The 144,179-nt window shown below is 34.2% G+C and overlaps 2 protein-coding genes, 1 long non-coding RNA gene and 1 other non-coding gene across 10 annotated transcripts; 3 read left to right on the forward strand and 1 right to left on the reverse strand.

Moving 5' to 3' along the window:
* Positions 1–624: 624 nt before the first annotated feature.
* LOC127882474 (CCR4-NOT transcription complex subunit 11-like) lies at positions 625–43,338 on the forward strand. Of its 2 annotated transcripts, XM_052355859.1 has the most exons (12): positions 625–694; positions 9,860–9,965; positions 10,870–11,007; positions 19,666–19,782; positions 20,469–20,522; positions 24,919–25,034; positions 27,355–27,508; positions 31,787–31,993; positions 34,022–34,101; positions 39,313–39,382; positions 40,734–40,889; positions 41,191–43,338. In XM_052355859.1, the coding sequence occupies exons 1-12, from the start codon at positions 645–647 to the stop codon at positions 41,314–41,316; spliced, it is 1,374 nt and encodes a 457-aa protein (XP_052211819.1). In that variant the 5' UTR covers positions 625–644; the 3' UTR covers positions 41,317–43,338. The 2 variants fall into 2 exon arrangements, with proteins under 2 accessions (XP_052211819.1, XP_052211827.1); XM_052355867.1 differs by lacking the exons at positions 39,313–39,382; positions 40,734–40,889; positions 41,191–43,338 and adding an exon at positions 38,259–38,373.
* Positions 43,339–45,729: 2,391 nt separating this feature from the next.
* LOC127882401 (serine-aspartate repeat-containing protein F-like) lies at positions 45,730–96,556 on the reverse strand. Of its 6 annotated transcripts, XM_052431028.1 has the most exons (17): positions 95,772–96,554; positions 94,930–95,010; positions 91,245–91,388; positions 88,657–88,800; positions 82,097–82,183; positions 78,152–78,283; positions 76,937–77,068; positions 70,050–70,136; positions 69,175–69,231; positions 68,166–68,243; positions 67,356–67,412; positions 66,353–66,427; positions 56,557–56,625; positions 55,988–56,077; positions 53,580–53,624; positions 47,085–47,152; positions 45,730–46,291 (listed from the first exon to the last, which is right to left on the reverse strand). In XM_052431028.1, exons 1-16 carry the CDS (start codon positions 96,448–96,450, stop codon positions 47,100–47,102), a joined length of 2,010 nt encoding a protein of 669 aa, XP_052286988.1. In that variant the 5' UTR covers positions 96,451–96,554; the 3' UTR covers positions 45,730–46,291; positions 47,085–47,099. The 6 variants fall into 6 exon arrangements, with proteins under 6 accessions (XP_052286988.1, XP_052286983.1, XP_052287012.1 ...); XM_052431023.1 differs by lacking the exons at positions 45,730–46,291; positions 47,085–47,152 and adding an exon at positions 50,702–50,912 and having other exon boundaries at positions 95,772–96,555; XM_052431052.1 differs by lacking the exons at positions 45,730–46,291; positions 47,085–47,152; positions 91,245–91,388 and adding an exon at positions 50,702–50,912 and having other exon boundaries at positions 95,772–96,555.
* Positions 85,826–86,254, forward strand: LOC127831306 (uncharacterized). The gene is made up of 2 exons (XR_008026396.1): positions 85,826–85,933; positions 86,147–86,254. It is a non-coding gene; the product is annotated as an uncharacterized LOC127831306 (long non-coding RNA).
* A 33,138-nt stretch (positions 96,557–129,694) lies between the features above and the next one.
* Trnaf-aaa (transfer RNA phenylalanine (anticodon AAA)) lies at positions 129,695–129,784 on the forward strand. The gene is given in 2 exon segments: positions 129,695–129,731; positions 129,749–129,784. It is a non-coding gene; the product is annotated as a tRNA-Phe (tRNA).
* The last annotated feature ends 14,395 nt before the right edge of the window (positions 129,785–144,179 follow it).

Genomic DNA, 144,179 nt, shown 5'->3' on the forward strand with positions numbered 1-144,179 from the left:
GTTTTTCAATGTTTGCAAAGTATTTTGTATTTTTTTCATTGTGTTCAACATGCTGTGCACGCGCTCTTAGTATTATTCCATTGAGACGTGTATGATAGATTCCATCTAATATTTGTTTTTTTAATGTTATTTCATTTTCAATGTCGGTGGTATCATTTGTGTTTGTTTGGTGCAATTGTTTTTCAAGTGTTTCAATCGTTTTGATGGTTTCAGTTTCAAGTTTGTGTGTTTCTTTTTGTTTAAATGATGTGTATCTAATTGTTGTGTTACGTATATTTCCTTTAATTACTTCCCATAAGGTGTTTGGGTTTGCATCTTTATTATTTTGAACTGTATTTAATATTTCCTGTTTTATTTGTGTTTGATATTGTGTATCCAATAAGATGCTGTTGTTAATTTTAAAGTATCCTGGGCCTCTTTCAGGTTGTATATTATGCAGTTTAAGTTCAACTAGAGAGTGATCAGTCATAAATCCTGGTTTTATGTTACATGTGTCAATAATGTTGCAAAGAGATTCAGATATTAAAAAATAGTCTAGTCTACAAAATATTGTTGGTTTTGTGTTTGAGGGCGGAAACGTCTTGGGGGCGAAATAACTAGGGTGCGAAAAGACTTGGGCGCGAAACGTCTGTAAATCATACAAAATGGGTTCCAATATGGCGCTCTCCATGAAGGAATTGGCGTCACTTTTGAGGTTTGTTACTCAGCTCCATTTTTGTTTAGCCTGTTTTCAAGTATATAATTCATTGTGTTAGCTGATTAATTTTCAATGTTAAATGGTTTATCACGTTATTCGTGAAAGCTATTGTTTGCATGTTCAGATCTTTTTGATTTGCAAATTTATGGTTTTTGCTGTGTTTTTATCATGAACAACTTGTGAACACCTGTTAATTTAGCTAAAAGAAGAATCTTTTTGTTAACAATACTAACATAAAATTAAAGTGTTTTACATGCAAATGAAGTAATGAAATTTTGTCTAAACATGATCCGTCAAATGGCAAAAAAGGTCACCCAATAAAACAGCATAAAAAGTCAACCTATCTTTTAAATTTGTATGGTGGACGCACCAGTTATCGAACACCTAAGAAATTACTTCAAAATTGAAACACTTAAAATAACAAAACCATTTTGTTTTAACTAATGACTTACATTTCAATTATTCATTAACTTATCTGTAAAGTTTTCCAGCAAATATCCTTCAAGAAATCATAACGATGATTCCCTGGTTATTGTCACCTCTAGCAGACAAAACAAAATGGCGGCCGATGTAAACATGACCCATTACCAGACAGTGCATAAATACTACTCCAGTATATACAAAGTCACATGACTATCACGTGACCCGGACTCCGCGAAAAAATCTGTGTCAGCTACAATCAAAATTGAAAAGGGAAATATGCTTTTTGGTGTGTAAATGCACGTTTTGATAAAAGCATTCAAAAAGTAATAGCAAAAAACACATAAAAACGTGTAAATAACAATAAATGCATTAATTTCACCTGTTTTCTACGCATTTGTTTCAAGCTAAGTAGGCAAGTAGGTCATGGATTTATTGTACGACCAGTTGTTTATCGATGTGACCTCATGTGCACTTTTGCGCTTGCGCATACAGAACCAAAACAAAACGTTCGATAATAGGTGCTGTTCAATAACAGGTACTTCGACGATAATTCTAAAGTTTAAAGTAATGTAGAAAATTATGTTTCATGAATGTTAAATTAAATATAAATATTGAAATTATACCGCATACTTGTTTTGCTATTACTTAATTTTGTATTTGAAGAACAAATTGATTTACAAACAAGTCCACTGTCTACAGTCTACTCTTTAATTGTTTACTATTGCTGTCAAATCTACTTAGCATTGACAATTTCCACATTGTCAAATCACGCGTAACGAGACTGCCTAGGTAACTAAGGGTTTCGAGGGGGGGGGAGAACACACCTGCACTTTCCGCCACTAATATAGCTATATATTGACTTTAAAAATAAAATAAAAGTGATAAATTGCCGAACACTCAAATCTGGGAATCCCAGTGATTCTACATATAGCTCTTAAATTAAGTCATGGAAACTGGGCAACTAATCGTATTAATCATGTGACTATTTTACTGGATTCCGGTCTTGCGCAAGAAGGGTGTTTCGTCAATTAATTACCGGAAACCAGTCGAATTTTCATCAGGGTTATGTGAAAGCCAAGATATAAACGTTGAAACAGAAAAAAGTCTCACAATTGGCGTTCATACACGAACAAAATAAAACTTTCGGACTCGGAAAATATGAATTGCGTTGACGCATTTTTTAAGAATGAATCATCAAAAACCATTGAAACCCAGCAGGATTCGGAGGTTCATGTAATCAACATCGATTAATACTGTCGGATTATTGTGAAAGTGAAAGTAGACAATCGGCAGCTGCCGCACCTTCTTTCCCTTCCAATACTGTAGCAGATCTAGATCGTCAACCCATTCATCATGAAATTGAAATCACAATGTTGACATCGTTCCCCGGCCCCAGTTGAAACGTTTTCCCATTATTAGATCTACCCCTGCAACTTTATTTAGGACTTTGACTTTAATATCATACTTGTTCATGTGTTTAAGAACAAAAAGGTCCGAGACATACCTCTTTTTCTAAAAAAAAACCCTGAAGTCTGTAGGTGAGTTATAGACATTGAAATGAACAGTTTTTATTTTTTCCCCAAATATGTCTCTTTCGTGCTCGATTTTCACCTTTTACCCAGCGTCCAGTGTCTTCCCCTTTTTCTAAAAAAAAACCCTGGTACCAATGTAATTAACTACCGAGAAAAATAACAAGTTAATGCCTTACTGTACTGTGTGCAGAAACCTGTATGAAATTAAAACTACCCCAGACTATTAATTTTTAAGTGCAAGTTAATTTAAACCCACCCACTTTATATTAATCAAAGCGCTGAAGGCACTGAAGATGTTCGCTATTGCATAATTCAACACGCAATTCATTTTTGAAAATCAATCGCAAGTTTGAAATGAACACACGCCATTCACAGGGGACAAAAATTCCACTCGTCCGCTCGTATTGACGAGTGAATTCTTGAAAGGACGAGTGAATTTCCCTAAAGCTCTCGTCCTACAGGACGAGTGAAAAAAAACTGATGTTAAAATATATATTTTCTGACCAGTAAGACTCTTTTTCATTAAATAAAATCATTTCTTAAAGCATATCTATTCTGAAAGTAGAACGATAATGAACCAGAAATCGTAATTGAAAATTTCATACAGCGTTGTTATGCGAGACTGTGTCCCGAGTAAATATTGGCTTTTTGGTGTAAACTTTGCGCGTCCATGTTGACAGGGAACCATCTGACTTCATTCACTGTAAGTATTGATTTTTTTAAAGAATTATTTTACTGCGAAGTTCGGTTTTAAACCAGTCTGAATTTCATATGAAATATGTCTGACATACGAGCGTTCTTTAAAGGGGGCACGAGCGATGTTCAACCATCCGAAATGGAAAGCACGCAAGCATTAGAAAAAGGAAAAAACAAATTTGTCTTCATTTATTTATTTTGTGTTCCTCATAAATAAAGTAAGTTAACATTTCTTCTGTGATCAGCTGGCATGAATAACTAAGTAAGCAGCATTTTAGCAGTGATATAGGAAACATTGCTAGTCATATCAGTCCTTTGCAATCTTTCTCTCACACATATTTGAAGGACAAGTGCATGTGTTTGCAGGACGAGTGAAAATTTTAATGCACTTGTCCTGCAGGACGAGTGCAATTTATAAATATTTTTGTCCCCTGCATTCAACTTTATAAAGTGTGTGTCATAGTGCACGGGTCGAGTTTTGTGTGCACTTTTTATCATCCATATTATTTCATAGAAATAACTAAGACAAAATAAAAACAACATGCTTTTTGGAAGTTCTGAAAGCATAGAAAGTATGATGAAAATGGTAATGATAACTTAATATAAAGAAAATTTGCAGTCACCATATTAAAGGAATATTTTTTTCTTATATCAAATGACTATCTCACCAAGAATATAAATTCATAAAGAAAGTTCCGTGTACAAAACTTTTGATTTTTGACACCATATACAATTCAAAATATACAACAATCTTCGTATCTTGTATATGGAGGAATAAAAGTATATAAACATTGCTGTTTATGCTTTACTTATTACCCGAGCAGTTCACACGGTGTCAACAACGCTAACATAAACATAGGTATAGAGCACTCATGCGCTTTTAGGCGTAGCTGTTTCAGTTTTCATCTTAGTGACTTTTACATAACGCCAACAGACACGCATGAATATTTTCGAATATTTAATAAGCTGATTCGAGATACAACCTCTGAATTTTTGCTACATCACTGCATATGTGCTCAATTCAAAGGATGTAGCACTGTTCAGTGTAAGGAATTCCGGACTACTCTCTGTATGCTCAAACGACACAAATTGTGGCCCTGTTACAATTACGCGTTACAATCCATCTCGCAGAATTTCACTTTCGCCTCCAAGATGAGAAAACAATCATTAGCGAAATAGTATAGTGTCACGATAAGAGAAAATCTTTTAATTATCATACCACAATGTTTGTCGTACTTGGTCAGCACGTCTGGAAATCATTCCTTAATGTGTGGATAGGCTGCCATTATTAACAAGTTTGCTATTTTCAATTCAATTTTGTATCAAAAAGCATTGTTCTTAAATGTGGCATTTTCAATTCGCAATGAGATTTGTAATGACCCTCGTCATGTGAAAATGGGTCTTATTCCATATGCGCCCATCATATAAATAGCCCACTCAGCTAACAATCTTCGTATCTTGTATATGGAGGAATAAAAGTATATAAACATTGCTGTTTATGCTTTACTTATTACCCGAGCAGTTCACACGGTGTCAACAACGCTAACATAAACATAGGTATAGAGCACTCATGCGCTTTTAGGCGTAGCTGTTTCAGTTTTCATCTTAGTGACTTTTACATAACGCCAACAGACACGCATGAATATTTTCGAATATTTAATAAGCTGATTCGAGATACAACCTCTGAATTTTTGCTACATCACTGCATATGTGCTCAATTCAAAGGATGTAGCACTGTTCAGTGTAAGGAATTCCGGACTACTCTCTGTATGCTCAAACGACACAAATTGTGGCCCTGTTACAATTACGCGTTACAATCCATCTCGCAGAATTTCACTTTCGCCTCCAAGATGAGAAAACAATCATTAGCGAAATAGTATAGTGTCACGATAAGAGAAAATCTTTTAATTATCATACCACAATGTTTGTCGTACTTGGTCAGCACGTCTGGAAATCATTCCTTAATGTGTGGATAGGCTGCCATTATTAACAAGTTTGCTATTTTCAATTCAATTTTGTATCAAAAAGCATTGTTCTTAAATGTGGCATTTTCAATTCGCAATGAGATTTGTAATGACCCTCGTCATGTGAAAATGGGTCTTATTCCATATGCGCCCATCATATAAATAGCCCACTCAGCTATCACTCCTTCTGGTAAGGAGAAACATAACATATTGAGTGATTTTAAAGCGAACAGCATCGCCTATGGCCTGACTGCGCAAAAGCAAATGTTGGGTTTAACAAACGTTTGCTGAAACGCATAAGACCCATTTTCGCATGACGGCGCTATTGACGTGTGATTTAAATGTGTCGAAAGAAAACTGCGTTTAAATCAAATATAAACATACGATATATTTCGATAGTGAAGAAAGATACTCATAACAAGGCATATGAGGACACATATGAAGTGCTCTCCCGTAGTATATTTTTTATTTTACTCACACTAATGTGTGGTTTGACAATGCTAACACACATTTCATGCGGTGAATATGCAGCTTACAAGTGAAAAACACAACACAATAGTTACACTTTTGTTTAATTGTATTTAATTATTTAGAAAAGTAAATTGCTAATTTTATTTCAAAGTCAGCGTATACGCCGACTACATTTTTAAAAGACATTTATTGTTATAAATATATTTAATATAATATATTAGGTTGTTTTCGGTTTTAGCTATTAAAAAGCATTTTCGAGGTTGCCTATAATATGCCTGTAGTAATTCATGAACTCATATCCAACTGTCTATGTATTGAGAACTGTGAATATTAACAAGCTTAACCTTCTACTAACCTTCTGCTATTGCATTCGTATTATTATTATAAATTGTTTGTTATATTCGGGTTTAGCAATTATGAAACTTTTTTTTGTCTATCGTATCGCTGAAGTTATTGTTGAACTTATGTTCAACGTTTTATAAATTGAGAATATAAACAAAGACCTATAGATAATATGGGTCTTTGATATAAATAAGCGTCAACTTTTTCCCGAATCTCTCATTTTACGACCTGTAAGAGCGAGAGCGTAACCTATTGCGTTGTCATAACCCGTAAACTTTCCTTTGTTTATCGACAGACGCATCTATTAATAGCCTCATATATCATGAATGCCAAAACAACCGGGAAAAAGAACCACGTGACCAAATAGGACGCAAAACGCAAATACCATGCAACAACGACTTTTATTATGTAAGAAAGCTCCGCAATTCCTTTGAAGTCGGAGCCTTGTGATTGCTATTACTTAAATAATTGACCTCTAACTGAAGTAAGCAAAGGAAACGCAGCACCTAATTGACCCATTCCTTCTATGTGCGAAGGCAGATTGAATTTTACTAATGTATGGTTTGCCTATTATAACACACATTATAATGCGGTAAATATGCGACTAACAAGTAAAAAACACTATAATTAAACTTTTGTTTTGAATTAAGTTATTTAGAAAACAAAATTCCAAACCTCATTTCAAAACAGCAAGACTACATTTTTTAGAGAATATTATTGTTATATTTAAATGTTTTTTTTAACAGTTTCAGCGATAATGAAACATTTTTTTATGTTGTCTATCGTATCCCTGTAATAATTGTTGAAATAGTGGTCAACGTATTATTAATTGAGACCTGTGAATATAAACAAGCGTAACCTTATACTACTGCGTTATTCTCACACGGACTCCCCTTTGTTTATCGCCAGCCTCAGATTTATGAATGAGCTGAGCGAAAATACTACGTCACGCACACGCAGCAGAAAGTGGACTATTTTAATCATTCATAAACAATCTCCTCCGCGACACGTACAATACGATCATTGTTCATTGATTCTTTTCTATAAAACACCGTTCGAAAATATTGAATGTAACACGATATTAATATAATGTTGCCATTTGTGAATACACATAATTGGAGAACTCAAACCTCTTGCATAAATTATACAACTCTTTCTTGCGCGGATACGCAAGCGGGTATTAGGTTAATCATACCTAGTCGTATCGACCTGAATTTCACACTAAGCACTTTAGACGGGCGCTAAAGCGCCCATCTAAAAATAACAATTTTTTTATTATATTAGCTCAGTTTTCTTAATTAGCAGAAATAAAAACCTATTGATATTTGCACATTTCAGTAAACATAAGAGTACTATACAGTCAAATATATTTTATTTGTAATTTGTATAATATGTGTTTATTACTTATGTTGCAAGCCTAACTTGTTGTGCTTTTAAAATACATAAAAAAATTAAACATATTGTTGACAACTAGAATATTATTTAAGATCATTATTAAGCACAAGTAAGTCTCCAATGCCAAGCTTACCCCCGGCCAGCTAAACCGGTAGAGTGCTGATCTCTGACTCATTCATGGGTTGGTAAGTTTGGGCCTCAACTCGGGTTCATCTCTTAGAAATAATAACACCTAGCTACCCTGTCTGTAACCCAAATTGCAGTTGATGGTAACCGGCATACATGTTTCAAATACAATATGTGCTTATGTTAACATTTCCTGTAGATTCAACCACTGAGCAGGATATTAACTAAGTTAACCCCATTTTTTTAATGAAAAAAATAAATATACTATAAGATGTTTTAAAAAGACAAACCAACCAGAACCAACTTGTACTATCATAAGGAACATCATCCATTAACCATCTGTGCTTCCAGGTTTTTTTGCTCTGCTACATCAACAGGAATTAGTGTTTGGTTAATGTTTTCTGTGGTAATCATATGGATTACAATTTTTAATATTTTATCCCAACAACACAATCTTAACAATGATAGTATCCATTTTACAGTCAGGTTTTACTTCTATTCGGTTAAAAACTAAATAGTGAATCAGTCACACACACAGGCTCCTGCACATACACACACTTTAATGAGCAAGTATTTGGACTGTCATAGTTATTGCTTGCTTGAATGTCTCCAACTAAACAGCATATACAAGAAGTCTTTACTTAAGCATTTTTTTACAGCTAGCCTGAATCTTAAAGCATTAAAAGAACAGATTAAAATACCCACTAGGGTGACTAGGCGGACTATATGAATCTGGAAATGTTAATAGCCCAAATTACATATAACTAGCCCGGGCCCTTGGGCTAGGGTTTAGCATCAAGACTGTACAAGCAATTGCAATTCTTCCAACATTGATACTTTTCTTGTTTTGAACAAATCTGCCATGAACGGGTACCGGTAGTTAAATTAATGGGGATAGCCCCACACGCAACCAGTAAAGGGATAACTGTGATGCAGATGAAAGTTTCACCCAAATGGATATTGAGCAAATGGACATTTGACCGCAGACACTTACTTAAATTCCAAGTAAATGTTTTTTTAGCAGTGTTAATAGTCATGTCAACACATCACATGTTATGTTAATAGTTACATGACAACATTGGATGTGAAGCAACTTAAACTATCATCAATTTTATTATATTTCTAAATTTGTAGGATTTTTTTTTATGTAAGGGTATGAAGAAGACTCTGAAGTATCTTAATTAAATAAAAAAAAATTTCAAAGAACATAGTAATGTAACTGTGGTGATGTATTATATTAATTGCAAGAGTTAATAAAATTCCAGGTGTAGAAGTCTTGAGCTTCATGCAGAATGAGATTCAGTATCCCAGTCTCTTATTGACACTGGTATGTTCCTGAAAAAAAGTTTCTCAAACAATAAACCATTCAATAACATTTAAGGACAGCAAAGTTACCTGTTCTAAAATAATTGTTCTTTTTAAAGAAAAGTATTATAACAAATGTCATCAAACTCCTAATTTGCCCAAACTTATATTTTTTCCATACCCCACCCGCTTATGTAATGTTTCGTTTTTACCTACCGGTACTTTAAACACAATACAATCGAAATAAAGCATAAACATGAACGACAATTGAATCAAAGATACTAAGCTAATAACAAATTACAAAAAAAATCCTACCATATACCGTATGATATATCTGCAATTTCTTGGGAAATTATAATTGCATCAACACAGACCGTATGCAGACGCACTATCGAGTACCCCCCACCTCACTAAATCCACTCAGAGTTGTCTCCCTTAAAATAATGTTGAAAAGGTCAATATAATAGATGTTAATTTTGCCGCTTGCTACAAATCTTTCAGAGCCAGTTCTTCAATTTTTCCAGAGCATAATTATAAGACGATAGAACATATCATCATACTCTTAGATCTTGTTAAGAAGTACAGAACACAGAAGCATTTGCATAAAGTATCTTCCCTGATTAGCCTGAGAAGATTGCACAGGATGATCACCAAGCACACTCTCTGCCTAGACTGATTTGTCCCTGTTTATCCTTGCACACTCTCTGCCTAGACTGATTTGTCCCTGTTTATCCTTGCACACTCTCTGCCTAGACTGATTTGTCCCTGTTTATCCTTGCACACTCTCTGCCTAGACTGATTTGTCCCTGTTTATCCTTGCAGACTCTAAGGCTGATGTGGTATGATACTTTATGCTTATGAATTGAGCCAGGGTTTCCCAGAGACAGACTCCATTACATTTTTTTCAGTGTTTTGTCAGAAGATGCTACACCTTCACAGAGTTTTGAGCAAATTGCTACTAGCTTTCAACACTACTTTCAGAAACAGGACTACTTCAAAGTGGGCAGTGCATTGGTATAACTTTGCTTCTATCATCAGTTTATTTCTTTTTCATCAGTTTATTGCCTCCATTATCAGATAATTGCCTTTAACTTCTGAAATAGAGCAAAATTTACTAAGCACTATCGAAATTTTTAAATAAAAGGGTAATCATCATATGAAATAAAGCGTTGGAATTATTTCAAATATGCTGAAACCTTTTAACATTATAAGTTCTTTTAATGTATTAACTTGCTAGGTCATCAATTTTTTAAGTCAGACAAATAAAATCATAGGGATTTGTCATTCAATTCTGTGACTGTGATTTAAAAATGTGATTAATCAATGCATTGTGATTCAAAATCTGTGATAATTGCAATCCAATTGTTAAATGTTGTGACTTGAATGTATTGTATGAACTGTACTTGTATGACATATACATACACGAATAAATAAATCAATCAATCCTGTATTGCATATCAGATTTTTTTTCCTTCTTTGAGACGCGTCAAATCTTGGCCCTTTCACCTAGACATATTTTTCCCCTCTTACAGAGATTTACCCCCCAAAACTTATGTCTAAATTTTTGTTAAATAATTTTTAAACCTTTTAATTTTATGAGTTACCTACTCCAGTGTAGAAAATAGAAGACTAAAGCATAATTGAATAATCTGTTGCCTTTAATTTGTTGTAAAAATGTCTTTTATTGATTATTTAAGACTTTCCTTAATTTTCACCTAAATCTGGCGTTTTGCGCGATTTTTTCCCCCCTCAAAAAAAAGCCGGGCTCTTTCTCCAAATTCAGATTAAAAGCCCTGCCTATCACATACATCATTAATGAAATTTCATCATGATAAGCAAGAAATATGTGTAGATCATGTAACATCAATTATTGAATTAAACTGTAATAAAACAATGAATTAAAGTCTGCTCACTTCAGGTGCTGCTTCTGCAAAACCGTGACCTTCTGCCACACCCCACACAAAAGCTGGCTGCCATTTTTCTGCTTTATGAGATGTACAGGGTGGACCAACCCATTGCTGCCAACCCCTTTGCATCTGTCTTTGTGCACCTCCTGGTAAAAAGTTTTCTTTAAATGGTTAAGATTAAGAAATAGAAAACCCCACAGATACAGTACAGTCCACGAGTTTTCCCAAAAATCTCTCCCTGTGCGTGGCTTTTGTCTGCTAGCGAGTTCTTCCGCAGCGGGGAAGGCGAGGTGTACTCGCTAAAACAAGTTAGCTAATACCCGGGGCGTGTATTACTTTAGCCTAGTCAGTAAATGCAGACAAATTCCGTTCTTATCAGGACACCGCCGTGAAACACTGAGGTAGAAGTGTGCTACTATGCATGCCAAAAAAAACAACATTGTAATTAAAAATTGTTTAAATACTGTGGCTAATAAACCAAATCGTATCAAAAATTGTATACATACCGCTTTTTTAATGTTCACTTTCACAACATCACTTACGAAAAAATAATCTTAAACATTTATGGGGATAAATACGTTTAAGTATTACATAAACACAACCATATGCCTACGCCATTTTTATGCCCCCGGATAGAATGATCGGGGGTATATTGTTTTTCCCAATTCCCAATGGGCAGAACCTTTATTAGCTTACCTGAGCACGTTGTGCTCATGGTGAGCTATTGTGATCGCCTTTTGTCCGATGTGCGTCGTCAACATTTACCTCGTTAACACTCTAGAGGCCACATTTATTGTCCAATCTTCATGAAACTTACTCAGAACATGTGTCCCAATAATATCTTGGATGAGTTCGAAAATGGTTCCGGTTGATTGAAAAACATGGCCGCCAGGGGGCGTGGCAGATTTATATATATAGCAAACCTTGTTAACACTGTAGAAGTCAGCTATATTGTCCGATCTTCATGAAACTTTGTCAGAACATGTGTCCCAATAATATCTTGGACGAGTTGGAAAATGGTTCCGATTGGTTGAAAAACATGGCCGCCAGGGGGCGTGGCAGTTTTCCTTATATGGCTATAGTAAAACCTTGTTAACACTCTAGAAGTCACATTTTTAGTCCAACTTCATGAAACTTTGTCAGAACATGTGTGCCAATAATATCTTGGACGAGTTCGAAAATGGTTCCGGTTGGTTGAAAAACATGGCCGCCAGGGGGCTTGGCAGTTTTCCTAATATGGCTATAGTAAAACCTTGTTAACACTCTAGAAGTCACATTTTTAGTCCAATCTTCATGAAACTTTGTCAGAACATGTGTGCCAATAATATCTTGGACAAGTTCGAAAATGGTTCCCGTTGGTTGAAAAACATGGCCGCCGTGGGGCGGGGCAGTTTTCCTTATATGGCTTTACTGTATGGTAAAACCTTGTTAACACTCTAGAAGTCACATTTGTGGTCCAATGCTCATGAAACTTGGTCAGAATATTTGAACTAATAATATCTGGGCTAAGTTAAAAAATGGTTGAGATCAGTAAAAAAACATAGCCGCAAGGGGGCGTGGCATTTTTCCTTAAATGGCTATTTACTACAAAACCTTGTTAACACTTTAGAAGTCACATTTATTATCCAATCTTTATGAAACTTGATCTGAACATTTGTTTCAACAATAGCTTGAGTGATTTTGAAAATGGTTATGGTTTGTTGAAAAACATGGCCGCCAGTGGGGGGCAGATGTCCTTATATGGCTTTAGTGAAAACTTGTTGACACTATATTAGCCACATTTATTGGCCAATCTTCATGAAACTTGGTCAGAACATTTGTCCCAATGAAATTTTGCCAGAGATTGAAGCTGGGTCATATGAGCTCAAAAAATAGGTCACAAGGTCAAATATAAAAAATCATGTTAAAAGTCACTTTTTTGGTCCAAAATAATCTTCATGAATCAGCTTGCATTTTTTTCAGAATAGTCTATTTCCTTTGGCTTTCAGGTGAGCGCCTTAGGGCCTGATGGCCCTCTTGTTATTTTGGTTATTTACTTGTGTTCAGTACTATTACAATATTATTTGTTGTTCAGAAAATAAATTGCCGCCTTGTATTATTTGTAGTAAGTTTTTATAGACACAGGTTCAGGCTAGCGTCTATAAAAAATGTGCTTCTGTCGTTAAAATGCTGAAAATATTGTTGAAAAATCATTTCCACTAGCTTGTCATTGATGGAAATGGTTTGGAAAAGCGCCTATAGTGCAACATTAGTATAAAGGTAATGTTAAAACAATATGGACTAATGCTGGATAATGCAATATTCAAAACGACACGATAGTCTAAGACGCACAAAATATTTTGGGGAAGTATCCAGTGTCAAGATTGAATGTTAGCTGTAAAATCACCGGCTGCCAGTGCTTCTGGAGAACACTGGTATTGCCCCAAATATTAAAAAAAAACTATCACCACCTGCGCAATTAAAACTTGAAGTATACTCTTTAAAATGTCTTAAGAACAGTTCGGGTCGCCTAACGAATTGTAAAATATTGGACGCAGACACCGATAATAGCAGGTTCCTAGCCTGTCAGTGTTAAGCAGCCAACATTTTCCAGCATTTTAAAAACAGAAGCAAATTTTTAATAGACACTAGCCTGAACCTGTTTTAATGCTCCCCCAAAATAATTTGATGGGGGAGCATATAGTCGCCGCTTCGTCTGTCCGTCCGTGCACAATTTTTGTCCGGGCTATTTCTCAGCAATTAATGACCGGAATTCAATGAAACTTTATGGGAAGCTTCACTACCAAGAGAAGATCATCATATGTGCATATTATCAGCCGGTTCTGGTCGGATGATTTTTCACAGAGTTATGGCCCTTTGAAATATTCTATAAAAAAAAATCTTGTCCCTCCAACTACTGTGCCCTCAAGACATTTCCTTTTATCTGAATATATAGTGCAATATTGTGACAAAAAAAACTCCGACGGTTTCTTGTATTGCTTAGTCGCTGGCTACTTTTAAGATATAACTGGCTACTCAAATTTTTTTGGAGAACACTGGGCAATACACTGTGTGATTTAGTTTCTGAACAACAAATAATATTGTTGAAAAATCATTTCCACTAGCTTGTCAGTGATGGAAAGGGTTTGGAAAAGCGCCTATAGTGCAACATTAGTATAAAGGTAATGTTAAAACAATATCGGCTAATGTTGGATAATGCAATATTCAAAATGACATGATAGTCTAGCACAATACACATAATACATAGTACTGAACACAAGGATGCAGGGAAGATAATAGGTGTTTATAGAGTGTCAAAAACTAACTAATGAAACATAGTTTTGAGGGGAAAAAACTAATAATAACAAAAAGCTTTTAGTGAAAACTAATCGACATGAAATCTCATCTGTTGTCCTGCACATGTCTAACAAACATACCGGTACTCAGAAATCATATAAAACTGATCATATAATTATGATTGAGCACCGACTTGGTAGACCACAAAACAATAATACTGTTGTTTTTTTTGTCCGGAAACTCTTAATGTTTGGACACCTCTGTCTTTAGCAAAAACATTTATTTTTCATTATTAAAATTTTCAGACAAACAGGTTTTTTTTTTCCATAATTAATTACTTCATTTTCGGACATTTTTTTTTACCTTCCTCTTTTACCATAATTCTGCCATATTGTGCTTATCTGGGTGCACTTGATTATGAATGTCTACAACTGGATTAGGGTAATAAAACCTGGAAGACAAATGCCTTTAGGCGACAGACCATTGCATTTTGGTTATTGGATAAATAACTATGTCAGTGTGCAGTATCACGTGACTTTGTGGGGTTCACCCTTGCACTTTAATGGATGTTAACACACTGGTAAGTGGTGCTTTTTTTCAAATAACTTTTTAAATAACTAGTGCATAAAAGACAGTTTTTAATGGTGCTTATGGCGATGTAAAATACATCAGAATTACTTTATTGAATAAGCTTGTGGTCTTGGCCAAAAATTCAATTTTATACAGCATTTATCTACACACCGTTATGCTGCTGGCAATGTGAAAATTTGGCACCGATTTCAGAAATATTAAAGGATTTATTCTTAAATCTTAAGATATTGGCTCAAACTGCAAGAAAAACTGTCTTTTATTACTAAATAATTGTGCACCTACATACAAGTAATTTATATTATACGGCTTGGTATTTTTAGCTCATCTATTTTTTGAAAAAAAATTATGAGCTATTGTCATCACCTTGGCGTCGGCGTCCGGTTAAGTTTTGCGTTTAGGTCCACTTTTTTCAGAAAGTATCAATGCTATTGCATTCAAACTTGGTACACTTACTAACTATCATGAGGGGACTGGGCAGGCAAAGTTAGATAACTCTGGCGTGCATTTTGACAGAATTATGTGCCCTTTTTATACTTAGAAAATTGAAAATTTTGGTTAAGTTTTGCGTTTAGGTCCACTTTTCTCAGAAAGTATCAATGCTATTGCATTCAAACTTGGTACACTTACTTACTATCATGAGGGGACTGGGCAGGCAAAGTTAGATAACTCTGGCATGCATTTTGACAGCATTATGTGCCCTTTTTATACTTCGAAAATTAAAAATTTTGGTTAAGTTTTGTGTTTAGGTCCATTTTATTCCTTAAGTATCAAATCTATTGCTTTCATACTTGCAACACTTACTAACTATCATAAGGGGACTGTGCAGGCAAAGTAATGTAACTCTGACTGGCATTTTGACAGAATTATGTGCCCTTTTTATACTTAGAAAATTGAAAATTTGGTTAAGTTTTGTGTTTAGGTCCACTTTATTCCTACAGTATCAAAGCTGTTGCTTTCATACTTGCAACACTTATTAACTATCATAAGGGGACTGTGCAGGCAAAGTTATGTAACTCTGACTGGCATTTGGATAGAATTATGGGCCCTTTATACTCAGAAAATTGAAAATTTTGTTAAGTTTTGTGTTTTGGTCCATTTTACCCCTAAAGTATCATAGATATTGCTTTCATACTTGGAACACTCGCAAACTATCATAAGGGTACAGTAAAAGGACAATATGCATAACTCTTGTTGTCATTTTTACGGAATTATGGCCCTTTTTTTACTTTGTAACTTTGAATTTATGGTTAAATTTTGTGTTTCGATCCACTTTACTTCTTAAGTATCAAGGCTATTGCTTTCAAACTTCAAATACTTTCATGCTATCATGACGTAACTGTACCTGGCAAGTTGAATTTTACCTTGACCTTTGAATGACCTTGACTCTCAAGGTCAAATTATTAAATTTTGCTAAAATTGCCATAACTTCTTTAGTTATGATTAGATTTGATTGATACTTTGACAAAACTACTCTTACCTGACATACCACAATAGACTCCACCCAAACCATCCCCTGTGCCCACCCCCCCCCCTGACCCCCCTATTTTTTTTTTTTTAAGATCATCTCACAAATGACCACCACACCCTCACACTATACCCCCCACCCCCCCCCCCCCATTTTTTTTTTGAAACGGTTAAAAAACACAAATATTTATTTTTATTATTTTATGTTTGAAATACCGTCTAACCATCGCACCCAAGAATCCCACCCCCCCTCCCCCACCCGAATCCCCCCCCTCCCCCACCCGAATCCCCCCCCCCATTTTTTTTTTTTTTTTTTTTTTTAAGATCATCTCACAAATTACCACCACACCCTCACACTATACCCCCCCCCCCACCCCACCCCCCATTTTTTTTTTGAAACAGTTAAAAAACACAAAAACACAAATATTTATTTATATTAGTTTATGTTTGAAATACCGTCCAACCATCGCAACAAAGAATCCCCCCCCCTAGAATTATTATTTTTTGCATTTTTGCTTTTTTTTCGCATTTTTGGAAGATAATGTAATAAATGTCCACACCCCCACACTATACACCCCTCTTCACTCCACCCCTCCCTCCTTTGTGATTGAAAATGAGAGTCCCTTCACCTTTAAAAAGAAAATACCGTACATTCGCGGCCATAAGTCTACCTCGGCCATAAGTCGAGGGGTATAATGTGGCTAGAAAAACTTGGTTTTTTGCCTTGACTCTGCCATAAGTCGGGGGGTAAATTTCCTCAATATCTCAGACATGTTTAAGTGACGTTTTAGTCATGGTTCTGAGGGCTTTTGCACTGGCAGTTGACATTTTTTGGGATATTAATAATAAGAATATATTAAAAACGAACCTTCAAAGTTTCAATTATTTATTATCACGAAAAATATTTTTTATTGTTCAAAATCATAATAACATATCATTGATTATTTCGAACTTAATATATATTTCACAAATCAAAATTAAATTTAACGCAATAACTTTCAGCGTTTATTTTATGAGCAGATATATTTGTATTCAAATGTTAGTGCTATTGATGTAAAAATTCGTGAAAATCTTGAACGCAAAAATTCATTATATGGTCAAAATAATTGTAACTTGCTCTCAAATAATCAAAAACACTTCCGCCATTATGCATGAAACACGTGAATTTACCAACACTCGCATCGCTCGCTATTCGACTGTTATACATATTCGTAAATCACGAGATACCCGAGGAATATTTTCTGCATTCTGGAAAAACGTCTTATCTACCCTGTAATAATACTAAGCAGCTAATCGAAAGTAATTGTGTATTTAATATGTCCAATTACACTTTTTAATAATCCAGGGTGAGTGCGTAATATTATTATAATCAAACAATGAATGAAATCTTCAATCAGATAAGATCTATTTATTTACGAAACGATTATGCATAAATTGTGGGACAGTTATGAATAAATCAACGAAACCACACCTTCATCCAATCAAAAAATATACCATGTGAAGTTGAACAATAGCGATTGGTTAAAGGCGTATCCAACGATAGAGTAATTATTTTTGATTGGTCAGAAGTAGTTTGTAGCAGAACCGTTGTGCATATCATTAACGGATAACTATTTTAGGCGTGACGCAATAAAGACAAATGATCAAAAGGATGCCAACGCTACACTTTACGCTTTGATCTTAGTCAAAAGGCCGAGAAGCGATAATTGGTGGCATGAAGACATCTGCACCTGTTGACAGTTTGTATTTACACGGATTAACTTTAAATGGGTACAAGTGTCAGCAGTTCTTAGCAGACAACGGACGATGTATCAATAGACAAATTGCTATATGTATAATTTTCGCCACTTTACCGTACGTCACAAATGTTTAATATTTTCGAAGTTATTTTTACATGTTTTTATCTGCACTTATTACGAAGATTAATGAATTAAAAGCCAATGTAAACATGCAGTATTTTGTTATCGGCGGACATTTAAGTAAAAGACGAGTCGGCCTTACCGTAAACAGTCATCATTCCTCCGCTTCGGAGATTTATTACTTAAAAAAAAAACGGCACAGAAATATGTTGTTTTTAATTTTTATTTAGTACCTCATCCATAAGTCGAGTTGACTTTTAAAGTCAATTTTGGGAGCGTTTTTAGGTCGACTTATGGCCGCAAATTTACGGTAGATGAGCGGTCTGCACCCGCAAGGCGGTGCTCTTGTTCTAGTATATGTTCTAATTTGTTAGAACAATTGATGCTATACACACCCCTATATGATGTACATATACAATTGATGCTATACACACCCCTATATGATGTACATATACAATTGATGCTATACACACCCCTATATGATGTACATATACAATTGATGCTATACACACCCCTATATGATGTACATATACAATTGATGCTATACACACCCCTATATGATGTACATATACAATTGATGCTATACACACCCCTATATGATGTACATATACAATTGATGCTATACACACCCCTATATGATGTACATATACAATTGATGCTATACACACCCCTATATGATGTACATATACAATTGATGCTATACACACCCCTATATGATGTACATATACAATTGATGCTATACACACCCCTATATGATGTACATATACAATTGATGCTATACACACCCCTATATGATGTACATATACAATTGATGCTATACACACCCCTATATGATGTACATATACAATTGATGCTATACACACCCCTATATGATGTACATATACAATTGATGCTATACACACCCCTATATGATGTACATATACAATTGATGCTATACACACCCCTATATGATGTACATATACAATTGATGCTATACACACCCCTATATGATGTACATATACAATTGATGCTATACACACCCCTATATGATGTACATATACAATTGATGCTATACACACCCCTATATGATGTACATATACAATTGATGCTATACACACCCCTATATGATGTACATATACAATTGATGCTATACACACCCCTATATGATGTACATATACAATCGTCAATGCAACCTGAATTTTTTCGATATTTTTTTAATCTTAATTTTCAGACACAAAGTGTTGGAAAAGAGTTAACCAGTAGATGTGAACAAATATCATGATAACTTTAAAAATTTCACAACTTTTCATAACAGATTTGGCTTAGGTGTAACTTCACAAGAAACCCTGTTGATTAAGTGTGAAAAATGTTGGTGGCACCAACATTTTAGATTCAAAAGGAAAAAGGCAATTAGTAAGGTATATTAAATTATTACATGTTTGTTTCCCTCCTCCAAGAGAGAACTAGGAGGCCGGTCAGTATACATGTATTACCTGTTTGTTTCCCACAGAATTCTCCTAGAGACAACTAAAAGGCTGGTCAGTACACATGTATTAACTGTTTGTATCCCACAGAATCCTCCTAGAAAGAACTAGGAGGCCAGTCAGTATACATGTATTACCTGTTTGTTTCCAACAGAATCCTCCTACAGAGAACCAGGAGGCCGGTCAGTATGACTTCCACTGGGCCATACCTGCCATCTCACCTGCAGAGAAGTACTTTCTCTCACAGCTAATATCCAGTCCTTCCAAGGAGGTACACAACTGACTCATAAATTGTTTCAAGAATAAAAGAAAATTAATTTGAAGCTCACCTGAGTACTAAGTGCTCCAGGTGAGCTATTGAGCTACAAGATGAAGGCTATATTTGAATTAGGCTCAGAAAGGGCAAAAACTAGATCAACAGGTCATGTCATTGATTATATATGATAATTAACACACTTAAGTACCAATATGGTCATCGTTTGCGTTTAAAAATAAATATATTGAAGTATCCTTTTTATTATGCCCCCGAAGGAGGGCATATAGTGATGGCACTGTCCATCGGTCTGTCCGTCACACTTTGCGTTGAGGTTTAGAAAAAACGCTCATAGCTTCTATGTCCTTTTAGATGTAACATTCATATTTGTTTTGCATGTGTATATGGACAAGGCCTTCCCATGCGTACACAAATTTTGACCCCCTTGACCTTAAACTTAGGGTACGCGTTTAGGTTTCAAAAAATGCGTTTAGGTTTCGAAAAAGGCTTATAATTTCTCTTAAAGCGTTTATCGGGGGCATATGTCATATGTATGGAGACAGCTCTTGTTCTTAAGCATAGTTTTATGATCGTTTATGTTAATTTAATAACTTTTATTTACATCTAAACAATTCACATATATTTATAAAACTATTATTCTTTTTAGAATTTTTGCATTAATGTTTTGTTCCATTTATTTTTAGTTGTACAAGAAAACCCCCACACAGATTCTTCAAATGGATGTAGGAAACATGCAGGTAATTTAGCTTAAATCCTTCTCTTGATAGTGCTTTTCTCACATAAATTGAAATGGGCCTTTCTCTGCGAAAAAGGGTTTTAATGCATGTGTGTAAAGTGTCATTCCAAATTAGCCTGTGCAGTCCGCTCAGGCTAATCAGGGACTGCACTTTCCTCCTAAACTGGATTTTTGCTAAGAAGAGACTTTCTTGAAACAAAAAACTATAATAAAAGTAGAAAGTGTCATCCCTGATTAGCCTGTGCAGACTGCACAGACTAACCTGGGACAAAACTTTACTCACATTTATTTAACCTTTTTTTCACAGAACAAGGCCAAAATAAAAAATGTTTTGTGATGCCATTGTTTAGTACAATTTATTTTTTTGCTGTTTACCTGGAGTATACTGCCTGTAATCTTTCCATCAATGTCAGTTTACCAGTACACAAAGATGTTTATCTGTACATTTTTTGTATTGAGTCAATGTCATTATTATTATATAAAAATTATTCATAATGAATTGTATTTACTTTTGCAGCACAACCAGTTTGTTTTTTTTGCCAGTTTTAGAACCTTTGGGTATTAAAAAGACAAATTTAAATGATTGGCAATTTGTCCCAAACATTGTCATAAAATCATAAAATATGTATAATCCTTCTAATAATCAAGACTTATTTTTGTTAAAATGTGCATAATCATTTTATGATAGTTGCAACACACATTGATTTTTAGCTCACCTGAGCACAACGTGCTCATGGTGAGCTTTTGGGATCACCTTATGTCCGCTGTCAGTTGCCGTCGTCAACATTTTGGCTTGTTAACACACTAGAGGCCACATTTATTGTCTGATCTTCAATAGACTTTGTCCAAAGATTTGTACCGATTATGTCTTGGTCCAGTTTGAAACTGGGTCTTATGAGGTCAAAAACTAGGTCACTAAGTCAAATTAATTAAAAAGCATGTTAACACTCTTGAAGTCACATTTATTGCCCAATCTTTATGAAACTGGACCATAACATTTGTCTTGATGATGTCTCAGCTTAGTTTGAAAATGGTTTTGAAAGGTTGAAAAACATAGCTGCCAGGGTGCGGGGATGTTGTCCTTATATGGCTATAGTAACACCGTGTTAACACTTTAGAAGTCACATTTATGGTCCAATCTGCATGTAAATTGGTCAGAACATTTGCTTTTATGATAGCTCAGCTGAGTTCAAAAATGGTTCAAGTCCTTTAAAAAACATGGCCACCAGGGTTGGGGAAGTTTTCCTTATATGGCTATAGTAAAATTTGTTAACACTCTAGAAGTCACATTTATTGTCCATATTTCAGAACATTTGTATTTATGATAGCTCGTCCGAGTTCGAAAATGGTTCGGGTCCGTTGAAAAACATGGCCGCTAGTTTTCTGTATAGGGCTATAGTAAAATCTTGTTAACACTTTTGGAGTCACATTTATAGTCCAATCCTTATGAAACTTTGTCAGAGTAGTCTTTCTAATGATAACTCAGCTGAGTTCTTAAATGGTTATGGTTAGTTGAAAAACATGGCCACTAGGGGGCGGGGCAGTTTTTATTATATGGCTTTATAAAAACAATGTTAACACTGTAGTTGTAATGAGGATGTTGGTGCACAATGATGATGGTGATGATGATGTGTAACAGGCTTACAGTTCTCTGGAAATTGGCCCCAATTAACTGGGCTCTCATATCAAAGACCTTTGTCTTGATGTCAGATGGACACCATTGATAAGATAGACTGCTTATACAGTTTGCAGTTATTGAGTTTTTGTGTTATTATCAAAGATTTGTGAGTTTTACAGGTTTAATTGTTGTTTCAATAGGAATTATCATTGCAATGTGAGTTTGAAAATTGTTTTGGTAGATTTAAAAAAATTTGTTCAAAATGTGAACAATTGGGTTATAAAAAAACAGCAATTTATTACATATTTAAGAAGCACAAACACTGTTTGGTTAAATAGACAAGTTGTTTTGAAAGTTGTTTTTTGCAAAACTAACGTATTTTTGCTACAGATTTTTTGTGCATTCAAATTCCATAGTTTGACAGTTGTTCGGATATGATAAATGTTCACATTTATTGTGTGTGTTTTTATGCCCCCTTTTGAATAAAAGGGGGTATATAGTTTTCGCACTGTCCGTCTGTAAGTCAGTCTGTCACACTTTTCGTGTCCGCTCTCTAATTCAAAGAGTTTTCATTCGATCTTTACCAAACTTGGTCAGAAGTTGTATCAAGACAATATCTTGGTCAAGTTTGAATATTGGTCATGCCGGGTCAAAAACTAGGTCACGGGGTCACTTAGTGCATTTCAAGGATTTAGCATGGTGTCTGCTCTCTAATTGAAATAGTTTTCAACAGATCCTTACCAAACTTGGTCAGAAGTTGTATCAAGACAATATCTAGGTCAAGTTCGAATATGGGTCATGCCAGGTCAAAAACTAAGTCACGGGTCACTTAGTGCATTTCAAGGATTTAACATGGTGTCCGCTGTCTAATTGAAGTAGTTTTCATCTGATCTTTACCAAACTTGGTCAGAAGTTGTATCAAGACAATATCTAGGTCAAGTTCGAATATGGGTCATGCAGGGTCAAAAACTAGGTCACGGGGTCACTTAGTGCATTTCAAGGATTTAGCATGGTGTTCGCTCTCTAGTTTATGTGGCTGTCTGATTTATTTTGATATTCTAAAACATTTTTATGCCTCCGAAGGAGAGCATATAGTGATCGGAATGTCCATCCGTCTGTCCGTCACACTTTGCGTTTAGATTTCGAAAAATGCTCATAACTTCTATGTCGCTTCAGATTGCAATTTCATATTTGGCATGCATGTGTATGTGGACTAGGCCTTTCCATACGCACACAAATTTTGACTCCTGTGACCTGAACTTGAACTTAGGGTCCGCGTTTAGGTTTCGAAATCTGCGTTTAGGTTTCGAAAAAAGCTCATAACTTCTACCAAGCGTTTTTAGGGGGCATAAGTCATCCTATGGTGACAGCTCTTGTTTTTTATATTTTTACTTTAAGAAAGATTAAGTGTCAGATGTTTCGTACCTAAAAAGAAGATTAATTTTGAATTTCTAGTAGATTTTCTCATACTCATGTACTTCCTTATAACTGACTTTGATATATGATAACACTTTAACATATTGTATTTAATTATGAAAAAACATGAACACAAAATCTTATTTAAACATACAGTTTTTTCGGTATCTAAAGCTGTTCTTGCAAAAACAAATGTAACTATTCATTTTGTATAACATCCTGTAATGCTGAGATGCTTATCTGAAGTTATCTCATGATCTCAAAGCTTGTGAACAATTTTTGAAAAAAAAAGTACTTTTGCTGAATATGCTCAGTATTGAAATACTGTCTTCATATCACTTTTATCCAAAATAAACCTTTATTGCAATGGGAAACAAATGTCTCATTTAAAAAACATAAAACAAAAATAAATAAATACCTTTAACGCATATATTTATATATCTGCCAAAACAACAAACCCTTTCTTCTCACAAAACAACATTAACAACCCTTGCTTAACGTTACTTCTTCTCAGGTGAGCGACCCAAGGGCCACTATGGCCCTGTTTTTTCTTTAGAAAGATCCCATGATGATTTACCCTAAAATTAAATTCTTTTATGAAAAAACTGGTAAATGGGACATATATACTCGAGGTTTATTAAAGTTAAATTGTAGAGAAATGTCATTGTTCACAATGCAGACTCAAAATGGGCATTTGATTTAACCTGTTATAATAACACAATTACATGGGTGTACTCAAAGTATACTTGGATAAGACTCTATCCTCTCATTTCTGTGAATCAAAAGTATTTTCATTTGGGTTGAGCTGTGAGCTGTATGGTATTTAACTTCAGCTACATAATAAAGACAAACTTTTAAAGTATTTAATTTTGTTTACAAATATTAAGATAATTGATGTAAATTGTTTGTTTTGCCTCATTTTTTAGTATTGAATGTTGTTCACATTTATGCAGGTAAGACTTGTTCACAGATTGTTTGTCTCTGGTACAACACATTCTAGGACAAGTGTGAATTTGTGAATGAATCCTACATGTCTAAGAACGCAACAATTAACCCAGTAGAGTACTTAATATGAATATTTAATGAAATCTTATATCAAAAGAGCTGTGTTTTTGGTAAACTGGGCTTAATGCATGTGTGTTTTAGTGTTATCCCAGATTAGTCTGTGCATTCCAGGGATGACACTTTGCCATAGCTGGATTTCTTCTAAGAAGAAAAAATACTATAAAAGCAGAAAGTGTCGTCCTTGATTAGCCTGTGCGGACTGCACTGACTAATCTGGGACAACACTACAAACATGCATTTAACCCTTTTCCAGAACAGGGCTCAACAAACCTATGAAATACCATTTTTCTGAATTCAGAATTTCGACGTGAGTGGTCTGATGTTGGCCCTAACTGAACGACACTCAGAGATGCCTGCCATGAGCAAGTCTGCCATCCCAGTGGTCGTACCTGACCCAGACACCAAACCTACCACGTACGACAATTTTAATAATGAAGAGTCTAGTTCTTTGAAAACTGGGCTTAATGCTATTTCATGGAAAACTGGGCTTTATGCTAGTTCATGGGAAACTGGGCTTTATGCTAGTTCATGGAAAACTGGGCTTTATGCTAGTTCATGAAAAACTGGGCTTAATGCTAGTTCATGGAAAACTGGGCTTAATGCTAGTTCTTGGAAAACTGGGCATAATGCTAGTTCTTGGAAAAGTGGGCTTAATGCGAGTTCATGGAAAACTGGACTTAATGCTAGTTCTTGGAAAACTGGGCTTAATGCTAGTTCATGGAAAACTGGACTTAATGCGAGTTCTTGGAAAACTGGGCATAATGCTAGTTCTTGGAAAACTGGGCTTAATGCTAGTTTTTGGAAAACAGGGCTTAATTCTTTAAAAAATCTGGGCTTAATACTAGTTCTTGGAAAACTGGGCTTAATGCTAGTTCTCGGACCACTGGGCTTAATGCGAGGTCTTGGAAAACTGGGCTTAATGCTTGTTCTTGGAACACTGGGCTTAATGCTAGTTCTTGGAAAACTGGGCTTAATGCTAGTTCTTGGAAAACTGGGCTTAATGCTAGTTCTTGGAAAACTGGGCTTAATGCGAGTTCTTGGAAAACTGGGCTTAATAGTTCATGGAAAACTTGACTTAATTCTAGTTCTTGGAACACTTAGCTCAGCGACAACGTTTTTGATGTCGTTAAATATCCAAGGACGCCAAACATTAAATAAATCAAAAGAATAGCGGATTCTTCAAAACGGTAACGAAACCGAAAATGAATATTAATGATAACTTTGTGAACGCGGTCAACACCTGCTAATTAGTTTGCATTGTCAATTAATAATTGGATTAATCAACTGTTAATTAATAATCCCATATATGCCCGATTTATATTTTTAAAACCAAATTATGGGTCGGTAATATAGACGATAAGAGTCATAGACACAAACGTTTGAAATTTTCTAAAGAGTCAAATGAATTTCGGCATATGGTTCTATTTAAAGATATGATGAAATAAGCTCCCAATCAGGACCGTTGTATTGCAACATGCGTAAATAACCTGCCACGGTTTGCAGGCGTTGTGTACAGCTTTTTTAGGTTACAAAATTCTACATTTAAGAAATGAATTTCTTTGTCCTGATAAAAAGAGCGCGAAAATTGGCGTGGGTGTATTTATTTGTAAATTTGTAGTGGGTACAACATTGAGATAATTTAATTTCCATTAAAAGTTTCGTTGTAAATTTCAACTTAAGTACCGGGGTATCTCGCGAATTATTTGGCATTAACATTTTCTCTTAATAAAATATAATGTAAACACACTGTATCGTTACCGTTAGGCTGTATCAGTTCTTTCATTATTGAAACAATTATTGTATTGTATACTGACTGCACACAAGTGTCGTAACATACGGATGCAATATGTAAATTTGAACAGTACTTAAAGTCAGACACAGGTAAATAAATGATTTAATACTCTTGATTTCTTGAAACTCGGTATTTGTTGTTAAAAAGGGCAATTGCATTGATTAACACCATACGAGTCAATCGTATTGATCATCTAAACGCTTTATTTACGTTTACGACTTAACATGCTGTCCGAATTTAAGTACACATACATGTGCACATACATGTAATATCTACATGTAGTATATGATTTTCTTTGGTACATTTACATTTAAGTACACGGTGCCTGTACTGTAACATTAATTTACGATATTGATTGTGTACATCAGACTACTTGCTGTTTTATGTATATGTATGTATACATATTATGTATATGTAAATGAAGAAATAAAATAAAGATGTAAACCTGTCTCTTATCATTTTGTAGGAAAATTTTAAGGGCTACCAAATATTTTTATTGGTGGCCCAGTGGGCTACCTGAAAAATAAGAAATTTGTCGGACACTGTTAGCTTAATAGTAGTTCTAGGAAAACTGGACTTATTGCTAGTTCTTTGAAAACTGGACTTAATGCTTGTTCTTGGAAAACTGGGCTTAATGCTTGTTCTTGGAAAACTGAGCTTAATGCTAGTTCATTTTAAACTGGGCTTAATGCGAGTTCTTGGAAATCTGGGCTTAATGCTAGTTCATTTTAAACTGGGCTTAATGCGAGTTCTTGGAAAACTAGGCTTAATGCTAGTTCATTTTAAACTGGGCTTAATGCTAGTTCATTTTAAACTGGGCTTAATGCTAGTTCATTTTAAACTGGGCTTAATGCTAGTTCTTCTAACACAGGGCTTATTGCATGTGTGTAAAGTTTAGTGCCAGATTAAAGTAAAACTAAAATTCAAAGTTTCTCCCACCAGATTTGAGCAATTTGGTAAGCCAGGTGTGATCAACCCAGACGTTCAGCGTCGCAGCATGGAGGAGTTATTCACGAGTAATAAGCCGCCTGTGGAGAACTGTATGAGGCCTGAGTTCATACGCCTCGCCCCTCCCCTCCACATAGCGGAAGATGAGGTGAGTTCATACGCCTCCCCCTCCCCTCCACATAGCGGAAGATGAGGTGAGTTCATACGCCTCCCCCCTCTCCTCCACATAGCGGAAGATGAGGTGAGTTCATACGCCTCACCTCTCCCCTCCACAAAGCGGAAGATGAGGTGAGCACTTGTGCAACATAAAGTTTGAACTTGAGGCTTGACAAAGTCCAATCCGACTAAAAAAAAATATTGCTGTTTCTTGATTTTGTTACTGCAAGGCTTGTATTCTTTTTTAATAATTTACTAAAGCACTTAAATGTAATGAGCGTTTGCTATCTTCTGATTCAATTTCAAACAATCAAAATTAAGCAATCCATGCACACATAATAAAAGAGCTAGATGTTTGTAAATGACATTAAAATATGAAAAGGTGCTTTAGAGAATTTACATTGAATTGAATAACTCTTCTAAAGCTACTAGATGATGTTTAATTAAATAAATTAGATTTGGCAATATAAATTTAGAAGTGTGTGTGCAAACCATCTGCCATGTTCTTTGCTCAACTATGTGCTTTGGCTATGAGCATTAGGGAAATTCTTGGAAAAGGTTTGCACTTTGTTTTTATGAATTATTTATATATACAAATTTGTTATAAAATATGTTTGTATTTAGGAATGTAAAGCAATCATTCAGGCTATACAATTCTTTATCGGTAAAAGTCCAAAGGGTTATAGTCTATGACGTGTATTGATGTAGATTGGGTGAGGAGAGTAAGGCACTGTATGACAATTGATGTTTACTGATTTATCATTTTATTACAGCCTTACATAGATAAGTATGACGCAGTAGGACATGATATGTGTCCTGTTCTGATAAAACTGGGCATAATACATGTGCGTAAAGTGTCGTCCCAGATTAGTCTGTGCAGTCCGCACAGGCTAATCAGGGACGACACTTTCCGCCTAAACTTGATTTTCGGTAAGGAGGGACTTTCTTGAAACTAAAAAAACCATTAAAGCAGAAAGTGTCGTCCCTGATAAGCCTAAGCGGACTGCACAGGCTTATCTGGGACGACACTTTACGCACATGAATTAAGCCCAGTTTTCTCAGAACAAGACACATATGGTCTGGGGTTCTAATTCACAAAGCTCCTGAGGGGAACCTCAGGTAGTTTCTTGATTCGTTCTTACCTTAAGAACAACCATCTCATCCATAGGAATAATTACCTTGATCCTTTTTATGAACCAATGGTAGATTCATTCCAATAAATTTAGTTTATACAGTAGGAGATTTAAAAAAAATTGGGCAGGCTAGAAAATTACAGACCTGATGATTAGGATTTTGAATATCACCTAGACATAAACTTTGTGGTGATTGGAGATTAAATATCGTCAATAGCAATCCTCCTTTACCTTGCGTGTTTTGACTTACAGTTTTGCATACCTCAGCTTTTCTTGTGAAATTGTCTAAGTCACATTATATCCTATAAAAAGTATACATTTTCAATTTTTAAGATCATTTTAAGTCCATTTTTTTTAACGAATGCCAATGCAACTGAATTTCCACCGCTTAACATTGAATGCCTCTATTTATTTTCTATAAGTAGTGGGAAACAATGGCATTAATTTCTCCATTTGCTGTGATTTTAAATCTGACATGTTAACCTGGCAATTGGCAGCATTTGATGGAAATCAGTGGCAGATCGGGTGCTGGAGGTTTCGGTAAATGACAAGTTCGGTAAATTGATTTATATAGTAAAAGCCGTGGAGGTTTCGGTAAATTGATTTTATAGAGGAGGTATACCTACAACGAGGTGTTAATGACACCTATTATCGGCTTACAATAACATTAGAGGCATTTATTTGCAAACTGTGGATTAATTTTGAGTTGAGTAATTAATGCTATGCCTAAGGTAAAGAATCAAGGGAAATGAATGAGCTACCTCTGAAAAACGAATTCTGTTAGGAAATTTTTGGTTAATTTTACGATTTAAATAACGCAATACTGTTGTTTTTTTAATTAGTGCTTTTATTTAAATAACATAATAGTAACATAATAGTAATAAGAAGTAATGATTTATGGCGGAATCAATGTAAGTTTAATGCTATTTTAAAAAGTTTCTTGTAAAATATGATTTAATAAAAATGATTTCATGTTGAATTTTATATTTATTTATATGTTTTATTATTTCTTTCTGGTTGAGAAAAACACAAGAAAAAAAACAATATATAAAATTTAATACGTGTACGTAATTAATAAAAAGTAATATAATGATACGCGTTATGTTTTATAATTATGTTAAGTGCGCGTGCCATTGAACGTTGAGTTAAGCGAAGAGATACACATAATTGAAAACTGATAAAAAATGACATCTCACACAACGCCAGCAGAATGAATACACTGTGTAATAGCAAGCTGCTGTGATGATCATTATCTTCTCAACTTAATACACAGGCACCTGGCTACTGTACTGGAACAATGGGTTTTACGGCCAAAATAACTGATATCATTTTTTGCCTAACAAATCGGTTCAATAAAAAATAATAACTGATTTACTTTGTAATCCGTTTTATTTAGCAACAAGTAAAACATGGATACAATATATATATTTGAATATTTCATGTCATTTAAAACAATAATGAGGGAGTAATCACATATTAATAAGATACATTTTTGACACACTACAATATTAATACGACACATTATTATCATTCAGATTTTCCGCATGCTGATTTAATTTAATTACATTTCTAATACAAATGAGATACATGTACGACACAATTCAATTTAATGTTACATTTCAACCATATCAGTCGTTCATCGTTCAAGACTCGTCGTCGTCGAGCATGTGGTGGACCGCTGTGGATGGTCCCAGGGCATTGATGTGGCTGATGATCATTTCTTATTTGACAATGACCATTATAATTTTATAATTACCCAATTACATAATAATGTTATTTTTACCACAAATAAACATCCTTTGATGTCACCACCAGTATTTTTTGTAAACATGATTAAAGAAGGAAAACGTTTGTTTATTTCACAGTTTGAAAGTTACTGGTCGTGTATGTAAAAACTCGGCCACCAGTGTTAAAGGGGCCTTTCCACAGATTTTGGCATTTTTTAACTTATGTATTAAATGCTTTATATTGATAAATGTAAACATTGGATCGTAAAAGCTCCAGTAAAAAATCAAGAATAAAATTAAAAAAAGGAAAAGAACATTGCCCGGAGCAGGTTTCGAACCAGTAACCCCTGGAGTCCTGCCAGAGTCCTGAAGTAAAAACGCTTTAGCCTACTGAGCTATTCCGCCGAGTATACATGCGTCACGTATTTTATACCTTATATAAGCAATCTTCGTAGTTATACAAAATTTAACGACAAAAACAGAACTCTCCAAATTATTCAATCGTTTCGCGTTGCAACGCTTTATAATTTTTAGGTTTTATAATCGTCAAAAGATGCATATAATGGCTATATTAGAGCATGGTTAATGTTCAGTATTACTGTTTCCTCACAAATATCATAACTAACACGAAAATTTGCGAATCTGAAACAACTTTTTTCAATTTTGTCAATTTACCAAAGCGTGAAAAGATCCCTTTAAAGCATGTTCACGATCTAAACATACATATCTACATTATTTTAAGAATAATACCTTATGTGCTGACCTGATTGTAGGAAAAAGGAGCAAGAAATTTATTTATATAAGAAACAAACATATTTGATCTTAGTATTTTAAACCACCGAAACTTAACCATTATATAAACATGAGGTAGTTTGCTAACATAATGAATATGTTGCCCAGCTCTTGCCACGTGGAGGCCACCTCTTGTAAGAGCCACATTATTATATTTTTTTTTAACTGATACGCTTTAATTAAGGTTTTTATCAACTAATTGTTTAAAAAACATATATAAAATACAAAACGATCATGACCTAAAGATAAACTTTTAATATATAATTTACCTCCATCGGTTAGAATATCAATAGGTTGCAAGCCTGGATCATTAATAATAACACTTTGCAAACATCTTTAATTTGATAAAATCAAGTCCGTACATTTAAACAGATAAATTAATTAGTGCCAAACAACTCAATTAATGTACATCAAAATTAATCCACAGTTTGCAAATAAATGCCCCTAATGTTATTGTAAGCCGATAATAGGTGTCATTAACACCTCGTTGTAGGTATACCTCCTCTATAAAATCAATTTACCGAAACCTCCACGGCTTTTACTATATAAATCAATTTACCGAACTTGTCATTTACCGAAACCTCCATAACCCGGCAGATCTACTGACATGCATTGCAGCTTTGCTGGCTGAACCCTACAGATGTTGAGTACAACATTGCTTGGGACACAACCATGTGTGTGAGCAGCTCAGTAGGGGCAGAAGTGCGCAGGCTGATGGCCAAGGCGTTCAAGGGGCCGCTGACCCTACCGCAACAACAACAACTTCTTGATGAACTGAAAAAAGACCCCAAACTTGTGTATCATATAGGGCTGACTCCAACCAAGGTAGTGTACCATATGGGACTGACTCCAACCACAATAGTTATTGATTTGAGTACCATTTTGGGCTAACTCCATTCAAGGTAGTGTACCATATGGGACTGACTCCAACCATGATAGTTATTGATTTGAGTACCATTTTGGGCTAACTCCAACCAAGGTAGTGTACCATATAAGACTGATTCCAACAAAGGTATTGTACCATATGGTAATGACTTCAACCCCACTAGTTATTGAGTTGAGTATCAGATCAATTTTGGAAAAACAAGCAAATCTCCAAATATTCTCTGCTTTAAAAATGATTACTGTACAATTTAGTTATTAATTTAGGATTATTTTATGTTAACAAAACACCACAAGACCTGAAATTGGTAAATCATATTTAACTGTGAGTCAACAAGGGCTGGTTTGAACTGAGTTTCTAATTAACAATATGTATTATTTGTATGTACTGTGAAACCATTATTAATCGTCAGGCATTAATTTTCATAAATTTCGTCAGTCGACCGATCGGCGAATTTAAGATCCTAACGAACAATCATGCTCTATGTTTGAACAAAAACAAATACCAAATTGAACAATATTTTAAAACTATACCGTAGACATGAGGCATTAAATTCCAACATAATCCATGCACACATTCACTGCTGTTTCGTAATCAAGATTAATCCGGTTTTGACACAAAGGGATGTAGATTACACAAGGTACTTAACTGACACGTGACACTTCTTTAAAACCATGTGCATTACAGCTGTATCGAATGCGTTGACTTCGTTTATGTAGAATGGTAATGAATTAGCGCTAATTGTTTATAACTTTATTACCCATTAGGTGCATTGTGTTTTTCAGGGGTATTGCATATTAGCCATCACGCAGCGAATGCCGATGAAAGACAATAAACCAAATAAAAAGATGACGATGTGTGATCAACATGCGTATTTATCACAAATTAATAATGAATATTTTAATTGCTGTTTGTTGTTTGATTGTTTGCGTTTAACCACACTTATTACTATTTTATATGTATCAATTTATTTATTTTTAAATTATTGACATTATTGATTTATATACCGGTAGTTTACTTTTTAAGAACAACCACACACATAGAGTTTCTAATTTTAATGTTGATATCAGAAAAAAAGCATTTTATTTGAAAAAAAAACACTTAACAAACTGGAACCTCTTTCGTATAACACAAACAGTTTTAAAACGGTATTGACAGCATTTTAATAAAAATCATACCAACTAGAACACATACCCAATTGGCAATTGGCTTCGTTGTTACAAACACTCGTTAACGGTTATTCGATCCCTTTTGTCCGCTAATCATAACAATGAACGTGTTAATGGCATACATTAAGAGGGTCCATTACTGTCCCTTGATAACAAAAGACTAGTTAATTGGCATGTGACAAACAGGCCCCATATCCTGCAGTGATTCTCAAGTGTGTTCCCGCATTCGTACCACGATTTTTCGCAACTGCGATTGATCGCGAATATGTATTACACACAAATCGGATATTGACTGACGCATTTTTTAAAATTTAAAATCAGAAATCGGCGAATTTAAGTGCTGACGAAATCGTCATTTTTATAAAAATGGCGAAATTTTGTGCTGTCGAAAATAAATGGTTTCACAGTATTTGTTTGTTTTTAATTAGGTAATTTTAATTCCCATGCATATAATGAAAGGTAGTAAAACACCAACAAAAACTTTTTTAAATATGGTACCTGAATGTGTCTAATGTATTATGTGTGTTTTCCCTTGAAAAATCTAAATATACCTAAATGGTGATCAGTTGAACAAAGAGGGATGTGTATTTGTATTCAAGTTTAATAATTTTCCACCATGCCAACAAAACTAATCAAAAATGCTAATATTCAATGAACTATTAAATTCCAATTCTAGTTATTTTTTAAGTAAGTTTTATAAACGTCTTTTTTGTTTGGTTCCAAGACCAAAATTAACACATTTAATTCATTTACAACAATTTTCATAGTGGTTCTTAATCTTTCTTCTAAACTTGCTTTCAGCTGCCAGATTTAGTGGAGAATAACCCAATAGTAGCTATTGAAGTCCTTCTCAAGCTCATGCAGTCTAATCAAATAACGGAGTAAGTATGTTGATCATTGATGATTACTAAATTAATTTTCTCTGATAACTTGTGAATTTAAGTCAGTAATAAACAGAAGCTTTGTAAACTTTTACCTTGGTTCAACTTGTGCAATAAATTTATGAATAACTTTTGCAATATTGAAGATAGAAACTTGATATTTGGCATGCATGTGTATCTCATGGAGCTGCACATTTTGAGTGGTGAAAGGTCAAGGTCATCCTTCAAGGTCAAATACATGGCTTTAAAGCGGTGTCCAAACTTTAACCTTGGTCATAAATTTTGCAATATTGAACATAGAAGGTTCATATTTGGCATGCATGTGTATCTCATGGAGCTGCACATTTCGAGTGGTGAAAGGTCAAGGTCATCCTTCTAGGTCAAACATATGGCTTCAAAGCGGTACAATAGGGGCATTGTGTTTCTGACAAAAGCATCTCTTGTTAAAAGTTTAGGGTTGCATATATCTATGTAGCAATTACAGATTTTTTCCATCAAATGTCTTCACAGTCGTTATATCAGTCGACGGACTGAAAATAAACGTCAAATTATCAAATTGTCAAGTGTGCTGTCTATGGACAGCTCTTGCTTTTTAGCTCACCTGTCACGAAGTGAAATGGTGAGCTTATGTGACCTTGTGATGTCCGGGGTCCGTATGTGCGTGTGTGCGTGTGTCCTTCAACAATTTGTTTGTGTAGACAGTAGAGGTCACAGTTTTTTATCCAATCTTTATGAAATTTGGTCAGAATGTTTATCTTGATAAAATCTGGGTTGGGATACTATTTGGGTCGCCTGGGGTCAAAAACTAGGTCACTAGGTCAAAAACTAGGTCAAATAATAGAAAAACCTTGTGTAGACAATAGAGGTCGCAGTTTTCATCCAATCTTTATGACATTTGGTCAGAATGTTTATCTTGATGAAATCTGGGTTAGGTTTGTATTTGGGTCATCGGGGCTCAAAAACTAGGTCACTAGGTCAAATAATAGAAAAACCTTGTGTAGAGTAGAGGTAACAGTTTTCATCCAATCTTTATGAAATTTAGTCAGAATGTTTATCTTGATGAAATCTGGGTTGGGATTGTATTTGGGTCATCTGGGGTCAAAAACTTAGTCACTAGGTCAAAAACTAGGTCAAATAGTAGAAAAACATTGTGTAGACAGTAGAGGTCACAGTTTTAATCCAATCTTTATGAAATTTGGTCAGAATGTTTATCTTGATAAAATCTGGGTTGGGATTGTATTTGGGTCATCTGGGGGTCAAAAACTAGGTCAAATAATAGAAAAACCTTGTGTAGACAATAGAGGTCGCAGTTTTCATCCAATCTTTATGAAATTTGGTCAGAATGTTTATCTTGATGAAATCTGGGTTTGGATTGAAAAACCGTCAAAAATTTGTTTGTGTAGACAGTAGAGGTCACAGTTTTCATCCAATCTTTGTGAAATTTGGTCAGAATGTTTATCTTGATGAAATCTGAGTTGGGATTGAATTTGGGTCATCTGGGGTCAAAAACTAGGTCACTAGGTCAAAAATTAGGTCACTAGGTCAAATAATAGCAAAACCTTGTTTAGACAATAAAGGTTACAGTTTTCATCCAATCTTTTTGAAATTTGGTCAGAATGTTTATCTTGATGAAATCTGGGTTGGGAGTATATTTGGGTCATCTGGGGTCAAAAACTAGGTCTCAAGGTCAAATAATAGAAAAATCTTGTGTAGACAAATAGAGGTAACAGTTTTCATCCAATCTTTATAAAATTTGATCAGAATGTTTATCTTGATGAAATCTGGGTTGGGAGTGTATTTGGGTCATCTGGGGTCAAAAACTAGGTCACAAGGTCAAATAATAGAAAAATCTTGTGTAGACAAATAGAGGTAACAGTTTTCATCCAATCTTTATAAAAATTTGATCAGAATGTTTATCTTGATGAAATCTGGGTTGGGATTGTATTTGGGTCACCTGGGGTCAAAAACTAGGTCACTAGGTCAAATAATAGAAAAACCTTGTGTAGACAATAGAGGTCACATTTTTTATCTAATCTTTATGCAATTTGGTCAGAATGTTTATCTTGATGAAATCTGGGTTGGGATTGTATTTGGTTAGTCAGGTGAGCTTTTCAGGGCCATCATGGCCCTCTTGTTTTAATTTTAACCCAGCTCGGACTAACAAATTTGCCTATTGGATAGACCTTTGACTGAGTGTTAACAGTATGCCATTGAAGTTTAGATTTCCAGTGGTTTGACAAATATTTATGTATTTCTGAAATAACATTAAAATAAAGTATAACTACTGAAAACTGCAACTTGTATTGTTAAAGAAAAAAACATATGTTTTTTGCTTTTTTCAGTTTTCTTGAGTATTCAAAGTAAAACTTACATGATGAGTGACGCTCAATGTTGTAGTTCAATTTTTTTTAACTGGGCCATGACTTATCATCATCTATAGATCAGTAAATGTTTCAGGTATTTCTCAGTTCCGGTTAACATTGAATTGTCTATAGATCGGTTAACATGGAAATTTTTCTATAGATCAGTGAACGTTTAGGTATTTCTCAGTTCTGTTTAACATGGAAATGTCTATAAATCGGTTAACATGGAAATGTCTCTATAAATCATTGAATGTTTCAGGTATTTCTTAGTGCTGGTAAACATGGAAATGTCTATAGATCAGTGAACATTTTTTATATTTCTCAGTGCTGGTTAGCATGGAAATGTCTCTATAAATCAGTGAACGTTTCAGGTATTTCTCAGTGCTGGTTAACATGGAAATGTCTCTATAGATCAGTGAACATTTTAGGTATTTCTCAGTGCTGGTAAACATGGAAATGTCTATAGATCAGTGAACATTTTAGGTATTTCTCAATGATGGTTAACATGGAAATGTCTCTATAGATCAGTGAACGTTTCAGGTATTTCTCAGTGCTGTTTAACATGGAAATGTCTCTATAGATCAGTGAAGGTTTCAAGTATTTCTCAGTTCTGGTTAACATGGAAATGTCTCTATAGATCAGGACACGTTTAAGGTATTTCTCAGTGCTTGTAAACATGGAAATGTCTCTATAGATTAGTGAATGTTTCAGGTATTTCACAGTGCTGTTTAACATGGAAATGTCTCTATTGATCACTGAACATTTCAGGTATTTCTCAGTGCTGGTTAACATGGAAATGTCTCTATAGATCAGTGAGCATTTCAGGTATTTCTCAGTGCTTGTTAACATGGAAATGTCTCTATAGATCAGTGAAGGTAACATGGAAATGTCTCTATAGATCAGTGAACATTTTTGGTATTTCTCAGTGCTTGTTAACATGGAAATGTCTCTATAGATCAGTGAATGTTTCAGGTATTTCACAGTGCTGTTTAACATGGAAATGTCTCTATAGATCAGTGAACATTTCAGGTATTTCTCAGTGCTGGTAAACATGGAAATGTCTATAGATCAGTGAACATTTTAGGTATTTCTCAATGCTAGTTAACATGGAAATGTCTCTATAGATCAGTGAACGTTTCAGGTATTTCTCAGTGCTGTTTAACATGGAAATGTCTCTATAGATCAGTGAAGGTTTCAAGTATTTCTCAGTTCTGGTTAACATGGAAATGTCTCTATAGATCAGGACACGTTTAAGGTATTTCTCAGTGCTTGTAAACATGGAAATGTCTCTATAGATCAGTGAATGTTTCAGGTATTTCACAGTGCTGTTTAACATGGAAATGTCTCTATAGATCAGTGAACGTTTCAGGTATTTCTAGGTGCTGGTAAACATGGCAATGTCTCTATAGATCAGTGAATGTTTCAGGTATTTCTCAGTGCTGGTAAACATGGAAATGTCTCTATAGATCAGTGGATGTTTCAGGGATTTCTCAGTGCTGGTTAACACGGAAATGTCTATAGATCAGTAAACATGGAAATGTCTCTATGGATCACTGAACACTTCAGGTATTTCTCAGTGCTGGTTAACATGGATATGTCTCTATAGATCAGTGAACATTTCAGGTATTTCTCAGTGCTTGTTAACATGGAAATGTCTCTATAGATCAGTGAAGGTTTCAAGTATTTCTCAGTGCTTGTTAACATGGAAATGTCTCTATAGATCAGTGAACGTTTCAGGTATTTCTCAGTGCTGATAAACATGGAAATGTCTCTATAGATCAGTGAACGTTTCAGGTATTTCTCAGTGCTGGTTATCATGGAAATGTCTATATGGATCAGTGAAGGTTTAAAGTATTTCTCAGTGCTGGTTAACATGGAAATGTCTTTTATAGATCAGTGAACGTTTCAGGTATTTCACAGTGCTGTTTAACATGGAAATGTCTCTATAGATCACTGAACATTTCAGGTATTTCTCAGTGCTGGTTAACATGGAAATGTCTCTATAGATCAGTGAGCATTTCAGGTATTTCTCAGTGCTTGTTAACATGGAAATTTCTCTATAGATCAGTGAAGGTTTCAAGTATTTCTCAGTGCTTGTTAACATGGAAATGTCTCTATAGATCACTGAACGTTTCAGGTATTTCTCAGTGCTGGTAAACATGGCAATGTCTCTATAGATCAGTGAATGTTTCAGGTATTTCTCAGTGCTGGTTAACATGGAAATGTCTCTATAGATCAGTGGATGTTTCAGGGATTTCTCAGTGCTGGTTAACACGGAAATGTCTATAGATCAGTAAACATGGAAATGTCTCTATGGATCACTGAACACTTCAGGTATTTCTTAGTGCTGGTTAACATGGATATGTCTCTATAGATCAGTGAACATTTCAGGTATTTCTCAGTGCTTGTTAACATGGAAATGTCTCTATAGATCAGTGAAGGTTTCAAGTATTTCTCAGTGCTTGTTAACATGGAAATGTCTCTATAGATCAGTGAATGTTTCAGGTATTTCTCAGTGCTGGTAAACATGGAAATGTCTCTATAGATCAGTGAATGTTTCAGGTATTTCTCAGTGCTGGTAAAGATGGAAATGTCTCTATAGATCAGTGAACGTTTCAGGTATTTCTCAGTGCTGGTTATCATGGAAATGTCTATATGGATCAGTGAAGGTTTAAAGTATTTCTCAGTGCTGATTAACATGGAAATGTTTCTTATAGATCAGTGAACGTTTCAGGTATTTCTCAGTGCTGTTTAACATGGACATGTCTCTTTAGATCACTGAACATTTTAGGTATTTCTCAGTGCTGGTTAACATGGAAATGTCTCTATAGATCAGTTAACGTTTCAGGTATTTCTCAGTGCTGGTTAACATGGAAATGTCTCTGCACTCAATGGAGGTCGTCAATAGACTCACCACAGTAAGTAGAATGTTTAAATTAGTTTGTTTGTTTTTTTTATGTCCCCCACTATAGTAGTGGGGGACATATTGTTTTTGCCCTGTCTGTTGGTCTGTTTGCGCCAACTTTAACATTTTGCAATAACTTTTGCTATATTGAAGATAACAACTTCATATTTGGCATGCATGTGTATCTCATGAAGCTGCACATTTTGAGTGGTGAAAGGTCAAGGTCATCCTTCAAGGTCAGAGGTCAAATATATGTGGCCAAAATCGCTCATTTTATGAATACTTTTGCAATATTTAAGATAGCAACTTGATATTTGGCATGCATGTGTATCTCATGAAGCTGCATATTTTGAGTGGTGAAAGGTCAAGGTCATCCTTCAAGGTCAGAGGTCAAATATAGGTGGCCCAAATCGCTTATTTTATAAATACTTTTGCAATATTGAAGATAGCATTTTGATATTTGGCATGCATGTGCATCTCATGGAGCTGCACATTTTGAGTGGTGAAAGGTCAAGGTCATCCTTCAAGGTCAGAGGTCAAATATATGTGGCCCAAATCGCTTATTTTATGAATACTTTTGCAATATTGAAGATAGCAACTTGATATTTGGCATGCATGTGTATCTCATGGAGCTGCACATTTTGAATGGTGAAAGGTCAAGGTCATCCTTCACAAGGTCAAACATAATATAGGGGGACATTGTGTTTCACAAACACATCTTGTTTCCCTTTAAAACAAAACAAAATAAAAAATATATTATTTTAAAAGATTTCATACTATTTGCGTAAGCTCATTCTATTTTCAGAATCTCGAAAGAAAAGAGAGATTCACTTAAATCTTTTTGTAATTTATCTGCAAGAATATTGATAAAAAAGTAGTTTAAAGGCTACACTATATATTTCAGTATACAGATATGTGCTTTATGGTCATTTTGTACCCCAAAAAAGTGTTATTTAGTGAATGTTTATTTTAACGTACTTTTCCTGCCAACTGCCTGAATAAAGTTTTAGACTATTATATAATTTCTGTACCATCTACAATATTTCACACACAATAAATATTGATATTCGAGCCTTGTTCTTGGAATAATGGGCGTAATGCATGTGTGTAAACTGTAAAGTGTTGTCTCAGTATAGCCTGTGCAGGGTGCACAGGCTAATCAGGGACGACACATTCTGCCTTGACTGGATTTCGGTTTAAAAGACACTTCCTATAAATGAAAAATTCCATAAAAGCGGAAAGTGTAGTCCTGGATTAGCCTGTGTCGACTGCACAGGCTAATCTGGGATGTCACTTCAGGCAAATGCATTAAGCCCAGTTTTCCCAGAACGAGACTCATTTTCACAAGTTCCTGCCCATTTCAGGCGGTAGAGCTGCCATCAGAGTTCATCCACCTGTACATCTCCAACTGCATCTCCACATGTGAGACCATCAAGGACCGCTATATGCAGAACAGGCTCGTGAGGCTGGTGTGCGTCTTCTTGCAGTCACTCATCCGGAATAAGATCATCGACGTTAAGGTATTGTGCATTTATTCATCCAGAAAAAGATCATAATTGATGTTAAGGTATGGAGCAGTCGCTCATTTACATCAAGATCATCAAGTTATTGTGCAGTATTTCATCAGGAACATGATCACTGATGTTAGGGTATTGTGCAGTCATATAACCATAATAAGATCATAGATGTTAAGGTATTAGGCAGTCACTCATCAGGAACTTTTTTAATTGTATTCATTAAAGTGATTTTCTTACACATTGGCTTAACAAATATTTGCAAAATATATTCTGTTACTGAGATTGTTCCCATCTTGCATTGCAGGATATCTTCATAGAAGTGCAAGCATTCTGCATAGAGTTCAGTCGCATACGTGAGGCAGCTGGCTTATTTAGACTATTAAAATCACTGGATAGTGAAGATGCCAAGGCCAACAATCAGGCAAAGTGAACGCCAACTTAGTCTTTGTGGGAACAGAATCTGAAGAGCCGTATATAACTTAATGTGGCGGGAAAGGAAAATCTGTGAGAATTTTTTTACCAGACATGAACTGAAAAAACAATGTTTCAAGTTGGCCACTATTTTCCTTTCACTAAGGTAGCTTTCTGGTTAATAATTTCCATGTTTGAAGTAATTTCCATTTGGTCACAGCCATTTGTCTAAAACTTTATGCCTCAAAGAGGATCATTTTAGATCAATAAAGGAAAATGTGACTGAAACAAATAACCCAAAGGGCGATTATTTAAATTGTCACACATTAGAAAGCTCCACCAGTGGTTGGCATTGAGAATAATAAAAGAACTGCTTTTAAATTATGTGTAATTTGTATTTTACATAATCTTGTGCTCATTGTAATAGTAAAGAATTGTTGTCAACAAGGGTTTGATGAAAATGTTGGAAATATAGGATCTGGCACGAGTTGTCATATCATACCATATTTTATTTAACGACTTCAGGAATGACACATTTCCTTGACAAGTTTAATAAAATATGGTATGATATGACGAGTGTCAGATCTTTTTATACGCCCGTTTTAAAAAAACGGGACGTATTATAGTTTCACCTTGGTGGCGTGCGGACGGGTGGGCGGCGTCCACAGCAGTTTCCGCTCTCTAATTCAAATAGTTTTAATCCGATCTTCACCAAACTTGGTCAGAAGTTGTATGTAGACAATATCTAGGTCAAGTTGGAATATGGGTCATGCGGGGTCAAAAACTAGGTCACAGGGTCACTTAATGCATTTCAAGCATTTAGCATGGTGTCCGCTCTTTAATTGAAGTAGATTTCATCCGATCTTCACCAAACTTAGTCAGAAGTTGTATCTAGACAATATTTAGGTCAAGTTCAATTTTGTGTCATGCCAGGTTAAAAACTAGGTAATGAGGTCACTTAGTGCATTTCAAGCATTTAGCATGGTGACCGCTCTCTAATTGAAGTAGTTTTCATCAGATCTTCACCAACTTTGGTCAGAAGTTGTGTCTAGATGATGTGTAGGTCAATTTCAAATATGGGTCATGGTAATGTTATCAAGTTGTCCAAAGCCTTAAAACGGGCGTATCTTGTGACAGTTTAGCACTCTTGTTTATCACATGCTTTTAAATGAGTAAATAAAATAAATATTTACGCACACATAATTTTTAAATATGGAATGTTGTTTACATTTCGTGACGTGATTTGACGTTGCAACGTCATTTCAGCAAAATAACAAAATGCGATTGGTCAATCGAATGAAAACTAAGCAAATGAAAACACTTAAAAAGTATATTATACATGTGTAAGATAAAAATATTTGTAATGATTATATTACATAGGAAACAGGGTATGGCATGTGATAATAGAATATATGACTCTTTTTCAGCAAAATATTGTTTTGAGCACTTTTTCTGGAAAAATATAGGAATTTTTTAACAGTCCAGTTTGATTACATCTGTAATTCTTTCTATGAGACATACAGCATTTCTTATGTGGTTAAATTTTGTACAGAAATAAAACATTCACTGACAACATTTATCAACATATATTTCGTCAAAAAAATGACGTAATTTCACAGTAAACAATGAAAATTATCGATAATTCTCACTGATCATTTTCACTGTTTGAAACAGTGAAATTATCAGTTTTAATTCACTGATATTTCTCTATAAACCACCAAAAAGCATTAAATAAATATACTGTTATTGCCCTTTAGCTTGAGACGTGTTGCATATTATCACTTCAGCAATCGTATTTTTGTTACAGTTACAGTAAATGTTTGTCTTGTTTATATACCAAAGTTATCATTTAAAACCATTATCATCCACTTTATGATTAAAAATTAGACTTGCCATGAAATGTGCAAATAATTTGCATTTTATAAGGAAATGTGCTGTGTTTAAATAAATAGTTATATTTAAATACAAGTACTTGATCATGTGCTTATTTGTTAGGTATTGCTTATATATGCATATAGGTGTTAAATAAATGTCAATAGTTGGTTTTTGTTTAACTTAATGTATTATATATTAAACCTTTGGTTTAACCTTAAACTGGGCCAGTACCCGTCTTAAGAGTCATATAAACCCTTGTGTTTAGCTTCAAAACTACATTAGCAGCATTAGGGGACGTAAAATTGTCATTCTGAAGACTTTGGCTTACAACTATAGATAAGTTGTTTCCCTTGCATTGTGACATTCCAGATGCATGAAAATAATAGTTAATTGGATTCTCTAGTCTTTTAGACACTACACACTGTAAAAGACCCCATGTAACTTGTATTTGTAAAACAGACACAATTCACTTGATTGTGCTCAGCTAATTTGGTTTAAACCATTTGTATAGTTGTTGTATTGTATTTTTGTTCATTTTGATGGTATCTACAGCTAAAGGCTTATTATGAGCCAAGTAGTGTGAAGATGTGCCTTTGGACATATCCCTACATTGCAACTCCATACGAGTCTTGTTCTGAGAAAACTGGGCATTATGCATGTGCGTAAAGTGTCGTCCCAGATTAGCCTGTGCAGTCCGCACAGGCTAATCGGGGACAATTTCCGCCTAAAGTTGATTTTCAGTAAGGAGGGCCTTCCTTGAAACTAAAAATACCATAATAGAGGAAAGTTTACGCACATGCATTATGCCCAGTTTTCTCAGAACATGACTCATATATACATGTAGCATCAGTATACTCTGATGGGTGGTCATTATGTCCACAGATGAGACCACAAAACCGTGTGTGACAATAGCTGACAGGGTAGCTGACCTGGCCAGACTGTTCAAATGCACAGGCTGGTCAGCAGCTCTGACAGTGGCTTCATACTGTATTAAACCTTTTTTTGCTGGATGCAGCAAATGTTTCCTGCTGTCAACATTTACACACTGTATTCGACCTTAAAATAAGAAACATAGTAGATCTAAGATGCAACTAGTGTTTTCTATTTTTATTTCATCCTTGTAGCCGGCCACCTTATTTCTGTGAAAAAAAGTCAATCTGCATAAAACAGTGTAAATTTGATAACAAATGGTTTGTGATTTGTTTTTAGCTCACCTAAAATCTTGAGGCTCATGGGGAGCTTTAGTGATCCCCTTTTGTTGGGTGTTGGTCGTCTACTATTATATTGTAACCAGTATAGAGACCACAATTTTTATCCAATATTGATTAAACTTGAGTGTTAGGCCGAGTTAAAATATGGATCATGCAAGTCAAAAACTTTCTCTTATAAATCTAAGAAAAAACTCATAACCATTCTAGAAGCCGTATTTCTGACTTAATATTGAGGAACCTTCAGAACTTTTATCTTTTCTATGATCACTCGTGAAATAACAAACGATCTTACACTGACATGAACAAATATTCTGTATGTATTATAAATACAAGCGCAACTTAACTTGTAGCATCTTCTTTAAACAATATTTTTCATTTTGGTCATATTTAAATTGTTCAGACAGTCTTTTTTCAATTTTAAACGAACAGGAGTCATTTTGAAATTGACAGAAGTGCATACAATGTCCCTTTTAAATTCACCTTAAGGTTATTGGGCAATAAATTGCCAATAGACCACCAGCCATGACTCATCCATTGAGTCAGCACATTCCCTCATTTTTGTTTTGCCTTAAACAGTACAGCTATATCTTTTAACCCTGTCTGAGCCATAACAATTATACACTTGCCTTTTGAACGTATATTAACTGGGTCACCTTCAAAACATTTGCATCACTTCACCACTGCTCTTATGCTGCATTTCTACCTGACATCATAATCTGGAGAGCGAAACATCAAAGACCTTGCATGACAAATGACAGAGTTGGCCAGCCCTTATATTTAAGGATATTTGCACTGCAAAGCCCTACTTGAACACTTGTGCAAGCGAGATTGTGATGTTGTTCCATCAAAAGCTTAACATAGAACTTTAACTTCACCTTTCAAATAACAAGGGCTGTATTTGTAAACAATTTTAAGATTAGGAAAGTGCCTCCCGGCAAGAATAAAGGCTTTACTTTTTTGGCGAAAGAATTTTGTATTTCTGACGTAGTGTTATGTATACATGTTAACACTTACCGGTAGGCTTGTACAATTTTAAAGCAGTTCGGCCTGTATGTATTATCTTGTTACAACATGAATATTTGCACCAATATTAGGAAATTTATTCAGTGATATCAAGTCATATGCTTAAAAAAATCAGTAACTGATGAACCCAAATTTGGAATTTAGTGTGCACAGTTAAAATTAAAGTTAGTTATGATTTTTTTTACATCCAATGGCTCACACTTTGTCAAACTTACTCATCATATTCAACAGACCATTATTTTAAGATCAACATGTTATTATATTAAAATCCAAACTTCAGTTTTTTGGAATGTCCCCTGTGATATGTATGAAAAAGGCAGCAATCCATAAATAAACTATTTTATTCTGAAATTGTGATTAATATTTATTACATAATGTGTAACAGTCATGTACATCTATTTGATTCATCCCATTGACAGCAAAATTGGCTTTGTAAATTTTTTTTATTTTTTGTTTAACCCTCGACAACTTAGATACGCATTTCGACCTGTTTGAAGTCAATTAATTGATTAAATTAAATTAAAGACCATATAAAACGATTTAAGTTTAAAAAAATTCATCTCCAACCCTAAGACACGGATGATCAGCAAACAGCATAAAACCTGAACAGCCAGCGAGTGACCTGCAGGCTGTTCAGGTTTTATGCTTGTAGCAAATAGCAATTTTCACTTTTCTCCTGAGGGGAAATGGGTTATTTAGTTAGTAAATTTAATATAAATAGGGCTGAAAATCGCAAGTGAATCACAGTGAAGTCCTTCTCACAGTTCCAGAGTTTATGCAATCAGAAATAAACGTTGATTTTAACTAAGTATGGAGTCTCAGATGAATTCCTGGATAGGCTGACTGGCCAATCAAAATCTGTCTTCAAATCTTGTTAGCACAATCCTTGAAAATAGAATATTGGAAACATTTCTTTAATTGGTATATATATGTTTAAAAACTATCAAAGAATTTCATACACGATAATATATGCTCTAAAAAAATTGTCTGGACAGTGACACATACAATTTTGGTCATTTTCACAATTTACTACCTGAAAACATCCTTATTTCTTCATATTTGAAAGAGCCAAAACACGCTTACAAAATAGGAAAAAAAGCTTTCATACTGGTACATGTATGTTATAAGTAATATATAGAGAATAACAGATTAATGCCTGATCTTTTTGTAATATATCAGGCAAGACTTAGAATATTATTACGGCGAGGCTTGCCGCGCCATTATTTTTTTTTCGTGCTGAGCCTGATATGTTACAAAAAGATCTGGCAGTAACCTGTTTTTCTGTTTATCATACTTCTACGTCCCCAATTTCAAAGAAATAATGAAAAAATCGCTCAAAGTCTTCTGTTTTAGCGGGAAATATGACTTTTGTCGTTTGACGTGTTAATAATGACGTCATGAGCACGCGCGCTTAATATTTGTAAAAACAACTTTGCTGTTTGTTTTGCATTTTGTGTTTAAAATATATTGCCTATTTGTATCAAATTGTTTGTTTTGTTGAATCTGATTCGATTTCACTAAAAAATATTACTTTATAGTTGATTCCGAGTAATATGACCATCCTCCATACATGACTGATATAAGAACTTCCTGTTGACCATGATATAAAAAAATATATCAGGCAACGTTATATCAGGCACATATCAATGCAGTGGTATGATAAAAGCTGATATTTTACCTGTGTATTCAAATTTTACACCCATGTGTCTTCACGCCCAAATAATTCTGACAGGTCCTGGTTTAAATCTGGAAATAAATCCACAACATGAATTAAGATTACTGGAGTAAAAGGATAGTGGATACCCTGGTGTATCATCATTACCCTAGAGCATGAAGAGTAACTGACTGAAATCCTTAAAGCCACACACCTTGCCTCTGACTTTGTAATGAAATACATGTTAATCAATACATATAGATGCAATTTAAAAGTGTGCAAAATTGTCATTAAATCTATAGCCTAGTTAGCAAGTAATTTATAATTTTTCAGACGTTACCGCTTTTAAAAGTAGGGTTTCTAGACGTATACGTCCATTCATTTCGACAAACGTGATTATTTAAAAGTTTTAAAGCGCAAAAAGACGGATTTCTACCTTGTAACCACCAGATTTATTCTAATTGGCATAGATAACATTAAATCGATAGCCTAGTTAGCAAGTTATTTATTATTTTTTAAATGGTACCACTTTTAAAACAGAAAGTAGGATTTCTAGACGTATACATTCATTCAATATGACAAACGCGCTTATTTTTATGTTTTAAAGCGCAAAAAAGACGGATTTCTACCTTGTAACCATCAGATATATTTTAATTGCCATAGATAAAATTAAATCTTTAGCCTAGTTAACTAGTAATTTATTATTTTTCAAACGGTACCGCCATTATAACCGAAAGTAGGATTTCTAGGCGTACACGTCCATTTCAACAAATGCAATAATTTTTAAGTTTTAAAGTGCAAAAAAGACAGATTTCTACCTTGTAACCACCAGATATATTCTAATTAGCATATATAAAATATGTTGCTTATTTATACTTAAATTTACTATGCCAAATAAGGTGTGTGACTTTAAAGGGATGCACGAGTTTAGTGTATAACGGTACCTTGTCATTGGTACTGACAAGAAAATATTCCAAAACTTTAATCAGTTATCACCTGCTGTCACCTTTGAGCTTAGGACATGTGATTAAACGCAAATTGAAATACATAAAGGCTGTGCTCTGTGAAAATGATTAGCCTGTGCAGTCTGCACATGCTTATCAGGGGCAACACTTTGCGCTTCTATGATATTTTTCCTGACAAGAAAGCCTCTTCTTTGCAAAAATCCAGTTAAGGCGGAAAGTGTCGTCCCTGATTAGCCCGTGTGAACTGCACAGGCTGACACTTTGCACACATGCATTAAACCCCCTTTTCACAGAGCGCGGCTCATATCTAAATGTTGAACGTATGTGATGATTTCTTTTTAAGTGGTATAATAATTTTTAATATCAGAAACTGGGACGGATGTACGGCATTGTGTATGTACATATATCAAACAGTGATTATGTGACATCTTTATAAGCGAGAAGTCTCAATAAACTGAACTTAATTTTGAACAAGGTCATGGACAGATATGTACTACTGTCTTATAAATGGACCTCATGTCCCAATAGTGTAGTTAAGATTCTGTGAAAATTAAATGAACTGAGCTCAAGTGGCACATTTTGAAAAAATATCAATAAACAAATGGCAATAACTTGTGTCTGGCATTATTTGGCCGGCCACCAAAGTCGACATTCATTTCATGAAAAAAAAAATCCAAAATGTTTGGCAAAGGTTCAATTAAAACTGTTTGAATAAAAAAGCAGAAACTGTGGTTTTCAGTTTTTGTATAAATAAAGGGCAATAACTTTTAATTGCCTTGGTGTGAATTGGCTGGTTATCAAACTTGTCCTGCATTTAATCTAAACCAACATGATGATTTCAAGAAACTTTGGTGAAGATTAGATGAAAACTGTACATCTTAGAGAGCAAACTTAGACTTTTAGAGAGCGGAAAGCTGGCCACCTATCTGTGTACAAAGGGTTTTCGCACAATTAGTCACTTCAAGTGACAGGCGTATTAAAACACAATCTTGAAGGATGATTGCATGATTTTCCTGAGAGGATTTCTGTTGATTATCACAAGTGATTACTACCATAAAATACTGATGTTGTTACTTCTTATAATGAGACAAATCTTACAGTTTCATATTGTGCTCAGTTTGAAAAGACAATAGGCTTAAACTGTTTTGGTGTACAGGCTACTTTTTTCAATGGGCATAATTAAAAAACAACAACTTCTAAACAAGATTTCAATATGAGATCTTTTTCTGAGATCAATTTTAAGACTTAGGAAAAAAAACTGACAGATTAATCTTCATGACAAACCTGTAGAAAAACTATTGAAGTAAATAGAACAAATATTTTGGTAGTCAAGTTAAAGACACTTAGAAAAAAATCTTTATTTGACAATACGCAAGAAGCGTTGCCCTATTGTTTCTAATCTCAAAGTTTGGATAAGCAAAAGACATTTAAAGTGTCTTTTGCCCATCTTTTTATCCAGACTTCTCTCCAGTAAAGTGATACGTGGGAGATGATAGATCAAAGTGTCAAATTAACTTTCAACTAAATAAAAAAAGAATTCTTCAGGTGAAAGTGATTTTATGTTACGATTTCCTGCAGGTTATCGGGCACATGATTAAAAGCTGGTTACTATACTTTTGAAACAGCTATTAAACAAAATTGTTGAATTGATATCCCCCACCAAATAATTTTCTGGGAAATAACTATATTCAATCCAGGGGCATAAACTGAAAAAAAAAGAGTAAAAACTATTATATAAGAACGTGTAGTGTTATGCTTCTTGTGCATGGCTGCTGACTTCTGCTCTTTGATATATATCCACCCGTGAAGTTTCATCTTTTAACCTTATACAGTTTCTGAGATAAAACCCTGAATTATTTTTTTGCATACAAAAACAACAAAAGGCAATAAGGTTTATATAAGTTTCATTTTTAAATCATTAGTTTCTGAGATATAGCTCTGAAAAGGTTTTGGAAAAAAAATTGACAGACTGAATGATGGACAATGTCAATACTATATTTTAATATCCCCCTACAGTGGGGGATAAAAATAACAGTGTAAATTAATCTTCTCACTGTTAAATGGCATCATTAATTTGACACCATGATAATATTCTTGCAAAATGACAATTTTTCCTGTAAAGACTTTTCAAAAAAAAAGGAAAAAAGACCATGGAAAAAAATTAAATAGCAAGAACATTTGTTTTTTAAATCTATTTTTGTATTCACAAGTGACCAAAGGAAATTGTTGCATCTGCACCACCTGTGTAAAAAAAACATTAAATATTAATTCCTCTGATCAGTCTTGAAATAAATTAATAATCTACAAAAATTAACAAATATCATCAATATAAACTGAATATAAATTGTAATAACCATAGAAAGGGCCATAATTCTGCCAACAACTGTTGCAGCCCAAATTCCTTTCTTAGCCAGGGTCATCACATTAAGGCTATTCAATTGGGAAATTTTAAATGTGATCCACCAAGTAGTAAATATGTTCAAAATACAACCTTTGGGACGATGTTCATACCTACAGATGAAACAGAAAAAATTCTTAATGCTTCTTTTCCATTAGGTGTTAAATGATACATATTAATGGTGTTAAAATCAAACCCTATCTTATTATAGAACTTTTTGACAATGTGAAGTTTTCTTATTTTCTCAAAATAAAGGATATTTAAAAACATAACACTAATAACTTTTGACAAATTTTATGAAAACATTTATTCCTGGAAATATTTCATCACATTAAAATAATCCTTGTAGCTTTTTTCATTATTATGTCTTTATGATAACTTCAGGGGTATCAGAGTCTTCTATGATTTTAATATCAAATTGTTCATCAAAGACAATATGACTCGGGTAAGTTGCTGGTGGACTTCTGGGGCAATCCGGTAAAATCTCGTCTGCAATTTTAAAATGTTAAATTCAATTGTAAGAAACGAGTTTTAAGTTAAGGAACAATACTTTGAGCTTAGAATATTTTATAAGCGACAAGTCTGATGAATTTGTCTAACACATCAAGATTGTCATCCCAATCAAGAACCTCTTTTTGATACCATATGTTTTTGATTGGGCTGATGCTATAAATTTATTGATTAATTTTAACACACATTTGTGTTTTTTTGTATGTTTGTGTTTATTTTAATTTTTTGACTGCAGTCATCTTTATTTGATTTATCTTTTTTTTATTTGATTGCTGCTTATTGATTAATTTCCCATAAAAACAAGTAAAAGTTTAAACGTATACAAGTGTGTAGACATACTTGGTTACTTTGAAAGCCCTGGGCCCTGAACAATTTTAATGAATCAGTAATAGCATTTATCCTATTATTTAGAAATTGATTAACTCAGAAGGACAAAATAACCCAAAACATAGATAAATAATAATAATGAAATAAATTATTGTTTTTTATTTTATGCTTTCCGGTGGTTTATAGAGAAATATCAGTGAAATAAAACTGATAATTTCACTGTTTCAAACAGTGAAAATTATCAGTGAGAATTATCGATAATTTTCACTGTTTACTGTGAAATGACGTCATTTTTTTACGAAATGACGTCATTATCCTAGCGAAATTCTTCAGTTAAACTCTTTAACAATGCATATAAACTGTGGAAAAAAAGCATAAAATAAAAAGAAAATTTAATGGATTCGGTGTAATATCGATTTTAATTCACTCGTGATCATAGAAAATTTATATTTTCACTCGTGGCTGTGCCACTCGTGAAAATGTCATTTACTATGATCACTCGTGAATTAAAATCGATAATCCACCGAATCCAACAAATATCCTCTATGTATACAGATAGTTATCAAGCTAATTGGTTAAAATTATTATGTGTGTGTAACACTTTTCATAAGTAAAAGGATGCAACAGTTATCTAAAAACTTAGCAAAATTACAGAAAACAGTGATTGAGGTTTTTGTTTGTATTTTAAAGGGGCCTTTCCACATTTGGTAAATTGTTAAAATAAAAAAAAAATGTTTCAGACTCGCAAATTTCCGTTGTAGAAATGATATTTGTGAGGAAACAGAAATACTGAACATTAAGCATGCTCTAAAATATCCATTATATGCATCTTTTTACTATTTAAAAACCTGAAAATTATACAGCGTTGCAAGGCAAGGCAAAACGATTGAATAATTAGGAGAGTTCTGTAATGTTGTCATTATATTTTGTGACACTAAAAGGATTGATTATATAAAGTATAAAATACATCTCTGATTGTATGAGTATGGATGGCGGAGTGGTCTATTGAGCGTTAAGACTTTTATTCCAGGAGTCTGTGGTTTGAGCCCAGATGAGAGTTACTTTTTTTTCTTCTTTAATTTTCTTCTTGTTTTTTACTGAAGCTTTTTAGATCCGATGTTTACATTTGTCAATAAAAAGCATTTAATAACAAACTTCAATACATGCCAAAATCTAAGAAAAGAGGACCAACATGATTTGCTTTGCACCTTTCTTTTCAGATTTTAAATTGCCATTTCACAGACAGATGAACTGCGTAATGCCAAAATGGGTCTTATGGCATGTGCGGCAAGCATAGCTTCAGACTAGCCTGCTCAGTCATGCAGTCTGGTCAAGACTCAAGAGCTAACCTAGCAGCTAAAAAGTCACGCACATTTTAGAGATCTTATAAGTGGACAGGGTAAGCTCCGACCAGGCTGCCCATTGCCAAAGCTGATTTGGAGCTAGGTGAGGCTCAGATATTATCTGCACAGTAACTATCATCATGATAATGGCAGGCCTGTTGCAATCAATAAATTTTCATTGGCACAACTGAGATTTTGATATCCCAAGCTCATTTGATGCATCGAGAAACAGGCAAAATACAGACCCCATAATATTTCAAAGTTATTTCTGCCTATGATCATCAGGCCTCAGTCATGAAACATTGGCCCGAACTTCAACCAATTCTTCGGCTCCCCTGTCTACTGATCATAGTTTTTTGTATGTTTGTTGAGGTGGTATTTCAGTCATCTCATGGCAGTAACAAATTCACACTTTTTCAGGGTCAGATGGTTTACCAGTAATAAGTTCACATACTTATGCCAGAATTTGACAACTCATATTTGAATCAGAGTTGGGGGTAAAACAGCAAAGGATTTCATGACCGCTTCCCACACAAATTCTTGGATAAAGCAGTCCAGCCTGCTTTTCAAACTGAGCTAGCTGGCCTAATAAAGGACGTGGTTAAAATACTAAATTTATTTACTCCAGAGCCTTCACACACTATTTCATTTATAAAAACTGTACAAACAAAAATTACATTTATATATTCCTAAATTGTTTTATGTATTTAGATCAGTTAGATGTCCCTTATAAATTATTTTTGCAGCGAATGTTCAAATTTTTAAAGTGTTTGTGGACTTGGGCCTTTAGAATACAATACCTCACTGTTCCTTTTTGTACCTAAAAAGAAAGTGGGTTAACTGTTGCACACTACACTGCTGCAATAAGATGTTTAAAAGCTATCCAATTTATAAAGTTTACTTTTACAAATTGAAATACTTCGAAGATACTTGTGTTTGATATTTAAGATGAGGCTTGTTTATCGCATAAAATTACCTGGTGTCTCTTGTTTTTCTTCAACTGAAGACTGCACAATATGGTCTGAAGAAAATCAAATAAATAAATAGTTATTTACAGTTTCCAACAGCACATTCATGTAATTAATTCAATATTAAGTTATGCTATATTTTGTCAAACTTTCAAATAAACGAAAAAACCAGGCTATGTATGTTTTAATCTCATAGAGTTGCTCAATTGAAATGATTTTTATCCTTTAAACTAGAGATTTGTCACAGACATGACTTATACCCCCACATGCTGAATTGACACAGAATATTTTGCATGCTGTCTTCACAAAACAAGAGAAGCTATTTTTTAACAATTATTATGCCAATATCATTTATGGCCATTTTGACCTTTGAAGTCTTGAATTCTTTCGCATGACAAGCTGCCAATGACTGTGAACAAAATTAATGTACAGGGTCATTTTAAAATCTCACAATGAATGACATAGTTATGGACCGGACAAGCTCATTTATGGCCATTTTTTACTTTTGAACTCCAAGTGTGACCTTGACCTTGGAGATATCGACGTAATTCTTTCGCATGATATACCGTCCAATGATTGTGAACAAATGTACAGAGTACCGGTAATTTTAAAATCTCACAATGAATGACATAGCTATGGCCCGGACAAGATCATTTATTGTCATTTTTAATTTAACCTTTGAACTCAAAGTGTGACCTTTACCTTGGAGATATTGACGTAATTCTTTCGCATGAAACCATACAATCATTGTGAACAAATGTACCAAGTAATTTTTAAATCTCACAATGAATGACATAGTTATGGCTCGGACAAGATCATTTATGGCCATTTTTTACCTTTGAACTCAAAGTGTGAAATTGACATTGGAGATATCAACGTTATTCTTTCGCATGACACACTGTCCATGTTGTAGTGACCTAGTTTTTGACCTGGCATGACCCATATTCAAACTTGACATAGACATTATCTAGATACAACTTTTGACCAAGTTTGGTGAAGAACAGATAAAATTTTTGGGACAGACAGTCCAACCCACAGACAAGGTGACTCCTATATAGCCCCCATTACCAATGGTAATGGGGGTATAATAATTCATTTTAACTTGGGGTAACAAATCCTATTGCAGTCATGGAAGTGTCAAGGGGCATCACTTCTTTAATAGCAAGAGCTGTGTTTGTGAAACACAATGCCCCCTACTGGGCTTTGAAGCCATATACGGTATTTGACCTTTGACTTTGAAGGATGATCTTGACCTTTCACCACTCAAAATGTGCAGTTCCATTAGATACACATGCATGCCAAATATCAAGTTTCTATCTTCAATATTGCAAAAGTTATGACCAAGGTTAAAGTTTTAAGACACACACATACAATGACAGACACGCATACGATGACAGACACACACATACAATGACAGACAGGCCAAAAACAATATACCCCCGATCATTCAATACGGGGGCATAAAAATTGTTAATCTAACAAAACCAACAAATGACCCGCAGCACGTGAAAATCAACTGAGAAAAGCATATATGAAACTTAAAAGTTTGGAAAATTCTGGCATGTACTAAATCAAAGAAATGATCCAGGAGCGTAAATTCAACAATGAAGATAGTAACTAAATGCGATTTAGGTGTTAAAACAACTAGAAAAAGACACAAATTCACAATATATTTCACCCTCTGCGGGAAATGTTTTTAAAAGCACAGGCCATATTGGATAGGGAAATTTTATTGACAGAAATTCAGAATCAAAATAGTCAGACATCAAGTGGTTTGAGACATTTGTTTATTTATGCTTTTTTCAGCTTTTATAGAAAATAGAAAAAGTAATTTAAAAATGATAATTTATGGTTTCAAACAATGAAAAATAACAGGTAAAATTATCGTTATTTCTCTTTGTTTTACTGTGAAATGACATCCTTTTTTGACGTCATGGTGGATTCCAGCACAATTAACCCACTAAATATAATGTTAGATGTAAATAAGCATTAAGTAAAAAGAACAAATTTTGTTGGTTTTAGAGGCCATTCTTAAATATATTGTTTTCAGTGCCATTAAAAATGTGTGTTTTTTTCTTATGCTCACTGTAAATTACAATTGATAATTTATCAAAACCAACAAATAGCCTCTATTTAAATCAACAGTTTCATAGGATCCGACTAGTTGTAATTTCATACAATATTTTATAAAATGAGTTTAGGAATTTTGTTAGTATTTGAGTAAGCGAGTTATGGTGTGAAATGATAATGAGTGGGACATATTTTGTCAATACATGCTTTAAATTAGCAATAAAAATTAAAAACTAACCTGTTATATATAATGCTTAATTGTTAAGCATATATATAAAAAGATTAGTTTCACTTGAAAACCAAAGTAACTCTCTTGCAATGCTGATTCAAAAAGTTATTTTCCTACCTCTTTTTTGCAAATTATTATGTTGTATATCTTCTTCATTTTTTGAAACCTCTTCATTGCTAACAGGTATCGCCTCTGCATTAACAGTATCTGCAAGCCATAAAAACAGCAAAATGATTTAAATTAAGTATGCTATTTTTATTAGGATTTTAATAATTTTGTTTAGAAATTGAAAACAAAAAATTGAAAAAAGGGAACAAATTACTACTGATTGCCATTCTTCACTTTTAAAGTCTTTTGTTTGCTTCTTTAGACCCCGTCACTTTTGGATTGCAAATTTAATAGCGTGATAAACCAACAAATTGGGGCAAATGGTATATTACAAATATTATTTAAACATTACATTATTCAGATTTTAATCAGTAAAATACACTATTAAACCGATAAAGGTGTACTTAAGCATCTTCTTATTATCAATCTAAGCAGTAAAAATCCTGGAATGTTTTCGACAAAGTCTGGGAATCGAACACAACAATACGGCATGTATGCACATATAAACAGGTAGGTAAAATCGTATGTAAGTCTGCTTATTATAAATACATTTTCAACACTTAGTCTAGCATTCATACCTTCGCTGCCTCTTGTCTGTCTGTCTTGCTTTTGATCATCTAGGGCCAGTCCATTGTCAGCAACATCACCTAAAGCAAGTGTAATGAGCATCATCATCATCATCATCATCATCATCATCATCATCATCATCATCATCATCATCATCATCATCACCTTCATCACCATCATCACCATTATCACCATCATCATCACCTTCATCATCATCATCATCTTCACCTTCATCATCATCACCTTCATCATAATCATCATCATCATCATCTTCTTCAACAAGGTTTGTAGCATAATCTGCCTTCCATCATAATCATCATCATTATTGCCATCACCACAGTCCTCCTCCTCCTCCTTCTCATCCATCATCATAGCCAATTCCTATCCTCACATACATGTTCAAATTCAACAAGAAGTTGCTAAAGGTGCGTTATTGTCAACAGAATTTGGTATTGCATTTAAAAAAGAAAAATGTAATCCCAAGGCCCTGGCATCATGCCATATGAACAGAGCAGAACATGAAAGGGTAAGTGTTTCAAACAACAAGACCACCTCAAAATAAGGAAGAATCTAACAAGTAAAATGCCTGGATCATACACCATTTAAGCACACTGCTCAACCCATGAAAAAAAACATCGGACCTTGGTCATTGCGGTTAAAAATAGCTGAGTCTGTGCAATTTTCTGAAATGGCGGTCCTGGCGTTTGTTAATAAATCTATGTAAAAACTATGTGTTTTGGGTTAAAATTAAAACAAAACTGTATTTCTGAAATATTGACTTGCTTCATAAACTTTGCTCAAATGTGGCTCATCTAGATAAAACATAGAATGATTTATGGCCAACAAGACCAGACCTGTTTACCCTACGGATTGCTTCTCAGTAGTATTGAGGGCATCTCTCAGTAGTTTTGGGCTGTTGTCAGTAGTTTTAACATTTTCAATCATTTTGAGCATTAAAACATCATGACTGGGTCACATATCAGCGTGATAAACCATGAATTTGGAAAAAATAGCGCAATAAACCATGAAATTGGGAAACATAAGAATTATAAGTTTGATTATAAGTAACATTATTAAAATTGTTTTTAAGTGCATGTTTGACAGCATTTTATATAATAAAGTGCTGCTCTAATGTCTTTTTACAATGAAGACAATATTTAGTTAGTATCCATCCACATGCATATTAAACTTGCAATAATCTATAGATTCTTAAATACACCATTTGATCATAAGCTCTTTAAGAGTAGCTATTAATTTAATTCAGTATTTTTTTTAATTAAATATCATAAGGGGAAAACATAAACAAATATTGACAAACACCCTTGAGTGTTCTTGTTGTGTTAATGATGTATTAAATGGAGTTAAAATAATATATGTTATTTGTTTACCTTTCAATATCTTGCACTTGACAACCTCAGTTCAATGCTATTTCACCAAACTATACAGCGTAACAAACATAAAAAAGCAGAACATGCATATGAATCTGAGTAAACACAGATCCACTAACATAAAAATCAAATCATGTTTGTCTCTTTCCATTTTCGAACTACATGTATACTCATCTTACATGTATTATAATAAATGGTTTAACTTTGTGAGTATACTGAACTGCAATTTTTTCAACACTCGATTCCGTGACGCACATTCACTATGCAGATTTCTGATAAATATTTGTTGTTGTTTTTTTTAAATCTCAAACGTAGTATTTTGCGTTAATTGACACACACATTACATGATTCCCCAATGACAATATGATATCCGTTGTTAATTTGAATGGTATTTATTATTTTTGCCGTTAATCGCAATTTCTCGTCTTGTGGCCGTCATCTGGGACGTGTGTAGAAACAGGCGTGCTCAATCCTGAAACATCGACTATCGTTGGTATTCTCCGCAATAGAGAGAGAGATGTGTATACTGGATAGCAACGTAAAATCGTATGTATTCGGCTAAATTTGCGAACCAATACGTAAGTCAGTTGTTGTTCTGTGACAACTCTACAAGCTCGATCAGCACTCGTTCCCCGGGAGGCTTGAATTTTAACGTTTCTTACTACACAAGCGCCAAAATGATTATGATTGATAAATTACACGCAAAGACCGAAAATAAGCGAAAGTACGATTAAACACTGAAATTTGCCATTTTGATCCATGGATCCGTAGTTTTTCAGTACAAATCTGTAGTGCGTAGTTTAACCAAATAATCCGTAGTAACTACGGCGAATCCGTAGAAGTAAACAGGTCTGCAAGACATTAGCAGACTATATGTATCTATCAAACATGTGGCAGTGAAGAGAACATTAGGGCTTTTCATTGTTATGGTCTATTTGATCAGATGACATAATTAGCTGACTTCCAGCCTATTAACAAATGTATATCAATAGTTGGTCAATTTGCAACCTTTGCCCTTTACAATAAAAAACAAAAGTTACAATTTCTAAAAGAAGCACAAATCTCGAATGTTAATTGCATATGACATAAACTTTTTTAGTTCTTGTGTGATGGTCAGGAACTATGTTTTTCATCATTCATTTATTTGTCAAATGATGCTTCCTTCCTTTACATAATTTTACCATATCTTATCAAATAAATTGTATTAACCTTTTGCAGTGTGCAAATGACACTAACAGACTTGAAGAGGGCTATGTCCTTTTATTTTGTTAAAACATAGCAATTAAGGTAGTGTACAATTTGGCGAGGTCGGCTATATATGTAGCAGGGTACGGTATAAGGAGAACTTATACTGCCTTGCTATATGAGCTAGCTTTTATAGCGACGCGGTAGAGTGTCTGCCTGATTTAGAACCGGGAGGTCCCGGGTTCGATCCCCATGGTGGTCGGGGATTTTTCTAGCTGGGTTACATTGGCGCCCAACGTGATGCGGGTTACATATACAATTAAAAAGTTACAGGACCTCATGACCTGTGGATTTGTTTGTCTTTCTCATGGGTTGACACTGCATTATCTCGCAAAATTTAATGTTTATTAACAGTGAAAAATATATTATTTGAAATATTGTGTGCTAAAACAAACACCCTAAAATACTACAAAAATAACAGTGAATTAAGTTATTCCAACAAATAAAAAAATGGAAAAATGAAATATTCTAAAAAATTCTACTTCCCTTTTGTAACCATTGGCAGAAAAAGTTTCTACATATAATTAAATATAAACAACATATTATTAGTAATGAACAATATTTGATGCGTAAACATTGCTCTACATGATTTTTGCATGGTCAATGGTAATACACCCACCACACATTTAACTTATTACATACATAATGTATACTTCGGAAAGATAGCCAATGTTTGTGTTAATGAAATTCTTCTGAAACAATTTTCCTTGGTAAGTTTAACCAGGTTTTGGTGTTAAAAATGGAAATGGTGATCATACTAGAGTCGTATGCTTGTCTGGAAATTACTACAGTTTAATAAAATATGTTTTCCCTCTTAGATAAGACTGATTTATGTTGAAAAACAGTTCGTTAAGATTAATTTCCCAGAAAAGCCATACAAATCCTGGAATTGCTTAGGACAATGTCCCTGAAACTATAAACAAGAAATATCTTTGAAAAAAGATATATGGCGTTGATTGTGGATGGTGTTGATGAAAGATAAAGAGTTAAAGGGCACACACAAATTGTATTGATGCTGAGAGTTGAGTGTGAAACTGTTCTATCCCTCAAGCCTTTTCATCAGAGATCAAATTGTTTGATGGTGAACACACAGTTAACATTGTTAACAAACACACTATAATATCTCTTTTCATACCCTATAATTCACAAAAATTGAAAGTCAATCAAATTACCTATTAATGTAAATGTGAAAACTGTTTGTAGATTGCACGTTTTCTATTTTAAAAAGTTTCTCGCCTACCCGAGCAGGAAATTTATTCACAAATTCATTAGACGCTAACAAAGGACAGCTAAGGTGAACAGCTGGGTTAAACAGCTATGCTTAACAAGAGGGCCTGAAAAGCCCAAAGTCGCTCACCTAAGATAAAAAGAAATGACCTGTTCTTTGCAGCCCAAGATATCAATGAAACAAAATAATGTTCAAACCAAATTTCATGAAGAATGAACAACAATTGGCCCCCTGGCAGCCATGTTTTTTTTTAACAGACCTGAACCATTTGTGAACTCTTCCAAGATATGTCCAAATTTCATGAAGATAATGTGTCTTCTAGACTGTTCACATGTTTTCACTTTAAACAAATAAAGAAAACTGCCCCACCACCTGGTGCCCATGTTTTTCCACTTATCACGACCGTTTTCAAACATCTCGTCCAATACATCCACATAGCTCAAATGTTTTGACAAAATTTCATGATGATTAGGCAAAAAATGTGACTTCTAGAGTGTTCACAAGCTTTTTTACTATATAAATATAAAGAAAAAGACCCCCCTGGCAGCCATGTTTTTTTACCGATCCAAACCATTTTCGAACTCAACTGTCGTATCCAGGTGTGGTATTGCAGTCTCGTTTGCTTAAGCAAGTGAACTGGTCATGGGATGGTTACGGGTTATGTTACTTTGTGAGCACTTATGTAATATGGAAATATTTATTCGACAAACGCTTATTTCTGGTCAGGATGACACCGCTGATTGGTTGTAATTCAATTAACTAAAGATATTGCCGTTTACTTAAATATAATTTTATTAACATTTTATTCAACAGTAGGCTGTTTTACACTAAACAATTTAGAAATATGAAAATGTATCGATTTTATATTTCATTTCATTAATATTGTGTATCATTCATTACCGTTTGATTTTCAATTTTCTGACATCGTTTTAATACATAAAGCCTGAAAATGATTAAATCTTGATAAATGAACTCTGCAAATAAGAAAGGTAAATCTTGACTTTGAAGGTTATTCTGATTCTGATTTCTATCTCCAGAAACTTATTATTGAAATTTTTTCTTTATTGTTTTCATAGAGTATCCATTTGATATGTGTTAACATATCTTAAATATGATTATATAAAGTGAATTATTATGGAATCTTGTTTTGATATGAAGCTCCCATTTATATTGATTATATAAAGTGAATTATTATGGAATCTTGTTTTGATATGAAGTTCCCATTTAAATTACATATTTTTTGTTAATTGTTAAAAACATGCATTTAATACTCATTCTGTGAAATAAAATATATCAAACACTTCAACTAGCTTGTATTACTGACCACTGATATTAACATCTGGCATAGAGCACAGTGAGAGGGTAATTAAGTACCTAGGAATCATGACTCTGTCAGTCTGTGGTCATTATCAATTTGTTCAGGGCAACTCATGCTGGTTTTCTAACTGTATCAGACACTACCTGGCTAAGAAAGCCGAGTGTTAAAAAGTTACACACTGCAATGATCAATATCTGCAGGGAATTTCTCAAAGATGGCTTATCAGTAATAGTTCCCAGGCATTATAGATTAATTTGCTACAAACTGATAACAAATGTGACTAAACAATAAGTACAAGAAATTACAACTTAGCCAAAAATGTCATTATACTAGAAAAATATGCATTTTGAAGTATTTCCCCTTTAAGTGTTTTGAAACCAAGGGGTCTAACAAATTCTAGAGCAGAAGTAACAAGAAATATCTTTAAAAAAGATATACGGTGTTGATTGTGGTTGCAGTTAATGAAAGGTAAAGACTTCAATGAATGAGATCAAAGATAGCGAATGTCTTTTTCTGTGCAGTTCTTAGCTGCAGCAAACGCAGTACGGGATGATACGCAGAGTTTTCGCGGCTTATTTTGCATGATTACATATTGCTGGTCATAAACGTATAGATACAAAACAGAAAACCGAAAGAAGAATGGAAGTGAAAATAAAACATATGAGTCAACCGGCCACACGAGAAGTATCCGTATATATTTTAAATATTTATACGCGCGTTCTTCGAACAAACCTGTTTTAGTGGTTTGTCTGGCGTTGCTATTTGATTCGATTTTTAACAGTATCGAGAATCATTGCGCTCATGCTTAATTCATTAGTAAATATGATGGCATAATTCTTGTTACATTAATTAACAAGATGTGTTTGTGAAACACAATGTCCCCCTATATGATGTTTGACATTGTAGGATGACCTTGACCTTGTGAAGGATGACCTTGACCTTTCACCACTCAAAATGTGCAGCTCCATGAGATACACATGCATGCCAAATATCAAGTTGCTATCTTCAATATTGCAAAAGTATTAATAAAATAAGCGATTTGGGCCACATATATTTGACCTCTGACCTTGAAGGATGACCTTGACCTTGACCTTTCACCACTCAAAATGAGCAGCTCCATGAGATGCACATGCATGCCAAATATCAAGTTGCTATCTTTAATATTGCAAAAGTATTCATAAAATGAGCGATTTTGGCCACATATAATTGACCTCTGACCTCGAAGGATGACCTTGACCTTTCACCACTCAAAATGTGCAGCTCCATGAGATACACACGCATGCCAAATATCAAGTTGCTATCTTCAATATTGCAAAAGTATTCATAACATGAGCAATTTTGGCCACATATATTTGACCTCTGACCTTGAAGGATGACCTTGACCTTGACCTTTCACCACTCAAAATGTGCAGCTTCATGAGATACACATGCATGCCAAATATGAAGTTGCTATCTTCAATATAGCAAAAGTTATTGCAAAATGTTAAAGTTGGCGCAAACAGACAGACCAACAGACCAACAGACAGACCAACAGACCAACAGACAGACCAACAGACAGGGCAAAAACAATATGTCCCCCACTACTATAGTGGGGGACATAAAAATAATATTTATCATGGTATTGTTGTAAAACACATTAAGAATCTATTATTGACATACCATATGATATCGCTGGATATCTTCATTTAACATCTGTCTGGTCTAAAGAAAATTCCAGTTCACCTAGTTCACGATATAGCGTCTTTATTATGTAACGATTATTTTCCTGGCCGCGAACTCCGATCAGCACATAGGGTAGAGACGCAGCGATGACCTGTATGTAAACTCTGACATTCACACACAGTGGCCGCAAATTGACCCGATATACCTCGCGAGTTGAAATGCAATGCATTAAAGTGAGTCTTCGCTTCCACTGCTCTCTATACTTTAACATGTTAACATGTTGACAGAAATATGGAAGCTAGTAATAAATATGAGAAAATAGCCTTTAAGTGCAAACGTTCTCCCGCTGAAAATCTTTCTGAAAATAAAAGGTGGACGCACAAACTGTATTGATGTCGAGTGTAAAACAGTTCTATCTATTAAGCCTTTTCATTCGATATAAAATTGTTTCATGCTGAACACGCAGTTAAACAGTGTTACAAAGACGCGGACATGTTTCCAATGTTCTAGTCGTATTCTCAAATCAGCCAATGCAGTCAATGAAGTGTATTCATCTGTACTTGGCCGCGGGAAGTTTTATTTGAATTCTAATGGACGCTAACAAAGGTCAGGCTAAGGTGAAAAGCTGGCTTAATACAGCTTACGCCGAAAAATAGATTAAGAAACATGACTGAGCAGGTTAAACAAGGGAGATAGATACTGCAAAATTGTGTACATGTTGTCTTTCTTTCAGCTATCTCTTAGTTGATAGGCTTTCCATAAGTAATAATGACTAAAACAGTTATGTCAATTATGAAAATTCAGTGTTATGAAAAATTAGATAATACAGTTAATGGTACATAATAATGACATAATAAAACCAAACTTTACTACACAGGAAACAAATGTTCTGACCAAAGTTCATGAAGATTGGGCAACTGAATTAAATAAATAATTTTAAAGAGGTTATGAATTCATGGTGTTATTTAATTTTAAGAATCTATAGATTATTGCAAGTTTAATATGCAAAATAGGAAGGATATTAACTTAACATTGTCTTCATTGTAAGAATACATTAAAGCAGCACTTTATAACATAACTAGAGTGTTAACAAGGTTTTACTATAGTCATATATGAAATAATGCCCTGCCCACTAGCGGCCATGTTTTTCAACCAACCGGCATCATTTTCAAACTCGTCCAAGATATCATTGGGATGAATGTTCTGACCAAGTTTCATGAAGATCGGACAATAAATGTGGCCTCTAGAGTGTTAACAAGATTTTAATATAGCCATATATAGCCATATAAGGAAAAATGCCTCGCCCCTTGGCAGCCATGTTTTTCAAGCAAAGGCTTCCATTTTTGAAGTCATCCAAGATATCATTGGGACAAATCATCTGAGCAAGTTTCATGAAGATTGGACAATAAATGTGGCCTCTAGAGTGTTAACAAGGTTTTAATGTAGCCAGGTCGCCGTGGTGTAATGGATATGGTGTCCGCCTAGCGACCCGGAGGTCACGGGTTCGATCCCCACCGTGGGAGCGTTCTTTAGATCTCCCCCAAAGACACCAAGTACTGGTTCTAGGCCCAGGAAACGGACTCGAGAGCGTTTATATAAGCCTAAGGCTTTCGATGCAATCGAGCTAAAATAAATAGGTTTAAACTTAAACTTAATATAGCCATATAAGGAAAAATGCCCTGCCCCCTGGCGGCCATTTTTTCAACCCACCGGCATCATTTTCGAACTCGTCCAAGATATTATTGGGATGAATCTTCTGAAGAAATTTCATGAAGATTGGGCAATAAATGTGGTCTCTAGAGTGTTAACAAGATTTTAGTAAAGCCATATAAGGAAAAATGCCCCGCCCCTTGGCAGCCATGTTTTTCAAGCAAACATAACCATTTTCACACTCATCCAAGATATCATTAAGACCAATCTTCTGACCAAATTTCATGAAGATTGGACAATAAATGTGGCCTCTAGAGAGTGAACAAGGCAAATGTTGACGTCGCACAACGGACGACGGACAAAAGGCAATCACAAAAGCTCACCATGAGCATGTTGTGCTCAGGTGAGCTAAAAAGGCATGTATGCAAGTGTAAACACAGAAGTGAAGAAAGCAAACAATTGTCATCTGCATGTTAAATGCAAGAGAAGATGGAAGAGTTAATTAGTCTGGGTATGTTTAATATATTTAAAAACAAAGAGAAATAATTGAAATATACATTCAGATCAAGTGCAAAACCTTGAGCATTGCCGCACATACACATAATAATTTTGTATAAGTATGACAAAGATTGCATAAAAAAAGTCAGAGTACAGTGCAAAGAAGCTTAAATATAAAGTGTTAAAAAAGATCAATAACTCTTTTAAAAATAATGCCATATTGAAACCTTGACGATCAAATATTCTTTATCAATAAGAGGAAAAATAGCACAAAAAATGCAGCCGCTGCACACAGAAGCTTTTATATGTTATTAGCAGGGATCATATTTTCCCGCAACATCAATCGGTCTGGATATAAATGGGGAAAAAATATCTGAAAATTTATATCCAAAATAAAATACTATAAAATATACATAATTGATTTTGTCATTTGTGAAGGTGGTATAATAAATGTACAAGTAAAATTCCCTTAGGCATTTTTTTAAACGGAACATACGAGTTTTCTCAACTGGTTTTATCACAAAGTGTGCAGCAGCTGCACACAGAAGCCTAATCGAGATAAGAATGTCATTAGGGTGTGTTAGCATGTGCACTGTGTAATCGATTTCATGACATGGGAATTTTTGCAAACAGAATCGAACCGACTGGGATTTCAATCGGTCTTTCCTGACCCGGAACGGTCTAGGACCGACAAAACCGAAAAAAATATGATCCCTGGTTATAAGATTTGTTTGACTGAAATGATCCTGTCTCAACTACAACACTGTGAAAAAAATTGGGCTTTAATTGAGTGAATGAGCACTTAAAAAGTAAGCTACCTCTTGTCTGCCTCAGTAGTTGACCTTCCTGTTCCAATCCATCCTCATCATCAGCATCATCAGTTGCAAAATCAGCTTCAACATCAACAAAAGTTACATTTTCGTAATCTGCATGCATGGATATAATGGCTTATTCACTTAAAGACCAACACACATAACTTTATTTCACCTCACTAGCTTGTCACATTTGTTTTCAGATGCTTATGTTCCTTGGAAAATGTTATTTCAAATGCAATATAATTAGAAACTACTTTTTTTTTTAAGGCAATCACGCAGTTAATGGAAACTAGAATGAAAGAAAAGTCCTTCAAATAGCCAACTCTCATCCCACCTGAAGATCATAAAACAATTACATATTTTACATATTCATATATTTATGTTATTAAATCAACTTCAAATGTAATATGTGAGCTGCATCTCTGATCAAGAGCCCTACAATTAGAATACTAACAGTGATGCACTCAATACGTGAATCCCGGAAAAAACTACTTTTTGGAAAAACCCACTAATCTTCTGGTACAAATAAAGCTGACCCATTTATAATCCTTTCAAAATCACACACTGTATCAACCATTATGATTTAAAGTAAGCTATTGGTTGATATAATGGACCAGCGTTGTTTGTACCGGGGTGATTAGTGGGTTTTTCTAAACTTGTGCTTTTCCGGGATAAGTCTATTGGAAATGTGTGACTCCATGTCAGCATGTTTTAATTTGTTGACAAATCAAGACACCATTATGCACAAGGTGAGGATATCTTGCTTTTGATAAAGCAGTATGCAATTAACATCCACTTTTCACTCCAAAGCAGGGTTTTACAAAACTAAGTTTTCTTTATCAAGCACTCCTAAACTTGTTGTGATTCCTGCTACAAGTATTTCAGTTAAAGTGTGATGAACATTTTTGTACTAAATACCTTACTACAATCCAATCAGTATAAAAACTCTGAGAAGGAATCACAATTATAAGTTAGTGACAAGCCCTGGAAAGTATATCATGCATACCCTTGCTGCCTCTTGTCTGCCTAACTTGATCTTCTAGTGCCAGTTCATCATCATCACCTACAACAACATCATCATTAGCTACTACATCATAAATTACAATTTTATTGATGTAATGGCATATGTACTAACAGACCAAAGCTCGTGATTCTTATGGTGCCTCAATACTTTTAGACATTGATTAGCAGAAGCTAATGGTAATTAGAAAATTGTGTTTCAAAAACAATATCTTGGGAAATTACTTATTTTTTAGAAGAACCAAATGTCACTTCTGTTTAAGCTTTTTAAAAAGTCACAGCACATATGATAAACATGGTGTAATTTTTCACAAGGAAATTTTAAAATGACATTTAATTAATTATTCTGTCAAGAATATATGTCCTGATGCATCACTTTTTGAATGCATTAGAATTAGACAAATAAATAAATGCTCTTCATTTCAACATTTCTGACTACATGGCAGTATTAGTGTTCAATATTTTAACTGAACAAGATAGCATTATAAATATAATGCACAATTCGGGGATGATTTGTGTATAAAACAAAGTCTGCTAAGAATGATCAATTTTTTACTCTTTTATTGGTAAAAAATTCTAATTTAACAGACACTGAATATATGTGGATGCAAGTAAATAACTTTATGACCATTATGTAAGCTTTAAATAATAAAAAACTGTCTAGGACCGACAAAACCGAAAAAAACATGATCCCTGGTTATAAGATTTGTTTGACTGAAATGATCCTGTCTCGACTTAAACGCTGTGAAAAAATTGGGCTTTAATTGAGTGAATGAGCACTTAAAAAGTAAGCTACCTCTGGTCTGCCTTAGTTGACCTTCCTGTTCCAATCCATCCTCATCATCAGCATCTTCATCATCAGTTGCAAAATCAGCTTCAACATCAACAAAAGTTACATTTTCGTAATCTGCATGCATGGATATAATGGCCTATTCACTTAAAGACCAACACACATAACTTTACTCGCCTCACTATAAGCTTTTCACATTTGTTTTCAGATGCTTATGTTCCCTGGAAAATGTTATTTCAAATGCAATATAATTAGAAACTACTTTTTTTTTAAGGCAATCACGCAGTTAATGGAAACTAGAATGAAAGAAAAGTCCTTCAAATAGCCAACTCTCATCCCACCTGAAGATCATAAAACAATTACATATTTTACATATTCATATATTTATGTTATTAAATCTATTTTCAAATGTAATATGTGAGCTGCATCACTGATCAAGAGCCCTACAATTAGAATACTAACAGTGATGCACTCAATACGTGTATCCCGGAAAAAACTACTTTTTGGAAAAACACACTAATCTGCTGGTACAAATAAAGCTGACCCATTTATAATCCTTTCAAAATCACACACTGTATCAACCGTTATGATTTAAAGTAAGCTATTGGTTGATATAATGGACCAGCATTGTTTGTACCGGGGTGATAGGTGGGGTTTTCTAAACTTGTGCTTTTCCGGGATAAGTCTATTGGAAATGTGTGACTCCATATCAGCATGTTTTAATTTGTTGACAAATCAAGACGCCATTATGCACAAGGTGAGGATATCTTGCTTTTTGATAAAGCAGTATGCAATTAACATCCACTTTTCAATCCGAAGCAGGGTTTTACAAAACTAAGTTTTCTTTATCAAGCACTCCTAAACTTGTTGTGATTCCTGCTACAAGTATTTCAGTTAAAGTGTGATGAACATTTTTGTACTAAATACCTTACTACAATCCAATCAGTATAAAAACTCTGAGAATGAATCACAATTATAAGTTAGTGACAAGCCCTGGAAAGTATATCATGCATACCCTTGCTGCCTCTTGTCTGCCTAACTTGATCTTCTAGTGCCAGTTCATCATCATCACCTACAACAACATCATCATTAGCTACTACATCATAAATTACAATTTTATTGATATAATGGCATATGTACTAACAGACCAAAGCTCGTGATTCTTGTGGTGCCTCAATACTTTTAGACATTGATTAGCAGAAGCTAATGGTAATAAGAAAATAGGGTTTCAAAAACAATATCTTGGGAAATTACTTATTTTTTAGAAGAACCAAATGTCACATCTGTTTAAGCTTTTTAAAAAGTCACAGCACATATTATATGCATGGTGTTATTTTTCACAAGGAAATTTTAAAATGACATTTAATTAATTATTCTGTCAAGAATATATGTTCTCCTGCATCACTAATTGAATGCATTAGAATTAGACAAATAAATAAATGCACTTCATTTCAACATTTCTGACTACATGGCAGTATTAGTGTTCAATATTTTAACTGAACAAGATAGCATTATAAATATAATGCACAATTCGGGGATGATTTGTGTATAAAACAAAGTCTGCTAAGAATGATCAATTTTTCACTCTTTTATTGGTAAAAAATTCTAATTTAACAGACACTGAATATATGTGGATGCAAGTAAATAACTTAATGACCTTTATGTAAGCTTTAAAAAAAATTAAGTATGCCAGTATGTAAAAACAATCTTAATTCAATTAATTTAAGAAATATCATCAACCACATAGTTTGACTATCAACTCTTAATTCACATAAGGTTTCGTGGTCTCATTAACAGGGTAGCTCCTATCCAGACTGGTGACTGCATATGGCATAAGTGACAAAGTCCCATTTTTGCATGTGGCTGGTCAAACTATTTAGTCTATGTTACCAAAGAGATCCCTTCTCTCTCTTCCGGCATCACTGTCCACATCAGCATCAGCATCCTCATCATCATCCATATCCATGTCAATCATACCTAAATGACAATTACAACACATTTTTGATGATGTACTCCAGGGTTGTTTTTCATTGTTTAGGGATGCAACCCTTAGCCAAGTTATTTTAGCATGGAAAAAAATGGTTAGTTATTTTTTAAGTTAAGGAAAAGTGTGGAGAGAGGTGTTGAAAAAAAACACTAATTTAGGCAAATATCATGAATATAAATATTAATATGAAGGGAAGCAACATAATAAAATGCTAAATCTAAAGTTGAACAAGAGCTGTGTCCATAGGATGACATATGCCCCCAATAAATGCTTTGAAAGAAGTTATGAGCATTTTTTTAAAACCTAAACGAAGATTTAGAAACCGTAATGCTCTAAGTTCAAGGTCAAGGTCAAAGGGGTCAAAATTTGTGTGCATATGGAAAGGCCTTGGCCATATACACATGCATACCAAATATGAAGGTTACATCTGAAGCGACTTAGAAGTTATGAGCATTTTTTGAAACCTAAACACAAAGTGTGACGGACAGTGCAATCACTATATGCCCTCCTTTGGGGGCATAAAAAACACTATATATCCCCAGGATATTCTGTGACACTCGTTCATAACAAACAGATAAAATTTAAGAACTTGATACTTTATAAAGGTTTCCTAAACTGTTTGGTTACTTTACATTAACTTTCATGGTTATTATTTACAGATTTATTAAGGATTTATTTTCTGAGCGATGATGTATTTACAAGGTAACTACAATTTTGTTGCCAAGTCTTGTAAAATATACCCTCCTCCTGTTTTAATTTAAATTTATTACTCACCAAAATAAATTTTAGAAAACAATTTCCAAACATCCAAAATGAATAGAACTTACAAATACGACCATATGCTTACAAACTTTTAATTCAAAAACATTGTCATTTGTGTTTTATCTGTGACACGTCATCTTTTAAAATTAACATTTTCATTCTTTGTCTGAACAGTTATATTTAGTTGAGATCTTTAAAGACGCGCGTTTTGATTGTGATTAAATTCTGGGGCCCGTCTTATCAAACTTCGTATGACATTCTCACCTTACGATGCAATTTTCGAAGCGCCATAAATATGTAACCGTCACTTTTATAATTACTTTTGTTGAACATTTCCATTTATTTCCAAAAGCAGCTGTTAGATATGCTTTATATTTGAAACATACAGATCATAATCACTTATATTTTTAAATTACAAATTTCAATCGTAAGTTAACATTGTCGTACGATCTTTGATAAGACGGACCCCTGGGGTATGAGGTTCTTCTAGCTCTCAAGCCGGTTAAACCCTTTACTACTTAGATATGTATTTTGATGCATTTGTACTCCCTCAGAAAGTTATTTTTAATTAAAGGCCTTTCTTACTAGATTCAAGTTTTAAAGGCTTTATTTCCAACCCTAAGATACTGATGAGCAGGCCAGCAAACAGCATAAAACCTGAACAGACTGCGAGTTACTCGCAGGCTGTTCTGGTTTTATGCTGTTGCATATAGTCATTTTCACTTTGCCTCTGAGAGGTAAAGAGTTAAACTCCAAATGCTTTGCATTGAGAATTTATAGAGGTAATCCCAGTTTTAGTCATTTCATGTTAATAGCAGCCTGCAGGTGTTCTCTTATGTGTTGTGTTCTGAGAAAACTGGGCTTAATGCATGTGAGTAAAGTGTCGTCCCAGATTAGCCTCCGCACAGGCTAATCAGGGACAACACTTTCTGCCTAAACTCGATTTTTGGTAAGGGGGGACTGCCGTGAAACTAAAAATACCATATAAGCGGAAAGTGTCGTCCCTGATTAGCTTGTGCGGACTGCACAGGCTAATCTGGAATGACACTTTAATACGCTTGTTCAATTATGTGGTAATCGGCAGTGTTTTCCTTGTTTTCTCTTCCAATCTTTTAAGTAAAACTTTTTTTTATGTTTGAGCATAGCAAACTTGAAATATCATTTAGCATATTCTTAAAGTATTAAAGTGTATCCTTTAGGATTACAATAGCAAATCCCCTTTCATGTTAACAGTGCTAGTTTCCATAACAAATACTAAGCAATAGTTTAAGCAGCATTTTGGATAATTTATGTGTCAATGTAACTGCATGCTTCGACAGTAATGCCAATAAAAGAAAGTCTGCAAAGTGTACTTGACCTGATTTATGGGCCATGCTCTGTGATTAGGGGGCTTAATGCATGCACCTATTAAGTGTCATTCCAGATAAGCCTGTGCAGTCCACACAGGCTTATAAGGGAGAGACTTTCTGCCTTAACTGCATTTTTACTAAGGAGAGACCTTCTTTAAATGTTAAGTCTTGTGGGGACTGCACAGGCTAATCTGGGACGACACTTTATGCACATGCATTAAAAAAACCTTTTCACAGAGCACAGCCCATATACGAGGGATGTTCCAGAAGTTTGTGGATTTTTGCTATAACTTTCATTCAGTATTATAAATGGATAGACGAATTGCATGATTCAGATATTTCAACCTTTCCAAATCCACTCTCCAAATATCATGGAAATACATAAAACAATAATGATATTACATATATTTAAATACATGTATAATGCGCACAATTTAACGTTTCTGTTCAACGTCAATGACTTTATGAAGTTAACAATTGTCAAATCTTTTCCACATAATCACTTCGAACGCAACTGCACTTTATGTGTCGGGAAATCCACTTGTCAAAAGTGTTTCTATACATGTACCAGTCAGCGTCAAAAGAGGACACGATTCTCTATGCTACAACAAAGTTCCTGTTTATTTGCAAAGCGAATTCCGCGCAACTGTGATTTCACTTCCGAGCAGATGCAATAGACCATAGGGGCCAAATCCGGGCTGTAAGGAGGATGACTGAGGTGTCTTATTTTCCTGAGAGCATTTATTAAATCCTGGTGGAAATATCTTCAGTAGGCAATTTGAAGAATTTTAAGTTTCATGTAACTTTTTAAAATTGTAATTATTTTATTTTCTATTTTCGATGCAAATGATTTAAACTTATAACAAAATTGTCAAAATAACAATACATAATTAAATAACGAAATTTTTATTACCTTTTGATGATATGTAGAATTTATTCGGGGACCAAAATCTAGCTTGCATACTCTCAAAATGTGAGCGAGATTTATGGATGGCGAGTTGAAAAATATAAAGCTTGAAATTTTCTGCGAGTAAAAATTTCAGATTATTCAAACCTGTTTTTCCATAAATCTTTTAGTATTGAGAGATAATTACTTTCAATAATCACGACTCCCATTTTTAAGATCAAAATCTTGATAAATTAAATGATTAAAGTGTTAAAGAATTGCATAAACACATTCCGCCGCCATTGTTGTTGTAAGATTCAAGGGAAACTACTCTGGTACGAGCTATGGTTTGCTAGGCGCTTGCAGCTAATAAGTGTACTCGGTGATCGCGACTTTCTAAAAATCTTTTCGTCTGCACGATCAAAAACGTTCATCAATCATGGACAACTTTCTGAAAAGGCCGGCGTCCTAGGACGCTGAGACAGCAAAGAAACTTAAAGCTCCAAAAACTACAGAGAAAGCCACGCCAACAGCAGCTCTCAAAAGTTAAAAATGAATGACTGAATTTAAACATCAATCTAGATTATGTTGTTGACAGCGACAATTATTATGCTTTTTTAAGTAGCCAACATATAATGCACAATTTTAAGCAATATGGTACAAGAAATGTATTGTTTTAAATAAAAAAATATGCAAGTGCCTTAATAGGTTAAATTCGGTACGATTTATTTTCTGACCATTGGGCACCTGAGGGATGAGCAGCATTCCCTGTGTATCTATGAAGAAGATAAACATATGTTTTCGAACAGACTTCATGACCGGGGCTTTCTTCAGAGGAGGTCTTGCTGCTGTTTTCCACACTGAAGATTGTGCTTTCGTCTCTGGATGAAAGTGCCACGTCTCATCAAGTATGACGATATGGTCCAAAGCATGCTCTCCTTCTTCATGGTATCTTCTCAATAACTCTTCTAAGCACTCTACGCATTTCACTTTGGAACCCATTCAGCACTAACCTTGCGCATTTGAAATCCTTGGTAAGTATTGTGTAAACTGTTGTAGTGCCAATGCCAAGCTCTTGCGCGATATATCGCACCATTAAACACCTATATGTTTTAATAAAGTATCTAACTTTGCCCGTCATGGTTTGTTTAACATGCGCCAGCCTACCAATTCGGTCATCATAATCTACAGATTTACTTCCCTTTCTAAATCTCTCGTGACATTTGAATACCAACGATCTTGAACAGTTGAATGGCTTCGACTTTTCAACCTATGTAAAGATTTTGTGTAGCCAAATGCGTGACAAAACTTAATCATCATGGGTAGTTCAAAGTTGTCAACTGACGTCATGATCTTGTTATGTTAACTACTGTTGTTTTTACCTTTGCGGTGTTACAGCTGAGAATGATGTAAACAAATTTGAATATTCAACTGACGTAAAAATGTGATGTCAATGCCACATGAAATTTGCATATTTGTATATTCTGTTTATCAACAACATTAATTTTAAACTTAATTTAAATGTTCTTTACGCACATTCTTATAATAAAATATACGTGTGCGCCACATGCCGTTACTGAGGTCTTTATGGCAAGCCGTTTCAATCGCGCTTTATGGAATCAATGAATTTTAAGCTTATATCAGGTTATATATAAAATCCGTGATAATATGTTTGTATATATTCATCGACTTTTGCCAACAAACTAATGAGGTATGAATAAAATTCACAAACTTCTGGAACACCCCTCGTAATGTCAAATATTTCATCATTTAAACTATTTATTATACACTACAACATGTAATAAGAAGAATCATCCAACTTTGAGCAAGTAGTGTCCCCTATAATTAATGTTAAATTTTGATGAATACTTTAGTCCAAAAACTTGTAATTATAAATGGCAATCATTTCCTACATGTTAACATAATGGTTCAAATCCAAGCCACCTTCCCTTCAATGATTACATTGGAATTTGCTGATGATGACTATGGTGATGAAAATAATATCAATAGTTTAGCTTTCGGAGTCATATGCCCACCCAAACAGAGAAATTACAATAACACTTATTGTGACAGTGACCTCGACCTTTGACCTAGTGATTTCTATTTTAATAGAGGTCATCTACTGTCCAAGGCTGGCCTGAAGCACATGGAAAGTCCATTTGATCCAGTGGTTGACAAGTTATTGATTGGAAACTATTTTAACACTTATTGTGACAGTGACCTTGACCTTTGACCTACTGCCCCTAATTTCAATAGGGGTCATCTACTTTCCAAGGCCAATGCACACGTGAAGTTTTAAGCCAATCAGTTGATTTGTTGACAAGTTATTGATCAGAGCGATTTTCACACTTTTTGAGACAGTGACCTTGACCTTTGACCTAGTGACCCCAATTTCAATAAGGGTCATCTACAGTCCTAAGCCAAGCACATGTGAAGTATCAAGCCAATCAGTCAATTAGCTGACGAGTTATTGAAATGATTTTCATTATTATTGTGACAGTGACCTTTGACCCAGTGACCCCAAATATCTACTGTCCAAGGCCAAATTATGCAGATGTGAAGTATCAAGCCAATCGGTCGATTCGTTGTCTACCGACAGACATCCAGCAAAACAATATACCCCATCTTCTTCGAAGGGGGGCATAATGACATTAATCATGACGCTGTTGATTTTGACAGTGTACATGCATATTCTAAATTGTTAGCAGAAAAACAGTTGATACTTTTGCAATATCCATTTATGAAATAAAATTGTCTGAATGGGTGCATGGTAATAATAGCATTTGTGTAGCTGTCATTTACATATGATGCTTGTTATCTCACTTTGTTTTGTGTCCTGTGTGCTGGTTTCATGTGATGCTCAACATGGACAACTGCAGTGGTCAGAACAACATTTTTATTGGGTATGTTAAAAAAAAAGACAAATGACACTCGAATACTCATTTGATTAATGCCATGGTGCTTTAAGTTATCATGTACCGCCATTAAAAACTGAATCCGTTTTTGTGGCTTCAGTTTGTTCTTCTTAAAATTTGATGTACAGAGCACCTGAGTTATTCGATATATTCTTCCAATAACACGTTGTTATTTTGCAAAGAGTTTTTTTTTAAGACAGAAATAAATCTATTGAGATTTTGGCTTCCAAAATACATACCTGGTATATTAATAATATTAATATATATCATTGAATAAAAAGAAAAAAAAACACTAGAGATTTTTAGCGTAATTTTAATTTTTTTGTAAATCAGTGTAATTGGCAATTGTAAAATTCAAGGACTTAAAAGTTTTGATGTATTTAGATTTGTTGTAATATTATATGTAACAAATATTTAATATGAATGATTTACACACAAGAGGAATTTCAATATCATCAAAAAGTTCAGCTACATATCTAAAGAAAAAGATATGGGGAGACTGATTTCTGGTTGTTATGGTGATGTTACTTAGATTAAGAAAAATACCTGCAATGATGAATAATTCATGCCAAAATACTTTTTCTGCTATCTACATACCATCACCTCTTAAATGATGCCAAAAACTTAATTGCACCCATATGTTTCATAAGTGCAAAATATCTCAAACACGACTCACATATATAATAGTTAAATGAAGTAATGGTCAAAAGTCATATACATAACAATGAAACAAACAAACTCCTAAATGAAAATGTCATGCTTGAATACCTTTTTTTAAATGTCAACAAAATAATGCCCCATAATCACATGTAAATGAAATCTGCCATGGCGTATAAGCAACTTGTGCATCTTATATGTTTACTGCCTTTCATATATACCGTCGAGACTTCTTCTAAACAACTTTAAGTCGTCATCGTCTGCATCGTCTGCATCATCCACAGCCAATTCACTTTCATCCTCATCTACAGCAAGGCTCCTTTCTCCTTTCGGGCTATCAACATCCTCACCATCTAAACAGAAGGGAATTTGACTTTACAATAACAGGGGTGAGAATGTAAATATTGAACAAAAAGAGGGGCTTTTCAGCTACATATAGTATAAAAACTGCTTGTGCAACACTTAAATTTGTTACATATCATAAAGGTCAGTTTTGCAACACTGCATCTTTATAAACCGTCTAAAACTAGGTCATAATGAAGACCAAAAAGGCCCAAGTACATATTAGTACACATAAATGCTGGTAAAGAATTATATTTCTTTATTTTACACTTGTCAATACATTTTTACACAGTAACAAGAATATAGACCGTGACTTCCATAATGTAATAATTTATTTCAAAGCTTGCACATTGCAATCCAGCAAAATTCAGTTTGAAAAAAAAGGCACCTCATGCAACCAATTGTTACATCAATTTCCTTTTCAAGCCATGTGAAATTGATAATTGTTTAACCGAATAAATACATTTATTATCTTTGCCTGCGTTATATAAATTTTAAATATCCATTTTTTGCAAAAAGTTTTGAATATTCTTACAGCAATCACCATGTTGAGTTGATTTGATACAATGTAAAAGACTCCTGAATTTTGATTGGGAGAGCAGAACATAAGATGCTTTATCGTTGGCTGATATGAATCTTGCTCCAAACAAGGAAACTAAAGTTTGGATTGTATGGTAAAAATTTTACCAAATAGATAATGTCTGGTGTCGGAATAGTCTGCTTACCCATCACCTCCTCGAATTATCATCAAAATAAAAAAACTTCCCAGACATTGAAAATTCAGTGGAATTCTGTGTAACCACAGAAATCTCTCAACCTTGATTAATAATGCAGATTTTCTCACCATTTTATCATGGTATCAGTACCTAAAATAGCTTCAGCTTTCTCACAAACATGACTAAATCCCCCCCCCCCCCCTCTCCCCCTGCTGCATTGTCACAGTCATTTCAGTAGACCAACTGACAGCGTGATTTCAATAAAGATTCTCTCATGGAAAAGGGACAAAAACCGGGCCAATCTTTATGCTCCCAAAGTCAGACAAGTAGGCGCATAAAAAAGACTTCTATGATTAATTATAAATCATATGATCTTACCTGCCAGACTTCTGCGTTTCCTACTGGACTGAACATTATCATCATCAGCAACATCATCATCATCAGATTGAACTTCCTCTTCTGCCTCTCGTTTGTTGTAGATGTCATCATCACTTTCATCAGCATCTTCATCTTATAATAAATGGTACAGTATTTGTTAAAAATAGATACACGTTGACAACACCGATAATTTAAAAGAGCTCCGAGAAAAACACCAATTTTATAATCAAGAAGAATTGTGAAATCATCACCTGTAAATTAAGTTTATCTATTCCCTTGAGATAGCGCTTTATATAGCCTTTAAAATCAATCATAATATTATTTCCAGGTTGTGGAATTACTTTCAGTTTGTGAAGTATCAATTTGAAAGCAAAAAGGGTTGTTTGTTTTCACTAACATCTAACAAGAGTACATCATCCAAGATGGCTCACCCATGTAATGGGGAATCTGTGAAAAATATAAGATTTATATTTATTTTAACAATTTTCACAGAGTGAAACAATATGAAAGATTGCAATATCAGGGCTCAACACAAACGGTGGTCCGTTGACCCGGGGTCAGTAAAAAAATAGGGAGGACCAGTGAAACTAGAAATTTGGTTAATCAGTCGGACCAGTTAAAAATCCTGGCCAGCTTATTATGAAATACTGGTGGAAAGCTGTTTTCATCAATAAAACAACTTTATATGTTCATAATAAATCGATAATTTCATCATTATTTTATGGGCCGACTCGAGACTGGGATAAAAATAGCAACATATTGGAAATTTCAATTTTTCTAGATGCCCGTATGACAAAAACCTGTTGTCGCATCAAAAAATCGATTTGCGATCCGCAAATGTCTCCTGAAAATGTCTCCGGACTTCCCTGTGTTCGATACACAAATTAACACAAAATTCTAATAGTTCGGATCGAGAAATGAACAAAATGGTATTTATTATTTTGAAAAAGCAGCAATAATCGGCATTTTATCGATCTTAATACCATCAGAATATACTTTGTTTACCGTAATAATTTATACTGGAGGGCGCCGAATTATGTTTTGATATTGCAGGAGAGTAAACATGCGTATTTTCAAGATTACAAGTTTTCGCGATGTGGAATTTCATTCTGGGGGTGGTTGAACCTACGCCTAAAAAACCTAAAACTAATGAAGAGAAGCTTGAAGTACAGCGAAAATATGAAAGGGATATTGAGATAGTTTAGTAGATAGTATAGTTTTCTTTTTATAAATGCACAATACATTGTGGATAGTCCGGAAAGTAAGTTGAAATTTAGGTAAACTAACAGAGAAATTGTCGGACCACTTGAAATCTTGGAGGACCAGTAATTTAAGAAAGCTGGAAGTCCTTTGGGTCAGTGGGTAAAAAAAGTTCGTGTCAAACTCTGAATATTTGTCATTAAATGTCAATGTCAGTTTCTTTCACTGACAAATGCATTCACAAACATGCAATTATCATTTAATCTATTAAAAACTTGAACCCAATTGAATTTTGCTACTCTGACGCACAGATCATGAAGCCCACCATACTCATTTGTTTTAACCTTAACCCTTTGCATGCTGGGAAATTTGTCGTCTGCTAAAATGTTGTCTGCTGAATTTCTAAAATTAGCATTTTCTTCGATTTTTTTTCAAAGAATACTATCAGAATAGCAAACACGTTCTGTGGCATCTCATCTGGATCCAAACTGTTTGCAAAGGCCTTCAAAATTCGGTTCCAGCACTGAAAGGGTTAAGCACATACTTTAATGACGTAATTATACACAAACATGCTACATTTAACCTATTTTTGCGCCACTTGTAAATATTTTTCTTTAACCAGAAATAAAATGTGATCATATGATGAAGTCATCAAATATCATCTCTATATAATGCAATATAAAACAATTTACTCCCCACACCCCCAGAAATGGTGAATTTTGACTTTATATACATGAACTAATTAGAGAATTACTATAGCATGTTACCTTTTGGCCTTGTTGCTTCAGAGAAGATTAAAAAATTTATGTCTTTAAAAAAGTCTACATAAATCATGTAACACCTTGAGCCGGGCCATCTTTCATTCCAGGGGCGTGGTTTGACCAAACCTTATACAGGACCACTACATGATATTACATACAAAAAGTTTAACCATGAACCTTGCAGTTTCAGATTTAAAACATTTTTTTTAAGTCTATATAAATCCAGTGTGCGAAAAATCAAGTCTGATGCCAGAGGTGTCAGAAAGTTAGTTTAGGCCATTGAAAATCAGGAGATCATAGGCCAGACCTTTTTTTTAATATGACATTCTTATCAAATAGTTAAAAACATTTCTGTTAAAGTTTAGAGAGTTTATTAAAATTTGTCAATGGTTTTGGTTGAGATGTGGTTAAAATAGTTGACAAGCAACAGACGTATGAAAAATGGCAGTGACAAGTCCCAAAAGCTCACACTGTAAATTGCTTAGATGAGCAAAAAATAATGTTGGTAGGTCAGCCAAATTTTCCTTTTCAATATCTTCTTTTAATAAATTTGCAATACATTAGTTATTTGATAAGAATATGCAATCACACAAATCTTTTATTTTAATGAAACATTCTCCTTTAATGCAAAACTCAATTTAGCAATTAAGATTAAGAGTGGCAAACATAAACAAACAAAAAAAAGAAACCGTCGGAGACGGGTGATGCGCTCCCCAAAGATTTTTTTGTCACAATATTGCACTATACATTCAGCTAAAAGGAAACGTCTTGAGGGGCATAACTTTGGACAAAATAATACGATGGATGGTTTAGCAACTTAAAAATTTCAAAGGGCCTTAACTCTCTTAATAAATCATCTAACCAGAACCAACAAATAACATGCGCATCTCCTCAGGGTAGTTAAGCTTCCCATAAAGCTTCATTGAATTCCAGTCAGTAGTTGGGGAGTAATAGCCCGGACAAGAATTGCACTATATGTACAGTTTATAGAAAATTTAAAAGGGCCATAACTCTGTGAAAAATCATCCTACCATAAGCGGCTGATACTATGCACATCTCCTGTTGGTAGTGAAGCTTCCCAGAAAGTTTCATTTAATTCCCGTAATAAGTTGCTGAGAAATAGCTCGGACAAGAATTGCACTATATGTACAATGGAAAATTTCAAAGGGTCATAACTCTGTGAAAAATCATCTGACGAGAACCGCCTGATAATATGCACATTTCCTCTTGGTAGTGAAGCTTCCCATAAAGTTTCATTGAATTCCAGTCATTAGTTGCTGAGAAATAGCCCGGACAAGAATTGCACTATATGTACAGTTAATGGAAAATTTCAAAGAGCCATAACTCTGTGAAAAATCATCCGACCAGAACCGGCTGATAATATGCACATCTCCTCTTGGTAGTGAAGCTTCCCAGAAAGTTTAATTGAACTCTGGTCATAAATTGCTGAGAAATAGCCCGGACAAAAATTGTGCACGGACGGACGGACACACGCACGGACAGACGAAGCGGCTACTATATGCTTCCTCCCAAAAAAATTTGGAGGAGAATAACAAAGCCTGGAGAAAAGGTTTAGTCAGCACAACAATTAAAGATGAGCGGGTAAGTTTTTAGTTTAAACCTATTTATTTTAGTTGGATTGCATAGAAAGCCTTAGGCTTATTTGAAATGCTCTTTAGTCCGTTTCCTGACACTAGAACCAGTAATTGGTGTCTATGGGCAAAATCTAAAGAACGCCCCCACGATGGGCAGGTTGGGTTAGTGAAAACAAACAACTTCTTTTTACTCCTTAGTTGGAAAAATCAATCATAGCAGGTTCAACATTACCCTGCCATGAAACTTATCCTAGCCCATACACCATTAAAGTATCAGAAAAGATAATAATTATGAATCATAAGACTTAATTTCTGACCATTTTTGCAACAATATTGTAATGTCTATGAAAAATGAAAATTGCACATTTTCAAACCAATATGACTTTTACCTCCAAGACTGCGAATGAATCGGCCATACTGACTCAGATACTGTTCAAGATCATCATCACTTTCCACATCCTCGACATTTTCATCATCTAAAAAAGTTGAGAAGAAGGTGAAAAGCACTAGTTGAGATGGTTTCAACGGGTCCAGTACCATACACATTATTTTGCATAGACAACTCTTGCTTCTAAATTGCAAAAGATTACACAACAAGATTGCCAACTTGACTTTCAAATGGAGTAATGCTGTTTTATAACAAAATATACTATTTTATAAATTAAAATATATATTGGAAAACGATTAAAATCATCAAGAACAAGATGCGTTTGTGAAACACAATGTCCCCCTATATGACGTTTGACTTTGAAGGATGACCTTGACCTTGTGAAGGATGACCTTGACCTTTCACCACTCAAAATGTGCAGCTCCATGAGATACACATGCATGCCAAATATCAAGTTGCTATATTCAATATTGCAAAAGTATTTATAAAATAAGCGATTTGGGCCACATATATTTGACCTCTGACCTTAAAGGATGACCTTGACCATGACCTTTCACCACTCAAAATGTGCAGCTCCATGAGATACACATGCATGCCAAATATCAAGTTGCTATCTTCAATATTGCAAAAGTATTTATAAAATAAGCGATTTGGGCCACATATATTTGACCTCTGACCTTGAAGGATGACCTTGACCTTGACCTTTCACCACTCAAAATGTGCAGCTCCATGAGATACACATGCATGCCAAATATCAAGTTGCTATCTTCAATATTGCAAAAGTATTTATAAAATAAGCGATTTGGGCCACATATATTTGACCTCTGACCTTGAAGGATGACCTTGACCTTGACCTTTCACCACTCAAAATGTGCAGCTCCATGAGATACACATGCATGCCAAATATCAAGTTGCTATCTTCAAAATTGCAAAAGTATTCATAAAATGAGCGATTTTGGCCACATATATTTGACCTCTGACCTTGAAGGATGACCTTGACCTTTCACCACTCAAAATGTGCATCTCCATGAGATACACATGCATGCCAAATATCAAGTTGCTATATTCAATATAGCAAAAGTTATTGCAAAATGTTAAAGTTGGCGCAAACAGACCAACCAACCAACCAACAGACCAACCAACCAACCAACAGACAGGGCAAAAACAATATGTCCCCCACTACTATAGTGAGGAACATAAAAATGGCAAAAAACATTTTGATACTGAAAAACAATGATTTATTTTCAGTAAACCCCTCGGGTATTTCTGCCACCTATTTTGGTTGTTATGTCAACTTGACAAAACGGGCATGACACTGAAACTCGTCCAATGATATTATGTACTGGAGCTTGAACACTTAGCGCATTACTTCAACTTTGACTATAAATTAAGTTTTGTCTAAAGCATGTGTGAACGTTGTATGACATCCTGTTCCGTGTGTTGCTTTCAGGTGCATAGAGGGTCTGGGACAAAGCGTTGAAAAACACAACTTAAAATGCGTTATATATTTTTGAAATTGTGCAACAATATTCAAAATGTATGAGTATAACTAAAAACACAGAATTGCATTATTTTTATGCCTTTATGTAGACTACAGATACAGATTATTCAAAATACCAGTCGTCGAAATTCGCACTAGTCCGACAGCAAAAAACTAGTATTTTTTCTTTCGGGCTTGTAGGAAATCCACTATTACAAGCCCGACGTGCTTGTACAATTCATTAAACAGAAAACGAGTTCCACTTTCATTTTTAATATTTGTAAACAAAATTTTGAGCCGCTTAAATCAACAGTCGCTTATGTTTTAACACACTGCACACATGTGCTGGGCAATCAGCCGATAATTGGATTACTGCGCATAAAGCGCATGGTTTTGTGGTTCCCGGATAACTATTATTAAAATCAAAGTACTGGCAGTACTGGTGTGACGATGCTTTTGAAGAGGATGGATATAAAACATCAATTTAAGTTTATCTATATCACCACAATTGTGTATGTTGATACGAACATTTGGGTACGATAAAAAATTTGGGTACCAAAATTTTGGGTATGAAAAAAAATTTGGTACAAAAAAAATTTGCGTACGAAACATTTTTGGTGCGAAAAAAAGTTAAGGGGTACGGGGCAGTAGTACCCGTGGGTAACTTGACCCATTGAGCGAAACTGGGAGGCGGGTCACATTCTTGTTCATTAAGTATGGCAATAAATTCATGATGATTCTCGAAAGTAGGTATGAGCACATAGCCGGACCATGTGAGCTCAATCGTATGAGCACTTGACTAGCCGAGTTCGCCCACGAACATATGGATAAGCTAACTAATAGCGAAAGACCTTATACATGTATATGCTGAAATCTAACAATCGAACGAAATATCAAACATGGTATGTACACTTAGGTGGTTGTGTAATTTCTGTTAGAATATCGTATTCAATATGTAAATTTTAAATGATTGTGCCCGCACTTGAGTTTGTAGCCTTGTTTGAGTCTATACGCACCTAGGCTTCACCCAGTGTGTGTATTTGTGTTTTTCCAAGGTAATGAGTTACGTCCGCGCTGAGGCTGCATAATGTTGGGACCCAGAATGTGTCCAGCACTCCTACCCAATAAGATTAGATTGACGACAGTTGGGACGAATTTTGAATGATAGCTGCAATTTCCAGCTATTTGTTTTGTACTGAAATACTTTTTAATTTTTTATATGGTCAAATGCTGCGGGGGATGAGATTTTCCGGAAAAAAACAACTGTCAGGAATGGTGACCACAAAACATACAAAATATAACATTGCGCAGGGAGCGGGAATCGAATCGGTGTTGTAAAGGTGAAAAAGCGAACGTCCTTACCACTGCGCTAGCGGCACGGACAATTTCGCTAAGAAATGTTGTTTTATCTATATATATCATAGCAGTGCAGCGTTTACAATTTGCAGGTTCGAAATCGTTCGCATTCTTTAGTTTTGTGATCACGTAAAAAGATAATTTTACATGTTTTTATTCGCAATTTATTTACTAAATCGAGAACAAATATTGCAATTTCAACTATTTGTTTTGTACTGAAATACTTTTTAATTTTTATATGGTCAAATGCTGCGGGGGGTGAGATTTTCCGGAAAAAAACAACTGTCAGGAATGGTGACCACAAAACATACAAAATATAACATTGCACCGGGAGCGGGAATCGAACCGGTGTCGTAAAGGTGAAAAAGCGAACGCCCTTACCACTGCGCTAGCGGGACGGACCATTTCGCAAAGAAATGTTGTTTTATCTATATATATCATAGCAGTGCAGCGTTTACAGTTTGCGGGTTCGAAATCGTTCGCATTCTTTAGTTTTGTGATCACGTAAAAAGTTAATTTTACATGTTTTTATTCGCAATTTATTTACTAAATCGAGAACAAATATCAAACAAAATAGAGAAAATATATAGTTGTTTCATTGGTCTATAAAAATAAAATGGATGTAAAATTACTAATTTGAAATTAACGTTCTGATACACTTATTAAATCTGTTTTCCCAGGATATGCTGTTCTATTAATATTTACCTTTATCATCACGAACGACAACTCTGCTAGGAGAATGTTATCAATGAAAAACAACGAGCAATCTCCTACACAGTGGCGAATGCCAAGGGAAGTAACTGAAAAATTGAGTTATCTCAATCGGACTGGCTCGGTCTTTTACATAGGTTGCCATTGTGAAGAATTTTTTTACTGGTTATCAAACCTTGGACGCTGCTGTTCCAGCATCGTCAATAAATGTTTTGCGTTGCGTTTGGGACACAGAGAGTAATGGCCGAACAGTTGTCATTCAAGTACGTCGTTGAGGAATGCGAATCTGAGGTAACTGTGATTGACGCATTTGTCAACTGGCTTTTTGTAGAATAACCTGGCACTTAATTGCTTATATATTTTCTGGTGGTTTTGGTTTGCTCTCTCTTTCACATGGATATATGGGATACATTTCTGCTAATTTTTTACCTAAACTTTATGTATATATTTATAATTGTGATTTGATTGAAATCCGTGTGTGAAATTAATTTCTTTTTATTTCAGGATCCGAAAGAGGCTGGCTCAGATGACGAGGAAGCTAACTTGGATGAAGATAAAATTAATAAGAGTTTTGTATTGTATTCTAAAGATTGAATAAATGAATGCTTCTTTGGATGTGTTATGTTATGTTTATCTGCATTTTAACAAAAATGTTTGGGCTAGTAAAATCTGACTTGGGCTTGTTCAAATTCCCATAGTACTAACCCGACTTGCTTGTAGATTTAAATCTGAATTTCAATGACTGAAATACCACTATTTCTTTATAAGCATGTACACATGAATGGTTTCAAATGGTAAAAAACACGTTATTTGAACCCTTTGCTTATCATCAAACGTCAATCAGCAGAGCAGCTATAAAAAGTACAAATACATTTCATATTATAAATAACACACGTTATAGTCTGGGTCACCGAATATATTGAAAGTGCCATAAACATTATTTTGTTTTGTTTATCAATTGTATTTTCTCCACTTACAAGAAGTTTGAGAAAGAAAAAAATGTAAACTAGGTTATACTGAAATCATCCATCAGCATCACCCTCTGGAGAAGTGACAACCATTTTTTTCCTCATTGCAGACAAAAAACGTACATGTATGAGACAGAGATTGTCAGTCAGATTTTTATCAATCTTTTTATTAGACTTGAACGTTGAGGAATCTTTTGAAAATGCTCAAGACAACAATCTTGCATGGACATATGGATTGGAAATTTCATATTCAAATCCTTATTATAATTTATATTAGTCATAGATTATCACACAATCGCTTTCCATGTTTAAAAAAAGTTATTTCCCCATTTTATATAGCTGGACTCTTAACATATGATACACTGTCTTCCTTACAGTGGACCCCTATTTTCACTGCTCATGTCAGACCTGGCAACCTCTTGAGATAGATTGCACATGGTTGACACCCCATGCGAAAGACAAAAAAATCTTACAGGTCATGAGGTCTGATAACTTATGAAATTTTCTGGACCTCTGCAGCTTTTACCGAACCTCGTTCTTCTTTGACCAAACAAAAGAAAATGCCATTTAGAGAGTTTATTATTACTATGACTTTCACATAATTTAACAGTTCTAAGTACAATAACAGGGGTTTTTCAGCACTGTCTGCGCCTCCGGAAAACGGAGGCGTTCCCAAAGCAAACGGACCCGATCCCAAACCGAAATTATAAAAAAAATTCCCAATTTCGAAAAAAAAATTTTTTTTTAGAAATAAGTGTCTTATGACTTATGATTATTAGATTATTAATGTCCAGCTGATGTGTATCATTTCAACAAGCACTGCTGTGGTTGAGCGAGGATTCAGCACCATGAACCTGCTGTGCTCCCCATTACGCAGCAAATTCACACAAACCAAACTTACTCATCTGATGCTTACCTGCATTGAAGGTCTAGATCTGAATAACAAAACATAGGAGGAGTTGTGTTGATGCTTTCAAAAACAGAAAGCAGAGAAAATTATGCTGTAACTTGTGTGACTAAGCAGTGTTTGTTTTGGTAACAAATATCTGCTATAAGTTTTTTACTGTACAGTTCTTATCTCTGAGTGTAATTACTGTAACTGAAAAACAAAATTGCAGTACTTGAATAAACGTTGATCATGCCCAATATTGCATGTGTTTAAATAACAAATAATAACACATTTATTTGTTAAATCACTGACTTGTTTAAGCATGATAAATTCACAATGTTTTCCCAAAATGAGCCGTTTCATCAAAGCAAAAATTCCCAATATGGACAATTTTGTCGATAAAAAATTCTCAATTTGGTCAGACTCCTTTTCCCAAAATAGGCAGAAAAACCCCTGAATAAAATAACAATTAATTTAAACCCGCTGTATGAAAACATATGTTTTAACTTTCAGTTAAAAATGAAGAAAACTTATTGAATACATTACAAATAATTTTAAACAGAAATATAAAACACTAGTATTCTCATTGTGACTATCAAGATGGCGAAGCCGCTCCGAAACAGGTACTATTCGCTGTTGCATTCTCTTTGTTACCTTTGTTTATTTTTTTGAATGCTGTTCACTTTCCAGCCATATCAGAAAGAAACTGATTAGCGTTTATTTCATATTAATATTCGTGTTATATATTACTTTACTTGCTATAATTTTAAGAATGGCGCTTGGGGTTTGTTAAGTCACCAGCAAAGATAGCTATTTGAATTCATTTTCATTTTGGGTTAAAAACTCTATCGAAGTGAAATGCACGTAAAACAGTCCGTTTTTTTTATACATATTCCTAGTGTCATGTTCATTTTGAACCAAAGTTTTATATATTGTTTTTTATTGTTGGACACAAGGTCTTACAATTTCGGAAATATAATTGGACTTCAGCAAATTTTATCGGATATGTCTGAGGTCCGACGTCTTTCGCATGGTTTGCTGGTTAACAGTGACAGTAAAGAGAGTAAAATTACCCTCAAACAGATTTGAAATACATGAACATTTCAACAGTAAATTGTTCAATCAAATTCATGCATTAACTGTATAACTTAGCCTACCAGGCACACTGCGGCGTTTGCGAGACTCATTGTCAGCATCAACCTCAGTTGCATCATCAGCAGCATCAGCATCCTCCTCATCCAAACCAAGAGCTCTTCTGTAGAATGACATGTTGTCTTCAGCATCTGCAGCAGCATCATCACCTGAAGCACAATTTATTTTCATTATTTGTGCAAATAATACAAACAGGAAAATAAAATTTCATCAAATGCCTGTAACTGTCATAATCTCACTTGTTAAATCAGGTATTTAAGTATTTGTACTATAAAATAGAAATACAGTACTGGATTATATATTCAATATTTTGCAGAGTGAAATCGACATCTGTATTCTGTTTAACAGCTGGGAAAGCTTACTGTAATTAATCTCAGTTTTCAGTCATTTAAAAAAATACCTGAAAATTTAGGAACAAAAAATATTAAAAAAATATGAGTGCCTGAACATTTTAAGACAGACATGTTATGTGTGTTTGCAAATTATTATAGTGAAATTAATCAATAGATTAATGGGCAATAATTGTATCATTTTGTACTCTTGTCTCCTCATTTAAAAAAAATACAACTTCACATCTTGTGTATCATTTCAACAAGCACTGCTGTGGTTGAGCGAGGATTCAGCACCATGAACCTGCTGTGCTCCCCATTACGCAGCAAATTCACACAAACCAAACTTACTCATCTGATGCTTACCTGCATTGAAGGTCTAGATCTGAATAACAAAACATAGGAGGAGTTGTGTTGATGCTTTCAAAAACAGAAAGCAGAGAAAATTATGCTATAACTTGTGTGACTAAGCAGTGTTTGTTTTGGTAACAAATATCTGCTATAAGTTTTTTACTGTACAGTTCTTATCTCTGAGTGTAATTACTGTAACTGAAAAACAAAATTGCAGTACTTGAATAAACGTTGATCATGCCCAATATTGCATGTGTTTAAATAACAAATAATAACACATTTATTTGTTAAATCACTGACTTATTTAAGCATGATAAATTCACAATGTTTTCCCAAAATGAGCCGTTTCATCAAAGCAAAAATTCCCAAAATGGACAATTTTGTCGATAAAAAATTCCCAATTTGGTCAGACTCCTTTTCCCAAAATAGGCAGAAAAACCCCTGAATAAAATAACAATTAATTTAAACCCGCTGTATGAAAACATATGTTTTAACTTTCAGTTAAAAATGAAGAAAACTTATTGAATACATTACAAATAATTTTAAACAGAAATATAAAACACTAGTATTCTCATTGTGACTATCAAGATGGCGAAGCCGCTCCGAAACAGGTACTATTCGCTGTTGCATTCTCTTTGTTACCTTTGTTTATTTTTTTGAATGCTGTTCACTTTCCAGCCATATCAGAAAGAAACTGATTAGCGTTTATTTCGTATTAATATTCGTGTTATATATTACTTTACTTGCTATAATTTTAAGAATGGCGCTTGGGGTTTGTTAAGTCACCAGCAAAGATAGCTATTTGAATTCATTTTCATTTTGGGTTAAAAACTCTATCGAAGTGAAATGCCAGGGCTCGAACTTAACACTCGCACACTCGCAAAATGCCAGTGAAAAATACTGATTGCGAGTTAAGTTTTAAGCCACTAGTATTTTTTTGCGAGTACATAAATAGTGGGAAAAAAACTAGTAATATAAATGCACTCGACGTCATGAACGCTAAACCGTAGGTCAATTTATAGAACGTCTGAATACCTGTATGCGGAAGCGCACACCTTGTATGTAGACTGGTATACTTATAGTACAGATACGAGGATAGTATTGGAACAAAGAACGTGAAACAGTTGACTATTCACATTTGTTCATTGAACTTGAACAGACATGGCGTCGAAGCCAAACATAATTAGTTTCTTTTTGCCTACAGACGGAAAAAAATACGAAAGATGAAGTAAAGTTAACCGTTGATTTGTATTTTGGTGACGTCGCACTCAACACACGATATCATAGCTGATTTTTTTCAATATTTGAAAAGTTTTAAACCCATTAAAAATATCCCAAACTGACACTTAAACTTTGTTTTCTGAGTGAACACGACACACTTATATTCGAAAACAATGCCCTTATGGTCCAAGGAACTGATATCTTTGTATGATTGCAGAAATAAAATGTGTTTGTTAAGAACTTTTTATTTTGTTTTAATAGTACTAAATTAATGTCCGAACTTTTTTATGTTTCCTGCAAAATTTGCGAGACTGTTTTTGATTTTGCGAGTTGGTATTAAAGCAGCTCGCAATGTTTTGCAAGTAGAAAAAAAAGTTAATTTCGCGCCCTGAATGCACGTAAAACAGTCCGTTTTTTTTTATACATATTCCTAGTGTCATGTTCATTTTGAACCAAAGTTTTATATATTGTTTTTTATTGTTGGACACAAGGTCTTACAATTTCGGAAATATAATTGGACTTCAGCAAATTTTATCGGATATGTCTGAGGTCCGACGTCTTTCGCATGGTTTGCTGGTTAACAGTGACAGTAAAGAGAGTAAAATTACCCTCAAACAGATTTGAAATACATGAACATTTCAACAGTAAATTGTTCAATCAAATTCATGCATCAACTGTATAACTTAGCCTACCAGGCACACTGCGGCGTTTGCGAGACTCATTGTCAGCATCAACCTCAGTTGCATCATCAGCAGCATCAGCATCCTCCTCATCCAAACCAAGAGCTCTTCTGTAGAATGACATGTTGTCTTCAGCATCTGCAGCAGCATCATCACCTGAAGCACAATTTATTTTCATTATTTGTGCAAATAATACAAACAGGAAAATAAAATTTCATCAAATGCCTGTAACTGTCATAATCTCACTTGTTAAATCAGGTATTTAAGTATTTGTACTATAAAATAGAAATACAGTACTGGATTATATATTCAATATTTTGCAGAGTGAAATCGACATCTGTATTCTGTTTAACAGCTGGGAAAGCTTACTGTAATTAATCTCAGTTTTCAGTCATTTAAAAAAAATCCTGAAAATTTAGGAACAAAAAATATTTAAAAAATATGAGTGCCTGAACATTTTAAGACAGACATGTTATGTGTGTTTGCAAATTATTATAGTGAAATTAATCAATAGATTAATGGGCAATAATTGTATCATTTTGTACTCTTGTCTCCTCATTTAAAAAAAATACAACTTCACATTTTTGCAATATTTTACCGGGAAATGGTATGTACAATGTGATAACAAATACAACCCATAATGCTTCCAGTATACGATATCATTTTAAATGTTATTGGATGAAACCATTTTTTTATCAGTTTACATAGAGGATATTTGTTGGATCCGGTGGATTATCGATTTTAATTCACGAGTGATCATAGAAAATAATATTTTCACGAGTGGCGCAGCCACGAGTGAAAATATATGTTTTCTATGATCACGAGTGAATTAAAGTCGATAATCCACCGAATCCAACAAATTTTCTTTTTATTTAATGCATTTTTCACAGTTTATATACAATCTTCAAGAGTTTAACTAACGAATTTTGCTGGGATAATGACGTCATTTCGTCAAAAAAATGACGTCATTTCACAGTAAACAATGAAAATTATCGATAATTCTCACTGATAATTTTCACTGTTTGAAACAGTGAAATTATCAGTTTTAATTCACTGATATTTCTCTATAAACCACCGGAAAGCATTAAATAAATGGTAATCTAACCAATAATGCATAGTTATGGTTAATTGCCCTTTAAGGGCATTCCTCTGCCATGACATGTTTATATTACCTTGATACCTTAATGTAAGCCATATTTTCAGTGTTTTAAATGACAAATACAGTTTGGACATGAACATGAACCTTAAATAAGATGTTTTCTAATACAAGAGTAATCAAAAAAGGTTAAATTGCCAATAACTTTTGCCAATATGAATATTTAATCGCTTTTAAAAGTCTCATTTGTCTTCTTTTGCAATAGGCAGGGAGTCTCAGCCCTGTTAATTAAATTGATTTAAATTATTATCATTATTACAAAACATACAACAGTTTTTCGGCGTAGCTGTTTAACGTCACTCTTGACCTTACCTGACCTTTGTAAGTGTCCAATAAAATTTCCCGCAGCTAGACACGAATGAATACACTTCATTTATTCTATTGGCTGATTTGAGTATACCACCAGAACATTGGAAACATGTCTGCGTCTTTGTAACACTGTTTTACTGCATGAAACAATTTTATCTCTAATGAAAAGGCTTAATAGATAGAACAGTTTTACACTCATCTCGCGACATCAATACAGTTTGTGGGTGCACCTTTTATTTTCAGAGGATTGCCAGCGCAAGAGCGTTTGTACTTACAGGCTATGTTCTCATATTAAGTACTTACTTCCATATTCCTGTCAACATGTTATCATGTAAAAATATAAAAAGCAGTGGAAGCGTGGCCTCACTTTAATGCATTGCATTTCAACCCGAATTGTATCAGGGTCAGTTCGCGGCCAGTGTGTTTGAATGTCAGAGTTTAATTACAGGTCATCGCTGCGTCTTCACGACTACCTTATGTGCTGACCTGAGTTCACTGGCAGTAAAATAATCGTTATACATGTATAATATAAACGCTATTGCATGAACTAGGTGAACTAAAATTTTCTTAAGACCAGAAATATGTTAAATGAATATATTCCAGGTTTTTTTTTCCACTTTTTGGGAAGATAGCCCATGGCTTTGGAATTGGGAATTTTATCGGCATTTTCATGAAATTGGGAAAATTAATTCATTAGCCTCTTTTCCACACGAAAAGTCCACTAATTAGGGAAATACTAAATTTGATATAACACTTTATAATCATTAAAATTAAAAGAACAAAATCATAAAATACTTTGTTAGATGTAATTGAATTAAAATTGAGATAAAATAGGCATAAGACACTTCTTTCTAAAAAAAAAAAAATTAAATTTTTTTTTTTTTTGGAAATTGGGAATTTTTTGCCACATTTTGGGAAAAAAGTATACTTTTTGGGATTGGGAACATAGCCTAATTTCGGCTATATAATTATGGTATGTCATTAATAGATTCTTAATGTGTTTTCAACAATACCATGATAAATATTATTTTTGTTTAATTTAACAAGAATTATTCCACCATATTGACTAATGTATTAAGAATGAGCGTGATGATTCTCGATACTGTTAATAATCGAATCAAATAGAAATGCCCGACAAACCATTAAAACAGGTTTGTTCGAAGAACGCGCATATAAATATATCAAATATGTACGAATAATTCGCATGTGGCCGGTTGATTCATATGTTTTTATTTCACTTCCATTCTTGTTTTGGTTTTCTGTTTTGTATCTATAGGTTTATGACAAGCAATATTTAATAATGTAAAATAACTCCGCGTAACATCCTGTACTGTGTGTGATGCAGCTAAGAACTGCACAGAAAATGACATTCGCTATCTTTGATCTCATTCATTGAACTCTTTACCTTTCACCAACTTCAACCACAATCAACGCTGTATATCTTTTTAAAGATATTTCTTGTTTATTTTATTTTTAGGAACATAACTGACACTTCCCAATGAATTGGAATCATCCATGCACGTCTTTTCAAAACTGTGATTTGTCTTTTTTGTCTTTCCAAGAATACTTTGAATTTTCTTTAATGTGTGATTAGCTTGTGGAACACATCTTCACAGAGTGAATCAACTTGTTGAATACATATGAATGCCACAGTCATGTTACAGGTAGGAACTCAACTTACTTATGTGAGCACATTTATATATATATGTGTCAATGTCAGCATTGACATTTCCCCACTTATGTTTTATAAAGATAGAATCACCTGTGCTTAAAACCCCTAATTGCATGCATTTGATTAATGGATATCCTGGTCTGGATTGTAAAATTTTAAAAAAATGCTATTTTTTAGTCCAAATTTTCAAGCTGCATCTAGCCATACCATATAACATTTGGGATCCTTGATCTATCTTTTCCTTAGTTGTTGAATGTGTAAGGGATGAAGTAATAATTCTTTAATACAATGATGATTTTAATTAGATAATAAGCAAGCAACATATAGATAAATTAAAGCATAACAATAAAACATCTAAAAGGTACTCTAGTCTCCTTTGTTCTGTTCCCTGTTATAGTTTAATCGGACTCACAGAAACTGATTCAGTCTCTGACTGGAAAATATTTCAAGTGAGTCAGTCCGAATGACTGGCAGATTTTCCAAGATTCCACAAACACTGAGATTACACGTTTGTACACAAACAATTGAAGTTTATTATAAAAACATGTTACAGATCCTACCATCTCCGGTATCACGTTTCTCTTTTTCATCAGCATCATCTTCATCCTCTGCATCATTGTCAAGATTGAAGTCATTCAAATCTGCAAAAGTCAATGTAAAGAGATTTTGTTCAACTTGATGACAAATTTAATCATATGGTAAACATATTAAGTGGTCAATATGACTCAACTTTGATATTTTTCCAATATTTTGAGATTTGTTTGTCAATCATGATTCTCAATGTGGTGTTCACAAAATTATTTTTTAGTTTTGAGACTGACTGACCCCCTAGTTTAAAGAGGAATGTGTACAGCATCTTCTGAATCTCATAGATGAAATTTGTGACTGTGAGTACATTTTTAATACTCAGATGAGAGGAAACTAATCTTATCTTCTGAGTTCTCAGATGAGCTTCAAAATTGAAAATATTAATGATACTGATTCACTACATCATAAACGAATTAAATTGTGTATCGATAATTTATGCATACATGCCACATGGGTAATTAGTTATTTTCTGTGCCTATTTTACGCATATGCACATCTCATCTGAACCTATTGTTATTGAACATTTGTGTAAGTGGTTTTTTGCCCAGCTAGGTGAAAACCTGTCTTTATTGTACTTGAGCGTGCTTTTTTTTTTCGTTTAACATTTTTAATTTTAAAATACTCAGTAATTACTTTTAGTGTGTGCAGCGGCCTTCTAGAGGTAAATTCACAAAACAAAAGTCGGCTTGCACACACAGCTTTTCGTAACAATCGATTCATTCGGATTCCTTGATTATTTGTAAGAAAACACTTATAGTTTGACAAATTTTAACATAGTTAGGGTGATCAAACTATTAAAATTCAAATATATTACCATTTGGTGACCTTGGGCTCTTCTTGTCAGCTGAGGCTGGCTCTCCCTCGCGGCGTACTCGGTGCTCGGCGTTGGAGGCCTCAAAGTTAATTCCGTTAGCGTTTGAAATGTCGTCAACATCACGCTTTTCGATGGCCTCATCATCTGCAAGATCTAAGTCATCGTCACTAAATTCCGCGTCACGCCTTCCGAACTCACTGTCCACATCATCATCGTCTTCAGCGTCATCATCGGCGGCTAATATGTCACGTTTGCCCATTGTATCTGCAAAGTCATCTTCTTCAGCGTCTTCATCATCGACGTTTGGGGCTAAAGTGTCGCGTTTGGCCATTTTATCAGCATCTACATCACGTTCAACTAGCTCATCACCGCCAAGGGCTTTACCCTCATCGTCGCCAATGGTTTCAATAGGGTTAACTGATCTCTTTACTTCTTTGTCAGAAACGTCGCCATTATCGACAGATGATTGATCAGCTTCGCCGATCATCATGTTCTGCTCTTCATCGTCTGGAACGTCCCGTTTTGCGTTCAGCAATCCATTGACAGCATCCATCAACTTTTGTTCATTGAAGTCTGTGAACTGCTCATTTTCCTGCGAATTAAGCGGAACTGCATCGATGCTTAAGCATAAAAGCAGTACTGAAGCCCACAACACGCATATCCAATGTTTGTATACCATTTTCTCAGCTGCCTTAAGCACTTGTTTAGCAATATCAAAGATGTTTTGTTAAGAATATTATTTGCGTTCAAATATGACGTCACAACTGGTTAAATGATGACGTACTATGAAATAATGACGTAATTTAAAAACAGCATGTTTCCCGCAAAAATGCTTCCTTATTGATATTCATGGTAGAAATCAAAACGCGTTAACCATGTATTATAACAGCGCCATAGCCATGATGAGGCACAACGAGGCAAATCCCCGGGGGGGATAACTTCCTATATACGGGTATATAGGGGTGTGCCAATTTTATGGGGTGTGTTTTTCGACTAAAATTATAGATATGGGTGTGGTTTTGATCATCTAAGTATAGATATGGGTATTGAAATCAGACATTGCTCGTATATAACTGCATATAGATTTGAAAGTATCAGTATCAAAATGGGTATGATAAATGTCATTCTTGTAGATAAATGGGTATCAAAAAGTAAATTTCAGAAGTGGGAAAGATATAATAGCAAATTCAATAAGTATACTGTATTGATATGAATGAGATTAAAATTCTAGTATGAAATGTGTCCACTTTATCAAATTCTAGTATTTAAATGGGTCCAGTTTTTCAAAGTTCGTGTATTGAAATGGGTCCACTTTCTCAATGGTATCGTATACAAATGGCTATGCTTTTTCAGAAATAATGTATCAAAATGGGTCTACTTTATCAGAGTTCCGGTATAAAAATGGGTCACATTTCGGAAGTCTCAGCGGGACACCCCTTTCCTAAAAGGGGGCAAATCCCTAAATTGGCAGAATTATGCCATGTACGTGCTGCTTAATCCAAGAAATGACGTTTGATGCACAAATTTAAACACGTTTTTCTAAATGCACAACTGAAAACCACTGCAAATATTTGTCTGTGCACAACGTAGAACGAGTTAGAAAATATTGAAGAATCCGTCATAACTTGTTATATTGAGGTAGCGCTTAACCTTAAGACAAAGGACGAAAATCGTAGGTAGATTTGCAACCTGGCTATGTTTAACACGGTGACACGAACGACCTGCAACTGTATGGGTTTTCCCCGTCACACCGATGCCATTACATTGACTGGATCCACTGGGGGCTGACGAGGTCAAAGCGTAGTCCGTTTCGCTACGACGTCGGGTATATGTTTTACTACGAAAACATTGTGTAAATACACTACTTAATCAGGCGAGGTTCATATTTTCTGGTGTCTATTGATTAGAGAACGGAACATCCAGTAATGGTAGGTACTTATTTTCAATAACAAATGCGCGTAGTTGCAACCTTCAGGTTTATTTTGAGCTAAAATCGAAATATTTTTATTTGAAGCAATGCATAAGGTGGTTATTCTGTAAAAATAGCCAATTACGGTAACTTAAATCAAATAAAACTACATGTTACGTTTATACGTTTATTCGGTGTACATTACACATTTTAAAGTACAAAACAGGATACGAACATGTATTTTAATTATTCAAATGCTTTGTTTCGAAGGAAATTACAAGTAGCTTTATGTATAGGTTTCGCACAGAGTATGTATTGGTTGCGCAACGAAGTACAAATATAATGTATAGGTTGCTCAACGAAGTTTCTGTATCCATTTCAGGATATATAACATGCAGTTACTGCAGACTGCCATTTCCCAGTGCAAAAGATGCCTTGCTTCACTGTGCGCATGAACATCCAAACGAAAAGGTTGAACCCTGTGAAAGCCGGCAAAGCCCCGGTATACTGTCACTACGCCGGCACTCACCGGGGCTATACCGGCATCAGACCCCGGCAGAGCTGCGGCAACGCCCCGGTCTAACCGGGGACAACCGGGGCTCCACCGGGAAAGTATTCAAATGTATAATTCCTCCGGGATGAACCAGGAGTTACCGGGAAGGACGGACAATGACCAGCTTGGCACTGGAAACAACCGGGACTGCACCGGGAACAACCGGGACGGCACCTTCAGAGCACCGGTTTACTTATGTAACGTAGCTATAAAGGGACTCTGCCGGCATTCACCGGGGCTCCACTGGGGCGTTGCCGTAGGGATCGGATGTTGCCATTTAATTTGGAAGCATGTGCATGTATGTGTTACACACGGGTTTGTCTATTTATTCCAATATGCACAGCGTCTCCAACGCAACCTTTTCACGCCCTATGCGTTATCCGAAGCTCATCGCACGTGAGCACATATAAAGTACATATATATATATATAAACACAAAGAAACGTAGGGAATGTAGCAGAGATGCACCTGGTTACTTTCGCCCGGTCGACAACAAGATTTTCACGCGACGGCATTTTAGTTAGACCGGGGGGGGGGAGAAAGAAATCATATTAATGTTGATAAGTCACTGAACATGTTAAATGAAAGTAAAATTTCATATAAAAATGCTCTTTAAATTCAGTCTCTAAAGGCCCAGACCACTATGGTGCCTGCGGAGCCCCGGGGCGTGATCCGGCATCTACCGGTATGAACTGTGGCTCTACCGGGATGAGCCGGGGCTCCACCGGTATGAATTGGGGAAAACCGGGTTTCCACCGGGAAAGTATAAAAATGTTTAATGCCTCCGGGAGTCAACGGGAAGGACCGGCAACGACCGGCATGGCAACGGGAACAACCGGGACGGCATCGAGAACAACCGGGACGGCACTGTAGCTTCACCGGGGCCAATACAGACCCCGGAAGAGCTACGGCAACGCCCCGGTGAATGCCGGCAGAGTCTCGGTATAGCTACGGTGCATAAGTAAACCGGCGCTCTGCCAGGACGCCATCCGGCATTCACCGGGACTCCGCCGGGGCATTACCGGCGACGTCCGGGGTTAAACCGGGGCGATGCCGTAGCTCTGCCGGGGTCTGATGCCGGTATAGCCCCGGTGAGTGCCGGCGGAGTTACGGTATACCGAGGCTCTGTCGGGACGCTTCCGGGGCTCTGCCGGCTTTCACCGGGGCATTACCGGCGACAACCGGGGCACTGCCAGGGCTTCAACGGGATACTTCCTCCCCCCCCCCCCCGGGTTGACCGGGACTCTGCTGGGCTGTTGACCGGCTTAAACCGGGGCGGCGTCGGGAAATAGTGTGACCGCGTTAAAAAAAAATCTACGAATCATCCCGGTTCTCGCCGGTCGACCGGCGTTAGCAAGCCGGGATGGACCGGAAATAGTGAGACTTGGGCTTAAATACAGATAAAAAGTCACCAGCATGCAGGATTTAACTTTTTATTTAAAAATGCTCTATGGAGAGGACCTCCTAAACCACCGCCCCCCCCCCCCCGATTGCAGGATTGGGACATCCCCTTCCGCACCTACCCCTTCGCCACTTCGTCGCCCAATAACAACCGTTTATGGGAAAATTCGCACCCCCTGTTCGAAACCCTGTCTACGGGCCTGATGCATAATGGAATCTCAATTGGTCCATGAACAGTTTCACTGCAGTTGCACGGAACCTCTAGCGCGTCCGCATCTGTCTAGAATTTTCCTGTAACTTACCATCGTTTCTTCAATCATGATGGCAGTTTGCTTAATACTAAGCACACACCCAGGTACGGTGGCATAGAGGTGACATTCACTCCTATTTTTTGTTTAAATTGCACTCCTCTTTTTTTCTATCTCGTGGCCACGAGTTAGCTAAGTCGGGATCTCGAGATGCATAGAGGTGACATTCACTCCTCTTTTTTTAAATTGCACTCCTCTTTTTTCTATCTCGTGGCCACGAGTTAGCTAAGTCGGGATCTCGAGATTGCTATGTCGTGGCCACGAGATAGAAAAAAGAGGAGTGCAAAACTAAATAAAAGAGGAGTGCAATTAAAAAAGAGCGGTGCAGTAAATAAAGGAAGGGTGCATTCAACAAAAGAGGAGAGAATTTCGAGATCTCGAGATCCCGACTTAGCTAACTGCTGGCCACGAGTTAGTCAGCCAATCAAATACTATCTTGCTCCCTCAAATTAATCGGCCAATGAAAACGTCCCAAAAGCAAGGCTCTGATATTACATAACATACTACTATTGGTACTACTATTACTACTACTTCTACTGCTGCTATTGTTGTTGCTGCAGCTACTACTACTACTACTACTACTACTACTACTACTACTACTACTACTACTACTACTACTACTACTACTACTACTACTACTACTACTACTGCTACTACTACTACTATTACTACTACTACTTCTACTACTACTACTACTACTACTACTACTACTATTACTACTATCGCTACTGCTGTTACTGCTCCTCCTCCTCCTACTACTACTACTACTGCTACTGCTGCTTTTGCAGTTCTTAGTTCTTAGCTACATCATAAGCAAATCAATTACGGGGTGTTGCGCCAGATTTCGTGGCTTATTTTGCTTTATGTGATATTATTACTCAGATATCTATATTTACAGAATAGAAAAACACAAGAAACATGAAAATAAACGAGTGCATATAGGTCAGCCGGCAATACTCGAATCTTATTTAATTGCATAATTATAGTATAGCGAATTATTGTGGTCATGCTTAATAAACTGGTGCAAATGTTGAAACCATATTAAAAATCGATGATTGACATACCACAATAATATCGCCGAATATCTTTATTTAGTATCTTTCTGATCAAAACAGACTTCAAGTGCACAAAGTTTACGAGACGGCGTTTATATAAAGATTTCTGCAACTGACCGCAAACTGACCTTGATACCTTGCGGATTGGAATGCAATGCATTACAGTCACTACGTTATTGTCAGTAAGACACAATGATCGCAACCCCTTTTGCGAACTCCGGTGATGAACTGTATATAAACTCTGACTTTCACAAAATAGCCGCGTATTGACTCGAAACCTCGAGGGTTGTAATGCAAAGCAAGTAAGTACTAAATATGACAACATAGCCTTTAGTTAAACGCTTTTGCGCTGGTAATTCTCTGAAAATAAAAGGTGAACGCACAAACTGTATCTATGTCGAAAATTGATTGTAAAACTGTTCTATCTATTGGGCCTTTTCATTAGAGATAAAATTGTTTCATGCAGTAAAACAGTGTTACAAAGACGCGGACAAGTTTCCAATGTTCTGGTGTTATACTCAAATCAGCCAATGGAATAAATGAAGAGTATTCATTCGTACCTAGCCGCGGGAAATTTTATTTGAGTATTATTGGACACTTACAAAGGTCAAGTCAGGGTGAAAAGCTGGCTTAATACAGCTTACGCCGAAAAAAGAGAAGTGAATGTCACCTCATACCACCGTACCCAGGAAAATGAACCGCGAGTTTACTTAACACAGTGTGGCCATACCACGTGGTCCGTGACGTCATTTTTGCTGGCACGCGAAGCAGAAAATTGTAAACATTTGACTCCGCTAAGAAACTTCAAATCCAAAGGAGGGAAGCCCATAGTTAATGGGCCTCCTCTTTTCAAATCCACGTTACAAATATCTTATTTTTTACTCTATTTTGACGAAATATAGCGCTGGCTATGGGTAAAATTGAGCACTATTCCCGGTTATATAAATTTAGTTTTTACGTAACAATGCGCGCAAGCACGACAAGCACATTTTAAATCTTTCAAAATATCCGTTTTATATTCATTTTTGCAGTGTACTAATATATGTCGACGGGAATAATTCCATAAAAATGTGTTTTGTCCGAAAAAATATCTTAAAACACCATCTAATGACATTTCCAATGTACACCAACAATTTGGCTAACACGACAAGCAAATAGATTCAAGGCAAGCACGACAAGTCGATATTCGGTTGAACGACCAGTTGTTATAAACTATGTTTCTGAAGCGATGTTATTGTCGAGTTAATAAACAAAAATTTAATTAGAATTTCAAAACATTTTCTTGATCCGGCACATAAAACACAACAAATACAATTAAATAGCTTCGATGTTGTCTTACAAAAGTGCTATAAAAAGTGAAACTTTTACAAAATATCAATCCTCGGAATCTGATAGAGAGACTATTTGTCTGAAAAAAGTTCCAACTTAATCTGACGACTGTCTGACACACCCTTATTTAGTCTGGTTTCAATTTAATCTGTTGATTTCGACGAACAGTCAACAATAACTCCACTATCGTTAAAACGAACTGTTTGATATAAAATTGCACATTTGAAGCAACATATAAACACATGTTTCTTTGATCGTTGTATACTTTAGTGAAAGATGCTGACTTATATTTGCACTTGTTAGGATTATATTAGTAACATTTGGTTAGTAGCATATTTATATACGTTTTGATAAAACAATACTCAATGCACACATAGATTCATAACAAGTGATACAACGATCGGAGTTGCAGTTAAGTTGGCTTTCGAGTCATCCTACTGTTGGTTATGTACGTCCATGTTCTCTCAAACTGTTTAGGCCATTGCAAGGATTAAACTGTACTGTTGTGTTGTAAACGTTGATTTTAATTGCTTTAACATGTAGATTTAGTAATACCCGTTGTCTTGTAATTATGTATGTTTAAGAGGATGACATATTTGAAACGGTAACACACGTGACACATACATTACATGTATATGATTAAAATACTCTAATGGTGACAGGACGGTGAATACAGAATAAAGAATGCATATGTATTTGGTTTAACAGCATGACGGCAGAAGCGCGATATATATGTGCTATATGCGCCAGAGGATATAAGCACAGACGCAATTCGGTTTTTCATGAAAGATCACACGTTGGGATGTTACCCTTTAACTGTTGCGGGGCTGCATTTCCATCTGTACGACAATAACAGAGACCCGGGTCATAGTCATATAGCGCTTTCGAGAGATATCCAGAGTGTGAGATATGTGAGCACGTTACAAGTACTCGGGCGCATATGCGAGAACATCTGAAAACACATAGTGAAGACAAAACACGTGTCTGCAGAGTGTGCAAAGCCCCCTACACAAATATCAGCTCACTTTGTCACTACGGGCAAAAAAACGAAAGACGTGTATAACGTGGTATCACCTGTCTGTGATTTATTTGTGTTTTACCCGTGATTGAATAGTTGTGATAATAGCTTTATCATCAAATCTCATTCATAATTAACATTTGAATCTTATCTGTTTATACCACGATGTTTACTTGTTGCGTATTTTTATTGTATTTTATTTTTTGTTAGCGCTACACTTATATTATAGCAATAGTGATTTAGATTGTGATTTACGTGTGATTTAACGGTTTAATTTAAAGGGGCCTTTTCACAGATTTTGGCATGTTTTGAAGTTTGTTATTAAATGCTTTATATTGATAAATGTAAACGTTGGATCTAAAAAGCTACAGAAAAAATCAAAAATAAAATTAAAAAAGGAAAAAAATAGCCCACAGCAGAACTCGAACCAGTGAACCCCGGAGTCCTGGAGTAAAAACCAAATAGACCGCTCGACCATCCTGCCAAGTATACAAACGGTACGTATTTTATTCTTTATATAAGCAATCTTCGTAGTTTCAAAAAATTAAACGACAACATTAGAACTCTCTAAATTATTCAATCGTTTCGCGTCGCAATGCTTTATAATTTTCATGTTTTTAAATCGTCAAAAGATGCATATAATTGCTATATTAGACCATTGTAAATGTTCAGTATTACTGTTTCGGCACAAATATCATAACTAAAACGAAAATTTGCGAATCTGAAACAACTTTTTTCAATTTTGTCTATTTACCAAAACGTGAAAAGATCCCTTTAATATTGTTTCATTAATAACAAAATAATACAGCATACACTGCGTTGTGTTCATTTCTGAAAGAAAATGAATGAAAACAAAACAAATCGGTTCAAAATGTATGTAAATCCGTGTAATTGGTTCTCACCAAGAGGGAGCAAATCTTCGTTTTTCGTTTTACTTCATGGAGCAAATCACACGAAAAAAACAACAAAGTCAAATGAGCATTTGTGTCATATTTAACATAACTTTCATCCCAAATTTCTCAATTATCTCTGTCACACGATATATGAAATGAAGTATTATCTTTTGTCATTGGCAGTTGGAATATTTTATAGTTTAGGAACATTTTAAGAGTTATACAAACAACGTTTGACTCAATGATGGTCAAAACTTTAATTAATTATTTGCAAGCAATTTTGATCGGATTTACAAAAGCGACAAGAAGCACATTACATTAACATTTATTGGACTGAAGTAAATATTCAGCACTTCTATTACATTAAATACTGGACAAATTAAAACACACGTTATGCACATGAATAAATATATATTTAAATGTCTGTTTTATTTCAAGTTAAGCTACTTGTTTGCAATCCCTCTAAAACAAGGAATTCTACAGAAAGGGGTATCTGATTAAATGTGTCTTATTCTGAGAAAATTGGGCTTAATGCATGTGCGAAAAGTGTCGTCCCAGATTAGCCTGTGCAGTCCGCACAGGCTAAGCAGGGACGACACTTTCCGCTTTTATGACATTTTTCGTTTAAATGAAGTCTCTTTTTAGCAAAAAATCTAGATTAGGCGGAAAGTGTCGTCCCTGATTAGCCTGTGCGGACTGCACAGGCTAATCAGGGACGACACTTTACGCACATGCATTAAGCCCAGATTTCACAGAACAAGACACAAATTTCTTTCATGTCGAACCCAAGTCTATAAGTAGGTACAACTTGCTCTCGCTTCTTCTCGAACTATCTCACCGTACTCCAAATGTTCACCTAGCAACAGCATTTCCACTGGGACTGTGTGATAAGTTAACATTATGTGTGTTTTTGCACTCATATTTTACTTTATTGAATATTTCATTTTTGGTTTTGATTCAAGATTACATCCACGTTGGGCATTCGTGTTGCTGACGTCTCGTCTGGGTACGCTTGCTTTGCTTTCCGAGTTTGAGTGTTGGTTTTTGGTCTCATTATTCCTACAAAGGAAAAATAAATATTGTTAGAAAACGAAACAATCAAGTTCTTATTATACATGTAGTTCAAATATGAATGTGTTAACAATATTCTTGTTTTTGTTCATTTAATGTTTTAACTTTTTTATTTACATTACACAAAATAATAGGTTGGTCGGCATATTTTAATTTGACACTTTTGCGATTGTTCCAAATATATAGTCAACATGTTTTCTGTATATGAAAACAACTTGTTTTGAAATCTTAAAAACGTTCCTTTATATACATTATACATGGCTGAACGCACACAGGACAGGGCACAGACTCTCATAAGACAGTAAATAGACACGAAATATTCAAGGGAAAAACACAGATTTAAATTAATTGAGATATATTATTTAACAAAATAGAAGTTACCAATTCTACACTTATAAATACTAGTCGTTCTAGCTGAATATCGACTTGTCGTTCTTGCCTTTAATTTCGTTGCTTGTCGTGTAAGCCAAATTGTTGGTGTTCATTAGAAATGTCATTAGATGGTGTTTTAAGATATTTTTTCGGACATAACACATTTTTATGGAATTATTCACGTCCGCATATATTATTGCACAAAAAGGAATATAAAATAGATATTTTGGAAGATTTAAAATGTGATTGTCGTGCTTGCGTGCATTGTAACGTAAACACTAGGAATTTGCCTCGAATGATAGACTAAACTACGCATCTGGTATTAAATATTTATATAACCGGGAATAGTGCTCAACTTTACCTATTGCCTGCGCTTCATTTCGTCAAAATAGAGTAAAAAATGAGATACTTGTAACGTGGATTTGAAGTTTCTTAGCGGAGGCAATCTTTACAATTTTCTACTTGGCGTTCTAGCCAAAATGACGTCACGGTCCACGTGGTATGGTCACACACACAGTTCTCGCCGCCAGAGAGCAAACTGAGGTGTTCTTTTGGTAATCGTGGTCTCTTTCTGCGATGCACCCGACAACATGTTTGTTATATTCGTTATTGCTACAGGCGCTCGATGGCAATGACTCAATGATCGACTATCCGTTGTGACGCAATTTTAGTTACCCGTTGTTTATTATAATGCATACACATACTAAATCAATAAAAATCTTAATATATTTACCCACATATATATTTGCTAATGAATTTTTTGCAGAGAAGTTGATTTTTTGCTATAATTTAATTATTTCTCATTCAAAATGATGTTTTTCTTATTAATATCATAGCCACGCGCTAATCACTTGTGGTTTCAAACGGTTTACTCAAGGGAGGCTGGCATAATTTCGGACAATGTTAAAGGGGCCGTCCAACAAATTTTGGCATGTATTGAAGCTTGTCATTAAATGCTTTATATTGATAAGTTTAAACATTTGAGATATAAATCTCCAGTAAAAAAACAAGAATACAATTTTTTTTAAAGGAAAAAAAGTAACCCTCAACAGGGCTCGAACCACTGACCCCTAGATTCCTGGAGTAAAAAGCCTCACGCCTAGACCACTCGACAATCCTCGCTCATATTTATTGCGGATGTATTGTTTAGCTATATAAGCAATCCTCGTAGTTTCCCAAAATATCGAATGGAATCGCGTCGAAACGACGCTTTATCTTTTGGACGGCCCCTTGAATCAGTTAGAGTAGCGATTTCAAAAGCTTTCCAAACTGTGCGCTTTTACTGATTTGTTATTATTTATCTCGTGACCGTCACTTACGTTTCTCTTGAGGAGTTTCATTATATTTTAAAAATTTCCAATATGTCATACTACGTATGCGCTTGTAAGTGACATGTGCTTTTGTATTAAGTCGTTCTCACGATTTATTAAATTGCATTGAAAGACTAACTATGTCGTCGAAACCACAAGTGGTTAGCGCGTGGCTATGATATTAATTATTGAACACATCATTTTGAATTATAATTTATCATATTACAACGAAAAAGCAACTTTTCTGAAAAAAAAATCACAATGAAATATATATATATATATATATATATATATATATATATATATATATATATATATATATATATATATATATAACATATATATTTGATAGTTATTTTTTCTTCAGAAAAGTTGATTTTTCGTTATAATATGATAAATTATCATTCAAAATGATGTTTTCACTAATTGATATCATAGCCACACGCTAACCACCTTTGGTCGAAACGAGTTACCTAGTCGTTGGAATGACGTTAATGAAAACGAGCTCATGCTAATCTGTGCAAACCGTGTGAGTTTTGCTCTTCTATGGTTGCTTCCCTTTGATTGTGATTTTTAAGCATGCAGTATTAAGACAGAAGGCAAAAACGTTTATGATTTAAGAAATAAAAAGTTTACAACCAAAGAGCCAAGAGCTATACATGCAGCTATCATGCACGTACGTTCTCATGCTCGAGTTAAGAACAGCCAACCCCCCATCTTTAATCGTCAACCATTCGACATTCTATTGCGTAACCTGTGTTCTTTTACATTTGAATGTTTAAAAAATAACACGCTCGTTTCAATACATTTATCACCAGACACTTTTTTATAATTGTATAAGGGAAATGAAATGTTCTGGATCATATATATCAACGAATAAATGCTTTTATAACGTTTAAAAAACGCCTCAAAATGAATAGTTATAATATACATATTAACGGGTTCTTATGATATAATGCAAATCATATTTGCAGACCATTCGGAAAATCATTCCGATACGATACTGAATATGGTATTTTGCCTTATATCTGTTACACATTTATGGCGATATCTTGTTTAACATCTACGTATTTGATTATGCTGTCTAAATATCGATATACAATTGCATTCTATGTAAACATCGTGGTTAGATACTTAAAACCTCACGTCGACCAGTTTCTTTGGATTTATTTATTTATTTCATCGAAATGGGACGACAACAAAGCGTGTCTTTTCATTTTTGAAACAACAAACGTCCAAGATAGATTGAAAAATTACCGGTTAACGTTTATTGGACTGCACTTCAACATTTTCAAAAAAGATACATGCGGGATTTTTTAAACGATGATGTGAAAATCAATTCCGCAAACGCCGTTTATTGTTTTCACGTTTTAGTATAAAATTCGGTATACTATGCGTTTTGGGGCATGTCACGTTCATGTTGTTTTTTTGTTTTTTTTAAATATTTCTCCAGCGTAAGGCGGCAATTGAGTGCGTCTTTTTATCTATATAGAGAATTCTAGGTCGGTGCCGAATAAAGCAAAGTTTATTTTGCGAGGCTTAGAAAATCTGAACCACGAGCCTTGGCTTTATTCGGCACCGACCTAGTATTCGATTTATCCCATCAATTTTCTTAGTCGTAAATTTTTTCTTTAAAAATAGAATAGGAAAATCGAACTACATGGAAAATCCCAAAGTTATTTTAAGCAAACATTGTTTCATTATTTTAATCGTGCCGAGCCTAATACATTACAAAACGATCAGTAACTAACCTGTTTTTCTGTGTATCATACCTCTACGTCCCCGATTTTTAAGAAATAATGAAAAAAACACACTAAACAACTGCAGCTTTAGCGTGAAAGAACATGCATTGTGTCGTATGACGTGTTAATAATGACGTCACGAGTACGCGCACTTAATATTTGTAAATAATGTTTTTTTGCTTTTTGAGTTGCATTATGTGTTAAAAATATATTACATCTTGGTATAAAATTGTTTGTTTTGTTGAATCTGATTCGATTTTACTAAAAATGATTACTTTATAGTTGATTCCGAGTAATATGACCATTCTCAGCCACGCGTGACAGCTATATTTCAGCACTGCCGAAATAGTCTAGAGGAAAATTTATTCCACAGTGGTTTATTTCGACAATGCACGTCTGATAAAAGGATAAAAAACAACAAACGTCGAAGCTAGGCTGAATACATAAAGCGTTAGCTAAGATTCCACTTTCGGATAAGATTATTTTCATTACACAACAATAAATTTATTAAATATTGAACACATAATTAAGTTTATGTTGTTTTGAAACAGAATCTCTTTGACCTTTTCCTGCATGACCTTAAATGGCAATAATTCAACCAATGTCATAAATATCAATAAGCAAGTACAGTATTCGTTTTATGATATCACGTGAATGTAATGTTATCGTCGTGCAAGGTGTTGCAATAATTACCCCGTAATGTGTCTCTTTAATTTAAAGAAATTCACGGAACATCTGTAACAAGAATCTCACATAATCTTATTAGTCAAGTTGTTTTGAAACTTTTGGTGCAAGTGATCTTAAAGAAATCGATACTGTTCATCCAGATCAGTCAATTACTTCTTTAAATTACAAATTACCCACTCTAAAGGGTCAACTGTCTTGGACTTATTGAAAATCCCGTATGTTGTAAGTTTCGAGTTACTTTGCGACTTTCATGATTGGAAAATCAAAGGTGACCACAGACACTTTCAATTAATTAAACTTAATTAAGACAATTTTCATTTCTAAACATTTCCGAAAGTTCATTTAATTTTTGTCAAGTCATCAAATGACTTCCATTTTATGTGATGTCCAGTCTTTTCAGAAAAATAGCCAGTACGAAATTCTCCAAATTCCGTTCTTTTGTTACTCGGGTCGTAATTTTAAACCAGTGGATATTTGAATTATATGTTCAACAAACCATTTACGAGCTCGGGCATGACGCTATTCCCGGGCGGTCCAGTGACACGAAGAGTTTAAAAGTTCAAACGCCATCTTCAGTTTCATCCACAATAAAACATATCGAATTTGGGTACTAGCTGGTATATTTCTTTCACCACCACTGCTTATTAATTCGATCTCTTTCTGTGTGATGATTGTATCGCCTCTGCTGATTTGACCGACTGTCCTAATACACTACCGCTTAATGTGATTTATTATTTTAATCTATCCTTTCATGGCAAGTGTCTAGTTATTAGTTAATGACAGACCAAATAGGGCCAGTGAGACGTGATATAGCGCATGCGCGTAGCAGTTCACGTCCAGATTGGTAGCTCATGATGACCTGAAAATTTAAAAAAGAAAGCAAAACAACTACTCAGATCAAAACCACTGTGTCCCTTGGAATTAATTCGCATATCAATAAAGACACTAATATGTTTTGTGATTTACGCTAAGGTTTGTATGCGTGTAATAACAACGGTCATAATTACCGTATAATTCGTATAATCCTTTTGACAATAATTATCTTCGAAGAAAGCGTCGATTCCCATTTAATTGAATCATTTTAAAGCATTGTAGCTTTTTATATATATAAACCATTGACATAATAGTTTAAGGTACGACTAGTTTAGGGCCCGTATACGCACATCGAGGGGAAAAACAATTGACATGTCTTAAAGGGACCTTTTCACAGATTTTGTCATGTATTGACGTTTGCCCTTAAATGCTTTACATTAATGAATGTAAACGTTACATTTAAAAAGCTTCATTTAAAAAAAGCAATAATAAAATTAAAGAAAGAAAAAAAGTAACCCTCAACTGGGCTCGAACCACTGACCCCTGGAGTAAAGTATCGCTTAGACCACTCGGCCATCCTTGCCCATACAATTAGTGATGTATTTTATACTTTTTATAGACAATCCTCGTACTGTCACAAAATATAAAGATAACAACAGAACTCTCCAAATTATTCAATCGTTTCGCATTGCAAGGCTTTATAATTTTCACGTCTTTTAATCGTCAAAAGATGCACATAATGGATATTTTAGAGCATAGTACATGTTTAGTGTTACTGTTTCCTCACAAATATCATAACTATGACCAAAATTTACGAATCAGAAACAATTTTCTTTAATTTTGTCAATTTGAATGTTTATAATTTGATATTTCGCGAAAATACAGTTTAAATTATGATTAACCGTAGGTCTTTGCACTATTCAGTGTTGGAACAGTAGTTAAACTCATTTTTAGGCAAAAAGATGAATGCCTCAATACGTGTTGGTGCAAAAACCTTCACACAACGCGTAAACATATATTCTATTAGCTCTTGTCTGTAAATGCATTTATCTTCATTGAAGAAACACCATTTTCCGGGTTCCTTGGCGGAATTTATTGTTAACACATTAGCCTTTGAAATCACCCGAATCGCCAATCGTTGCCTTGCGAATCACTTCTGTGAATAAAAAATATATTTTCTTTACGGCTAGTTAAACACTGGATTTTGCATATTTCTGGTTATTTTGAGAAACTCATTTTTGTGTGATGTTTTATCTTAGACGCTCAAACCTCAAATACCACGTGTATTGAGCAGAATGTTGTACCCATTCACATAATGCAACTATGCATTATTTCAACGCAGTTTTACGAAACATGTTTGGTAATACGTCATTTGAACCAAAATAAATAGATGAGATACAACTGGTTTTGATAGATTGCAATTGTTAAAACCATTTCCATAATGATGATTGTGGTTGTATCCGTGTAGTGTAGTATCAAATAACCGGTTATTTGAAGGTTGTGGCATTATCATTTTTGCATAAATACTTAGTCCACTATCATTGCGTTATTTGAAATATTAAACGTCGTCGAAACAACTTTGGCGAAACCTAATAGTCGGGTGGAGTGAGCAAATGTAAGAAATAATTAATGTTCACTCGATATGTGATTCGCTGTAGATGTAGAAAGGTTTTATATCGAGTTAAGTTTTTAGGTTATTGGCTTTATTCAATAGACTTTTGTAAACCGAAATTCAGAAAAACGTCTCGCAACCAGATGCGTGTTTCCCTTTGGATTAAAATGCCCGGATGTGGGAATTTGGAAGACCAAATAGATACGATATTAAGTATAGAATATTCTATTTCTTACAATGTTTCACTTGGAACCTTTTCTTTGAAGATTTTTCTTTGAGAACTTTTCTAAGACCATATTTAATGGGTTAATTTCAAGACCACTGTTAGTCTAAAAACGTTTTTAGAAAATAAAACAAATTTTGTTCCTAAAACTATTCTGTTTTTGACAAAAGCTAGATAACGTTAACAATACGAATTGTTTCGCATGACTCTAGGATAGTTGGCGCGGCGAAGTGGAAGCGCATCCGCTTACGAATCATAACGACACGGGGTCGAATACCGGCGACATTAATTTGTTTTGTTCAACTTTTTTTCTAACTATAAACATTGATAAGGTGTATTTAAAAAATTAAAGATTTGCAATAACATCCAATAACAATTGATATACAAAAATGCCAAAATCTGTTTACAATTCCATTGTAATTCCAAAACGTGGATGGGAACTAGATTTTGATTAAATTATCATAGTCCACAACTTGTTTCATATATGCCATCATTCCATTAAATATGTTCCTTTACCTTTTTTTGCTAACTTTTATAGCATTTTGCATACTGAGTGCAGGGTCTCTAACAAAGTGAATCCCGTCGTAGTTGATATTGAGATAAAACACGTTTCAATGTATGTATGGGATACGTTACTTTAAATACCTTTAACGGATAAATGATTAGAATTTGTTTGCATATTGTCAAGTTATTTTCTACGGCTTTAATATAGTTAAACTTTTACTCTCTTTTTTTAAATTAATCTACAAATAATGTTGCATATTTTTTTAATAATTTGAATAAGGATTTAAAACTTCAGATCGTTTATGTGCATGTAATATTTTGCATGGTGTAATGATAACTTTACTAAACAAGAACATACATAAACGTTTAGCCAATCAGAAATAACCTTTGCCTCCGGGCATATATTTGCTCGAAAAATACCACGCTCCCTTGTTACATATTTCTGATTATCCGATTGATAAAGGATGGTTTGCAACATTTCACCACTTCTTGTTTCATTTATTTGTACTTACTCTATATACAGTGCTTTTGATAGCCTTTTAGATTTTCATTCAGTCAACTGTTCCTTTTACATTTACTTCAGCATAACGTCCCTGTTTCTTGCCAATAAACTTTCAACACTGTCGGCGCTCTCGTTATTCGAAGATAATAATAGCAGCGGCACGCGGAACCTCCGAAACAAACTTTGAAAAAATTGATGGGGGTATGCCAGAATGACCATGCGCGGCTTTCTATTTGCCCTTAGTCTCTCGACAGACTCCTTTCCATTTAAGTGCGATTACACTTTTCGTCTACAGCATCCAACTTTATCTTTTATTTTCCTTAAAATATTACGCTGCACTTGTGCAATATTTGTTTGAAATGTGTTTTCTTAAAAACATGTGTAGCATGACTTGGTCATTTTGGTTTTTAGGGTTTTTATAATTAATTCAATTATGAGCAAACCATTTAAATATATTAAAACTTGTCATAAAATGAGGCATCAACATTACGTATTAGAACGTTAATCGGTTAAACAATATTTACAGAGTATCGCTGAAATAATTTAAAAACGATAAGTTAGTATTTAAAAACGTTAAGTATTTAACACGTTACCTCTATCATAAACGAACTGTCAACCGAAAGAAATTGCAAAGACGTGATAGATCATTGCACATTTGTTTTAAAACTGTATTCAGTATTATCTACAGCTGCTGGATTCTTTGATATCCTAGGCGAAATAAAATGTATATAAGTAATATCAACAATCAAATACGCTTTAAGGAAGACATGATCGGGTGCATCTAAATTGCCGCATAAAAAACGTAACAAAACTAAAAACACGATCTTGGATATCAGTGCAAGCGAAACAGGAGAGGAATAGCCCCATGCAGAGTTTGCGGTAGGTAAATCCGTTGGTTATTTGGCTTTGTTCAGTATTGTAAATGCATTTTCAGCATGAACTGATGATCAGTGCTGTTTTGCGTTATTGTTTTTTTCTCTTCAGAACGTATTGAATAAAGTTTGAGTGAGGTACTTAAGTTGGTTTACATTTACATGGTTTTGTATTGACCGTTACGAGGCGGTGACTCCAAATGGTTTAAAGTTACATGGTTTTGTATTGACCGTTAAGAGGCGGTGACTTCAAATGGTTTAAAGTCATATGGTTTTGTATTGACCGTTATGAGGCGGTGACTTCAAATGGTTTAAAGTCATATGGCTTTGTATTGACCGTTATGAGGCGGTGACTTCAAATGGCTTAAAGTCATTGCGTTATTGTTTTTTTCTCTTCCGAACGTATTGAATAAAGTTTGAGTGAGGTACTTAAATTGGTTTTCATTTACATGGTTTTGTATTGACCGTTACGAGGCGGTGACTCCAAATGGTTTAAAGTCATTTGGTTTTGTATTGACCGTTAAGAGGCGGTGACTTCAAATGGTTTAAAGTCATATGGTTTTGTATTGACCGTTATGAGGCGGTGACTTCAAATGGTTTAAAGTCATATGGCTTTGTATTGACCGTTATGAGGCGGTGACTCCAAGTGGTTTAAAGTCACAAGCCTTTGTATTGACCGTTATGAGGCGGTGACTCCAAGTGGTTTAAAGTCACAAGCCTTTGTATCGACCGTAACGGGGCGGTGACTTCAAGTGGTTTAAAGTCATATGGTTTTGTATTGACCGTTATGAGGCGGTGACTCCAAATGGTTTAAAGTCATATGGTTTTGTATTGACCGTTATGAGGCGGTGACTCCAAGTAGTTTAAAGTCACAAGCCTTTGTATTGACCGTAACGAGGAGGTCGAGCCAATTTTAAGTATTACGGAAAGTGTTGTGTTTTATCTATTTGTCTTGTATTTTACAGAAAATTGACTTTACAGACAATTTGTCACTTGCAGTGAATACAAGACTAGCGCATGGTTAAAGGAGTTTCACGAAAAAATACAGCAACAGATATTCAAACACAAAGCAGTCTTACAATCAATTCAAAATGTAACTTCACAAGTAAAAGTTAAGTTTATGTTAATAAAAACGAAACGCGAAACAAACTCATAGATAGTCTAATAGATTCATCTTTAAATCTCAAGAGTTCTCTAGATGAAAATATAAATGAGAATATTTGAAGAGCCACATAATCGCAAGTTTTGTTTTGATCTTCAAGCATAAACGCAATACATTGAACGTATCACGTGCAGTTTTCATCTTTCGAATTCGGGATCGATACACAGCGGATTACATGTATCTCATTTTGGGAAGAAGAAGTACAAATGTGTATTTTTACTTTTAGATTTGTTTTATTTTTATGTAATTCATTATTTTTATGTTTTTTATTCGTGTCAGTGTATTATCATGTCAACTTTTGAAAGATTCACTTAATTCGTAGAAGAAATCATGTGTAGGATCATGTCGATTATATATTAAGAACTGAAAAAACAATATATTTATAGTCACGTATAAGATCTGTTCGACTAAATCCAGGGACCCCGTTGGAAATAAGCTTTTTCATGTTTACATGTCTAAGCTTTACGGGTTATCCTGTGTATACATCATGTCGTAATCTTATTTGGATCTGTGATAAATGGCACCATTCATGTAATGCATGTTTCTGAATATGATAATAATGCAATCTATACGTTACTTATTGCCTTGATTGCATTGAATTGTAAATTGCTTGACATGTATGAACAAATAAAACAAAAACAAAAAAAAAGAACGTTGTTAAATCTTTGATCTCGCTTAATCAAAAGCAAACACTATACACTGTCGTGTTTTTATATAGAATTTCCTCCCAACAAAACCGGCAAGTAACTACCGAATGCTTGCAAACCACTGTCCTATCAATCACAATCTTTGTTTTTTTGACAGTAATAGCATAACCACAGAAGCAACAAATGCGTTAACGTTTTAGCTAGTTTTGAAAGTATTTCCGAAAATGTGTGGTTTAAATCCTTTTATGTATGCAAGGTGTCTCAAATAACTTTCCTTCTAATCTTTTTTTACTGAACGCTTGTGTCAAATAACATGCTTTTGATGCACCAGTGCACACACACACACACACACACACACACACACACACACACACACACACACACACACACACACACACACACACACACACACACACACACACACACACACACACACACACACACACACACACACACACACACACACACACACACACACATATATATATGAGAATTTATTTTTCAGGGTTTGCTCTAATTCTTTGAATTTGTTTCTGTGTCCTCGGTAAAAATCTGATGTAATTAGAAATGCAGACATTGCATGATCTTTGATAACATATAATAATACTTTTTATTAGATGCCACATATATTCACATTTATGAAATGTGTAACGCCTTTTTATTAGATGCCGCATATATTCACATTCATGAAATGTGTAACGCCTTTTCAATACCAATGATGTATCGAGACTCCATTCATTATACTTTCTAATGAGTAGAACACATTTCCTATTTGCTATTGTCATTCTTCACTCATAAATAGCAGCACAACCAACTTATTTATCTGCAACTAAAAACGTTTACACAATTTTGCAATTAATGTTTGATATTTTCCAGGCGACACTTTTAACTTTCAGAGAAACTTTTAAACCATTTATAAACGTCAATGCATTAGGTAAAATATCCATGTTCATAATGTAACTTAAAAAATAGTTAAAATAGGATGTCATATAACAGCAGTTTATTAAATGCCTACCGGAAAGTAGAAAGTAATTTACTTAGCTCGTTGTCAGTAAAATAAAACATTTCTGGGGGAATTCACTACGATTTTTGTTCACATTAAATGACAACGTTCTCCGAAATTTATTACATGCTTTTAATTGAAAACTAAATTGAAATTTCACGAAAACATGTCGAAAAGTACCTCAAATGTTCTTTACTGAATTGGCGTCATCTCACGTTGATGACGTTATTTTGGAGAAATAACGTCATGCAGTCGGTCAGTAGAAGAGAATATAGACGATAGTAAAGCCAAAGATGCCATCTATAAACGTGTGTGTTAGAGGAAAGTATTCGAAACGGTTGTGTATTTTTCAATACAGCTCCGTGATTGATGGAAATAAACGTAAAGTTTGTACGACGACAATAGCGTTTATTTGTTGGTGTGAGTACAGCTTTGACATGTACGTTAATATCAATTGACTATTACTATGGCAAAGAACAATTGTTTTTATAACATAATGTTGTCATAGATGACCCATTTTTGTGGAAAAAATAGAACGTTAACGTTAAACCTCCGAATCAACGTTACACAAACGTTACTGCCGAATAATACATGAACATTTTACGTAAGTTTTTAAAATACTATTTTAAGTTGTATACCAGCAAATAAAAAATAAGCGATGGCTTTGAGTTTGAATTCGTCTGAAATAAACCTCGAACGAATTTAAATTGAAAACAAATAAACTTGATTCGAGAAAGTTGTTAATTGTAGATGATCCCACCACTTGCGATTGTGATTTATTTAACATCCTTAAAAACAACTTTAATTAACCCGGAAAATAAAAAAATGTAGTTATCTACACAGAGTAAAATCGCATCTATATAAAAACATATGATTAATAACTTTAACAAAGATGTTATTAAGTGTGAAGCTTTAATATGGCACAAAGACGCAAAAACACAAAAGAAATTTATACCGAATATTCTTTGAATTAATTTTCCAAAGTATCAATCCTTTACGGTTTTGGCACAGACGCAACGAGCATTGAACTCGGCTCATTTCAGGAATATTTGATATAATATAAGAAACATTATTATCTGTTTCATCTTTTTCTATCCGATCATTAAACCATAATGTGTTAATATATTAACGTCGTTATATGTTTTTGTGTCTTTCAATATTCGCCATCAAGTTTTATGGACAGTTTAAAGCCACTGCCCTGCCAATCTCAGTTTCTTGAGCTTGTTAATCATAAATGATGTAACACGAAAAAGCAAAAAATAAGTAGCGAATTAATAGATTTTCCATATCTTAAAAGTGTTTTTGTTACTTGACTCTATGTTTTGGCAACTATGCCTTCTAATTATTATTATTTGTATTGAATTATATGCACTTTTTTAATAAGCTGAAAGTTAAAATTATATGTTTCAAATATATTTTGAAACATTCACATATGCATACATTTGCCATCATACATATTTGTACGCGCACTTTGCGAATTTATAGCGCGAAATAACTAACCAATTAATAACGAGGTTTGTACATGCAATTCAATAATGGGCTAGCAAAGTTAACGTAGATGTAATGTATCGAATGTGTGAAAATACAGTTTTATTTTCGTTTGATTGTCCAGTCATATACTCTAAAATATTCACAGACACGTACAAAATATGTTCTTAACGGTACTATTGTCATAGTGACGTTTCACGAGATGGGTTGTAATGTTTATAAGTTGATAATACTAGTAAGTACAATACCTTTGATCAAAGGCGAGCGCGTTCTAATCAATGGCTGCTGTTTTTATCAGATTGTAAATACCCCTCAAGAAATCGCCAGACTCTTGAATATGAGCATGTCCTTCGTTTCCCTGTTTAAACAGTAGATGTAGGAAAAACTATTTTTCTTGCTACATGATTCTGACCCAGAATTTACTTGTTGCATGGAATAAAGACTGATGTACCATACATAATGCATGTATTTAGTTTACAGACTGATGTACCATATATATTGCATGTATTTAGTATAAAGACTGATGTACCATACACAATGCATGTATTTAGTATAAAGACTGATGTACCATACATAATGCATGTATTTAGTATAAAGACTGATGTACCATACATAATGCATGTATTTAGTATAAAGACTGATGTACCATACATAATGCATGTATTTAGTATAAAGACTGATGTACCATACATAATACATGTTTTTAGTATAAAGACTGATGTACCATACATAATGCATGTATTTGGTAAAAAGACTGATATACCATACATAATGCATGTATTTAGTATAAAGACTGATGTACCATACATAATGCATGTATTTAGTATAAAGACTGATGTACCATACATAATGCATGTATTTAGTATAAAGACTTATGTACCATACATAATGCATGTATTTAGTATAAAGACTGATGTACCATACATAAAACATGTATTTAGTATAAAGACTGATGTACCATACATAATGCATGTATTTAGTATAAAGACTGATGTACCATACGTAATGCATGTATTTAGTATAAAGACTGATGTACCATACATAATACATGTATTTAGTATAAAGACTGATGTACTATACATAATGCATGTATTTAGTATCAAGACTGATGTACCATACATAATGCATGTATTTAGTATAAAGACTGATGTACCATACACAATCCATGTATGTAGTATAAAGACTGATGTACCATACATAATGCATGTATTTAGTATAAAGACTGATGTACCATACATAATACATGTATTTAGTATAAAGACTGATGTACCATACAAAATGCATGTATTTAGTATAAAGACTGATGTACCATACATAATGCATGTATTTAGTATAAAGACTGATGTACCATACATAATGCATGTATTTAGTATAAAGACTGATGTACCATACATAATGCATGTAATTAGTATAAAGACTGATGTACCATACATAATGCATGTATTTAGTATAAAGACTGATGTACCATGCATAATGCATGTATTTAATATAAAGACTGATGTACCATACATAATACATGTATTTAGTATAAAGACTGATGTACCATACATAATACATGTATTTAGTATAAAGACTGATGTACCATACATAATACATGTATTTAGTATAAAAAACTGATGTACCATACATACTGCATGTATTTAGTATAAAGACTGATGTACCGTTCTTGACTGTGGGAAGAAGGATAAGATAACCAAATTGAAGGGCGGGGGGGGGAGTTTTAACAAAATATCAACCATATTTTATCACATCGGACACATTCGAAAATACTTCTCACAGAGTTTACAACATTGAGAATTTTGGTGTGTAAGAACGCCATTCTCCCATATCCCCCATCAGGATGCGGCATGCGCTTTCATGAAACTGTCACTTAATGGCCACACAGATATTCTCCAACAGGCAATATAAATTAATATTAATATAAATTGACATAAATGGTTACCTCAAACAGCATCCTCTTCAGAAAAATTGCGTCTTGTTCTGACAAAACTGGGCATAATGCATGTGCGTACAGTGCAGTCCCAGATTAGCCTGTGCAGTCCGCACAGGCTAATCAGGGACGACACTCTCCGCTTAATTTTGATTTTCGGTAAGAAGGGACTTCCTTCAAACTAAAAATACCATAACAGCGGAAAGTGTCGTCCCTGATTAGCCTGTTCGGACTGCACAGGCTAATCTGGGACGGCACTTTACGAACATGCATTATGTCCTGTTTTGTCAGAACAAGACACAAGTATGCTAATCATGACACGGATATAAAACTTTCAATACCAAACAACAAACACTTATCATTAATAATAGAACTCTCATATGTTCTGTTATGGTGAGTTGGCGAATGGATTAGTTAGGTTTGGTATGAGGCATAAGTATGGCAGTTTCGTTCAATAAATGGTGCAAATATTCAACCATATGTTCAGTATAAAGCCCCGGCGAATATAATAGTATACATATCCATTTTTAATTAACTGCAGAGCACTTTTAAACGTATTAACCAAAAAACTGGCTCCTGCGATAATATTAAACGGGCTTCACCAATGGAATCGAGGAACGCAATCTGAGCCTTTTATTACATTAACATATTTCTTAATGTAGAAGACGTCATGAAAATGCACCTAACACCGTTTTATCAATTTTAACGTTTTGAACATAATATATGGACAATGAAACTCCAGGAATATTATAATTGAAGAAAATTGTATTTAAGGCAAGTGACCGTTTGCCCATGAAGTTGTAACATTGTGAGATGCATATACGCATTGATCTGTGAAAAGAGGGTTTAATGCATGTACGTCCCAGATTGGCCTGTGCAGTCCGCAAAAGCTAATCAGAGACGACACTTTCCGATTTTATGATATTTTTCGTTTTAACAAACGGTCTTCTTAGCGCAAATCCAGTTTAACAGGAAAGCATCGTCCCTGATTAGCTTGCGCGGACTGCACAATTTAATCTGGTACGATACTTTACGCACATGGATTTAACCCTCTTTTTTACAGAGCACGATCCATGAAGGCATATTTTTATTAAAGGAAGTAAGCAAGATCCGTCAATTAAAACTTGTCCTTCTATACAATGATACAATTCTACATTTCAATTAACATTTTATCGTTAACCAAGTCGGTATTTCAATGAACACTTACTTAATTTTTTATATTCCTGGGAGTACGTAATATTACAAATATTCTCAATACAAGTATCACCCTAACATGAATTATTTTAATAAAGCAAGTCATTAGTTGTTCTCTTTACCCACGGAAAATGAAATTGATCGTTAAGAAACTAAAAAAAACACTTTTTCATCCGCTATAAGATTCTTTCTAGCTTGCTACTATCATTTATTATCAAAAAGCAACGCTAGCTCTTTTCATGATAAGTATCAACGTAAGAGTGTCAATAATAATAAATAAATTAAATCACTTTTGGAAATGAGAGTATAAACACGTAAATGTATACATTATTGCTTTTGTTCGTTTGTTATATCGTTCGATCGTTTAATATTATATACTCTTATTAACATTCCACATAGATTAGTGAACTAAGCTGTATTATAAAGGTTTAATCAATTATAATTGCGTTAGATTATAAAATACATAATGCAGATACTATAAGAAGCTAACTCTCCATGTTTGTGGTCGTAAGCAAAAAATTCTGAAAATTATTCTGAAAATCTTGCCTTGTTTGCATGAGTGGTAAATGGAAACATAGACTTATATTTTAGCGAAAAATAGCTCGTTATTTGATGACGTCCCATCCGTCAAACTATGGCATTTTATTGATATCAACAAAATATAGCCTATTTGAAATTGCAAATAATAAATTAATATGTGCTTAGTAAACAACAAGACTATCACGTTTATAAGCGTTTACTTCTGACAAATACTCAATAAACATGCTTTTTAAATATTTAATTTCGGATTTTTAACTAAAAAAAGCACAGTTATTCGATTCACGTTCTTTATGGTATTTATTACAGATTCATTTCAAATATGAAACCAGGCAAAACTGTATAACGGAACCAGCGACTTCCAATTAATTTGCACGACATACAAAATGCATTTGAAGAATATTGTAAATAGTAAATACTTCGTTGGCTTTTTATCGTTTTCTAGACAATAACAAAAACAACAGCATTTATTCAGCATTTATTAATACATATAATACAAGCACATAGTCTACATAATATATGAATTATACAATTTATAAGTATTGATAGAGAATGGACGATAGTGTTATACACTGGTTAACATGGTAAGTTATGAAGAGAATACATTTCCATTTTGAGAAACGTTAAAGTATCATTCTGAAGAGTTCTGAAGAATTAAGAAAGTCTGTGTATCAACATATGAGCTTTACTCTGTGAAAAGGGGGTTTAATGAATGTTCGATAAGTGTCATCCCAGATTAGCTTTTGCAGTCCGCACAGACTAATCAGGGACGACACTTTCCGCCTTTAGTAGATTTTTGCTATGAAGAGACTTTCTTTAAACGAAAAATATCATAAAAGCGGAAAGCGTCGCCTCTGCTGACTGCCTGCTCAGGCTAATCTGGGACGACACTTAACACACATGCATTTTAAACCCCCTTTTTACAGAGCGAGACATATATTTTATAAAAACAATCTTACTTCTAAAAATGCTAAAATGAACAGCGTGGTAAAACCATTGACTTATTGCAGCTTGTGTTATTCAGCTTATAGAATTTTAAATTTTATGTTGAAAGCAGGTGAACATGATTGAATCTTGATGACGTATTTTGCGCAGGAAATTCGCCAATAATTATAAGAGGTACTCAACTCATTATAAGATGTTAGTTGCCATGCTCACTGGTTTAATGTCGATCGCGATCGTTGTTTGCACATGGTATATATTGATAAATCACAAACTCGCAGTGAAGTAGTACATTTCTGCGATAATTGCAGTTCTTATTTCTTAGTGCATTCCGGTAACAATTGAAATAAATGTATGCTAAAAAAAAATAATCAGAAAGAGCAGCAAGTAGTTATATAAATCGTGTTCTACATCATATATCACGAAACATGACATGCATGATGGCTATGTAAGTTTGGTATATGTTTAAGATAACACTCAATAGGTATCATAATTAATATAGAATGTCGCGCGTTTTCTTAAACTGTAACCATTTAGCTTTAATAGTTTCCAAAGTTACACATATTTTTCATAAGAATGCGTTTTCTATAAATCATAATAACAATAAAAAAGCGTGTGGATTGTACAGCAATTCGTTACTAAAGACCGAACATAAAATACAACACAATATCTTAATGCGGAAGAACAAATTCATTTGTTTACGTACTAAATTGTAACCCTAATTTAACTTACACTCATACTCCTATTTTTGGACGTTGAACTTTACTATTTGTATTCGCTTGTTTTGATTACCTATGATTTTATGACTTTCAATACTCGCAATCCCTGATAATAAAATGTTTATTTTAATAAGTTGCTTTAACAAATATTGGATTCACTATTCCTTATAATCGTTGAATTTGTTGCTACTTCTATCTGATGTCTCTTTTTTATGCATTTTCAACAATTAACACAATGTATACTGATTGATACTGTTAAAGAAATCAATACGTACATTTTCTGATTACATTCCCCGACAATGACTTTATTGTTGTTTATTTGAGCTTTTGTTTTTTGAAATAATTGTCTGTGACATATATGCTCACCTTTTGTAACGATATATGTATCATGTATTATGTAACCTGTGAACCTAAATAAAGATAAGCTCTGTTATAATAAAACTTACATTGAACAGAACAGAACATGTCGTTTATTTCACCTAATTATACCAAATATACAAGGACATTATCACAAAGCAAGATTATTTAGTAAATTATATCGCATCTTGTTTAAAATGTTGATTTAATTTGCAGAAATAACTTCTTTACACTTATTGCAAGTGAGAAAACACGTGCATTTCAAACCAAATAGTCGGTTTTACAATTGTTGATCTGGTTGCACATGGTTCACAGCGGCCGGTTTATTGTTCTGTTTATAATAAACATTAATTATCATTCCTCCGGTCTGCGGGCAATCTAAGCACATGTTTATCACCTGCTTTAATACTTCTTTGGGCGTATGTCCGTTAATTTTTAAGAGAGACTTCAGGTTTCATTACAGACAAAATAATGTTAACGAAAACAAATTGCTAACTTATATTTGTATCTGAGTATGCACCCAGGTGTATTGAAACTAACTGAAGAAATACTTGCTAATGAAAAACTCATTATTGTACGTAGCAAACATTATGATTAACAAAGTATCCTTCTTCTAATTTATGAATTAAACATTTAAATATTATCTACTCGATGTAATTCAGAGACTCATCATTTGCAGAAATGGCACAGCCTGAATACTATTCTATACAATTAAATGCTTGAATGGCATGCCGGTGCCTTTGGTCTGCAATTAAAGTTGTCGTGTCTTTGAACCTGAAGTTCATTTTCGGCTGTTGACATCAATTATTATTTTACTCTTTAATTCATCAGTAATATGTTTTTTAAGTGCAGGGTATCGAATTAAATTAACCCAATTATTCAAACATTGATGATACAATCCTGTATGTGTTCATTTATTTATATTTACTTATTTATTTATTTATTGTTTTTGGGGGGTGGGGGGTGGAAATGGTATCCGCAACCTAGTGAGTTATAGTTCAAACACGTTTTATCACCTAGAGGTTATTTTCGGATACAGGTAGAATGATAAAAGAAATTACAATTCAAACATCGGGCATTCAATACAAAACAGAAATTCTCGAATTTTCTTTAGTTTCTAACTCGCTTTGGCGTTTTCATTAAAATGATGCTACGTCTTCTTGATTTTAAGCATCACATTTTGCGTGACGGATAATTTGCAAATGCTAATATATCTAGCATTATTACGGGTAATATTAAAATGATCCGTATATGTTAAGAAACATGTAATGATAACAGATACATTGGCAAGTATTAAACAGTTTATATCGATAGCCTAGATAACAAACTGCAATAAATGAAAGCATTAAACGTAAGATAAATTAATCGTACCACAATACCAAAATTTACAGAAACAATCCTATTACATCAAGAGTTTAATATACATTCTACCCATTCTCTGAGATATTGGATGCAGTAAAACTTCAAGTAATCATAGGCGTGATTTCAATTTAAAAAGTTATAACGAATTAAAATACCAGTTTTTATTTGCGTTCTCAGTGCCTTTAATATAGCTGTTAAAGATTTTGTTGTTATAAAAATAAACTGCAGCTGTATCAGCAGGGCAATCTTTGTATAGTACCAAATTTAAATTAAACTCAAGAAACTATGTACAATTCTTGTCCTTTTCCACTGCGTCTATAATTAAACACGAAAATAAGCAAACATGATAAAAACTAAAATCACCGTCAATGCAAAGCAAGGTGGTTTAAACAAGTTTGACGGACAGCCATATTTTATACTTATCCCAGATTTGTCACAAAGCAAACGCGTATCTGAAACAATCTCCATAAATTCTATTTTGCAGCAGATACGATAATGCGAAAAAGTGAGGCGTGAATCTAATTATTTAGTCTTATAAATGACAAGTGACCAAATGCAACTGGACAAGAGCAAACACTGGGTGTAGCACGCAATACACAGCACACAGTTTTGATTGTTAAATTTTGGAAATTAGCAAACACGAAAATATCACGGTTTAACACATAGTCCTACATATTATGTTTTGGTCTAGTCTTTATATGATCGTCATATAAACCATTCACAAGAAAGCTGCATGTGGCAATTCTGAAATATAATTTCAATATACTATATAAGTATGTTTATATTTCATTAATATAATACAATTCTATAAATGCATTAAATTAAACAAACACAAAAATAGGGTTTTAAAGATGCCAGTCGGATGTCATGAGACAGGGACATGTGGTCACACTGCCCACTACACTTGCAGGAGATGTTATGTACACAGGGTTAAGTGCCTCTCGTTTAACACCGATTAGCCGAGTGTACAACTTGACCAATACTTCCACTTGACCTAAACATATTTAAACGACTAAGTCGGTTTAAGTCGGTTTAATTTGTCGCTTTCAGGTACATTGTGCATTTTTTAAACATTAAACTACATGTACTTCTGATGTGAAAATAATAGTGTACGTATTGAATTTACCGGTACGTCAAGGGCGCGTCCTTGTAAGTTGAAGGCAGTAACTCATAACTTGTTCATAGGTTAAAGATAATATGTAGCACATTCAATTGATAAAATATGTAGGGCGCTATGAACACTTATAATATCACCAAGTAAAGATATGGATGATGTCAGATAAAATGCAGTTTCATACCATTGTCTTTAAACGATGCTTTAACTTAGACCATACGAATATTCATTTCACAGTGGAAGACATTGTTCTAAATTGATATAATTGATGTAGGTGTTTCATGCATATATATTTTAGGTGATTTAAACATTATCAGAGGCATGGGCATTTTCGTAACCATGTAATGGCTTCTATATGATCGAAGCGATAGCTGTATAGGTTAAATATACAAATAATGTCTGCTAAGTAGTATTTGCAACATGATGCACTGACTTGTATGAGTTGTACAGTATGTCCGGAATTTCCAGACAGTGTGTATATACCAGATTCTTAAGGAGGACATTTGTTTTTGTTTATTAAATATTTATACAATACACTATAAATGATGATTATAATGAACATGAGTTCTTGCACATAAAGGGGCATTTTTCACGTTTGGGTTCATTGACAAAATTGAAAAAGTTGTTTCAGATTCGCAAATTTTCGTTTTAGTTATGATATTTGTGAGGGAAAACAGCAATACTGAACATTTACCAAGCTCTAAAATAGCCATTATATTCATCTTTTGACGATTGTAAAACCCGAAAATTATAAAGCGTTGCAACGCGAAACGAATTAATAATTTGGAGAGTTCTATTGTTGTCGTTATAATTTGTGAAACAACGAGGATTGGTTATATGAAGTATAAAATAAACATGTCATTGTATCCGGAAGGATGGCCGAGTGGTCTAAATGGGAGACCTTTTACTCCAGGACTCCAGAGATCAGTGGTTCGAGCCCTGCTGAGGTTACCTTTTTTTCTTTTTTATATTTTATTCTTGATTTTTTACTGGAGCTTTTTGTAACTAATATTAACATTTATCAATATAAAGCATTTAATGACAAACTTCAAAACATGCCAAAATCTGTGAAAAGGCCCCTTTAAATCCAAGCCACTTAATCAGCCATGTCATATGTATTATCTCTATATGACTTCTTCTTCTTGACATGAATAACGATGATCTGAAATGTGTAATTAATGACGCTAGTTTCTGAAATATATTGTCAAAACACAAAATTATATTTATACTTTATTTATTGCATGGCATCGTGCCTTAAAAGTTTGAATAATGTTGTTTGCTGTATTTTGTACCAATTATTGTTTAAATTGAAAACAACCGGCAACCATATGACTGGCTACTTTCAGTTTTATGGAGAACACTAGTATGTTGTGTTGGAAGTAATGTAATGTATCGTAAAGGCAATTGGTTGCGTGCCTTAAATAAAAGACAAGCGGCTGTTGTCTGAAATTTCTCTGCTCATAAATTCTCTGTAGTTTCATTTTTGAATTTTTTTCGTTTATGAACAGCTGAACGTCATCATCAGAAAGTGATTGTTGGCGTCGCTCTGGAGAGCGGGGACTAGTATATAATGCATTTTTTTCGCTTATGGGAGGAGAAGTTATTTTATGGATCAATGTATATATTTTTGTTTTAAGAATATCTTGCACAGTGGTGATTTTTTTTTGTGTCAATTAGTGTAAATAAGTACTGCATTTGTGCCTATTACATTTATTACAACATTTATTGCAATAATGCAAAGCTAATTGTTTTAATAAATAACTGACCCACAACTGATTACAGGGGAAAGATCACAGGGACTGGGCAAATACGCGAAACTTTCTGGTTTTGTATAAAAACAAAACATTATCAAAATATATTTATTTTGTGGTTTTTCTAATTTGCTTATTAAGTGGAGAATCAATGTAGTACGATATTTAACGAGCTATCGCGCAAGCAAGTTTATTGGAAGGCGTAGTGGTACGAAAACGTACAATGTATTAGTTTATTAAAGCGGGTATATACGATTTTGTCAAATACTTATGAATTTATATAAAATGTGTAAAAAACGTATTTCATATATATATAATACAACTATGGTTTCATGTTTGTAAATAAGTGTCTATGTATGTAACATTGTCCATTCTGTGTATGTAAAATTGTTCCCATGTCGAGATGTGTTGCGGTGTAAGTGCGAGATATATAACTGTGAATAAACCATCCTTTTTTTGGGGATGGGGATTTCATAGTATGTATGTCTCGTTCTGCACCGTAGCTAGGCGCACACGCCGAAGTCTCAAATGGGAATATGTATGTCTGTTTGTATGTCTGTGTATCTGGTTGTTCACACACCTTTCTCCCTATATAAATTATCGACTGTGAACGAGTATCTATTAATAGATCCCATAAATAGGAAATGACGTTGTTGTGAAATATTATTATCTCCCTGTTAATACACAAATATATTCATGATTTCACTGTATCTTCAAGATCCAACGGATTTCCGCGGTGTCTCTAACATAGTGTGAGGGTAGTTTAGAATCCTTATCGGATCTTGCCCTAATACAACTATGGTTTCATGTTTGTAAATAAGTGTCTATGTATGTAACATTGTCCATTCTGTGTATGTAAAATTGTTCCCATGTCGAGATGTGTTGCGGTGTAAGTGCGAGATATATAACCGTGAATAAACCATCCTTTTTTGGGGGTTGGGGATTTCATAGTATGTATGTCTCGTTCTGCACCGTAGCTAGGCGCACACGCCGAAGTCTCAAATGGGAATATGTATGTCTGTTTGTATGTCTGTGTATCTGGTTGTTCACACACCTTTCTCCCTATATATATATATATATATATATATATATATATATATATTTCAATATAAATTAAAATAAAAGTTAAGAAGAACATGTGTTAAAAAATGCAAAATAAGCCAGATATTTAATTCTGAAATTGAAAACGGCTGTACAGCCGAATTCGCCAGCATGTGTATCATACATGTACGATGTGAATCTAAACTTAGTTCAACGGTTTATTTGAATTCCTGCAACGATATCTATTCATACGACACACGAACACTAACTCCAATCCTAATATAAAGACGAATGCTTCGGTTATTGTAGGAAAATATGTACGTCACAATCGGCTCGGGCCGCTAATTTGTCTTTGCTGCATTTTATGAAGTTCGGCTTTAATATATAATTTTTCTTGTCTATTTTGTGTAATTGTAACATATTCTATGAATATATTACAATTAAACACATATAAAAAATCGCATATACCCGCTTCACCAAATGGCAGTACATAAATGGTGTCAGCCGGAATAGCTCAGTTGGGAGAGCGTTAGACAAAAGTTTTTTACGCAACAATCATCTAAAGGCCCCCGGTTCATACCCGGGTTCCGGCACGAACCGAACAGTTCGGCGGCTGAATTTTTTTCCAGTAAGGTTAATAAATATAATAAAGCTTTATTTTATGTAGACATTTAAAATCCATTTTACTACAATTGGACATTTTATTAAAATTAATGGATGCCGCGTGGTGACAACGTTAATTAAAATTTCTTACATCACTTAAATATCTTATAAAAAATACACGTGTTTTTATATTAACAAATAAATGCAAACAACACATCTACTATCCATATATTTTATGGTTGTCTATCATAGGCCCTAAGTACTATCCCTACCACATATAGAGCGCGAAGCGCGACACGTATTATTGATTGTAACAATGAGTTGCGATAAAGGAAGCAGCCGCTTATCGAGGAGGAGCTGTGTCCCAGCTAACCCGTTTCCCTAGAGTCAAGCACTCCTCGGAGTTTTTTTTAAGAACCACATATAGAGCGCGAAGCGCGACACGTATTACTATCCAGATGGAATGGGCCATTTAGCATTATCGGACCATTACGTCCATAGTTATCTTCCTTAGAATTTGAGAAATTTTGAAATCGTTGTTCGAAGTCCAAAATTTTCATCTGATTGTTCCCAGACTTGCACAGGATTTTTTTATCAATGAGGACCCAACCCAAACTCTGTATGAGCAATATCGGACCATAAGTCCAGAATTATGTCTCTTTGAATTTAAAAATAAAAGTGAAAAAATGCTTGGTTAGGTGATTATGTCAACATTTTTCATCAGATGCTTTCCAAACTTACAGTGTCTTCATATCAATGAGCATTTTACCTCATTTAAAATGAGAAACATCGGGACAATAAGTCCAGAATTTTTTCTATTAAATTTGACAAAATAAACAATTTCCACTTGTTTAAAAGATTTCACAACTTTCGTCTGAATCTTTCCAAACTTGTTAAGTGTTTTTATATCAGTATTACTCGAACCCTATTGAAAATGATGAATATCGGAGCAATAAATCTATTACGATCTTTTACTGAATTTCAAAGCATTGTGAAATGCAGCTTCTTTACAAAAATTATGCCCAAAAAAAATGGGTACGAAAAAAAATTGGTTACGAAAAAAAAATGGGTACGAAAAAAATGGAAACGAAAAAAAATGGGTACGAAATAATATTTAAGTACGAAACAAAATTGGGTACGAAAAAATTGGGTACGAAAAATGTTGGGGTACGGGGAAGTAGTACCCGTTGAGAACTTTACCCATTAAGCGAAACTGGGAGGCGGGTTACATTCTCGATCAAATATAACTAGAAATATCTTTAAAAAGATATTCGACGTGTATTTTCTGTACCAATTATATTTAAAAAAACGTTCTATTACAGTAAAACGCTTGTGGGTTATAACATTACGTTACGTAGCAGATATATTGGACATGCTCTTTAATTACACCATGCGTTTTAATTTCACACGTATATCATGCCAAACTTTATATTTCGTTGTTTCCTTTCCTAAGTTATTGATGTTATGTGTACTGACGTGATTTCACATGCCCATGCGCATTTTTCTCTAATACAAAAAGCTTAGGCATGTTTGTTTGTGGAGCACTTAGTCAAATTCGACTTGAATACGTGAGTTCGCCCATGAACACATGGTAAGGTTAACTAAATCTCCGCGATATGACCTAATATGTGTTTAAAACAGCAAACAATATCCAACAAACGAATGAATTATCAAACATATTGTGTGAACTGATGTGGCTCTGCAATTTCTGTTTGAAAAGTTTATTAATATGCAAAAATGAGACAACACGCATAAGAGCGAGTTTCATAGATGATGTATGGCTATTTTGCTGTTTATATACCATACTCGCTATAACGTTTACAAATGGCAGGTTTGAAATAATTCGTTTTCTTTACACTCATGATCACGTTGAACGTAAATTATACACGTTTTCATTCGCAATTTATTTACAGAATCACGACAAATGTCAAATTCAATACAGAAAATGCATACCGGGCAGATGTTTCAATGATCTATAAACATATAATGGATTGAATAAAACTGATTTAGAATGAACGTTTTCAAACTATTATTAATTTTTTTCCCACAATATGCTGTCCTATTTATAGCTGAGCTTCCTTTACCTTTATCAATGATAATCAGCGAGGGATGCCGATTAGAAAAATCGAGCTCAATCTCCGCGCAGAGTTGTCGTTCCTTGCTCTCACATACAACTCTGCGAAATGCTCAGCTTGCCATTTTGTCTAAAAAATAGGTAAAACCAAACAAACGCATTCAATGTATATTTGATTGGATATTTAGGATCGCATGCATTAAAATAAGAAATATGAGTTTTAAATGTACGATAAATCGTGCAAAAAACTTGCGAGTTTTAATGCAACTCTTCGGAACTAATTTATTGCCCATTTACGAAGATGGAATCATTCCACGCATTTCACAAATGTAAACAATTGAACATATTTTTTCAGTGACGTTAGGAATTGCTTCGACGTGTGTATGTATGTTTGTTTCTTAACATAAAAAAACCATATCAACTTTATAATAATGAATTAAGACTGCTATAAGATATCATGGTATGAGATGGTTTTCTTTAATGCAGTGAATGCAATGTAACCGGCGTGCAAGAGATTGTTTAGTATTCTGCAACCTCAATGATGAAAGATTGGAATGATCATGACATAAATGAGACGCTTTCATAACAATAGTCCGTTCTGAGCCCAACACAGAGGTGAATGTAAAGTAACCGTCGTGCAAGAGATTGAATCGAGCTATCTCAATCGGACTGGCTCGGTCTTTTACATAGGTCGCCATTGTGAAGAATCGTCAAAAAGGAAACCAATGTAAATATAATGAACTATGAAAAATTTGGGAGTTACAACACCGAATCATAGATAATAGTTATTTGGGGGTTATAACACAACATCATAAATAATGGTTATTTGGTGGTTATAACTCAAAATTATAGATAATGGTTATATCAGTATCTTTTTCTATTTTGTTTAAAATAATCGGCCAATATATTAATATTTAGAGTAGAAAAAAATCGTTGCATGTAACTTCATTGAGTGACTTTTACACTGAAATTCCCGACGCCCTTTGATGCTTTGCATCAATACTTATTTTGTTAAGTATATTCATTTCAAATAAAATATCAGAGCACCAACTGTTGTACTGACAGTTGTACTTCACATCAATGGTACCAATAATAAATACATGTATCTGACAGTTGTACTTCACATCAATGGTACCAATAATAAATACATGTATCTGACAGTTGTACTTCACATCAATGGTACCAATAATAAATACATGTATCTGACAGTTGTACTTCACATCAATGGTACCAATAATAAATACATGTATCTGACAGTTGTACTTCACATCAATGGTACCAATAATAAATACATGTATCTGACAGTTGTACTTCACATCAATGGTACCAATAATAAATACATGTATCTGACAGTTGTACTTCACATCAATGGTACCAATAATAAATACATGTATCTGACAGTTGTACTTCACATCAATGGTACCAATAATAAATACATGTATCTGACAGTTGTACTTCACATCAATGGTACCAATAATAAATACATGTATCTGACAGTTGTACTTCACATCAATGGTACCAATAATAAATACATGTATCTGACAGTTGTACTTCACATCAATGGTACCAATAATAAATACATGTATCTGACAGTTGTACTTCACATCAATGGTACCAATAATAAATACATGTATCTGACAGTTGTACTTCACATCAATGGTACCAATAATAAATACATGTATCTGACAGTTGTACTTCACATCAATGGTACCAATAATAAATACATGTATCTGACAGTTGTACTTCACATCAATGGTACCAATAATAAATACATGTATCTGACAGTTGTACTTCACATCAATGGTACCAATAATAAATACATGTATCTGACAGTTGTACTTCACATCAATGGTACCAATAATAAATACATGTATCTGACAGTTGTACTTCACATCAATGGTACCAATAATAAATACATGTATCTGACAGTTGTACTTCACATCAATGGTACCAATAATAAATACATGTATCTGACAGTTGTACTTCACATCAATGGTACCAATAATAAATACATGTATCTGACAGTTGTACTTCACATCAATGGTACCAATAATAAATACATGTATCTGACAGTTGTACTTCACATCATTGGTACCAATAATAAATACATGTATCTGACAGTTGTACTTCACATCAATGGTACCAATAATAAATACATGTATCTGACAGTTGTACTTCACATCAATGGTACCAATAATAAATACATGTATCTGACAGTTGTACTTCACATCAATGGTACCAATAATAAATACATGTATCTGACAGTTGTACTTCACATCATTGGTACCAATAATAAATACATGTATCTGACAGTTGTACTTCACATCATTGGTACCAATAATAAATACATGTATCTGACAGTTGTACTTCACATCAATGGTACCAATAATAAATACATGTATCTGACAGTTGTACTTCACATCAATGGTACCAATAATAAATACATGTATCTGACAGTTGTACTTCACATCAATGGTACCAATAATAAATACATGTATCTGACAGTTGTACTTCACATCATTGGTACCAATAATAAATACATGTATCTGACAGTTGTACTTCACATCAATGGTACCAATAATAAATACATGTATCTGACAGCTTGTACTTCACATCAATGGTACCAATAATAAATACATGTATCTGACAGTTGTACTTCACATCAATGGTACCAATAATAAATACATGTATCTGACAGTTGTACTTCACATCAATGGTACCAATAATAAATACATGTATCTGACAGTTGTACTTCACATCAATGGTACCAATAATAAATACATGTATCTGACAGTTGTACTTCACATCAATGGTACCAATAATAAATACATGTATCTGACAGTTGTACTTCACATCAATGGTACCAATAATAAATACATGTATCTGACAGTTGTACTTCACATCAATGGTACCAATAATAAATACATGTATCTGACAGTTGTACTTCACATCAATGGTACCAATAATAAATACATGTATCTGACAGTTGTACTTCACATCAATGGTACCAATAATAAATACATGTATCTGACAGTTGTACTTCACATCAATGGTACCAATAATAAATACATGTATCTGACAGTTGTACTTCACATCAATGGTACCAATAATAAATACATGTATCTGACAGTTGTACTTCACATCAATGGTACCAATAATAAATACATGTATCCAAAACGGGCATGAATGGGTGTCGATTGGATATTCGTTATCTCGATTTTTAATTGCTTGAATATTTTCATTAAATGCTTTTTGATTTTATGACTAATATTCATTGAAGTACTTTTCTAAATGACACTACGCAACGAACTACTGGGAATAGAATTTCGTAGAACATTCAACTCAATAGAATTGTAATTTCACGCAATACATTTATTATCAGAAAATGAGTTTCTTATCCTTGCTTAGATTATTTCTAGTCTGTAACTATCATTTATTATCATTTAAATAATTTTTTATTAAGACCGTCAGAAGCAAATAGACATAGATGATGTGAATTATCAAAGAGAATCAAAACCGATATAAACAACATAAGTGTAATCGCTTGGATGTATGTATTTATTTTGACCTTGCGGTCAAGGATAACCCATGAAAGTGCAAGCACTTATTTCCAATGGGGTCCTTTGGTTTTGCTGAAGAGACAGCAAGCAGAAGAGACAGTATTGGGATACAAGGAATCCGGGTGCCATACCCTAGCTCTTTGCGAATAGCTTGGTTCTTTTACGTGCTCAGTGTATAGCACCGATACACGCGAGAATTACCTGTGTTTCATACCAGTACATCTCTAGTTGGGTGGGAAACACTTGAAGCATTTCTGAAATTTCAGTGCCCCGGCCGGGATTTGAACCGGGGACCTCTGGAATGGTAGACCAGAGTGTTACCACTTGACCACCGCACCACCCGTGGATTGAAGAGCTTAATACACAGTGCTATGAGATCTATCTAATCTGCTTATATTTTATGAAACTATATGTACATGTTTATTGCAATTATAGATTGACTTTATAATATTTGCGAGAATCTGGATAATATGGAAGCTTCATACAGCGTGAATCTCGCCAATAAAATCGCGAATGTCGGTAAATACAGGAGGAACACGTGTTTAAGGGCAAAACGACCAGTGCGGATATTAACAGTTTATATTCATGTTAAAGCCACCTAAATATTCAAAATAAATGAATATTTCGTGAAATATTACGTAAATAAATAAAATCAGTTTTCCTTATAGCAAAAGCAAACATTTCAACGCTAGATGTGGTCTTGTAAAGATATGGTCTTGTAACATTGATTTAACGATATACAAATTTCTCGTTTTTATTTTTTATGTGAGAATATGTCAATGTGAATTTCCCGCGACGATATCCGATATTTACGAGCACACGCGAGATTGGTCTTGGGCAGCATTGGAAGCACGACGCAGTTCGCACGAACTTCCCGAAGCCAATCCCATACTTAACATTCCGAGCTTACAATCGAGTTCTGTACACAATAACTCGATGAATTAACCTATTGATAAAGTATAAATCGAATGTTTGGATTTAAACGTTGTGGTTAATTGTTTCTTTTTAAGATTGGTGTGAGGACTTATATTAGATACATTTACAAATACAAATTTGATTAACAATTAAATCAACTTCAATGATATCATTTGATCAACATTTGAAAATATATAGTTACGGATATTTATCTTACATTTGTCAAACCATATTGAAGGCCAAAATCAAATTTGTTACAATTTGTTTTTATGCAATATCCTTTGAAACTTGGAATATGAAAAATGAACGATGTACATTATTAAATATATTAATTAGGTATTCTTTCTACATTGTTTATACATTGTATCAATGCAAAATACCGTTCAAACTACTTGCATGCGAAACAAACTTAACGATTTTGAAACAAAATGGAAAAAAGAAATGATTAAATGAGACAAATATCTTCCCTCCAACAAATTGCTAACAACGTTTGGTTTATTGTTCGCGATAGTATAACCATTTATTATGTTTTGGTAGGCGGGTAAATTTTCATAGCGATATTCATGAAATAATTAAAGTGTTTCTCATGATATTTAACTTCGCAAAGTATGCATTTGCTTAAATTATAAATGCCGATTCCTATAAAGTAAAGAGTTCACTTTCCATCTCACGGTGGCCATCTTAAACTTCGCAAGGCTCAATTAAGACACCATTGCATGTATGGTTTCTGAGAATAGATATACAAATAGTACCATTTGTTGTTGTTGCTGCTTACAGTTATACAAAGTATTATTGGATTTAACAGTTGCGACACTTATCATGCTTATTAAACTGTTATTATCTTAAGAGTGAATATTGACTCAATACAATTATATAATTAATTTTTCTAGGCTTTAATGCAGGTGCCCTATGTCTGAACGGTATTGCTGTATGCATTTGAAACTGCAGTATTGTATGTAATACGTTTGTCGAACAAGTTTATTACTTTGTATGCATTCGTCCTTTGTTTTGAAGAATATACAATTAATTATATTTATACATGTATCATTTTTCTCCTTATTTAAGATGGATGTGTTTTATTCGGACATGCGTGTTATCCGAAAACAATATCTTACGTATTTTAGAGAAATAGAGTATTATCGGGCAATTAAACACTCTTTACAGTTGTAACTTTTTTTTCAATGAGAGAAACAATGGACGTTAATAACAAAATAATATAATTGAGTCAATGTTTTGGTTAAGTTATGAACGCGAATTCAGGTTGCTAGTGAACGACGTTAAACCGTTTAACCTTTATCGACATTCTGCGTGTACTAATAAATTTAAAGTAGGGAAACAGTCAAGAAATAATTGAACAGGGGCATTTCTTCAAATGCTTATTATCGCATTCTCTGAATGTTTTCTTACTAATCGCTTCAATTGTTGGCGTTCTGTTTCGCTTATAGACACAGCTGCAAATGCATCGGACAGTGTTATTTACTGATAATAAATAGTTTGGCCAAAGCCAAACAATATTTCAATTTAACTCTATAAATATTTTGTATACTGCATAAGTATACCTTGTAAGCGACAAGTGTTTATTTATTATTTAGCAAGCTTGTTTAATAAACATTTATTAACGCTTCAATTTTGTCTGATCTATATTCTTCACAAAAGCCAATTTTCGAGTACTTAAATTAATACATTGAACGTAGTTGACTCATTTTTGTTGTTAATGCCATTAAAATAACTATATTTTGTTAAGTTATTTTTAATGCGAAATATATTATAATTAAATTCATGAATTAATAAAGAAATATACTGATAAGCATGCATACACTTTTCACAATAACAATGTTCCATCGATAACAATAAATGATTTTTCAAACACATATACATATTTCATCTGTGTCATCGTAAACACATTATTTATTTTTCCCAATATTTGGGTTTGAACGAAATCGATACACTCCACATTCTTATAATTAACATTTCAAGTAAGAACACTTATCAAAATTAAAATATAAACATGGTACACAAAGACAATACAGTTTTTGCCGTTTAATCTTGAACTATTCTTGGCTAAATAAATATAAATTAATAAAAACAAGATTATAAAATTAGAAGAAAAACGTTTTCATCCCTGCTGCTTTATCCAATGTCAAGTGGCAAGAGAACTTCGTAAAAATTATCATTGTTCTTGCTGGAGTTGTATAGCGCCATTTGTCAAGTGTCGTTTTAATTCAAATACCAGTGGGCCTGTAGCGTTTTTGTTGACTAGTTTAAGGCAATACGCTGAAAACATGGCGACACCCAGATATCTGGTTTATGTCTTTTTGGATAAAATTACATTTGCAAATTTGCGATGATAATAATGCCAAAAAAACTATTAACGTATAAATATACACAGACATACAAAACATACACTCATTTTGTTTTCTATTTATTGATTAATGTTTCCATATTACATTTGATTCATCAAGTTGCCTTTTGAGGAATATATTAAAAGTTCGTGGGTATTGTCATTCATATTTTACATTTCTGTGTTCATTTTAAGTTTCATTTTTTTACCATATTCTTTTTGTTGTGCCATTGCAATTAAGTCTGACATGTAATAACTAATTTAGCCGTTAAAAAAAACTAAAGATTAAATATGTTGTGCCAAATTAGTCCAGACTTTATTTACCCTCAGTTATCGTGATTATAAATATCTGCTCAACACCTTATGATTATTTCTGGTTTGATGGCCTGTTTAATGTTCTCAGACAAAACAGAAAGCAATCAAAATGGTGTTGTGCTGTAAAGTGATGTTTAAATGCTTCGATTGCGCGTCAATATGCATTTAAGCGTTTTTTCATATCGACGATGTAAGCATAACACTTGGCAAAAAGGATCGGAACTTATATTTATAGATACATAATTGCAGTTTATGACTAATAAAAATGATTTTATTATCATGGGAGAGACAAAAATTGAAATAGTGCAATATAAGTCAGTGAAAATTATTGTCACATGAAAAATAAAAAGTATGCAGTTCTAAGACATGGATAAAGTGATGCATTATGGCACTACATCTTGTTTCTTATATATCACATACATTTCAGTTTTGCAAATTTCGGTTTGTGAGTGAATATTTATTAAAATGTTTACATGCACTCTACACTGAAATATTTGGGACCAACATAACACGTTTTAAATTACGAACGGAAATACTGATATGTTTTATTTTAATTAAAATAAGCATGGATAATAAGGATAATTATTGTGTTTGTTCGTTTTCGTTGCTCTGTCATGCAGTTTGATTTCCCTTTAAGTGCATATTTCAGTGCATCTTTTTTAAATACATGTTTCTTCGATTCCAAATAAAAAAATATTATAAATCTCGTTGTGTTTGCTTTTACTATTACAATTAACGCCGTAAATTAATGTATTCATACGAACATTTCGTTTTATTCCCCAATATGCATGCTTATGCCACACGCAAAGGTATAGGTCAAATGTCCGAATTTATATTCATCTCAATACCAGACTTAATCTGTGTACTTTAACATTTGTATATGCATCATGTGAACAAATGTATTTTTTTAAATGATTTTTACCAAGCTTGACACGTTCTTATTAATTGCATTAATTAAAAATATATCGAGGCTATATTTTGCAGCACACACAGTCATTATAGAACAGTACAAATAAACGGCCTAGATATCAGGACAGATGTTGCAATAATTTCATAGTGTGTTCTCTTCAATACACAGTTAAATTAATGAATGCACTCAGTCCAGTTTACTAACCAAGAACACTAAAAGCTAAGACTTTGTTAGTTCATTATAGCAATATGCTTGTTGCGCAGGGCAAACACTTAACCAGGAAGGCATTGTGCTCTTCTCAAGTTTGTCAATTATTCTGTGATGCTCAACATCTTGGGGATATGGCGCTCGTGATACGAAATCCTACTTACTCACTTTCTCTTTTAATTAATAATTAAACAACTGAGTTAAAAATTATCAAAGCCTGTTAATTCTAAAATAAATGATATACGGAGTGTTGATGTTGTTCTTTGTTTGCTTGTGTAAAACGTGTCCGGATGTTTTTCCAAAAGTGTTGAACCGCAACAATGGGGAATATCAAACAACACCTTTGTTTTAACAGGAAGATTTATATTTTATGTACTAAAGGCTTTTGGGTATATCAAAGAAAACATATATTACACCATAGAATGGCGACCAATAGTTACTTCGATACATGAATGTCTCTCGCGTTTGAAATATATTTAGAAATAATGTTCATGAATATTACCTAACGACCTTTCTTTTAAAGTTATGTTTTATCCATTCATAATGGACTTATAATATTTTAAGTGTGTTATAGGTTAGATCATCCTTTTATTAATATAGTAATAGTGTATACGAAAACTGTTGCTTCCATTTTGTTGTACAGATGCCGACGCTATACCCAACTCTCATGTGGACAAATGATCATTTGGAGAAGAAATGAACACGCATGACGCACATATAATACGCAGGCATGACGTTAAACCTCTTGTCTTGTCACCTAAACGTTAATGTGGTTGAACATCAAACAATCAATTATTCTTATAATTTTAACGTAAATGTTGTTATACATCAAACAGTCGAAGAAACTCATATTTATGTGCGTTGAATTGCTTTTAGATAGTAAATGCATACGCATAATACATCATGGTGCAATTTAGAAGCAAAATATGTTATGGTTGCCAGCATTACCTAACATTTTAGTGTAACAAATGTAAGAAACGCACTTTGTGTAATATCGTCGCTGTCGCAATCGAGCATCATTTTGAATACATTCTTATATGTATCATATATGTATATGTTCCATCGTAACGCACTACATTCTTGTACTATTTCTAGGTGTGTATAAAAATGTATATATGACTTAAATCTGTATGCAGCGAACATATTTCTTGTCCTCATACATTTAAAGCATTTGAAGCTATGATCCTTATGATTTCCAGTTGAAACACGCCACAAACCCGAATGCAAATAGGACAGCAATACAATTCAAACGGTTTCCTATTCTTGGGGTATCTCTGGAATTTCATAAATCTTGTATTGCCTTACATAATATATAGATATGTTTACTAATACATAGCAGCGTCGTAGCTATACTGAAGCACGACAAGGCAGATACCTCGGCTTAAATGCCAAATCAAGTAATTGGTTTAAGCAATATATAAAAATAATATCAGATGCTGCATAATCTAAGAAGAAATACACGTGTTAAATAAATAACATAACAAACGCAACGAACATTTCGATTACGCCACTGGTGACCGTCGAATGGGTGAATTCAATATTCCGAATGGAACCAAAAATACTCAAACGTACGACTGATACCTACGTACGACTGATACCTACGTACAAACGCCAAGTGTGATATAGAGCATCATAGAGTATAGGAAAGAACCCAGTATACGCTTCAGAATACTTTAAGGTTCTCTGAAGTGTGAAGAGATTTGGATCGCCCGCGATTTTACCGCAACAGGATCATAATATGAACGATTTAGGTACAACGATTCGGTTTGAAGGGATTATGAAAGAGTTGTTAAATAAATTTAATCTCATGAATGCGATCATACAAGGACATATTACGCATAATGTATAAAATCCCGTGTTACTTTAATCGTAGAGAATCGTAGAGAAAGGTATTTTGATCGTTACTTCTTGATTTGCCTTATTTTTTATATGTGTCAAAAAGGTATACATGTACACCTAAACAGATGTTCATTGAAAGTATTATTTGTTCTTAAACAAGTAATATATTACGTAAATAAGCAAGTTATATCTTGGATGAAGTGTAAGTGGTCACTTTTTTAAAGTGTGATTGAATCATAAGTTTATGTGAAATGTATTAATCAAAAGATGCTCAAATACTTAAAGTACATGAGTTTGACAGTGTATGTGAATTAATTTATCGCATATTGATCTTAATATGTGATTCATGTTAAAATCATATGTTTGATTATTTGAGAATTAGTTGATTGAGATTGAACGTTGAATGTTTTTCTTGTTTAGCCGTGTAAAATATTGATTTAACCCATTTATGCCTAGCGTCTAGAAAAAAAAGGCCTTTGCAAACAGAGTAGACCCAGATGAGACGCCGCATCATGCGGCGTCTCATCACGGTCTGCGCTGTTTGCTTAAAGGAAATTCTGTAAGAAATATTCAAAATATAGAAAGACATATACTAGTCATCCTTAATTTTGGAAATAAATTGATCCAATTTAGAAGGATGGCAGAGTCCACTAGGCATAAATGGGTTAATTGTAAATGATGATTTTACATGTGCGTTGCGTTGTACTTGAGCAGATTAAACGTAGCTCTAAATGCACTCCCTGACATGCTATGGTCGTTTTAGGTTTTACTGTCATCGAATTGATTTTAACTGCATCGCATAATTAATTAAACCGTTTCAAGTTTAATCGATTGTACATATCGAGGAATGCGTTTTCTAAAATGTTGGTATGTAACAGTTGTGGTTAGTGTAGACGAATTACTACTGTTGACACTACACCGCCGACGCCAGGCATGCTAAACTGATCGTAGACATCCGTAACTACAGGCGATAGGCTAATGAAAACTTGATGTAACAATTGTTTTATTTGTAAAAAATGCACGACATTTGACGCTTTTTCTATCATTTGTTTCAGCGAGAAAACGGGGCTGTATCTTCAACGCATCAAGGAATTTTAACTTTTAAGTACGATTACTTATTTCTTAGCTTGTTGCTTGAAGTATAAAATGACATATTTTTAATATTTGTCAATGAACTCAAACACATTCATTATTATTTTAGATACTATTATAATTATCATTATAAGTTTTATTATTATTGTTATTAAAATATATTTATGATTATAATAAAATAATGTTTGCCTTTGTTTCTTAAAACAAACGACCTTGAATCAAAACTTTTGCGACACCCATGATTTGATGCATTTGTATGTTGGCTTTGTGATGACGTACATCTACATAAAAATGTTATGACAGCTTCTTTGCTTGACTTCTGCAGAAGTGTGCACTTTTATTGCACAATGATATATCTATACATCAATTGTAACTCCCTGTGGGGATGAAACTATAAAATAAGACAAGTATAAGTTTAAATATAATGTGTTTGCATTATAAACGATATGTGAGATTAAGTTAAATTAGATTTAAGCACTTGGAGGTAAACATTGCCAACTATATTAAGAATGCATTTATACACCATTCATAAGAATAATGTCATGCAATCACAAAAAGTGTTTTAAAACATTGAGGTTCTTCAGTATAATATTAACGATGGAGTATCCTCATTTTGAAACAAATTGTCTGTGTTCATTGCAACATGTTTTACATGAACAGTCTTATCAGTAAAGAAGGAAAGAGATTTGAACTCAGGTTGAAATGTTCGAATACAAAAAACACGACTGATTTCCAGTTTGTTCAACCAAAAGTTTTTAAATTAAAATGCTGATCTCAGCATAATAGAATTTAAAATATACGCGTATTTTCATTTGAAATAATAATATTCTTTATGGGATATTTAACGACATTATTTTCTAAAGTAACAACTTCAGAACACTTAAGCGCTCACTTTGTGGCTGGTGAAGGGCGTTAAATATGTATCAGAAAAATATATTGAACATTTCCGGACTTAAAACCACTTAATCAGTTATAGACCCGACCAAGACATACATTATGCCATGTGCGCATATCACATTCATCAATTTGCATACTGATAATATAATTTACTTAATAACAGTCGACTTGCATCTAGTTGTCAAATTATGGCATCATAATCCGAGCGTCGAATGCGATATAGTAGAAGTACAAC

Source organism: Dreissena polymorpha, chromosome 1 (assembly GCF_020536995.1).
Source record: "Dreissena polymorpha isolate Duluth1 chromosome 1, UMN_Dpol_1.0, whole genome shotgun sequence".
Classification (NCBI taxonomy): Eukaryota; Metazoa; Mollusca; class Bivalvia; order Myida; family Dreissenidae; genus Dreissena; species Dreissena polymorpha.

Excerpts from the sequence above, each read along its gene's own strand:
- LOC127882401 (XM_052431023.1), bottom strand. The coding sequence starts at position 96,450 with ATGGTATACAAACATTGGATATGCGTGTTGTGGGCTTCAGTACTGCTT. Across the intron at positions 95,011-95,771 it reads GAGCCCAAGGTCACCAAATG|ATTTGAATGACTTCAATCTT; the intron begins GTAATATATTTG and ends TGACTTTTGCAG. Across the intron at positions 56,626-66,352 it reads ACTACTGAGGCAGACAAGAG|GTGATGTTGCTGACAATGGA; the intron begins GTAGCTTACTTT and ends CACTTGCTTTAG.
- LOC127882474 (XM_052355859.1), top strand. The coding sequence starts at position 645 with ATGGGTTCCAATATGGCGCTCTCCATGAAGGAATTGGCGTCACTTTTG. Across the intron at positions 9,966-10,869 it reads TCAAAGTGGGCAGTGCATTG|GTGCTGCTTCTGCAAAACCG; the intron begins GTATAACTTTGC and ends TGCTCACTTCAG. Across the intron at positions 34,102-39,312 it reads CAGTCTAATCAAATAACGGA|GTATTTCTCAGTGCTGGTTA; the intron begins GTAAGTATGTTG and ends TTAACGTTTCAG.